The sequence below is a fragment of the Staurois parvus genome, unplaced genomic scaffold (genome assembly GCF_062004578.1).
Source record: "Staurois parvus isolate SC_StPar_1 unplaced genomic scaffold, SC_StPar_1.0 ptg000080l, whole genome shotgun sequence".
Lineage (NCBI taxonomy): Eukaryota > Metazoa > Chordata > Amphibia > Anura > Ranidae > Staurois > Staurois parvus.
In genome coordinates this window covers 4,695,439-4,839,617 of record NW_028317876.1, presented here as the reverse complement: position 1 = coordinate 4,839,617, position 144,179 = coordinate 4,695,439, and the positions used below count along the sequence as shown (strand labels likewise).

The 144,179-nt window shown below is 43.2% G+C and overlaps 1 protein-coding gene across 2 annotated transcripts; it reads left to right on the top strand.

Moving 5' to 3' along the window:
- The first annotated feature begins 26,271 nt into the window (after window positions 1–26,271).
- LOC149469160 (plasma kallikrein-like) lies at window positions 26,272–141,432 on the top strand. 2 transcript variants are annotated; one of them, XM_089669581.1, is made up of 16 exons: window positions 26,272–26,289; window positions 26,402–26,460; window positions 31,261–31,420; window positions 33,269–33,375; window positions 35,498–35,657; window positions 44,354–44,463; window positions 67,226–67,385; window positions 69,399–69,508; window positions 74,256–74,415; window positions 75,142–75,254; window positions 76,577–76,757; window positions 94,068–94,243; window positions 128,377–128,469; window positions 131,681–131,820; window positions 134,681–134,835; window positions 137,152–141,432. In XM_089669581.1, exons 2-16 carry the CDS (start codon window positions 26,403–26,405, stop codon window positions 137,159–137,161), a joined length of 1,893 nt encoding a protein of 630 aa, XP_089525707.1. In that variant the 5' UTR covers window positions 26,272–26,289; window position 26,402; the 3' UTR covers window positions 137,162–141,432. The 2 variants fall into 2 exon arrangements, with proteins under 2 accessions (XP_089525707.1, XP_089525708.1); XM_089669582.1 differs by lacking the exon at window positions 137,152–141,432 and having other exon boundaries at window positions 134,681–134,839.
- Window positions 141,433–144,179: the final 2,747 nt, after the last annotated feature.

The following is a 144,179-nucleotide window of genomic DNA, read 5'->3' as shown; positions in this document are numbered from 1 at the left end:
CCATTACCTGCACCTGCATTCTGAGCAGCCAGCCACTAGCCAGCTTGCAGACCGTAAGGGACTGCCAGGTCTGAGAGCAGTGAGAGAGAGGAACACTGGAAGGGAGCAAGCGACAGCTCAGTTGCTACACACTCACCCCCAGACACCCGGACCCAGTGGCATTTCCTTCTGCCACCCCTCCTCTCAGCTCACGGATTAGAGTGACTGCTTGTGCTGCTCCCAGGTGCCCCTAGGAGGTAGTGCGCCCTAGGCGACTGCCTAGTTTGCTTAGTGGAAGCGCCGGCCCTGTGCATATGGAACATGAAAGCATTTAAAAGTATTTCATTTTCCATAAATTTGTATTGACACAATAAATCTGCTTGCAGACAACATGCATTTATCACCTTGTCTATACACCTCACTGTCACAATATTTGCTGCATATATGTTTTCATTAGGGGTGACATAAGCAGGACTCAGGGGGTAATCAGCAAAGGGCAATAATATCACACTGAAGCATAAAAATAGAAGAGATATAGATGATTCATATGTCATGCAGCAGGCTGAGAACATTCACTGACAAGTTTTCACACCGTATGATTTCTTACGCCTACAGAATGCAAACATCATTGAAAAAGTATTGAAAATATCATCCACATTAGAAGTGATTAGAAAAAAAGTGAGTTTCAAAAAGTACATTTGTGATTTTAATTAATAATTGATTTTTAACATTATAAGCACAGGGGAAAAATGGCGTTCCAGGAGAAAAATGATAACCCCAACCTTCCATTTCACCATTTTCTCGGAATTCTTGGAAGTCATGAATGAACAGTCAAGAATATTAGTGGAGAAATTTAAGAAACATTTGGATGAGGATGCTTTTAACTGCTTCATGGACATTACTTTGTGTGCCTTGGATATAATATCTGGTAGGTTAGGGTTAGTGTGAGATCCAAAGTGATTTTAAAACTTCACTTTTCTTTTTTTTTTAAATAATAAACATGTTATACCTACTTACTTTGTGCAATGGTTTTGATCATCCTTGATCATCCTCTTCTGGGGTCCTTCTGTTGGCACTCCAGGTTCCTCCTCTTAGGTGAGTTCCCCCTAGGAAAACACTTCCTAGGGGGACACTTGTGTGGGTTCAATCCCGAGCCACACTGCCTGCGTCTATAGTCACAGACAGAGAGGCTCAGCTCTGCCCCCTGCTCTGCCATCACAGGATTTGATTAACAACAGCAGAAGCCATTGGTTCCTGCTGCTATCAATGTGCCTTGTTTGGAAAGAGAGTGGAGAGAGCTGCTGCTCTTGGGCGCAGTGCTGGATTGAGATCAGGCTCTAGTAAATTTAAGGGGGAGGGGGTATTGTGGCACAGAAGGTTTTATACCCTAATGCAGAGAATGCAGTAAGGTCAGTACCTTTACCCTTTAGACCCACTTTAATTATTTAAAACCAACTGGCTAAGGATTGCAACCTGTGTCAAGTGTGTTAGGACAGGGGTCAGTGGGGCAGAAAGTGACAGGAAATCTCTCCAATGGGAACAGTCAACAGTAAAACACTTTTTTAAATTATTATTTTTTTTTTAATTATTAGGGAACCTTGGGAAGGTTTTTTTTGCTTTTTTATAGCAAAAGGATTTCCCTTTAGTAATAGTAAGCACCCTTTTCAGTTGTAATTGTTTATTTTCTCGATCTTCTAACTGCCACTTTTGCTGAAGAGCTTGGTCTGTTAAAGTGTTACTGCACCCACCACAGTAAAATCAGTCTGTATATGCAGTAAAGCATAATTGATATACTCACTGTGGATTAATCCTCTGCACTGTGTAAAAATGCTGTTTGATCCTGACTTATCTGATCCTCCTCTTCTTTCACTCCACATGCTCAGTTTGGTGTGTATGGCTAGAGATGTTTTTTTTTTTCTTGAGAGAGTGCATGTGATCAGCACTATCCAGACAGAGGGTCAGGGGTTCTGCATCCTCCTAGAGCAGAAAGAAAACTCCTCTTACAAGCTTTAACCAGTGTTTTGCTGAACACTGATCGAAGTCACAAGACTGCTCTAACTGCTGACGAGAAAAGGTATTTAGCCGTTAATATTTACTAAAATAATTGAATTTCCATGTTCTGTGTGCTGTGGGAGACCAGATATAGTGAATGCAGGGTGCGGGGTTTAGTACACTTTAAAGGAAGTTGAACAGTAATGGACTTACTGGACAGATCACAAGATGAAAACAGAGGAAAAAAGCCTAAAAAAACCTAATGCAGCCACCATACCTATGGATCGGTAAGCTGCAATATAATACTTTTGTTTTGGGGCTTAATACCTCTTTAAAACAAGAAGTGCATTGCTGGCTGGACGACCAGGTGAAAACAATGAAAAAAAGCGCCTAAAAACAGAAACTAATACATTCATGACATTATGGCATTGGTAAGCTGCAGCTGATTAAGTTTTTGTTTTTGGGTTTAGATGGTGTGTGATGTTAAATAAAGTACAAATGAGAACACCTCAGTTATCCCCTATATCTATAATTAACATGTTTAAAAATGAGCAACATTTACAGGTTGAATTTCAAAATGGGGAGTTCCTTAAAACAGAGATGCAAATATAGAACAGAAAAATATCATTCCGACATTTGTAGTTGGTGGAAGTGAGGGGTTGTAGTGGTAGTGGTGAGAGGTGTTGAATGGTGATGTGCTTTCATTCACAAAAAGACAGAAATCAGTAATGAGCATTATAATCTAATTATTTAAACAATTTGGTTATTAACCAAATTGCTAAGTACACATAGGTGCCATTTTCATGTGCATAATACTCTTACAATTACAAAATGTCAAAGGTTCACTATTTATTATTCACTAATGATGTTCTAGGAAAACGGGAAGACATTACAACGTATGATAGAAAGGATTGGCAATTTTCTTAAGAGCTGTATAATTTTAAATATGTACATTTTTAGTAAGGATCAGATAGTAGATTGCTATAATGGAAAATTATGTATAATTGTCTTTATTATAGTATCTTGTGTGAACAGCATCATTACATCACAATAATTGACCAATTTTGAATGCTGGTTTGTGTTTCCTGTTCTATTTGCCCCACAGAAATTACTATGGGAAAGACAGTCCATGCACAAAGTAACAGTAGCTCTGAATATACCCAAGCAATTTACAAGTAAGTTTTATAATAATTGATATTATGATATGCTCCTCGGTGGAGCACCAATGGGTCTCTCTTTCTATTATATATGTAAGTAAGTGTACAGTAAGTTTAACACCACAATGGGATATTTAAAAAAATCTGAATACAGTCTGAAAACTTTCAGTTACCCATTGATACAGTGCACTTGCCATCCTTTATTCACTTATTATTTATTTTCCTTTAGTTATTTACCTTTATTTTATCCACCTAATTATTTACTTTTGATCATTTGTCCAAAAGTGTGTCACTTGGCAAAGCCTTACTGTATTGTACTTGAGAATTCACCTTGGCAAGTCTATCCAATCTTTCAATTCAATTTAGATAGTGTCTCGGCAAATATATTTAACGACACTGGGTTTTCTACTTGCACAATAGTTAAGTAGTATGTGGGGAAGTTTTTGGAAAAAGTACAAATTGTAGCAAGAATCCATTGGATTATTGCAACTGGAGGTACAGATGAATGCAGACAATTGCAACTGCCTAGTTTTTGTACGCATTGCTGTGCTATTTCTATTGCTGCTATCTGCTGACAGGGGAGGTAAGAGTCACTTGGAGCAGACTGAGAGCTGAGCAATGTCCTCCCAGTCGTTTGCCTCCTGCATGCTCTAGTGACTGTGCTGCAGCTCGATCTGTCACCCACTGTGTCCACTGGACAGAGGGGATGACAGATCCTTCTCCTGGGCTGGCCCCTGTACCATGTGATCAATTTGACTAATCACAGCCATTACATAACAGCTGTACACAATGAATGGATTTCTTTCATAGCCATTCATTGGGTACTATTGTTATGATTACTGTGATTGGTCCAGACAATGGCACAGACAGGGCCAATCACAGGGCATCTTCTGTACCATGTGATATCCTAGATTGTAAGCTCGAAAGAGCAGGGCCCTCAATCCCCTCATGTTTTGCATTGTATTGGTATTGTTCTGTCACATGTTCTGTCCCCCTTTGTAATGTACAGCGCTGAGCGAACTATTGGCGCTTTATAAATACTGTATAATAATAATAATATTTGTGACCAGTCACAGCTTTCAAAATTGTAAGCCCTGAGAAGGTATGATCGTTATTGCCATAAGTAAAAAAAAAATCCTGATCACCTCTTCAGTGTAGTACAGTGTCACTATTGTAACACTGCACTGTTCTGGTCACAGTACGTAAAGCAAGAAATGCAAATTGCAAAAAAAAGAAAATATATTTTACATATTGTCATCAGTATCCCTAATCTTCACCAAATGAGTCATATGATGACGCTCTACTGCTCTGGTGACAGCATGTAAAAACACATTTTTTATTTAACCTCCCTAGTGGTATGATTATGTCCATATTTCTGTGCTGAAAGCGGTACCTTTTTTTGCATGGAAATATGTCGTTTATTTATTGTAGGCCTGTAATTTTTAGGAATAACTCACTGAAATCTGTCCGAACAAGAGTCTAGTAAACATCCCGGGTATAATAAAACTTGAAACACGAAATCATAAATTATAATATAATAAACAATCATAAAAAATAATAATATAATAATAAATTTAATTCAATAATATAATCAAACCAAAAACACTGAAATTTGAAATATAGCGCCAAGTTCGTACATCACTGAGCGAAGTCGCAAAATCATTTTCAGTGTCTGATGACAAATTTCCCCAGGAATCATTATCATTCAATTCTGCAAGTGGTTTTAATTTACTATCGATGTATTCTAGTTGGTCTAAAACCGCTTTTGACCTAAAGGGACACTTTTAGGACGCCATGGACTTTTCTAAGTTTCCAGGAAGAAAAAACAGTAAAAATGCAGGTAGGGCACAGGACAAAGCACTAGGGACAAAATGTATGTGACATGCTTTGATACAGTAATGTTTTACTATGTTATTTTAGTGTATTTTGTGAATGTCAGTTTTTAAAGTTTTCAAATCTCCAGCCGGTTCTGGCCCCCGTACGTCCTGACGCTCGCAGGGACCGAAACCCGAAAGACTGTTGACGGCATCGGCTGGAGGAGATGGCCAGGGACGCTGCAGGGCACACATCGCGAGAGCGCAGGACAAGGTAAGTGCTGCAGGGAATCCCTGAGCAACGCTGCATGGTATTCCCGAGTGTAGCTTGGGGTTACCGCTTTTGGTACTGAAACTTTACCCCGAGCTACACTCAGGAATACCGCCAGGGGGGGTTAATTTCTTAATTTTCCAAAGAATTGTGGCAAAAAATTACAACTTAAAAAAATTCACCATGCCTCTTATTGAATTCCTTGGACTGTCTAATTTCCACAAAGGACATCTGGGGGGTATTTGTACTGTCCTGGCATTTTAGAGCCTCAAGAAATAAGATAAGCAGTCAGTACATCAGGATTGATCAGTTTTCAAATATATATACCATAGTTTGTGGACGCTATAACTTTCACACAGACTAAATAATAAACACTGATTTGGGTTATTTTACTAAAGAAATGTAGCAGAATACATTTTGGCATAAATTTATGAAGAAAGATCATGTATTTGCAACGTGATATAGCAGATACTAAGAAAGACATGTTTTTGTTTCAAACGTTTGGGTATTTTTTTGCTTACATTTGCTGATGATTAAATACCACCACAAATACCTCTGTCTCAAAAAAGACAAAAAATTCATTTGGTACAGTATTCCATGACTGAGTAATTGCCATTTAAAATGTGACAGCACTGAAATCAGAAAATTGGCCTGGGCATGAAGGGGGCGAGTTTGATATTGAAGTGGTTAATTTATTTTATCATAAGGGGTCTTTCTCATTTTCATGATTATATGGGCCTCTAAGAGTCCAGGAGCAGAGACTTACATTGTTGGAAATATTTTTTTTTTAACCAGCCAAGAGTTTAGTTTTTTAAATCAAGAATAAAGTAAAATTTTTACAACTTTTTTTTATGTTAAAATTAAGAGAGTTATAGAAAGGTAAGAGTAAATACAGTTTTTTCAAATGACAGTAGCACACAAAGTATGACAAAGTATGGTAATAGTACAATGTAGTCATAATCAATATCAAGATACTAAATAAATGACAAACTAGAAAAACATGAAAGATGTCCGTTAAAGTGAAGCAGGTTATTGTCATGTGATACACCTCATCTTTTTCGATGGGTGTAATTAGGAGTAGGCACTGATCACTGCATTATTCTGATCAGGAGATCTGAGTTACTAAACCCAAGACCCTGCATTAACTATATCTGGTCTCTCACAGTACACACAACATTGAAATGCAATTATTTTAGTACATATAAACTGCTAAATACCTTTTCTCATCAGCAGTTGGAACAGTCTTGTGACTTCTATCAGTGTCCAGGAGAGAACTGGTTAACGTTTGTAGGAGAGGTTTTCATTCTGCTCTAGGAGGATGCAGGACCCTGAGCTCTGGACAGCGCTGATTGGCTCTGTGCTGATCACATGTACTCTCCCAATAAAAAAAACTCTCTCTAGCAATGCACACCTAAATGAGCATGTGCAGAGTGACTTCAAATCTCTGTTCTATCAGGAGATTTTTAGGGGACAATGGAAGGAGGTGAGGATGTGAGAAGAGAGGATCAAACATAATTTTTACACAATGTGGAGAATTAGTCCCTTAGCTTCCACAGTGAGTATAACAAGCATGCTTTACTGCATATACAAACTGATTTTACTGTTGTTGGTTTAGTCAGGCCAGGACTGGCCATAGGGCACACCGGGCAAGATTACCGGGCCACACAGTGGGAGGTAAGCGGCGACCGCGGTCTGGGTTGGGCTAATACAGACCTCCACCGCTCACCTTCCGCTATGCGGCTATGTCCAAAGCAGGGCCGACAGGAGGAGCAGCAGTGATGACTCCTGATGACAAACAGGAAGTGCCACTGGCACATGGATACCTCCTCAGCCAGCCGCTGCACTGAAGGGAGAACGGTGGCTTCTCCTCTTCACCTGTGGCTGCAGGCACACTGTGACAGGTCTGTAGCAGTGGTGGATGGGGCTGACTCTTCTGGATGGGCTATCTCTTTGCTAGATGGGTTGTCTCTTTGCTGGAGGAGCTATCTCTTTGCTGGATGGGCTGTCTCTTTGCTGGAGGGGTTGTCTCTTTGCTGGACAGGCTGGCTTTTGCTGGGCTGGGCTGTCTCTTTGCCCAGTTGGGTCTAGCAAAGAAACATCCCAATCCAGCAAAGAAACAGCCCAGTCCAAGAAAGGACATCCCCATCCAGCAAAGAGACATCCCCATCCAGCAAAGAGACATCCCCATCCAGCAAAGAGACATTCCAATCCAGCAAAGAGACAGCCAAGTCCAAGAAGGGGCATCCCCATCCAGCAAACATACATCCCTTTCCAGCAAAGAGACATCCTGTCTTTGCTATATGTGGATGTCTCTTTGCTGGACTGTTCCATGTCTTTGAATATATAGGAGGCACTGTGATTAGATCTCTAGGGGCACTGTAATGTACAGGGGCACTGTGATATAAAGGGGACTGCGCTGTAAAGGGACACTATAATCAATACAGTGCCCCTTTACAGTGCAGTCCCCTTTATATCACAGTGCCCCTTTATATTACAGTGAGGAAGACCAACTCTGTGAATATTCCATCACCAACTGCCCCCATGAATGTACTTGCACCCCTTTCCCCCCGGAAACTGACTGGTCAGTCTAAAATGCCCGGGCCTATTTTTTGTCCCAGTCCGGGCCTGGGTTGAGTAACACTTTAAATATTTTATAAAATCATGAAACCATTTAATAAAGTCCTTTTATCTGCTGTTTTCTCCTTGGTTATTGGAGATGATGAACTTCAGGCAGAAGCTTTAAGATACTGTATCTCTGAGCAAAAGAAGAAGCAACATTATCTTCTAAGTTCAAAAACAACACTTTTCAGTGTAAAAAAATTGCTCACCTCATAATTAGATAAGATAGATAGTGTAGATAACTTTTTTGGAAAGCAGTTCAAAATTCTCTCCGTGATGTGTTTCTCCAAATCCATGAAACTATTATATAATAAGTTTGTGCAATAAAATTTATTTTTGCCACTATATTTTTCAGTTGAAAGGTACATTCAGTCCCGCAGTAGGAGTGCAGCAAGGGGACAAACCTAGAGGGGTGAAAACAAGTGTCGGCAGTGTAATAACTAGCAGTCCAAACTGTGGACAGAACCTGAGGCTGTTTCACCCTCCTTATCTTTACAGTCATATTGAACAGCAGGGAATGGTGGATCACAACAGGGACTAATATTAAAAAGGAAAAAAAACACAACTGTTGGATGCTGCTTGGCTCTTTATCCTAATAAATCTAACAAATAATTATTATTATTTTTCCTAATTCATATTCTATTAAATAATTCATAAATTCAGAGAACACATAATGTACTGTATATTATAATTGCCAACTTTTGGAATTTTTTTCTCCAAATTTATGGCACAAATTAATATTATAAACTATTACTTAATTGGTTTAGAAATGTGTTTAAATATTATTTAACCTCACTCTAATTTTAGAATAAGTGATATCCTTCATCGCAGAAAGAGGTTGCCTTGGTTATGGCCAGACTTCCTATACTCAAAGCTCACGAAAGGGAAAAAACACAAGAACCTCCACATTCTACACTTGTTCATTGGCACTGTAAGTTATTTTTAACTGTTTGTATTCTGTAATTAAATTCTTTTTATTCTTTTTTAGGAGTTGAGTGTGTCTTTAGCTTAGAAAACCTGTGTTCACTTGAATCTTCCAATCAAATGCCAGGGAAGTCTTTTATTTTATATTCCCCTGCATGTTTTATGGGTATTAAAGAGAATAGAATGTCAGTAGGCTAAGTGCAATTCAACTCAATTGAGAGTAAAATGAAGCATAGTTGTAGGCAATTGAAGAAAATCGCTTATGCATTGTAGAGTTTTTCTTATAATTCTAACCAATTATCATCTGTGTTTTTTGAGGAAAACCTGATATTTTCTCTATATTAGCAGATATTTTAAACGGGACCATATTGGAGACTTGGGTGAATGGTGTTTATATACCAAATTTTGATCATCTTACAGTTATAAATAATAGAACATTTCTTTTGAAAACAATCTAGTGAAATAAAAATTATTGTAAGGATTATATATAACAGGCATCACTAAATGGCAGACCGCAGTCTGGATCCGGACCGTGTCACTGTACCATACAGACTGCCATGGTTGCACCACTTAGAAGCTGGTTCGTCCCCACAGCTGTCACTGCAGGGCTGACAATGGGAGGCAGGACCGTTCTGGATGGAGGGCCGGATGCAGAATGGCCCTAGCAACCAATCTCTAGCTTGCAGCTCCCACCCTCTGTCCAGATCTGCTGTGCCTCTCACCCTCCACCCTCTCTAAGGTAAGACAGTGAAGAAGGGAGGTGGTGTGAAGGGGACGGAGGACACTAGCATGAAAGATGATGTGCGGAGGTGCTGAAGACAGTATTGTGAAAGGGAGGGGTGATGTTAAGGGTGGCTGAGGACGCTACTGTGGAGGGGGGGATGTGAACGGGGAGGCAGAGTAAACTGCAGTGAAGGGGGGGGCTGAGGAAACTACTGTAGGAGGGAGTTGATGTGAAGGAAGGGGGGAATGATATTATAGGGTTGTGAGAACACTATTGTAAAAGGGGTGGAGAGGGTTGTGTGAAGGGGAGCTGAGAATGCTGCTGTGAATGGGGGCCTGTGGTGTGAAGAAGGGGGGGTCTTCATATGCAGGAGAGGGAACTGTGATGTGAAAGGGGGCTCTGATGAACAAGGGGGACTGGAGACACCGATCGAAGAACAGGATTGTAATATGAGGCTTAGTTCAGATTTGTGCGCATGCATTTACACTCAACCTTGCAGGTAGGGCAGCTAATTCATTCTAAAGCGGAGTTCCAGCCGTTTTTGTGTTGATTAAAAGACAGCAGGTGCAGACCTTTAATATGCACACACTTACCTGTCCCAGGGTCCAGCGATGTACTCACTGCGCCGTCCCTTCTCTTCTACTCTCCACGACACCGGCATCTCAATTGTGGGCACCAGGCTGTGACAACTTTCAGCTTCACAGCCAGGTGCCCACTGTGCATGTGTGAGTTGAGCTGCGCCTCCTGATTGGTCAGATAGTCTTCTGGGACCTGTGAAGGTTTCACTGAGACTTCGGGAGGAAGGAGGGGGCCAAACTTCAGGCTCACTTTGCCACGGCAAATTGAGCTGGAAGTGGGAGCGGGTGCATGTCAAAACTAGGTACCCATTCCCTTCTGCCCCCGAAAAGGTGCCAAATATGGCAATGGAGGGGGAAGGAGGCAAATAAGTGGAGCTTCCACTTTTGGGTGGAACTTTGCATTAAGAGGAGAGGGAGCCTGTGATGTGAAGGATCTGAGTCACTGCAAGGATGTCAAGGATCTGAGGGTCCTCTGCTGGAAAAAAATTTCTTGACTAGGCCTCCGAGATTTTTAATTCAATATCCCAATATATAACCTAGACCCTAGAGTGCTAGTAAAGTATAAAGAATCTGTTTTACCTGCCAAATGAATTGTATTTCTAGCCATCCTGTATTGGTATTTACACAGCTCTGCCACACAGTACAGCCCTGCATTGAAGGGGAGAGGACCTGATCTCTCTGCTGCAGTTTCACTTTCACTTACAGGTCCCCTCCCCACCAGCATCCTGAGCCTGGAGAGTGAAGGGAGAAGCAGCACTCTGATGACCTAATTTCTCTGCTACTCTGTTCCTCTTCATATTTGCTATACATCTAACCCTCCCTCCCCCCAGACTGACAATACTGCTGTCTATAGGTGCCCCTGTGATCCAGATCTTCTGGTTAGGGAGCTTGTGCATGTGATGCCCCGACTGTGCTGTGATTAGTTATAGCACAAGCTGATCAGCGGGTCCCAGGCCATGATTGATGGCTGGGACCCACCGATCCAACGATCGGCAAAGCAGATGACAGGACAAAGCTCTGATTGTAAACAACACAGAGCTCTGTCCTGACAGCAGGGATGTGCAGATTTTTGTTTCCCTACAAAGCAGGGATTAAAAACCAGCACATTCCTTAATAAAATCAGAACACAGTAAACGCACCAAGCATTGTTAGGCACACAATTAACCCTTTCATTGCCCCTCAATATTAACCCATTCTCAGCCAGTGTAAAGTGGCAGTGTATATTATTAGCCCTGATGACTGTATTAGTGTCACTGGAGATGTCAGTGGCAGTTAGTCAGTTCCCACAAAGTGTCAGTTAGTGTCAGATTGCCCACCGTACTATCACAGTACCCCTATAAGTCACTGATCACTGCCATTACTAGTGTAAAAAAATAAATAAATAAATATTCCAGTATATACGCCATAGTTTGAAGATGCTATAACTATATACACTATATATTTTCACAAAAAACAATACATTTTCCTATATTTGAATTTTTTTTACCAAAAATATGTAGCAGATTACATTTTGGCCTAAATTTATGAAGAAATTTGATGTTTTTCGTTTATATAATAAAAAATAAAAAATAAAAAAACAGTGGTGATCAAATACCACCAAAAGAATGCTCTATTTGTGTGAAAAAAAGATGTAAATATCATTAGCATGCAGTGTTGCATGACCGCGCAATTGTCAGTTAAAATAGTGCAGTGACGAACAGCAAAAAATGCCCTGGTCAGGAAGGGGGTAAAACCTTCTGGAGGGCAAGTGGTTATTAGTGTTTTCAACACAAACAAGAAACAAACATTACAATAATAGTAATTAGAGTACAAAATGTGGTAATATCCAGAGAGAAGTCCAGAGACACCTGGTATCTAAAATAATAAATGTCGAAGACACAGAATCCAGCTCCCTGAATAGTTACACAGCTAAACATTTTGGATTATCAAGATGAACAGTACTATAACAAAACAGATACCGGATATTATCAGGTACTATTCTTTGAACACTAATAACAAAGATACCAGTAAGAACAAAGTGGCCCATTAAATGGCACAATATGCATGATTGAGTCAAGAATTCCAAAAAAAAGTAGTAATCCTGTAAGGAATTATTTTTTATAGCAAATAATCGCTCATAAATGCAATATAGGTACACAGCATCAATGGCCTTTGTTTCTATTTTATTAACTATTAATATATTAATTTTATTTATTTTGTTTGGTAATATTTTTACACATTTAACATACTGTACATTTACACATTTAACCACTTCAGCTCCAGAAGATTTTACCCCCTTCATGACTAGGCCATTTTTTGCTATACCGTACAATGCTACTTTAACTGGTAATGCAGCACTGTAACTAAATTAAATTTATATAATTTTTTTTACACAAATAGAACTTTCTTTTGGTGGTATTTGATCACCACTGGGTTTTTTATTTTTTGAGATATAATTGAAAAAAAAATGCCTAAAATTTTAGAAAAAAAACAAACATTTGATTACTTTCTGCTACAAAACATATCCAATAAAAATAATTAAATTTCTTCTCAAATTTTGGTCAAAATGTATTCTGCTACATGTCCTTGATAAAAAAAAAAGCCCAATAAGTATATATTGATTGGTTTGCGTGAAAGTTGTAGTGCCTAAAAACTATGGGATATATATTGAAATTGTTTAAATATGTTTTTTATAATGGGGCTGTGGGAGTGTGGAGACTATCTGACACTAACTGATACTGACTAACTGCCACTCACATTACAAGTGTCATTAACCCAGTGACCCTTCTCTGTACTAACTGGTTGGCGATCAGGGGTTAAATGTGTGCCCAAACTATATGTAATGTGTGTTGCTTTTAGAGATCCATCAGTTTCTCGCCCCCTGTGCAGGGGCGGACTGACCATTTGGAAACTCGGGCACTGCCCGAGGGCCCGAGGTCAGTAGGGGGCCCCATGAGATGCCCCTGGTACCTTTTTCATAGGCTTTTTTGAGTTTGGGCAAGGACACAGGGGCCCCATGATCCCCTATTGCCCGGGGGCCCCATGAGTTGTCAGTCCGCCCCTGCCCCTGTGTATAGAGTTCTGTGTTGAATCCTAACACAGAGCTCTGGGCTGTGATTGCACACAGTCGATCAGCAGGTCCTGGCCATGAATCATTGGCCAGGACTTGCTGACAGACAAGCACTGTGTACAATCACAGCAGGTACCGGTAGGGGGGGTTCCCATGTGTGCATCCAAAACCCGGAAGTAGGCAGTGACATCCCCGTATAATAACAAAGGGCAGTTGCAAAGTGGTTAAAAAAGTGTAAAATTAAAAAAAAAATCACACTTTATTTAATTTTTGAATAACTTTGCGATGGCTTGTACCAGAATCATAATTTTAGTGTCATTAAAAATTACAGAATAAAATGTGCATTATTTTTAAACTCACGCTGCACAAAAAAAGTGTGTTTTGTTTAGTTTTGTTGCATTTTATTGTCTAAGGATTGAAATAAAAATCATTGTTGCAAGACAATATCATGAAAGGAAGCCTTGTGTGCACTGGTATTGTCATTTCCTACTCGAGGAGAGGGTCCTCAATGGCACCCAAAATGTTGCTTTGTCTCATAGTGATAAATAAATGTCTTGCTTATACTGTATTCTAATGGACTTTGCATTTGACTGCACCATCTGTCATGTTGCTGCAGCACCCAGGACGTTTATAGGCCTGTAAGGAGCATGCTGGATTACACAATTATGCACAATACTCCACGAGAAATTTTCAAACATGCCCAATACTTTTAACTGTTTGTACTTTGTCCCATGGGGATAGAAATGTAAAATAAAAATTCTAATGTTAGATCTTCTTTAACACATTTGTGAGAAAGGTAAGCTGTAAATCTAAGGTGTTATCTGCTATTTTTTCTACATTAAGTTTAATAAAGGTAACAGTGATAGAACACCTCCCAGGTACAGTACATTACCATTTCACAGGATTGGCTGACCTACATTACACAGATGCATATTGCATACCCAAATTGACCTTTGAAGAGTAGTTCTACATTGCTTCTGCAGGTGGCAGTGCTGGCACACATTGTGATCCAGGCACATTACAGGAAAAAGATGCAAATAATACGCTTTCATTTACAATATAGACGAGAAATACTTTTTAATTAACAATTCTTTATTTGAAATAATGGTATAATAGACACTAATTACATCAAGTATAAGCTGAAATTTACAATATCAGTGCAATTTTCTTTTTCTGAATATAAAGAACATTTCTAGTGAAATACAAATTGACTATATAAATGACAAACTAAATATAAATTATACCTGTTTTTTTTTTTTTTAGATTCAGATACGTAAAAGAACGTAGTTCATTTAATTCACAAAGTGCTTATTATACATGAGAAATTGATGTGAAGACTACAGAAAAGCACAGATACATTTCAGTATAACAGACAATGAGATTTATCTTTTAATGCTTTATGGGACTGTGATTGAGCTCTGCAGTCACTTTTGCAGCAGTTGTTTTCTTATTCCGGGTCACAATCCTGCACAATGTCCTTTTTTCTCTTTCGGCCAGTTGACCACAGTTATGCTTTTCAGACGACAATTTCCCGAAAACTGTATATTCCATCATAACCTTTGATATTGTACATAGTTACATAGATAGTCTGGCTGAAAAAAGACAAAAGTCCATCCAGTTCAACCAAATAAAAAAGTTATCATTATTTTCACAGCTCTTACTGTGAAGAAACCTTTCTGTATTTGGAGATTAAATCTCTTCCCCCCTCCCCCCAGACGTAAAGAGTGCCCCCTTGTCCTCTGTGATGGCCTGAGAGTGAATAACTCTACACTGAGTTCACTATATAAACCACTGATGTATTTATACATGTTGATCATATTCCCCCTTAATCTCCTCTTCTCAAGAGAGAATAAATTCAGTTCCTCTAATCATTCCTCATAGCTGAGCTCCTACTTGCCTCATTAGTTTGGTTGCCCTTCTCTGTACTTTCTCAAGTTCCGCAATGTTCTTTTTGTGAATTGGTGCCCAAAACTGAACTGCATATTCCAGATGAGGTCTTACTAATGATTTGTACAGGGGTAAAATGATATCTCTCTCTGGAGTCTATACCTCTTTTAATACAAGAGAGGATTTTGCTCGCTTTAGAAACTGCAGCTTGGCATTGCATGTTATTATTAAGCTTGTGATCTACCAGAACCCCCAGATCCTTCTCCACCATTGATTCCCCCAGTTGTACCCCCCCCCCCCTTAGTATGTATGATGCATGCATATTCTTAGCCCCCAAGTGTATAACCTTACATTTATCAACATTAAACCTCATTTGCCACATAGTTGTCCAATTAAACAGTGCATTGAGGTTGGCTTGTAAGTTGGAGACATCCTGTAAGGACGTTATTCCACTGCACAGCTTGGTGTCATCTGCAAAGACTGAAATGGGATTTTTAATCTCAGACCCTATATCCTTTATAAATATATAAAAAAGTAAGGGTCCCAACACTGAACCTTGGGGTACACCACTGACAACCCCAGACCATTCAGAGTATGAATCAATAACCACTACTCTTTGAATACGATCTTTTAGCCAGTTTTCTATCCATTTACGTATAGTTTTTTCCAAGCCTGTAGACTTTACCTTACACATTAGCCGTGTGTGGAGAACTGTGTCAAACGCTTTTGCAAAATTCAAGTAATTCAAGTATTCCTTTCATGAATCCATGCTGTCTGTTGCTTAAAATATTTTTTTTCCAGTAAGAACTCATCTATGTGGTCTTTTATTAAACTCTCCAGTATCTTCCCAACTATTGAAGTTAAACTAACAGGTCTATAGTTACTTGGTAAAGATTTTGACCCCTTTTTAAATATAGGCACCACATTGGCCTTATGCCAATCTAGTGGTACTATGCCAGTCATTAAAGAGTCCCTAAAAATTAGAAACAATGGCTTTGAAATGACGGAGCTCAATTCTTTAACCACTTCCCGACTGGCCGTTGTATATAAACGGCCAGACGGTGGCACTGCAGGGTCGGGTGGCCGTCTATAAACGGCCTCCCCGCACCCTGCTTGTTCGCGCTCCCTGGGAGCGGGCAGCACCGCGATTCGGTGCCCGCTGTGTCCTCCGGACACAGTGAAACACCGATCGTCGGACGGGACCTCTGTACGAGGTCCCGATCATGTGATCACTGATTGGCCAATCAGTGATCACATGCAAAGTAGTAAGCAAGATGTCACTTCTGACATCATTGCTTACTATGTGTGAAATCTGTGAATGATCACAGAGGTCACATGGTACAAGGCTATTCACAAAAGCCTTGTACCATGTGACAAGCTATGACCAATCACAGCTCACTCAGTTCTTTTCAATGAGTGCAAGAATGCACACAGAGAGAAAGAGAAATGATTGCTTTTATATCCTATATGGGTGTAAAAGCAATCAGTGTAAAAAAAAAAAAAAAAATCTTCATCACCCCTCACAAGTAGTACAGTGTCACCATGGTGACACTGTACTGCTAGGGTGACAGTATGTAAAAAAAAAAAATAAAAAAAATAATAAAAAAATAAAATAAAAATGTAAAAAAAAATGTTTAAAAATTATAATTTTTGCTTATAAACTAATTTGGATTTTTTTTTTTTACTAAAAAGATAACGGAATAAATTTTGGCTAAGATTTATGATGAAATATTATTTATTTGCAAAATTTTATTAAAAAAAACACTTTTTTTCAAATTTTTTGGACATTTCATTTACATAGCAAAAAAAATACAAATCCCAGTGGTGAATAAATACCACCAAAATAAATCTTTATCTATCTAAAAAAAATGGTAAAAAATTCATTTGGGTACAGTGTTGCATGACCGCGCAATTGTCATTCAAAGTGTGATAGCGCTAAAAGCTGAAAATTGCCCTGGTCAGGAAGGGGGTAAAAGTGTCCGGTCTGGAAGTGGTTAAGGACCCATGGGTGTATGCCATCTGGTCCCGGTGCTTTATTCACCTTTATTCTGTCTAAATATTTCTGGATCATATCAATTGTGAGCCAATGTGGATCATCTGGAGCTGTGTCAATACCATGCCCATTGTGGACAAGAGCTCCCCTATGCTCCTTTTGATTTTTAGCCTTTTAAACTTGTTGCCCATGGGAATATATTTTGCAGCTCCCCAAGAATAGTACTGTGCTGCCCCCTAGCAACGCACAAAAATACAGTAATAATAGGTCGAAAGCTTGTGATGTCTTTTTTGTTGCGTGCAGGAACCACCATCCGTGTTCATCGTTTTTTCCTTGCATGCTTGGAATAGGTTCTGTGAACCTTGTATCTATGTGAGTGGCATTTTTTATACATCTTTATGGAAATAAAGCCTTACTACACTATGAGGAGTTCCTTGTTCCATATCTTTTGAGCACCTATATATCGGAGTGGGGACATAAAGGATTGTTCCTGAGAGTGCCTGGAGAGACCTGTGGAAGCAAAGGATCCAGTGGGATACATATTGAGCGCATGCTGACCTATATTTTCTATGGGTCAGCTGTTAAGGTGAGCGTGCATGCCTGAAGGTGGAGGAGCACAGTAGATTTGCACACCTGTTGAAGTCACTAGTGCATTACTTTAAATGTTGGAAGAAAAAGACTGTTATATCACTTTTGGACGGCTTTTTGCACTGTATTAAGTGTTATCTATCATTCACCATTTATTTGTTTTTGTATATTCAGTAGAGCTGCTTATCTTTTTTTTTTTTAACATGCACGTTTTGTGAATATCCAGCGCAGTTGAACATTTACTTGATTCATCACATATTTATTCCACTGGGGGGCTGATTGCTCATCCGGGCATTTGTTTTAAATCATTTTATACTGTTTTTGTTGATTTTCAAACTTTATGCTTTAGGTCAGCTGGGTGTTTATTACAGCTCAGCCAGGTGTTTAATGTCATTGTGATCGTGTTTTATTTCTGATATACGTTTCACATATTTCACTTTTTTTGTTGGTTTTTACACTTTATTCTTCAGGTCAGGTGTTTATTATAGGCTGGCCAGGGGTTTATTGCTACTTGATTGTAGTTTATTTTTGATATATATTTCACGTATCATTTGGATTTAGTGGCTCAGCCAGTTTTTGTTTTTTTTAATTTACTATTGACCTTGTTTCACAGATTTATTCTATTAAACATTGAGTTTGATGCTCAGGAGGGTATTTATTATTAGTGTATTTTCTTGGGTCACTAGGGGGCAGAGCATCACTATTCTTGGGGAATTTTAATAATGTGGGAACACATTTAGGTGCTTGCAGCAGTTTATCATTTATTTGTGGCAGCTCATGAGTATTATTTTATTTTAATATATTTTGCAGAGTGTTCACATACAGTCTTTTTGAAGAACTTCCATTTCTCTGTTGTGTTCATCAATGCCAATATTCCCTCCCAGTCTACGTCTTGGAGAGCAGCTGTTGGCCTTAGAAAATTAGCTCTCTTAAAGTTGAGCTTTTTTTTTTACTCATGTGTACATGCCAAATAATTTGGCAACTTCAGTAATACAGGCACCAGCTAAGTGGGCACCAACAATTTGCCCTCCCTGAAGCTCAGTAAGCTCTGACATGATATTACTAGCAGCGCTCGCAGTAAATGACGAAGGCTTCCCATCTGTAAGTTAGGTATCTCATCATACAGTGGAAACAAAAGAGTGTTACATCACTTCCACTTTCAATGCAAACATTTTGTTACTTTCACAACTGCAATTGTAGTGTTTAATTTTTTTTGTCCAATATATATATATATATATATATACATACACACATATACACTCACTGGCTACTTTACTAGGTATACCTGTTCATTTGCTTGGTAATGCAAATTGCTAAACAGCCAAGCACATGGCATGTATTTAGGCATGTAGATGTGGTGAATATGACTCGCTGAAGTTCAAACTGAGCATTAAAATGGAGAAGAAAGGGGATTTTAATGACTTTGAACATTGCATGGTTGTTGGTGCCAGATGGGCTGGTCTGAGTATTTCAAAAACTGCTAATCTACTGGGATTTTCAAACACAACCATCTCTAGAGTTTACAGAGAATGGTCCAAAAAAAGAGAAAACATTCAGTGAGCGGCAGTTGTGTGGACAAAAATGCCTTGCTGATGTCAGAGGATAATAGGCAGACTGGTTCGAGATGATAGAAAGGCAAGCTCAAGAATGATCAAGTTCAGAGTGAGCTCTACAGAAAGTTATATAGGACCTGGAGCACCTCTGACCAATTAACTCCTTCCCTTAATCAGCAGAATGAAGGAAGGTAAGGAATGGAAAAAAATGCTATTTAAAAAGTGACAGAAAAAGTAATTTAAAAAAGTAAAAGCTGCTAGCAAGACCCCAAAGAAGAAAATAAAACAACTACCAGCACCAGCAATCACCAGCAGACAAAAGCAAAACTGTTTTCCACACTCCACTCAAATTTCCCACTCTTTTTAGCTTCATCCAGCAAAATGTGCCAAACGTCAGGGTCTAGCCAATGTCAAATCAGAAATCAGCAGAGACAAATTGTGGTTTGGAACCAGCTGAGATCACAAGTAAGAGTGTAGAACAAAGACAAAGCCAAGTGCAGCCTGGGTCAGCAATTGGAAAGAATAGCTTAGGAAGGGGTTCAGGGATCAAGTTATATGGTACACCTTAAGATCACCCAGCAACTTCCGGTTCAGCTCTATACCTAAATAGGATGTCTGGTGCCAAGATTGGAATTGAGTATACAATACCTGCTTGGGCTGCACATTACATGCAAAAATGAATGAGTCTACACATTATATACAATCTGCACATTATGCACAAACAATGCTCTGCATTGTACACACTCTGCACTGAACATCCAAATATATGCATAGTATGCACATTACATGCACTGCATTTCATACATAAACATGCAGGTAAAAATATCTGCACCATACAAACCAGTCCCCACTTCAGTCCTGGCACACTAGAAGTGAAGTATTGAAGTTCACCCTGTCCTATAGTTTCTAGCTCCTGTTCTCCTACACAGAAAAGATGAAATTACAGTGTAAGACTGGATAGGTTGGGGCAGCTCCTGGGGGCCTTAAGCATGTGGAGACCCTGTGCAACTGCCAGGTTTGAACACCCTGGTCCATTTTCATTGCAGCTCTTTTACTAAAATAAGCTAGTAGATGTTAAATATCACTGTTCCATTTAGCATCCTTCATGCATACTCCACATAGCTATGAAAGATAGCTTAGAACAAGTGCCTTTCTCTTCCATGGAAGACAGCTGATAATCATGAATTTGATTTGACATGTGGTTTTCAGAACATTACTGAGAATTAAGCCTAACCATAGACAAAAACATTGTATAAAAATATGCCCATAAATGAAGTAATAGCCTATTCCTGTGCTAAGGTACTACATGGAAAGCAAAAAGCATTATTCACATAGTACATTTTCATTTATAAAGCTAATTTTTAAATAGCATTCAATTATTATGGCATCTTGGGTCTGAAGCGGTAGCATTTACTTCTGAACAATATATTTTGTGTTTTTTTTCTTATTATTACGCTAAACTTAATTTCTGCATCTCATAAATAGTCCTATTGAACACATTACCCATTAACTTCCCAAATCCATTGCAGATACATTTTAGTCTCAAATAAACAAAAATATACTGTGTAGTGTGTTTGAAAGGGCAAAGATTTAAAGGGTAAGTGTGCTTTTGAATTTTGTTATAGAAGTATAGACCTCATATGTGGTCATCCCTGTGTTCCCAATGCCAGGGCTATCCTAGGATTAGGAACTGCTAGTAGCCTGCAGTGTTCTGATAGTGCTTTAATATCTAGATCATGTGCCAGGTTCAGCCATAGACAATGATGGCTGTTTCTGCCTCTAGAACACTGCAATACCCAGGCGTTCCTTATTCTCTTTGGATTGTCATTGTGCATGTGTGACAGAGAGCCAGAATTATTCAGGCTCTAAGCACTGCTGTGGATAGGCCAATGAGATGAACATATAGAATGTCTGAGGTCTATAATTCTATAACACCCCAACAAGGAAATGGTTATAGTATCTTCAAATATGTCACTTCCACTTGGGTTCTAAGAATATGCATGCATCAGACATACTAGGGGGGTACAATTGGGGGAATCAATGGTGGAGAAGGATCTGGGAGTTCTGGTAGATCACAAGCCTAATAATGGCATGTAATGGCAAGCTGCAGTTTCTAAAGGGAGCAAATTCATCTCTTGTATTAACAGAGGTATAGACTCCAGAGAGAGAGAGATATATCATATTACCCCTGTACAAATCATTAGTAAGACCTAATCTTACTCATCTGGAATATGCAGTTCAGTTTTGGGCACCAATTCACAAAAAGAACGTTAGGGAACTGGAGAAAGTACAGAGAAGGGCAACCAAACTGATACGAGGCATGGAGGAGCTCAGATATGAGGAAAGATTAGAGGAACTGAATTTATTCTCTCTTGAGAAGAGGAGATTAAGGGGGAATATGATCAACATGTATAAATACATCAGTGGTTCAAATAGTGAACTCGGTGTAGAGCTATTCACCCTGAGATCATCACAGAGGACAAGGAGCACTCTTTACGTCTGGAGAAAAAGAAATGTAATCTCTAAACACGGAAAGGTTTGTTCACAGTGAGAGCTCTGAAAATGTGGAATAGACTCCCTCAAGAGTTGGTTCTGGCCAGCTCAGTGGATTGCTTCAAAGAAGGCCTGTATTCTTTCTTAGATACGCAGAATATAACTGGATACTAGCATTTATAGGTAAAGTTGATCCAGGGAACATCCGATTGCCTCTCGGGGGATCAAGAAGGAATTTTTTTCCCTGCAGAAGCAAATTGGATCACGCTTTGCTGGGTTTTTTTTGCCTTCCTCTGGATCAACTGTGGGTATAGGATTATAACTTTTTTTTTTTTAATGGTTCAACTGGATGGACTTTTGTCTTTTTTCAGCCAGACTAACTATGTAACTTCACAAACCCAAATGTTCTTCCAGAGAATCAATGTACTCTCCGCCCCCCCTCCTGAACCATACAAGGCCACATGCCCCCAACATAGGAGGGTGCTTTGGGGCAGGAGGGGGCTCCCCCCCAAAGCACTTTGTCCCCATATTGATGAGGACAAGGGCCTCTTACCCACAACCCTGGCTGGTGGTTGTGGGGGTCTGCGGGCAGGGGGTTTATCAGAATCTGGAAGCTCCCTTTAACAAGGGGGCCCACAGATCCCGGCCCCCCATGTGAATGAGTTTGGGGTACATGGTCCTGCTACTCATTCATAAAAAAACAAAAAGTGTAGTGTGAAAAAAGACAAGACACGGTCTTTGACAAGTCCTTTATTAAAAGAAAAAAATAAAAGAATGTCCTTCACAGTAGATCCAAAGTCAATCATGATGTCCACCGCCAACCCGAAAAAAGAGTGAAAAAAAAAAGGCTCAGCTTCCGACGATGGCTTCCGGCCATCTGCCTGCTCCGGTGGTTTCAAAGTTCTTAAATATGTAAGGAGCGGGGCCACCCGGGGACATCACGCATGTGACCCCAACCCATGTGATATCAATGATGTCACATGGGGCGGGGTCACTGGGTGACCCTGCCCCTTACATATTTAAGAACTGTCAAACCACCGGAGCAGGAAGACAGCCGAGAGCCATCGGCAGATCCATTTTTTTTTAATTATTTTTTTGGGTTGGCGGCAGCGGCATACATCGTGATTGACGTTGGATCTACTGTGGGGGACATTCTTTTTTTTTTAATAAATGACTTGTCAAAGACCCAATGCTTGCTTACATTTCCCCTGTAAGGGATGCAGTTCTTGACATAACAAACAAGCATACAGAGTATAAGGAGCAGCAATAAAACTAACATAGAAAACAACAAAAGCAGTTTACAAAACAGTCAGAACAGTTGGTGGGCATAAGCCTTCTTGTAGCCTTTGCAGAGAAGCAGGCCCCGCCCTCCACCTCATTGTCTGAAGATGGAGCATCCATGACAGGAGAATCTAAGGTTCTGGAAGCAGGGGAAGGCTGCTCATCCTAAACCCTCTGATCTTGAAATTGATCAACACCCACAGATAGAACATCCTTGATGGGAGGATCTGAAGCTCTTGAAGTAGAGGAATTCTGTTCATCTTGACCATCTTAACAGTGTGATTGAGTCTCTGTAAGTGGCATTTACCACTCCAGTTTTTTACCTCCCGAACCAACAAGGGTTATGCAGGACAATGGACACCAAAGGCACAAAGTTGCAACAGATTCTGATGTTGATGTGAAGCAGTTCTCGATTTTCTGAAAGAACTTAATACACAACTTAATACACAGGATAATCTGAGGTTGCCATATCAGCTCCCATTTGGGATTATGCACAAGAACCCAATACCCAGGTCGAGGGGTAATAGATTATTCACATATACTGTTTGTAGGATTTCATTCTTCATTCTTGTGCCACCTGCTTAGCTTTCATTAGGTGGCGCCAATCCTCCTGCACCCACTCAACAGGTGACTCTTTAGATGCAGGCATGTCCAAGAGCAGATTCATGGGTAACCGGCTACCGGCCACGTAGGTCCAATCCTACATGCTTCAGCAATAAATCTTTCAAGTCATGCATAGCAGAGTCTGATTAAAACAATCACATGCTTCTATTTCCTTGTAGATAGTACAGAATTCAATGTGACCTACGACTAATACTCCAATGGCACAATTCGAGCAAAAAAACCCCTTGCAATTCAAAATTAGGACCTTTTTTTCATACTATATGTGTCCAAAGACGTTTGATTTGGTCTACAAACACCAAAGTGTAATTATATCCAGAGGATGTCCCTGCAACAGTCAGAAAGTCCACAATCAATAGCTCAAAAGATTCAGCCAATGTAATCATGGGAGGAGTGGTTTGCTCAGCCAGTCCTTTATGAAGAGCACAATTTTGGCAGTCTATAAAAGCTTGTTATACCCATGTTGATAACCCATGAGAGTAAAAGTACCAAGGGGTGTATGCCATTGTGTGTAACTTTCCATACTTGTAGTCTCCAATCTCTCCCTTAATGACTGGCACTTGGTGTTTCATCTCTTCCCACCCACTTCTTATAGGATAACAACAAGCATTACTATTGCGTCACCTCTGACATGGTTTTCAGCACCCTTTTTCAGGGGACCAGCTCAGACAGCCTTGTTGGTCTTTTTCTTACAGATGTTTCAACAACTCCTGAAGGGCCACCAAAAATGTGGATATGTACTTGTGGCTTTGCAAAAGAAACTTGCAATATAGTTCAGCTCCAGTTAATTGCCAGACCAGGGAAATGTGTCACCAAAACCTGAAGCAGTTGGGCTACACTCTCCAGTCGTACTGCATAATTTGCCAGCTGGATGAACTTGCCATTATAGTTGGGTATTATTGCCAAAGCTACTCCCACAGGTACCATGTTAACAACCTGTGGGAGTGGCCACACCTGGCATTTAGGGTGTTTCCATATCCTGCCAACTACAATAAGTGTAAGCAATGTACCTGAGAATTGGGAGGAATCAACACATATGGATACCTAAACATTGTTTATATTGTAGAAATTGAATGATTACAGAAATAAGGCTTTACGTTTACAGATATAGCACTACATATGCTACAGGTCATACACGTATCCAGGCAGAAAAAGGTAGTGTTTATCAACACGGCACATTCTAATAGTAATATAATATGTCCTTACAGTCACCTTGAAAGCAATTCCAAGAGGCTGGCAGAAGAGACAGAGGGAAAACCTAGTCATTTCCTCCTCATCAGGTACCTATCGCTATCACTGCTCCAACCCTCTACCTAAACAGCAGGGCTATGACCCTAACCTACTCCCACACTGCAGACATGCTAAATGATGCAGAATCTGCTATTTAAGGTCTTCTGTGTCAACATGGCTGCCTAAAACTGGTGGGATTTAGGCAGTAAATAAGAAATGGTGTCCTTGCCAAGATGGCCACCTCAAGCCCATAATAGGGGAAAAATTAGTCCTTTATAGTCTCCTGCAAGCCTTAAGAAATGGTACAGTATCACCTTCAGGTTGGTGTAAATAATGCAGCTCAGTAAGGCTAGTACAGGGGCGGACTGACCATTTGGAAACTCGGGCACTGCCCGAGGGCCCGGGGTCAGTAGGGGGCCCCATGAGATGCCCCTGGTACCTTTTTCATAGGCTTTTTGAGTTTGGGCAAGGACACAGGGGCCCCATGATCCCCTATTGCTCGGGGGCCCCATGAGTTGTCAGTTCGCCCCTGGGCTAGTACACACGGAGAAAATCGAAAATCTATTGTCTGATTTTCCACGAAAGTGCAGATGTAGTCGGAATGCTATTGACTTGTAAGAGAATTCTCGGCTGACAAAGGCAAATGAGAAACCATAGCTGTCCCAACAACAACAAGATATTTACAAAGGTTATATAATACCAAAAGAATTCAAGAACAGAAAACCAATACAGAACAGTTACACAAGAGGAACTTTCATTATATGTATAGGGATAATATGATGAACAGACTCCATTTTGTTTCTCATCTTTACTTTGGCAAACACCGTTATGTTCTAGCGTAGTAGAAGAGGAAGTGTAGGGCTGTTCTATACTTCTGATTATATACAATTTTTTCTATTCCATTATTTCAGTACGATTACTGTACATATTAAACAAAAACTGGATGTTGTGTTCATCTACCATCAAAATTTTCTAGCTTGTACCCTCAGTTTTTGTTGTCCGAAAAGCTGGAATTGGTTAATGATCAGATAATCGGCCGAATTTTTGTAGGATTTTTTTATTGTGTATATGGGCCATTAAGCATAAATGAGAACCTAATCCTTGCAGTTTCTGGAGGGGGGTGGAGGAGTCCCATTGCAAGGGCAGATATTTCATATATCCAGAGTTCAGCTTTTGAGCCTTTATTGGATTTTAGTGACTGACATTTATTACCTTTGTGTAGCACTTGTGTGATGATGAAATAATGTGACAATGAATGTTTGTGTCATGTGTGCATGGAATACGTTTAAATGTAGGTGGTTAAAAATGAGTCCTTTTTCTTGGTGTGTTTGCATTCTCATATATGATTAGGAATTATAGCAGGTTTGCTGCATAGTCAAATATCAAACTGCACCATGCCCACAGTCAGTTAAACATTGCTTGCACACAGTTTTGTAATACAATGCAAACATGCACTTTTTTAGATAAAACTACACGCTTATGTGCCACAAACAGCTACCTTTGTCACAGTCCAGAGAACACACACAAGCAAATCAGGTAAAAAAAAAAGTGGGTCTTCTATTTTAAGCAAGCATATTGCATGTATCTGCATATGTGAATTTCTTTACAATATTTTATTAAGCGCTTACAAATATTTTGTTACTTTTAGGATGAAATTGTATTTTACAGCGTTGTGCTGCTTTTCAATATTTTCTTTGTCTTTTGGTGGTAAGTAACACTTGTCATGTATTTACACAGTTCAAGACTTTTAAAAACTAACAGTAGAATAGGACAAAAAAATATACAATATTTAAATACCTTGTTAATTCAAGTCATGTACTGTACACATTTAAAATAAAATCCAAAATCAATTAAAAAATAATCATAAAGTTGTAACATTTGCTACCATGTGTAATGATTATGTAAATATATTTGTTCATTGGTTACTATTTTTATATATTGTATTATTAAAGGAAGCATAGTGTAAAAGTGCTATTGAGTACTGATGTAAGTTGCTGTGTCCTTTCCTCTTCACTGCACATACTGCATGCTCTTTTCTCTTCTGTATTTTATATTTCTGTTTCTTTTTGGTATGTTGGAGCGACACCTCTATCAGCACATAGCTGCACAATATGTTAGCACTGATGATAGAGCAAATAATAACATACAGAAATAATAATAGCTGTACCTTGGAAATAGGTTATACGCTTGAATAGAGAGCAAGTCTTGCATATTGCGCAGAGACTTTTGTGAAAAAGCTGGTGGGTTTCTGTCCTGGTGTGGACATTTATTGAAAATATGTCCTGTATGGGAATGTTAAGTGGTTTTGTACATATTTCCTTTTTTTGTATTAGGACTAGGACTGAACAAATAACATTTTAGCCAGGTAAATCTGAAGAAAAGTAAGTGTATGAAAAGCCAATACTTTTTTAAGTTTTGGATAGAATATAAAACTCCTGTCAACTTATTGTTTTCTGTCTGTGTTTAATTGATGGGAATTACCCTCTAAAGCCAGCCATACATAGATTGAATTTGGCTGGTTCAGCAAGGACTGGCCAAATTTTGATCCATGTATGGGCAGGCTGATTGGCCTGTTGGATTTTTTTTTCAAATGTGATTTCTGCCAGCAGCTACTATATAGCCACTAACAGTAATCATTGTGCTCTGCTGGTCAGGAAGGTTCCCTGCACCTCCCTGCTGGCAGAACACAATAGAGATGTGGGGGTCATTCCCCAAGCAATTTTCTTTCCTTCCACTCGTGGCCTGCCTTAGACAGTTGGCACTGGAAGAGGGGTCCCCTTTGGAAAATTTCCCCTTACCTCTAGTTCTAGTGACAGCTTGAACATTTTAGATTTTCAGTCACTTTTTTTTTTAGTGACAATGGTCAAATAGACAAATTGAGATGGGAAATCTACCCAGCAGGGACATGAAAATGTTCTTCAACCGACTCTTCTGGAGTGTCCCCCACTGTGATCTGTGTTTTAATCCACAGACCCCTACATCATTACAGGACTAAGAGTCACAGTACAGAGTAAGGGAGTAAGGGGGGAGGGGGGTTAGAAACTCTTAGATTTGTCCCAGATGCTAAGGGGTCATTGGCAAGCTTATCTCTTGAAGACAGCTAAGTTAAGTGGTGTAGGTGGGAGGTGGAGTAAGGCTCGGTTCACACTGCTGCGACATAGGATCTCTTGTGAGACCCCAAGTTGCATGACATGTGAAATTCAATGCTTCCCTAAGAGAGCCATTTTAACTGATACTACACCAGTTGCTCCGACTTTAGAAAAGGTTCCTGCACTACTTTGGTGTGACTTGGGTATAATTTCAGCCCCTAGACCCTAATGTCTAAAATCATAACAGAGTCGGATCAAAGTCAGAAGAAAGTCGCGGGCAAAGTTGTACGACTTGGCTGTCTCAGCAGTGTGAACCAAACCTAAATATGAATTTTTTGTTTACAGGATGGGCTTTTTTTTTACTTTTTAAAACAGCAGAACAGAAAAAGAATTGCTTTCATTTATATGATAATATATTAATATTGTGTTTTCAATAAAGCAAAGCAGTGCCTTAAGGCAAGCTTCCATGGCTATGCCCTTACATAACCTATAGTGGTCTAGGAATCTTTTGTCATGTATTAAGGCTGTGTGGGAAAGGTATGACCCATGTGTGTTTCCTGCACCACATTCAAAATGCACTGCCTTTGCGATCAGCTGCTGGTGCCAATACCCACAATATTGCACTGCAGGGGAATGCGTTCTTGTTTGATTCTCATGTGAACTGCACCTTGGACCTGTAAGGTGTGTTAACGCACTAACCTTAACACAGGTAATGGCACACTTTAATATGTGCTGCGTTAAAACAGCCAAAGCACTGCAGTGCATGAGAAGATGCACCTGACCCATTCTTACCTATGCAGCACAACACATTTCATGGTATTGTGTAATTGTGAGTTGCAACTAAAATAAAACTGACAGGAAACTTAAATAGCTATCCATTAAATTAATAGGCACAACAGCTGAGTACCCCTTTCTCCATCCTGGGAAAGATAGCAAGTCTCACCCACTCAGTGTTGCATGCATACAAATATCTCAGGTCCAAAGTTTACTTCCTGGAATCAGTCTCAACTTAACTCTTCTCTTCCTAGATTCCTCTCTGTTAGACAAACATGCTGTTATACATGGTGCCGTATAGCACAAACTGGTTCCACAGCAAAAATGTCAAAAGACTGTCTACAGTCCGTGAATTTAGATTAGTGCAGGCCCAGCTCACTGTGCTCCAAGCTTCAACAATGGTTATCGACCTTGTCCCAACTTCCTGAATTCCAAGCCTCTCTCAATCACTCTTCCAACTGACCAAGCCTCACTGTCAGCCTTTCTCCAGTGTTGCTTCCTCCAGTCTTGCACTTACCTGCCTCTCCAAAGGATATATTGTCACACACATTCTTTAGCCCTTATTCTTTAGCCGTTATTCAGGAGCTTACGCTCTCCTTAAAGGCAAAACAGAAAGAAAACATTTTGTACAGTACAAACATAAAAAAACACTCATAAGTGTACAGTCTATCCATGCATTCAGGAGAACCAACTGCCCACTGGTAACATTCTACTGGTGCCAGCACTCCCAACATGGAATCCAACAGGATATGGTGTCTTCCTTCCTGGGAAGCTTGGCTCCCACCATAATCCAATGTGTTTTGAAGGTCCAGAACCCTTCTTTACCAGGGTGTAAAGAGCCAACCTCTATCCTTTTTTATACACTGTACATTTACACCAGATTTTGGAGGCAAGAATTTGGGCCAGGATCTTCATTAGTTAGGGTGTAATCTTATATTTTCAAAGGTCTTAACAGTCCATGAGGGACAACAAGGGAAAGTACTTCATATAGTAGAGTTCAAATGTCTACCACCTGCCGATAGCGCACTGTAGTTGAACTGCTAAATACGTGACTTATAAATAAGTGACTCTGCTTTTCCGGGTAGGGGACGTACGAGCCTGCCCACCCAGCTGCATTGCCATTTGCTCCCCTACATGCCAATCACTTGGTACCATGATTCATGGCTGAGACCTGCCCCTTCCCAGCCAGTGTCATTAGTACATTGACAGTGTATTTTTTTTAGCACTGATCACTGTAGTAGTTTCACTGGTGATGTCAGTGTAAGATAACCAGTGTCAGAATGACCGCCGTACTATCACAGTCCCAATATAAGTCAATGATCGCCACCAATAATGGTAAAAAAAAAATATTTCAGTATAGAGTATATACCATCATTTGTAGACGCTATAATTTTCACACAAACCAATTACTTTTTTGTATGTTAAAAAAAATATGAAGAATATATTTAAAAAAATTATATACTGCATTTCAGCATGCAGTATATATATATATATATATATTGAAATATATTGAATATGGCCAAAATTGTAGTACTTCAAATATATGTCAATATATTTGGGCTGAATATTTTTAATATATATTTCATATATATTTTTCTTCCATATGGGTATTCCTTAAACTGACACCACCAGTGGAACACAAATCCTCCCATTGATACAATGCACATTTCCTTCCACTGACACCAACAATGGGGAACTATTCCACCCACTGACACCAACAATGGGGCATTATTCCTCCCACTGACACCAACAATGGGTCACTATTCCTCCCACTGACACCAGGGATGAGAAACTAATTTTCCCACTGACACAATGTTGATCCGTACTCCTGCTGACCACCAAGTCTATGGCATTGTTTATTACCACCGATGCCAGGGCATTTTCTACTCCCAGCGGCCACATCCCGGCACCCCTAAAGTTTAAAGGACAGTAAATTGGCCCTTTATTTAGAAAGTTTGGAGTCCCCTGATCTAGAGCATTACACACTGTATATTAAAGTGTTTTTAAAGCCAAAACATTTTTGTTTAATTTTGGGTAAATTGTATTATGGTTAGAATGTCAATAAAAATGTCAGGTTGTTATTTTTTTCTAGTGTCTCTGCTATGCTCAGACTAAAAAAATTGATAGGACACTCAATCAAGAAGAAAAAATGACTGACAGTGTAAACAGCTGCAGAAGTTAAACTTGCCCATAGATATTAAGTAACAGTCACCTGGACAAATCTTTTTGGATGGATTGGGAAATGATGGAAACCTCAGCTCACAACAGTTCCAAATGAGTGGATTGAACAGGTTAAAAAACCTTTCCCTCATAGATAGATTTTTCATTAAGTTTGATGACCATCCTCTTGCAATTATGAACATTGCTAGTCATTGAAAGCACTTCTTACCATCCTCTGCTGGGTCACAAATTACCAAACTGTTGATGCCCGAAGCAAAGCACCACTCGCTTTCATTAATCTGATTATGGCCAACCTTGGCTGTTCATTAAATCAATATAACTCTTATCTCTGAATTGCTATACCCTATAACATGCCTCTATATTGAAAGCTGAACTCTCCAGTAACTGTATAAAGTGTACTCTTAATGTAAAATATCTTGTGCAGTTTTTTTTTAACTGGTATGCATTTCCTTTTGTCAATTAGATTGTATACCTGGCTTGAAGCAAGGTGTATATTATCAAGGAGGAGACCAGAGTTCTGTGTTTGTCCCTGATGTTGAATATTGCCAGCTAGTGTGTACCTTCAGTCCACGTTGTGTTATGTTTTCTTACCTTAATGCAAGCTGGCCTAAAGAAAATGAAAGGTAGAGTACTCACTTTCTCTTTACACACAACAGCTTTGAACACTGAATGCTTTTCCTAAAATTTATGTAAGAAGTGGGAACCTTTTCTGCTCCATTCCAGTAGCTGTGGTAGCAATGCTGAGAATATAATAAGCTCTTAGTGCTGGCGTCTATATGAATTGTAATGTATGTCAACATTATAAAACCACAGCAGTGTCAACACCTCCTGTCCGCAAAAATCAATCAATCAATCAATAAATAAACAGCATCATAAATTCATCATCAAGGAAAACAAAACAATTCCTCATATATAAGGCCACATGCACACAAGACGTTTTATAATTACTCCTCCTCTTGGCAGAAAAAACGCCTGACGCTTGTCAAAGTGTGTAACGCTTTTACAAGTTTTTAGGCATATTTACAGGCATCAAGCACTTGAGCATTAATTATTTTCATTGGCCAGAATATTAATATTCTGGCCATTGACACTCAAGCGCTTAATGCCTTTACACGAGTCAAGCATTTTTTCTGCCAAAACCCTGCTGCTTCTGGATGCACTGGCCATGTTTTTTTATCCCTGCTGGTAAACGCTACTGCTAATGAAAGCCTCTAAAAGTCTCTGTGTGCATGGACACATAGGATAACATGGCAGTAGAAAAAAACGCCTGATGCCCTTAAAAGTGGCTGCAAAAATGCCCTGTGTGCATAAGGCCTAAAACAAACAAGAGATACCTGTGCTCAAATCCCAACAGTTAGTGCATACATTTATCCATCAGGTGCTAAAGGAGTGTAACCACATATTAACACCAGAAATTCTGAAGGACCCTCTGCACACTGGTATATACCCTTTCAAGCAGACTATGCAATAAATAGGGATATTTAGTTCACACATATTGCAATACATGCTTAAGCTGGCCAACTGCATCAAAGTAATCCCTCTATGGCCAGTCCTACGCTGCTCTGCCTACTCAAATGCTACTGTGGACACAATGCTAGCATAGGGGAAAAGACACAATGGGGAGAGCTACAAGGTTCAGGTCTGGCTACTGACCCAACAATACAACAAACAAGAGATACCTGTGAATCCCAATAGCTAGTGCATACATTTATCCATCAGGTGCTAAAGGGGTGTAACCACATATTTACACCAGAAATACTGAAGGACCCTCTGCACACTGGTATATACCCTTTCATAAGGCCTAAAAGTCCCTTCCAACCAGTGTTAATGGTGCTTATTTCATAAATAGTTTGCCAGTGCAATAATATACATTCTTCTCTGCACTTCATGCAAACCAGTACGTGTGCTGTCCCAGTTCTCCTGCACTCACCAGAAAATATTGACCCCGTACCTTTCAGCATATGAGTCAAAATACGCTTTTAGTTTTCATCCTCCTGGGTATTGCCAGTGGTTGTCAGCCTCTCTCCTTTCTTGTTATCCTCCAACTCCATCTCTTCCACAGTGGAAGCTTTACCCCTTCTGGAAGCTCGAATCACTCAGGCAGATAGTAGGGGAACCACCATAGTGTAGCATAACTTTATTACAGTATATAATATAGCAGCAGCAGTCAAGCGCACACATAATTGTTTGGAGTACATACTGTATATTCATTTTCACATATCACAGGCTCTAAAGCAGTTTGAGCACTTTTACACAAAATGTAGTACAAATGTATTAAATAAAGAATTGTAATGTATTGAAGAATTCAGCTCACCAGCTGACATACTAACTGAGAATGGATTGACTTTTTGAACAGAACTGTGTTTCGGATACACAATTAATGAAAAGAATATTCATTGCCAATGGTAAATTTTATTACAAAACACAGTACCTTCATACTAATAACACTGAATTTCTATTCAATAAAACAGATTTGCATGCTTTCTAAAGGACAGCGTTAAACTAACTCTACCAGAAGCATCATTAACTGGAGCCGTTTCAGGATATTCTTTGAAACACTGCAGAACGAAAATATATAGTAAGTCTTTCTATTTCCTTTTTATATATAGCATAGTAAATAGTTTACTCTCTATTGCACATACCAGCTCTAGAATATTCGTATTTTATTGTCATAAAATATAATGACATTCAGTTGTAATTGCTTAATGGTGGGGGTTGGGAATATAGGAGGAGTTTTCTTCTCACACAATAACCTTTCTACACATAAATAGATAGCTAGCAATTATGGTGGGGTGCTTACACTTATATTTCCAGGCTAACTTTAAGTTTTGCGGTTTTTCCAGCATATGGTTAACCCCTTCATCCCGGCCCTTAAAGGGTTTCAGAAGCCGGGAGGCGGGGCGGGGTTTAGGGTCATGTGACCGTCATGACACGGCAGTCACATGATCGGGAAAGGTCCCAATCGAAAGAAGAGATCGAGACCTTTCCGTGAGTACCGGACATGTGTGCTGGGAGCGTGCAGGGCGCGCGCTCTCAGCACATGTTCTTTTTTAATAGAACGCAAATGTGCGGCTGCTCGGCATCTAGGACTAGACGCTGGGAGGCTGCACATTTGCGTTCGGCCGGCGTGAAGAGGTTAAAGAAAAACAACTCAGTTTTCTGGTACAGGCAGTCCCCGAGTTACAAACATCCAACTTACATAAAACTCATACTTAAGAACAGAGGCAGTGTGACATCATGCTGGTTCTGGAAACCGCCAATTGGCCATCTTGCTGTTCACCACATGCTGCCACCTACTGGCCGGCAGACCTGTCAGCACTTGTGTACCACATCACTGCATGGCCAGTTAACCCTTCCCTATGCTATCTACAATTAAAAAAATATTTTTTTTGGCAGGAGTTACACTTAAAAAATGTACCTGTTCCAACTTACATACAAATTTACCTTAAGAACAAACCTACTCGGGGACTACCTGTAAAACTAATCCACCTTGTTAGAATTACATAATTTGACTTGTTTAATTAAGACAAAGCTTCAAGTTCTATATAGGTTAGGAAAATAGAGGTTTTGTTTGTCTTTATTTGTATTTGGTTGGTGCTGAATGTGTCTCCCACCTACAGACCATCAATCTGTTGACCTTTAAGTTTGCAGAGATTAATGATTAATATTGTAATTGATGTCCAAGATAATATTTAAGCAGCTGGCGTTTTATACAAACAAACTACTAAGCAAGTTACTAACCGGACCTATACTGAGATTATGTTAAGTCAGACATACTTTAGCCATGCTAAATCTCAGGATAACTTTATTGTTTCCCTTTTTTTATCTTTGGAAAGAAATTTACCACGTAGTAAAGTCAGGATGAGGGTGTCAGTCAGGGCTGCATGCTAACACTACTCTTAGAACAGAAACAAAGTAGCTTTAAAATATTGGCCAAGTTTGTTTTATAACAATTCACTTTTCTCTCAATTGACTTTTTGTCATTCTTTTTCACATAGACCCAACCTGTTCTTGTTGCTCTTCTATATGTATGACAAATTAATGGTAAAATACTTGGAGACTAGTTATATAAAAAAAAACCCCCAAGAAACGGAAGATACTTTTTTAAGGTGTACACAGCAGAGTTCTTCAAAGGTTTGATATGGAGGTTGAGTATGACTAATGAGTGGAATGAAATTCATTGCACTATGAAGTTACTGATTTTGCCTTTGCTGAAATTCACTGATTTTTTACCTCAAATGTCAAGATGCAGACTGCTTAGGCAAAAATTGCTGACATGGTGATTAATTAATTTGTTATTGAACAAAGCAATGTCACTAAACAATGTTGAAAACCCTTCTCATTGACTACAATGTATTTAGCCAAAATGGAAAAAATTTTGCTGAAATGTCCATTTTTTCCCTGAAATTTTGGCAAAATAAAAGTTCTCAGCATTGTTGCTCCATAATGATGACACAGCTCTGGGTGATCTCCTGAGGGAAATAGCAAACAGCCACAAGGGAAGATAGATGACTTGAAAGGTACAATGGGGTAGGCAGCCAAATTGTCATAAACTGATTTGACTCAAACTATCTGAGAATCATCTATATCCATGTCAGATGGAATCATTGAGATCAAGGCTAACCTGAATCAATTTGCACCTTTTCTAATTATTGAGCACAATTAATGCCAAATTGTTCAAGAAAATTCATTTTGTACAGCCTGCAGGGATAAGCTTTTCCCAGAACTTGACATGATGGGGACGAACTACAACACTAGTAAACTAACAAGCGTGGAGCAATGCAAGGAGCACTGTACCAACAGTATTCATTGTCAGTTCTTTACATATGTTACAGAGAAGTTTCACAGTGTGCAGCTACGGTGAGTATTTTAATGCAAATGGAAAATGTGAAGTATTTTTCTTGCCACTGTAAGTTAAAATAAGAGTGCTCTTGTGCCCCTAACCTTTGAGCTATCCATAAATTGTTAAGCAGATCTTAACAATTAAAAAAATAAAAAATAAAATCAAATATAGCCGCTAGAATGTTTAAAGTGCAGACACCTACAGGTGCCTAAAAATAGCTGCAGAAGCTTAATGCACATGTAAATGCCAGGCAAAGCTGCAAAATGTGTTGTAATAGAGCTTGTGCCATTTGTATTGTTGATATACTGGTGAAAGGAGCACTGGACACCTTAGCTGCCATTGTGCTATATGCTAGGTGTCCAGTGCACCCCTGTGCTTTTAAGGAAGGGTGGGCTTCCTTCAGGCTAACCTGCCTTCAGTTTATTCATTATTTTACATGTGCTTTTACTATGGAGGTTCTCAAAATTATAGAGTTGGGACTTCAGAAAATAATGGGATGCTATGAAGAGGATCTGCAGCTTATGCATGTATTTGCAAATGCTTTTAACACAAACTGTTAGACAGGTAATTTTGTTGATTGCAGGCTGGCTGGTAAGTTGAGCTGGGAATTTTACTTTTTTTTGTTTGATATATGCATCGCCCTTCCATGTGCTCCTTGCTGCAAAGGCCAGTTATAGATTGGGGTGGTTGCCATTTCTTTGTACTGCTCAGATTGTTAATGCTGAATCTGGAGGCCACATCCAGCATCCCCCACCTGTGACACAGGTCCTGAAATACTTCCGGGTGTAAAGACCATTCTCCTGACCCTAGAAGCTGTCAGCTCAGGTAGTTTTTTGTGAATTGCCCATGCATTGAATGCTAATTGCAAACAAACCTGGAACTAGGAGTTCTGTCCAGTCTAGAATTCTGGTTCCCTCCTGGTGATTGATCTAGATGTCCAGCATTGCAGGAACAGCCAAATTGCCTGTAACTCCAAAATGTTGATTGAGAGACAATATTCTTTTGATGACAAACCCACCTACACCGATAATGTGTTTATGACTTGCATATATGGTGATGATTTTCCAAGAAAGTCGATGAGCTAGAAAGACCAAGAAAGTTCAAGCAATATGTAGCATCTAGTGTTGCTTTTAAAGGTTCAGAATAAAACTGTACCTTTTTAGGGTCTAGATTGTCTGCATCACTTTGACAGCCAGAATGTTTGCTGACTGTCTTCTCAACAAGAGGTTGTTGAGTTTTTCCATGATGGCAATACCCCGTGGAGCAAAGCAATGCTCGCACAGGGGAAAAACTTTGGTGAGCACTTGAGGTGCATATGATAGAGCTACAAACTGACAGTATATTGTGTTCATGGCAAAAAAACTGTTAATGTTGATATTCTGGAACATTAAGGATGTGGAAATAAGCATTGTTGATGTCTACAGAAGCTAAAAAGACTCTCTGATGGAGGGAGGCTATGACAGATCTGGTGGATTGTTGAGTTGGGGTAAAAGTATCAGGCTCCAAATCATGCCTCTGGTCACATGCTTCTGGTGTATTCTATTGCATGGTGTTCCTGGAAACTACCAGCCATTAGCTTCTTATAGTCCAAAAGGGAGAGTGGCACTCACAGGTCTTGAGAGATGAATGCACAGTGAAGATTTTATTTTGACGTTCACAAGCACACGCACATCTACCTGAGGGTGAGCTTATGCCTCGTCGAAATGTTGAAATAAAATCTTCAATGTACACCCACCTCTTAAGACCTGTGAGTGCTGCTCTGTCTTTTGAACTATATGTACTAAAGACTTTGATACACAACCAGGCCCATTTTCTTTCTGATATGTGTGCAGTGGCAACCACTTGATTAGTTAGCCATTATTAGCTTCTTAATAGTTGTACACGTATTTCATGTGGGTTAGGCCCAAACCGTAACACAAAGCCCCGCACACAGAAGGACTGAGTCAATTCTTCAGCCAGCAACATGATCTGTTCCTATCTGTCCTGGCCCTAGACTATGAAGTTATGTTGAGAAAGTTGTGCAGAACACTGTCTTACCTCCACCAGCTTGTCCCGACACAGAACTCTGTGCTATTAAACTTGTCCGGCCCAAAGGCACAGAGGGAAGCTACCACATTTCATCTTGCAAGGTTTTGCACATACATGATTCCAGGCATAGTCCATAGGAATGTTCTGTCCCACAGTGGAACCCAGTATGGAGACTCCAACTACTCAGTAAAATGCCAAGTGCCAGGCCACTCCACCTACTGAACCTCCATTACTATTCACCACTGCTTCCTCTCCCCAGCTGGCCGCTTCTCCTTGTTACACACCACTCCTCCATAACCTCAAGGGTTAACCAATATATGCACTTTTATCCAAGAAAAGCTTTATTGGAAATAAATATACATAGCCAGGCTAATTCACATACAATTTAAGCATTGCCTTTGCAGCGTCAAAACTTTGAAACCAAGACGTATTAACAAGTTTTGTTTCAAGAAAAGGTAGTACAAACGTGTTTAAGCGATATAGCAAAACAACATGCTTATCCCTCTCACTCAATATGAACACGTAAAAGCCTGTCCATGGTTAATTCCATCGGGGCAAGACCTGAAACATCTAACCAATTTGCCCATACCTTCTCAAATTTGCCTGAACACCCCCTGTACAAGTAGATATAGTGTTCCAACCTCAAGGTATCCCTGACACGTCTAATCCATTCCCTTAGGAGGGTGGATCTTTGGATTTTCAATACAATAGTATTAAGTTGCATACCTGAAATAGGGATCTCCTTATCACCTCTCTAGTAGGTGCCTGAGCTTCCACCTCATTCAGGATGCTCAAAATATAATTCTACATAATTCCTGTAATTCCTGCTAAATATAAATGTTTTACCTGTATTACGTTAATAAATAACAAATAGCTGTACATTTTAAATGCGCCTTTTTGCAAAATGGTGAAAATTGAACATACGAAAAAATGTAAATATCCAAATTTCTCTAACAACCTGGAGGTTTTCATTTTTCATTTACAGCTTTCAGAGTTTTTGAAGGACCCCCCCAAACCATATATATTCTGAAAGCATAGGAGTAGTAGAATAAAAAAGAAAGTGCTACTGATTTTTAGGCCCTGTGATATTTGCGTAGATGTTTATAAAGTCAATATTTTTGCTAAAAATACACTAAAATCATTATTAGCAGATACATACATGGCAAAATGTATAAAATTCCTGCTAAATTTCTACTAAATATAAAAGTTAGAACTGTTCTGAGTTCATAAATAACAAATATTTGTAAATTTTAAATTTTGTGAAATGGGGAAAAAGGAAGGTATTCAAAACTGTGAAAAAAACAGTTTATTCTAAAAATCTAGAGGTTATTTTTCATGTACAACTTTAAGGATTTGTAAAAGGCCCCCCCAAACCATATATTTTCTGAAAGCACATAATCTATAGAATAAAAAAAATGTGCTACTGATTTTTTAGGCCCAATAGTTGCACAAATATTTATCAAATCGCTATTTTCTCTTAAAATACACTAAAATAATTATTAGCGGATACATACTTGGCAAAATTTACAAAATATAGAAATTAAAACTGTATTGAGTTAATAAATAAAAACTATTTGTAAATTTTAAATTGCGCTTGTTTGTGTAATGATGAAACCAGAATGTGCGCAAAACTGTAACTAAAAACAATTTAGTCTCAAAATCTGAAGGTTACCATTTTTCACTTACAGCTTTCAGGATTTGAAAGGACCTCCAAACCATACATTTTCAGAAAGTACATGATCTGTAGAATACAATAAAGTGCTACTGATTTTTTTAGGCCCTGCAATAGTTGTGTAAATGTTCATTAAATCGCTATTTTCACTAAAAATACACTAAAATTATTATTACTGCATACAAACACAAACTAACGTTTTAGTAATTCCTGCTAAATTGCTACTAAGGCCTTGTTAACCAGGCCTATTGAGGACTATGTTTACCTGCATGGGGATGCCCAGGTGTTCTGTGCATTCCCGTGCAGGCAGTCCCATCCATGTCAATTGGGATGCAATGGTTGCATGGGCATAGCCACTGTTCCAATCTGACATTTGTGTGGGTGTGGGTATACGACCCCAAATGCAGACAGTGTGAGCTCAGGGACATGCACCCGGACCCACATGGATGTCAAATTGGGAGCAAAGGCTGTGTTTGTGCAGTTGCTACATCCCAAATGACATCAATGGGACTGTGTGCACGGAGATGCATGGAACACCTGTGTGGGTAAACACAGCCTTGCAGGGGCATGCACTGTGCAGTGGTATATTTAGGTTTTTTGCTGCCCTAGGCAACACAAAAAAAATCTGCTGGCCCCTGGGCAGAGAATGCTATCCAGCAGCAAGTTGGATCGGTGAGTTAGGTGCCATTGCGGGGGTTGGAGTGGCAGGGGGGACATGTTCTGCTGCCTTCAAATCCTCTACAATACCTGCTGGTGGGAGAGGCAGAGGAGGGAATTCAGCGGCTGCAGGGTAGCTGCAGGGGATCAGGTTTACGGGTGGGTGGGGGCGCTGATTGTGGGGCGGTGGTCCCCCTTGATCTCCTCATGTATCACAAATTTACTGAGCGATGTATCAGTATGGATGTCACACCACTTCCTCAAACTCAATCTTTCTAAAACTGAGCTTCAGAAACAATTGAGTACTGACATGATACTTTTTTTATTTTCACTAACATACAATTTTGAGGACAAGCTTTTGGGGTATGTCCCCTTCTTCAAGGTCCAGACAGTACTATTTCACAAAGTTTTAGCAGAATTTTAGAAGAGATGTTGAAAGGGGGAGAAAAAAACCCCCCAGAAAGAAACACACACAAACAAATGTAGACAGCAATGGTTATTAGACTAGAGATAAATCACAGCAAAAGCAAAGACTGCAGGGGTGGGGGGAACAACACTCACAGAAGGGGTCGTAAAACGATAATGAGTGAGGAATCCCATGTCCAAATTAAGGCCGTTATCTCTTGTATAAAATAGAATTATCATTCTTAGTTCAAAAGTTTTCCTTTCCTGAATAGTTTTGAAATTTCCTTTAGGAACTAAAATATTGAGGTCTCCCAAGGTGTGGTCTGGTTGTGCGAAATGGTGTCCCACAGGTGTGCAAAAGTCATCTTCTTTATGTTCCTTGATGGTATGTCTGTGCAAATTCATCCTTGTTTGCAACTTCTGTCCTGTTTTGCCAACATAAGATCCTTTGCTACATTTAACACATTTGAACATGGGATTCCTTGATCATTATCCAACAGTTTTACGACCCCCTCTGTGAGTGCTGTCCCCCCCCCCCCAGTCTTTGCTTTTGCTGTGTCTTATCTCTAGTTTTATAACCATTGCTGTGTACATTTGTTTGTGTGTTTCTTTCTGTTTTTTTATTCTCCCCTTTCAACATCTCTTCTAACATTCTGCTAAAACTTTGTGAAATAGTACTGCCTGGACCTTGAAGAAGGGGACATACCCCGAAAGCTTATCCTCAAAATTGTATGTTAGTGCAAATAAAAAAGGTATCACGTCAGTACTCAATTGTTTCTGTCGCAAGTGCACTAATACGGCTACAATCACCTCAAGTAAAACTGAGCTTGTAATATTTCCCCCTCCCTGATCCGCCCCTCATGACTGTACCATTGATGTCAACAGCACAGCTATTGGACCACATGCCAGGGTGCTAGGTGTAACCCTAAACTCTTACCTCTCCTTCAGGCCCCATATTCAACCAATGGCTAAATCCTTATGGCACATCTTGTAAGAGGTTTTACTAGGTCAGAATTTCATATGGATAACTCAGGAAGGTCTCTAATCCAAAATTTAAAATGAGAGTATATTATTTCACAGACAAAAGATCCAGAAACATTGTACAGACTCAATGCAAACTATTTAAGCAGTTTCATTAACCCATAGTTTAAATGGTAGTGTCAAGCACCATCTAGCGGTGTCTCTAGCAACCCACAGCGTGGGGTTCCTCAGGGTGCGGGGTCTAAGTCCCAGTCTGCTTATTCACCAGGGCCCCTGATAGTGGGGATGGACTTGGAGCAGACTGAGACCAGGTCATGACCCCTGAGTACGTCCGGCAGTGGTAGAGAGCACCGTCAGGGGTGTGCGGGAAATGGAGCCTGACGTGAAGAGGCTGGCAGGCCTGGTAACAGGGACAGATCCGTGCAGGATGGATGGACCATCAGAGTAAAGTAAGGCGTAGTCAGACGGGCCAGGTCAGCAATGTGCGGGCAGCGTGGTACCGGAGGAGCATGCAGAGAATGGTCAGGGTCACGAGCCGGGTTCAGCAACTAACGGGCAGCGCGGTACAGAGGATCAGGCAGAAGAATGGTCAGGTCAAGCCAGGGGTCAAGCAGGAGACAATCAATAGGGTCAAGATCAATGCAGAGGTCGGCAACAGGAAGCTTCACAGGATCAGATAACAGGAACAGGACAATAAGACCAAATGGCAATTGACATACCTCCTATCCCATTTAAATAGCGCACCCTGCACTGTCATTGGTGCCAGGCGTGTGTCCCCGATCGCGAGTGCGCATGCGCGGCCGCCGTGATCGCCCAGGTCCTGCTGCCCGCTGGCTAGAGTGTGTCCGTGTTCTGCGGATGCGACACCCGGCGCATCGCGGCAGAACACCTGACCCCTGACAGGTAGAGACACAATTGATGCAGATTGTGTAAGTAGATTCAATAGGACACAATTTAAGAGGGGAAGACCAGGCAAGTTTTAGGTTACAAATCAAAAAATCCTGTATCTTTTTCTGAAATGAAGGCAAAGAAGAAATATGGAAATGTGAAATCAAAGAAAAAAACTCCAATAAAGCACACAAAAAAATGCTGGGAGAAGGGGCATGGCATCTTAAAGGACTGCTGGGTCTATGCATTATAAACATAGTACATGACTGTATAATGCACTGTTTAGTGCTGTATAGTAAAGCAGGATCTATCTCTCCCTACAAATAATCTACCTACTCTCTATTCTCCTCAAACACATAATGACAAAAGGCTGCTGGGAACCCTGACTTTTGTAGCACTACCTCTGATGGAGCGGCTTAGTAATTTGGGTCCTCTGTTCTGCACCTCGACTCCAAGAATGACCTCAGCCCCTCTGACACATCTGATTGGATGATGCCTTTAACTTGATGGTGAGCTAATATCAGGAAATAGACACAAGTCAATTTAGTGGTAAATGAACTCAATGTATGGGTGCAGTTTAGGGTAGATGACGGTACGAGCATTAATGAGCATACGGCATATAGATTCAAACACTGTTTGCTAGACAAAGTAATCACTATGCAAAGGTAACTTTGAACAGATTTCTGTACCACTTGACTGGGGTCAATTCATAAATAAACACTAAACAGTGCATATAGGCATCAACTGCAATATGAGTGGTAGTTCTATTGTTAGTCTGGGGTGCATTCTAGAGGTAGATAAACTATAGCTCAGGTCTCCTTAGAACTATTCCTATTCCCTTAGGCAATACTAGGAGTCCTTGTAGGATGGCTTATCTGGATTTACATTGTTACACCCTTCCCTTCAGCCAGCTAGCATGGGAGCCCATCTTGCCATTGGTGCACGAGGCTTCCTTTGGTAATGACATAGTCCCAGTCCCAATGCTCCCTCTCTCTTGATTCCCAGCTGTAAGCCCGAGGCCTCTGCTCCAGCTTCCATCAAGTCTGAACGGGGGATATTGTCACTTCAATCACCCACAGCAGAAAGACTGCAGCCTGGGAAGATACCGCTCTTTTCTCCTCCCCTGTCCCAGCCTCCCCTGGGAGCTGTAGGACATTGAGTAATGGAAGTCCACAATAACTCTCCTCTCCTGGACTTAAATTTTCACACATCATTGTTACCACCTTCAAAGTCTATGGGGCACCATTGACTCACCTGATCCCCCTGCTGACAGCAGGTGGCAGTGCACTGAAGTCCAGATTGTCTTTTTGGTCACAGATCAAGTGTGCTGCAGTACTTGTCTTGCTCCTTCAGCCAAGTACTTGGCTACACTTTTATAAGGAGGAGGCTGGCCCATAAGAAAATCCCCACTATTAACTCTTCAAAGCTACCTGACCACAATTCATTATTGATAATTGGCTGCTATAACTTTAAAGGTCCTCATGAATTCATCATTTTCTCGAACTGCAAACAGCTTGGGTTAAAGTCGAACTCATGGTTGACCAGAACCCAAAGTTCATCCCTCCTGACTACTATATTTAGCAGATTTATTGATTTCACCATTATGTTCTTTGGATAGAAGGTGAATATTACAGGAGAAGCTGTTATTGTTTTTTAATTGTCTATTACATTTTATCTTGTTATTTTTGGCTTAAGTTCTGCTTCAATCTAACCTGCATATTCCCCAACTTGTAAGCCAAAGCATTGGTGTTGAACCCTACTAGTCCTGCTGCGGGATCTAAGCCGTATCCATAGTTAAATGGCAGTCCACTGCAAACAAACTCTACACATCAAAATGCTCTCTGTTGCTGAGGGTATGGTTCCTTAAATAACAGTTTCAACGGTTTCAGTTGTGAAATGCTTATGACACCAGAGTCATGGATGCATTCTGTTAAAATGTTTACCCTCAAAATACATATTATTTTATTTTTTCTATGTAATTTTATCATTTAAAAGTAAATTGTATACAGCTACTTGTGGTAAATGTTTTCTTTTTTCTGTGGTGGTGTGATCTCATACCTTGTTCTCTCTTTTGTTCTCCAGAAACCTGTGTTACCTAAAGTACTCTGGAAAAGGAACACCAACAAAAATAAGACATCTCTCCAATGTCATAACCGGCTTCTCATTAAAGTCCTGTGGAAAATCTTCAATAGGTGAATGTCACATTTTATGAACAAACATGTCATTAAATGGTGGTAACTATGGGGGTGGAAGCATGCAGAAACAATTAACCTGACATACATTCATTAATGAACAGGAAACAGTGTATGGTTTCCAAGGAGATATCAATGTCTTATTGATGAGCATGTACCTTGTAAGTGTCTCATGGCTTTGATCACCTACCTGTGACCCAAATTATTGCTGATAACTTCATTTACAAGCAACAATGAAATCCATTTATCATAGGCTATTGTATGTCATTTTTTGAGACCATGCTTAATTCATTGTTGAAGATTAAAATCTCTTCTAGTGAGGGCTCATTTTAGTGAATGACTGATGTGTATAATATGATGGGAATTGCTAAATATGTTCTGAATGCTTGTGACTCATGATATAAAAAGTAAAAAATAATTTCTGCATTTGAATGTTAGTAGGGGCACACAGATGAGAGATTGAACAACATGGATGTAATGAGCTCAAAGTTGTCAGCAGTAAACAAAAATAACAGCATGAAATCAGTTCAATGTTATTGTCAACTGATTGAATCACTTTGTGAATGTGTAACATGTAGTAAATTACATAAACCAGCCTATATATTGACAAGTTCAATGCCTGGACATTGTCTTAAAATGGCACCTGGAAATACTTCTTTTTTCTGTAATACATTTCAACCATACAGGGCACTTTCACCACCTTTCTGCCCAGGCCAATTCTCAGCGTTCAGTGCTCTTACATTTTGAATGACAATTACTCAAAAATACTGTCCCCATATGAAATTTTTAATTATTTTTTCCACACAAATAGAGCTTTCTTTTGATAGTATTTAATCACCACTGGGCTTTAAAAAAAATAATTCTGCACTATAAACAAAAAAAGAATGAAAATTTTGGAAAAAAAGTGTTTCTGTTATAACATTTTGAAATTAAGTAATTTTTCTTCATACATTTTGACCAACATTTATACTGCAAAATTTCTTTGGTAAAAATAACCCAAATCAGTGCATATTATTTGGTCTGTGTGAAAATTATAGTCTACAAGCTATGGCACCTATTATTCAAAATTGATCACACCCGATGTACTGACTGCCTATCTTATATCCTGAGGCTCTAACATGCCAGGACAGTACAAATACCCGCCAAATGACCCCTTTTTGGAAAGTAGACAGTCCAAGGTATTTAGTACGGGGCATGGTGATTTTTTTTTTCAGTAATTTTTTTCTTTGGAAAATGAAGAAATTAAATAAAATTAGTTTTTCTCATAAAAATGTCATATTAATAAGTTATTTCTCATACACGGCAACTACACTCCAAAACACATTCTGCTACTCCTGAGTATGGAGATACCACATGTTGGACTTTTCCACAGTGTAGCCACATAGAAAGGCCCAATTTTCAAGGAGCATTAGACATTATCCACTTTAAGACCACTTCTGACACTTGGGGGTTTATTTACTAAACCTGGTTGACTCAGAATCTTGGGCACCTGTGCATGGTAGCCAATCAGCTTCTAACCTTAGCATGTTCAGTTAAGCTTCAGCAATAAAACCTGGAAGCTGATTGGTTTTTATGCAGAAGTGGACAAGATTCTGAGTCAACCAGGTTTAGTAAATAAACCCCTTTTTGTTCACAAGTAAAAATTACTTAGAACCCCCAAACATTATATATTTTTTAGCAGAAGCATTAGAGAATAAAATGGTGGGTTTTGCTATTTTTTTTTATGTCACATGGTATTTGCGCAACAGTTTTTCAGACACATTTTTGGGGAAAAAATACACTATAACAAATTTTAATGCACACAAACACAATATAATACCCATTTTTTTTGTAAACGATAAAATATGGTGTGCTGAATAAATAAATAACATTGTGCATGCTTTTGGAATGGTATTTAAAAATCTCCATGGGCGATGCTTTATTAGTCTTTACAGGTTACCAGTTTAGAGTTACAAAAGAGGTCTTGTACTAGAATTATCATTCTTGCTCTGTCGTTTGCAACAATACTTCACATGTGTGGTGCAATTGCTGTTTATGTGTGCATAAATGCAAGCATTTGCCTTTGCATACGAGCATGGGGGGATGGGGGGCACTTCACATTTTTTAAATTATTTATTTCATTTTATTTTTATGCTGTTTATTTTTATTTTTTACTTTAATTGTTGTCACAAAGAATGTAAACATCACTTGTGAGAGCAATAGAGTGACAGGTACTCTTTATGAAGAGATCTGAAGTCTGTTAGACCCTAGATGTCTCCTCTGCCCTAAAAGCATCTGATCACACCCCCACTGGCACACTGTGACAGATATTGATGGGACACTGGTACACTAACAGATGTTGGGGACACCGACAGATGTTGATGTTGCAATGGAACACTATTTGAGATGTTTATGGCACACTGGTACACTGTGACAGATGTTTTTTTGCACTTGTACACACTGACAGATGTTGATCGTCCACTGGCGGACATCGACAGATGTTGACGGTCTATTAGTGGCACATATACATGTTGATGTTGCAGTGGGACACTGACAGATGTTGATGTTGCAATGGTACACTATTGCAGATGTTGATGGGACACTGGTACACTGTGACAGACATTTAAGTGCACTGCACACTGTGTAAATTGTTGATGGGACACTGGTACAGATGCTGAGATAGCTGACAGGCTGCAGCATCCCTCCCCTACTGAGCTCTCACTGAGCTCAGGAGGTAAGCTGACACAGAGGCACATGCCGCTGTTTACATTGTATGATGGCTGTGATTGAACACAGCCATAACATGATTGGGAGGGAAATCAAAGAGCCCATATCCCTATTTGTGATGTGCTGTGCCCGAGGGACACAGCCATCACAAGATCGCACCACTGCGAGGCCACAAGTTCTGACAGGTTATATCGGTACGTCGCATCACAACTGCACTTTTCTCACCCGGCCACAGTACAAAAATGGCTGGGTGTGAAAAGCGCTGCTGTGATTGGACGTACCCATACAACGGTTAAATAAGGTCCAAGGACCCTTTCACATGGGCATTTAAGTCAAGTCCTCCTGTCAGTTTTTCATGCAGACCTGATCAGAAGGTCCATGGAAAAAACATGTAAAAGGCTTGGGTCCTTTTCTGCTTTGAAAGACTGGATTGGAGGTAGCCATCAGAGTCCTTTTACACCTGGCCATCCATAGAGCTCAGCTAGGTCTGCCATGTCCACTCTGCATAAACTGAGTGGGCAATGATATGATATATGTCCCTCTCTACTCCAATTAGCAGGAGATCTGCTAATGGGATAAAAATCTGCTAATGTCTAAAAATGGACATGAAACAAATGACACCCATTTTCATCTATCCAGATCCATTTAAATAGAAAAGGATGCAGCCTTGTTCCATTTAAAAAAAGGAACATGAACAGGCACTGCTGCAGGTGGATTTTAAAAAATGATCATCCATTTATATCCGCCCACTAGTAGACATACCGGGGTTTATTTACTAAAGCTGGAGAGTCCAAAATCAGACTCCCTTCTGCATAGAAACCAATCAGCTTCCAGGTTTCATTGCCAAAGCTTCATTGAACAAGCTGAGGTTAGAAGCTGATTGGTTTCTATGCAGAAGGGAGTCTGATTTTGGACTCTCCAGCTTTAGTAAATAAACCCCACCTTGTCGTTCAGTCGGCAGCCGTCTGAAAAAATGACAGATGGATCCAAACTGAATGCACTTCTCACTGTCTTGGTCCTGAGTCACCTTATATCCATGGGTTGAGCTGTTATGTGATGATCTGATCACTTGCAAACAGAAGGCAGCTGACCCTGCTGTTCTGAAGCCAGTGATTAGATCATTACAGTTATGTCATTATCTGTTTAAAAGGTGTGGATTGGGATAGTGCTTGGTTCATAGTTATGTTGGAGGTCCGAGTTGGGACTAGGCTAGCAGGGGCCCTCCAGCTGTTGCGAAACTACAAGTCCAATCATGCCTCTACCTTTGGGAGTCATGCTTGTAACTGTCAATCTTGCAATGCCTCATGGGACTTGCAGCTTGGCAACAGTTGGAGGGCTGCCAGTTTGACACCTGTGGGCTAGAGTGTCTTAAGCGGCTTTAGGGTGTCTTTAGAGTGTTTTAAAATGTCTATTTTTGTGAGCTTCACTAAAGTAACAATGAAAGTAGTATGTATTGAAATTTGTGGGAATGTAATATTTGCCTTCCTTCATGCATACAGTGGTAAAACTGGTCATACAGTAGTATAACTTCATTAAAAAAAATTCATTTTACGAATATTTTTTTACTTTTCTAATCATTAATGGGGTCAAAATTATGTTTGTTTTGGGAATTTAAAACTGTAAATGTGAGTTTTGTTCAGGAATGTCCATTCACATCAAAACTGAATGATAAAAGCAAACAATACTTAAGTACTTTTGAATGATACTCATTAGAGATGAGCGAATCGAAGTATCCGAAGTGGAATTCGAGTCGAATTTCGGAAAAATTTCGATTCGTGCCGAATCCGAAAAACAGCCTAATTCGGACGCGCGAATCGAAATTTTTCCGAAAATGGCGGCTGACATGTGCGGCGACGGAGCGGGGATGTCGGGGAAGGCGCGCAGACAAGGCGCGCTGCCCCATAATGCATTCCTCAACGACATGTGATCGCATCAGCCAATCAGCAGCCAGCCAGCCAGCACTGTGTAATGGTCGAGGTATATATAGCGGCCATTTTGGAAATCTTCATTTGCCTGCAGTCATTGAACAGAGGCAGACCGCTCTGTACTAGGGACAGGGACAGAGTTAGGGCCACAGAAACAATACTTGGGGACAGAGAGAAGTTACTTAGGGACAGAGAACCATTACTCAGGGACACAGACTTGTTAATGAGGGCCACAGAATCGTTCTTTAGGGACAAAGAAACGCTAGTTAGGGCCACAGAATTCATACTCAGGGACAGACAGAATTGTTACTCAGTGCCAGAGAATTGTTACTTAGGGCCACAGAAACGTTATTAGGGCCACAGAATTTTTACTCAGGGACAGACAGAATTGTTACTGAGTGCCAGAGAATTGTTACTCAGGGACAGACAGAATTGTTACTGAGTGCCAGAGAATTCTTACTCAGGGCCACAGAATTCATTCTCAGGGACAGACAGAATTGTTACTCAGGGACAGACAGAATTGTTACTGAGTGCCAGAGAATTGTTACTCAGGGACAGACAGAATTGTTACTGAGTGCCAGAGAATTGTTACTCAGGGACAGACAGAATTGTTACTGAGTGCCAGAGAATTGTTACTCTCACAGACACAAAATTGTTACTTGCACAGACACAGAATTGTTACTTGCACAGACACACAATTGTTACTCAGGGCCACAGAATTCATACTCAGGGACAGACAGAATTGTTACTGAGTGCCAGAGAATTCTTACTCAGGTCCACAGAATTCATACTCAGGGACAGACAGAATTGTTACTCAGGGACAGACAGAATTGTTACTGAGTGCCAGAGAATTGTTACTCAGGGACAGACAGAATTGTTACTGAGTGCCAGAGAATTGTTACTCTCACAGACACAAAATTGTTACTTGCACAGACACAGAATTGTTACTTGCACAGACACACAATTGTTACTCAGGGCCACAGAATTCATACTCAGGGACAGACAGAATTGTTACTGAGTGCCAGAGAATTGTTACTCAGGGACAGACAGAATTGTTACTGAGTGCCAGAGAATTGTTACTCTCACAGACACAAAATTGTTACTTGCACAGACACAGAATTGTTACTTGCACAGACACACAATTGTTACTGAGTGCCAGAGAATTGTTACTCAGGGACAGACAGAATTGTTACTGAGTGCCAGAGAATTGTTACTCAGGGACAGACAGAATTGTTACTGAGTGCCAGAGAATTGTTACTCAGGGACAGACAGAATTGTTACTGAGTGCCAGAGAATTGTTACTCTCACAGACACAAAATTGTTACTTGCACAGACACAGAATTGTTACTCGCACAGAGACAGAATTGTTACTCAGGGCCACAGAATTCATACTCAGGGACAGACAGAATTGTTACTGAGTGCCAGAGAATTGTTACTCAGGGACAGACAGAATTGTTACTGAGTGCCAGAGAATTGTTACTCTCACAGACACAAAATTGTTACTTGCACAGACACAGAATTGTTACTTGCACAGACACACAATTGTTACTGAGTGCCAGAGAATTGTTACTCAGGGACAGACAGAATTGTTACTGAGTGCCAGAGAATTGTTACTCAGGGACAGACAGAATTGTTACTGAGTGCCAGAGAATTGTTACTCTCACAGACACAAAATTGTTACTTGCACAGACACAGAATTGTTACTCGCACAGAGACAGAATTGTTACTCAGGGCCACAGAATTCATACTCAGGGACAGACAGAATTGTTACTGAGTGCCAGAGAATTGTTACTCAGGGAAGACAGAATTGTTACTGAGTGCCATAGAATTGTTACTCAGGGACAGACAGAATTGTTACTGAGTGCCAGAGAATTGTTACTCTCACAGACACAAAATTGTTACTTGCACAGACACAGAATTGTTACTCGCACAGAGACAGAATTGTTACTCAGGGCCACAGAATTCATACTCAGGGACAGACAGAATTGTTACTGAGTGCCAGAGAATTGTTACTCAGGGACAGACAGAATTGTTACTGAGTGCCAGAGAATTGTTACTCTCACAGACACAAAATTGTTACTTGCACAGACACAGAATTGTTACTTGCACAGACACACAATTGTTACTGAGTGCCAGAGAATTGTTACTCAGGGACAGACAGAATTGTTACTGAGTGCCAGAGAATTGTTACTCAGGGACAGACAGAATTGTTACTGAGTGCCAGAGAATTGTTACTCAGGGACAGACAGAATTGTTACTGAGTGCCAGAGAATTGTTACTCTCACAGACACAAAATTGTTACTTGCACAGACACAGAATTGTTACTCGCACAGAGACAGAATTGTTACTCAGGGCCACAGAATTCATACTCAGGGACAGACAGAATTGTTACTGAGTGCCAGAGAATTGTTACTCAGGGACAGACAGAATTGTTACTGAGTGCCAGAGAATTGTTACTCTCACAGACACAAAATTGTTACTTGCACAGACACAGAATTGTTACTTGCACAGACACACAATTGTTACTGAGTGCCAGAGAATTGTTACTCAGGGACAGACAGAATTGTTACTGAGTGCCAGAGAATTGTTACTCAGGGACAGACAGAATTGTTACTGAGTGCCAGAGAATTGTTACTCAGGGACAGACAGAATTGTTACTGAGTGCCAGAGAATTGTTACTCTCACAGACACAAAATTGTTACTTGCACAGACACAGAATTGTTACTCGCACAGAGACAGAATTGTTACTCAGGGCCACAGAATTCATACTCAGGGACAGACAGAATTGTTACTGAGTGCCAGAGAATTGTTACTCAGGGACAGACAGAATTGTTACTGAGTGCCAGAGAATTGTTACTCTCACAGACACAAAATTGTTACTTGCACAGACACAGAATTGTTACTTGCACAGACACACAATTGTTACTGAGTGCCAGAGAATTGTTACTCAGGGACAGACAGAATTGTTACTGAGTGCCAGAGAATTGTTACTCAGGGACAGACAGAATTGTTACTGAGTGCCAGAGAATTGTTACTCAGGGACAGACAGAATTGTTACTGAGTGCCAGAGAATTGTTACTCTCACAGACACAAAATTGTTACTTGCACAGACACAGAATTGTTACTCGCACAGAGACAGAATTGTTACTCAGGGCCACAGAATTCATACTCAGGGACAGACAGAATTGTTACTGAGTGCCAGAGAATTGTTACTCAGGGACAGACAGAATTGTTACTGAGTGCCAGAGAATTGTTACTCTCACAGACACAAAATTGTTACTTGCACAGACACAGAATTGTTACTTGCACAGACACACAATTGTTACTGAGTGCCAGAGAATTGTTACTCAGGGACAGACAGAATTGTTACTGAGTGCCAGAGAATTGTTACTCAGGGACAGACAGAATTGTTACTGAGTGCCAGAGAATTGTTACTCAGGGACAGACAGAATTGTTACTGAGTGCCAGAGAATTGTTACTCTCACAGACACAAAATTGTTACTTGCACAGACACAGAATTGTTACTCGCACAGAGACAGAATTGTTACTCAGGGCCACAGAATTCATACTCAGGGACAGACAGAATTGTTACTGAGTGCCAGAGAATTGTTACTCAGGGACAGACAGAATTGTTACTGAGTGCCAGAGAATTGTTACTCTCACAGACACAAAATTGTTACTTGCACAGACACAGAATTGTTACTTGCACAGACACACAATTGTTACTGAGTGCCAGAGAATTGTTACTCAGGGACAGACAGAATTGTTACTGAGTGCCAGAGAATTGTTACTCAGGGACAGACAGAATTGTTACTGAGTGCCAGAGAATTGTTACTCAGGGACAGACAGAATTGTTACTGAGTGCCAGAGAATTGTTACTCTCACAGACACAAAATTGTTACTTGCACAGACACAGAATTGTTACTCGCACAGAGACAGAATTGTTACTCAGGGCCACAGAATTCATACTCAGGGACAGACAGAATTGTTACTGAGTGCCAGAGAATTGTTACTCAGGGACAGACAGAATTGTTACTGAGTGCCAGAGAATTGTTACTCTCACAGACACAAAATTGTTACTTGCACAGACACAGAATTGTTACTTGCACAGACACACAATTGTTACTGAGTGCCAGAGAATTGTTACTCAGGGACAGACAGAATTGTTACTGAGTGCCAGAGAATTGTTACTCAGGGACAGACAGAATTGTTACTGAGTGCCAGAGAATTGTTACTCAGGGACAGACAGAATTGTTACTGAGTGCCAGAGAATTGTTACTCTCACAGACACAAAATTGTTACTTGCACAGACACAGAATTGTTACTCGCACAGAGACAGAATTGTTACTCAGGGCCACAGAATTCATACTCAGGGACAGACAGAATTGTTACTGAGTGCCAGAGAATTGTTACTCAGGGACAGACAGAATTGTTACTGAGTGCCAGAGAATTGTTACTCTCACAGACACAAAATTGTTACTTGCACAGACACAGAATTGTTACTTGCACAGACACACAATTGTTACTCAGGGCCACAGAATTCATACTCAGGGACAGACAGAATTGTTACTGAGTGCCAGAGAATTCTTACTCAGGGCCACAGAATTCATACTCAGGGACAGACAGAATTGTTACTCAGGGACAGACAGAATTGTTACTGAGTGCCAGAGAATTGTTACTCAGGGACAGACAGAATTGTTACTGAGTGCCAGAGAATTGTTACTCTCACAGACACAAAATTGTTACTTGCACAGACACAGAATTGTTACTTGCACAGACACACAATTGTTACTCAGGGCCACAGAATTCATACTCAGGGACAGACAGAATTGTTACTGAGTGCCAGAGAATTGTTACTCAGGGACACCTAATCGTTGAATTAAATAGTATGTCAGACAACATGCAGAGGAGTGGCAGAGGAGGCAATGTTTTAGGAGCGAGCAGACGTGGCAGCAGAGGAAGGGGTCGAGGCAGCAGTATTCGCAGCCAGAGGCCAGTGCTCCCGGTGTCATCCAGCGGTCGTGTCTCCACCGACAACCCTGCCGTCATTGATTGGTTGGCTCGGTCGTCTTCCTCTTCCCAGGTCACCTCTGACACCTACAGCCAACGGTCGGTGGGTACGTCAGACACAACCGTTAGTTGGCATGGCCCGGGACCAAGCCCACTGAAATCACGTGTCCTCTACCTGCCCCTGTCCTTTGCTGTTCCCTCACCAAGCGAAGTATCGCATGCTGTGGGCTCAGCCCCACTGTACAGTGAGGAAGAGCTAACAGAGGGCGGTCAGGAACGGGGGGAGACATCGGCCTTTTCAGCAGCCAAGCGAACAAGTACTGGCGAGGAGAGTGGCTCGGTAGCCGGTCTAGAGACAGGTCTGTCTCCTGACCCAGACGCAGCCGAGGGGGCTAGTAGTGAGGCGGAGACCCTACTTGATGATGAGGAGGTTGATCGCACTTGGCAGCCTCGTCGTCATCAGGCAATTTCTTCCGCATCATCAGGAGAAGAGGGTGGCAGCTTGGCAGCGAGCAAAACAGTCGGTGGGTTGCCCAGGAGACAGCAGCAGGGTCGCATCAGTGTCAGTGGAGCCAAACGTCCACGGAGTAGAGCACCAGCTCCACTGCAGCCTACCACCACGGCCAGTAGTGGTGCCGGTGCGCACGGAGGAAGTAGCAGTCAGCCAGTGAAGAGTAGCGGGGGCAAAGTTTCCTACTCGGTGGTGTGGCAATTTTTCCTCAAGCCGCCCGAGGAAGTAAACGTAGCCGTATGTCGACTATGTGGCCAGAAATGCAAGCGTGGCCAGGGGGCCCATGTTGGGACTACAGCGTTGCGTCAGCATATGCAGCGTCACCATTCGGTGGCCTGGGAAAACCGTGATAAACATACGGCGGTTCTGCCTGCCCCAGCCCCCGCTCCATCACCCGCTCCGTTACTTGCTCCGTCACCCGACGTCGTCAATCGCCCTCTATCAGCCAGTCAAGGCTCCAACACCTCTGCTGAGGGGAGTTGTCGCTCATTGGCATCTTCCGCTCGTTCAGATGCTCCTTCTCCTGCTACTCCTCTTCTCGGATTCCGTCAACAGTCTTTCTTGGAATCCGTATCCAAGAGACAACAGTTTGCGAGCACGCACCCGACGGTGCAAAAGCTGAACGTCCTCCTGTCCAAGTTGCTGGTGCTGCAGTCCCTCCCTTTCCAACTGGTGGACTCAGCACCTTTCCGAGAAATGATGGCTTGTGCCGCGCCGCGGTGGAGAGTGCCAAGCCGTCATTTCTTTGCCCAAAAGGCAGTGCCAGCCCTGCATTCACATGTAGAAGAGATGGTGGGCCAGTCTTTGAGCATGTCGGTCTCTGCCAAAGTGCACGGCAGCGCCGACGTGTGGAGCTGTAACTACGGTCAGGGACAGTACATGTCATTTACGGCCCACTGGGTGAACGTGGTGCCGGCACAGCCGCACCAGCAACTTGGACAGGTCACGACGCTTTTGCCTCCACGTTTGCACGTCCTTGGTCCAGCAAGCATGTCCGCCTCTACCACCTCTTTTTCCGCCGTGTCCTCAGCCGCCACCCCCGTGCCAAGTCCCATTACCCGACCGGCATATCACATGTGCAGGGCGCAACGGTGTCACGCTGTGCTGCACCTGGTATGCCTTGGCGAACGTAGTCACACAGGGGAGGAACTGCTGAGTGTAATGAACAGAGAAATCGACAGATGGCTGTCTCCGCGCAAACTAAAAATCGGAACCATGTTGACTGACAACGGAAAGAACATGGTGTCTGCTCTGCGTCAAGGAAGGTTGTGCCATGCGCCATGCATGGCTCACGTGTTCAATCTGGTTGTCAAGCGGTTCCTAAAATCCACCATCCCACTGCAAGACATCCTTAAAATGTCACGTAAACTGTGCATGCATTTCAGCCATTCCTACACCGCAAAGAACACCCTCATTGAGCTGCAGCGGCAGAACGGAATTCCACAGCATCGCCTGATCTGCGACGTTGCAACAAGGTGGAATTCAACCCTACACATGTTAGACCGCCTTTACGAGCAGCGAAAGGCCATCACCGATTTCCTGATGTTACAAGCGGATAAAGGTACTCCCCTGTGTAACTTAGATGTCAGCCATTGGCAGCTCATGCGTGACACCTGCCGCTTGCTCAGGCCCTTTGAGGAGGCCACGCTATTCGTGAGTCGGCAGGACTATGGGATGAACGACGTCATTCCTCTGTTGCACGTCCTGGAACAAATGCTGTTAACAATGGCTGGTCAGGGTGCGGTAGACGTGGCGCACAGATCTCAACGCCACATGACCCCTGTGGGGGCAGGACAGGAAGAAGAGGAGGAGGTAGAGGAGGACATTTGTGCTCAGGAATTATTGAGTGAAATGGGTGGTTTTTCCACTCAGCGGACAGGAGTGGAGGAGCAGGAGCATCTGGTAGAGGAGGAGGAGGAGGAGACAGAGGACCCAGACGCACCGTGGCAGTATGCTGTGGAGATGGAGGCAGGGAGTCCCTCGCATTCCTTGGCACAAATGGCCCATAGCATGCTCGGTTGCTTGCGTAGCGACAGCCGAATAATAACCATCAGACAGAGGGATGACTTTTGGCTGTCCACCTTGTTGGACCCTCGCTACCGGTCCAAAATGGTGGCCTTTTTCACACCTGCTGAGAGGGAGGCCAAAATTACGTACTATAAAAACCACCTATGTAGTCAGTTGGTCTCTGCCTTTGTGCGCCAACGTCCATCCTCAGACACTGTGGGCCCTGTGCGCTCGCGTTCCGCTGGCATGGCAGCAGGGGAGGGGTGGGGTGGTAGGAGCAGTGGCAGCTCCACCAGCAGCGGCTGCCTCAGTCTGCAGTCGATGATGAGTAGCTTTCTTCACCAGCGCAGTGAGGAAACTACTAACCAGCCGCAGCAGCAGCAGCAGCATCAGGTGGACCTGGAGCAGGAGCTCAAACAACAGGCTTGGGCCTACTTGGACAGCACCCTGCCAACCGAGGTAGACAATCCCCTTGACTACTGGGCAACGAAACTTGACCTTTGGCCCCAACTAGCTGAATTTGCCCTTGAAAGGCTGTCATGCCCGGCCAGTAGCGTGGCATCGGAGCGCGTGTTTAGTGCGGCAGGAGGTATTGTAACTCCGCGGAGGACACGACTGTCCACCCAAAGTGTGGAGAGACTCACGTTTGTGAAAATGAATCAGGCGTGGATTAGTCTGGATTTCAAACCACCAGTTCCTGACACAACTGACTAAATCCGCCATGAATCATGCCTCAAACATGTGCCACTTTCAGGTCTCCTCACACTGCTGGTGTGTTGAATTTTTTGACATAGGGTGCTGGCAGATTACGGGCCTCCTATAGCTGCTGCCAGGCCCCTAATCTGCCATAGGCCCCTATATACCGCCTCCTCCTGCTGCTGCCAGGTCCAGAGTCTCTCATGGGTCCCTGTACGGCCTCCCATTGCTGCTGTCTCCATCGCCACACTCTGCTGCCATGTGCCACTTTCAGGTCTCTTCACACTGCTGGTGTGTTAAATTTTTTGACATAGGGTGCAGGCAGATTACGGGCCTCACATAGCTGCTGCCAGGCCCCTAATCTGCCATGGGCCCCTATATACCACCTCCTCCTGCTGCTGCCAGGTCCAGAGTCTCTCATGGGTCCCTGTACGGCCTCCCATTGCTGCTGTCTCCATCGCCACACTCTGCTGCCATGTGCCACTTTCAGGTCTCTTCACACTGCTGGTGTGTTAAATTTTTTGACATAGGGTGCAGGCAGATTACGGGCCTCACATAGCTGCTGCCAGGCCCCTAATCTGCCATGGGCCCCTATATACCACCTCCTCCTGCTGCTGCCAGGTCCAGAGTCTCTCATGGGTCCCTGTACGGCCTCCCATTGCTGCTGTCTCCATCGCCACACTCTGCTGCCATGTGCCACTTTCAGGTCTCTTCACACTGCTGGTGTGTTAAATTTTTTGACATAGGGTGCTGCAAGATAACGGGCCTCACATAGCTGCTGCCAGGCCCCTAATCTGCCATGGGCCCCTATATACCGCCTCCTCATGCTGCTGCCAAGTCCAGAGTCTGTCATGGTCCCTGTACGGCCTCCCATTGCTGCTGTCTCCATCGCCACACTCTGCTGCCATGTGCCACTTTCAGGTCTCTTCACACTGCTGGTGTGTTAAATTTTTTGACATAGGGTGCAGGCAGATTACGGGCCTCACATAGCTGCTGCCAGGCCCCTAATCTGCCATGGGCCCCTATATACCGCCTCCTCCTGCTGCTGCCAGGTCCAGAGTCTCTCATGGGTCCCTGTACGGCCTCCCATTGCTGCTGTCTCCATCGCCACACTCTGCTGCCATGTGCCACTTTCAGGTCTCTTCACACTGCTGGTGTGTTAAATTTTTTGACATAGGGTGCAGGCAGATTACGGGCCTCACATAGCTGCTGCCAGGCCCCTAATCTGCCATGGGCCCCTATATACCACCTCCTCCTGCTGCTGCCAGGTCCAGAGTCTCTCATGGGTCCCTGTACGGCCTCCCATTGCTGCTGTCTCCATCGCCACACTCTGCTGCCATGTGCCACTTTCAGGTCTCTTCACACTGCTGGTGTGTAAAATTTTTTGACATAGGGTGCTGCAAGATAACGGGCCTCACATAGCTGCTGCCAGGCCCCTAATCTGCCATGGGCCCCTATATACCGCCTCCTCATGCTGCTGCCAAGTCCAGAGTCTGTCATGGTCCCTGTACGGCCTCCCATTGCTGCTGTCTCCATCGCCACACTCTGCTGCCATGTGCCACTTTCAGGTCTCTTCACACTGCTGGTGTGTTAAATTTTTTGACATAGGGTGCAGGCAGATTACGGGCCTCACATAGCTGCTGCCAGGCCCCTAATCTGCCATGGGCCCCTATATACCACCTCCTCCTGCTGCTGCCAGGTCCAGAGTCTCTCATGGGTCCCTGTACGGCCTCCCATTGCTGCTGTCTCCATCGCCACACTCTGCTGCCATGTGCCACTTTCAGGTCTCTTCACACTGCTGGTGTGTAAAATTTTTTGACATAGGGTGCTGCAAGATAACGGGCCTCACATAGCTGCTGCCAGGCCCCTAATCTGCCATGGGCCCCAATATACCGCCTCCTCATGCTGCTGCCAGGTCCAGAGTCTCTCATGGGTCCCTGTACGGCCTCCCATTGCTGCTGTCTCCATCGCCACACTCTGCTGCCATGTGCCACTTTCAGGTCTCTTCACACTGCTGGTGTGTTAAATTTTTTGACATAGGGTGCAGGCAGATTACGGGCCTCACATAGCTGCTGCCAGGCCCCTAATCTGCCATGGGCCCCTATATACCACCTCCTCCTGCTGCTGCCAGGTCCAGAGTCTCTCATGGGTCCCTGTACGGCCTCCCATTGCTGCTGTCTCCATCGCCACACTCTGCTGCCATGTGCCACTTTCAGGTCTCTTCACACTGCTGGTGTGTAAAATTTTTTGACATAGGGTGCTGCAAGATAACGGGCCTCACATAGCTGCTGCCAGGCCCCTAATCTGCCATGGGCCCCTATATACCGCCTCCTCATGCTGCTGCCAAGTCCAGAGTCTGTCATGGTCCCTGTACGGCCTCCCATTGCTGCTGTCTCCATCGCCACACTCTGCTGCCATGTGCCACTTTCAGGTCTCTTCACACTGCTGGTGTGTTAAATTTTTTGACATAGGGTGCAGGCAGATTACGGGCCTCACATAGCTGCTGCCAGGCCCCTAATCTGCCATGGGCCCCTATATACCACCTCCTCCTGCTGCTGCCAGGTCCAGAGTCTCTCATGGGTCCCTGTACGGCCTCCCATTGCTGCTGTCTCCATCGCCACACTCTGCTGCCATGTGCCACTTTCAGGTCTCTTCACACTGCTGGTGTGTAAAATTTTTTGACATAGGGTGCTGCAAGATAACGGGCCTCACATAGCTGCTGCCAGGCCCCTAATCTGCCATGGGCCCCAATATACCGCCTCCTCATGCTGCTGCCAGGTCCAGAGTCTCTCATGGGTCCCTGTACGGCCTCCCATTGCTGCTGTCTCCATCGCCACACTCTGCTGCCATGTGCCACTTTCAGGTCTCTTCACACTGCTGGTGTGTTAAATTTTTTGACATAGGGTGCTGCAAGATAACGGGCCTCACATAGCTGCTGCCAGGCCCCTAATCTGCCATGGGCCCCTATATACCGCCTCCTCATGCTGCTGCCAAGTCCAGAGTCTGTCATGGTCCCTGTACGGCCTCCCATTGCTGCTGTCTCCATCGCCACACTCTGCTGCCATGTGCCACTTTCAGGTCTCTTCACACTGCTGGTGTGTAAAATTTTTTGACATAGGGTGCTGCAAGATAACGGGCCTCACATAGCTGCTGCCAGGCCCCTAATCTGCCATGGGCCCCTATATACCGCCTCCTCATGCTGCTGCCAAGTCCAGAGTCTGTCATGGTCCCTGTACGGCCTCCCATTGCTGCTGTCTCCATCGCCACACTCTGCTGCCATGTGCCACTTTCAGGTCTCTTCACACTGCTGGTGTGTTAAATTTTTTGACATAGGGTGCTGGCAGATTACGGGCCTCCTATAGCTGCTGCCAGGCCCCTAATCTGCCATGGGCCCCTATATACCGCCTCCTCATGCTGCTGCCAAGTTCAGAGTCTGTCATGGGTCCCTGTACGGCCTCCCATTGCTGCTGTCTCCATCGCCACACTCTGCTGCCATGTGCCACTTTCAGGTCTCTTCACACTGCTGGTGTGTTAAATTTTTTGACATAGGGTGCAGGCAGATTACGGGCCTCACATAGCTGCTGCCAGGCCCCTAATCTGCCATGGGCCCCTATATACCGCCTCCTCCTGCTGCTGCCAGGTCCAGAGTCTCTCATGGGTCCCTGTACGGCCTCCCATTGCTGCTGTCTCCATCGCCACACTCTGCTGCCATGTGCCACTTTCAGGTCTCTTCACACTGCTGGTGTGTTAAATTTTTTGACATAGGGTGCTGCAAGATAACGGGCCTCACATAGCTGCTGCCAGGCCCCTAATCTGCCATGGGCCCCTATATACCGCCTCCTCATGCTGCTGCCAAGTCCAGAGTCTGTCATGGTCCCTGTACGGCCTCCCATTGCTGCTGTCTCCATCGCCACACTCTGCTGCCATGTGCCACTTTCAGGTCTCTTCACACTGCTGGTGTGTTAAATTTTTTGACATAGGGTGCAGGCAGATTACGGGCCTCACATAGCTGCTGCCAGGCCCCTAATCTGCCATGGGCCCCTATATAACGCCTCCTCATGCTGCTGCCAAGTTCAGAGTCTGTCATGGGTCCCTGTACGGCCTCCCATTGCTGCTGTCTCCATCGCCACACTCTGCCATGTGCCACTTTCAGGTCTCCTCACACTGCTGGTGTGTTGAATTTTTTGACATAGGGTGCTGGCAGATTACGGGCCTCCTATAGCTGCTGCCAGGCCCCTAATCTGCCATAAGCCCCTATATACCGCCTCCTCATGCTGCTGCCAAGTCCAGAGTCTGTCATGGGTCCCTGTACGGCCTCCCATTGCTGCTGTCTCCATCGCCACACTCTGCCATGTGCCACTTTCAGGTCTCCTCACACACTGCTGGTGTGTTGAATTTTTTGACATAGGGTGCTGGCAGATTACGGGCCTCCTATAGCTGCTGCCAGGCCCCTAATCTGCCGTAGGCCCCTATATACCGCCTCCTCATGCTGCTGCCAGGTCCAGAGTCTCTCATGGGTCCCTGTACGGCCTCCCATTGCTGCTGTCTCCATCGCCACACTCTGCCATGTGCCACTTTCAGGTCTCCTCACACTGCTGGTGTGTTCCATTTTTTGTCATAGGGTGCTGGCAGATTATGGGCCTCCCATAACTGCTGCCAGGCCCCTAATCTGCCATGGGCCCCTATACCGACTCCTCATGCTGTGACGTTGCAACAAGGTGGAATTCAACCCTACATATGTTAGACCGCCTTTACGAACAGCAAAAGGCCATCACAGATTTCCTGATGTTAAAAGCAGATAAAGGTACTCCCTGTGTAACTTAGATGTCAGCCATTGGCAGCTCATGCGTGACACCTGCGCTTGCTCAGGCCCTTTGAGGAGGCCACGCTATTCGTGAGTCGGCAGGACTATGGGATGAACGACGTCATTCCTCTGTTGCACGTCCTGGAACAAATGCTGTTAACAATGGCTGGTCAGGGTGCGGTAGACGTGGCGCACAGATCTCAACGCCACATGGCCCCTGTGGGGGCAGGACTGGAAGAAGAGGAGGAGGTAGAGGAGGACATTGGTGCTCAGGAATTATTGAGTGAAATGGGTGGTTTTTCCACTCAGCGGACAGGAGTGGAGGAGCAGGAGCATCTGGTAGAGGAGGAGGAAGAGGAGACAGAGGACCTAGACGCACCGTGGCAGTATGCTGTGGAGATGGAGGCAGGGAGTCCCTCGCATTCCTTGGCACAAATGGCCCATAGCATGCTCGGTTGCTTGCGTAGCGACAGCCGAATAATAACCATCAGACAGAGGGATGACTTTTGGCTGTCCACCTTGTTGGACCCTCGCTACCGTTCAAAAATGGTGGCCTTTTTCACACCTGCTGAGAGGGAGGCCAAAATAACGTACTATAAAAAACACCTATGTAGTCAGCTGGTCTCTGCCTGTCTGCGCCAACGTCCATCCTCAGACACTGTGGGCCCTGTGCGCTCGTGTTCCGCTGCCATGGCAGCAGGGGAGGGGTGGGGTGGTAGGAGCAGTGGCAGCTCCACCAGCAGCGGCTGCCTCAGTCTGCAGTCGATGATGAGTAGCTTTCTTCACCAGCGCAGTGAGGAAACTACTAACCAGCCGCAGCAGCAGCAGCAGCATCAGGTGGACCTGGAGCAGGACCTCAAACAACAGGCTTAGGCCTACTTGGACAGCACCCTGCCAACCGAGGTAGACAATCCCCTTGACTACTGGGCAACGAAACTTGACCTTTGGCCCCAACTAGCTGAATTTGCCCTTGAAAGGCTGTCATGCCCGGCCAGTAGCGTGGCATCGGAGCGCGTGTTTAGTGCGGCAGGAGGTATTGCAACTCCGCGGAGGACACGACTGTCCACCCAAAGTGTGGAGAGACTGACGTTTGTGAAAATGAATCAGGCGTGGATTAGTCTGGATTTCAAACCACCAGTTCCTGACACAACTGACTAAATCCGCCATGAATCATGCCCCAAACATGTGCCACTTTCAGGTCTCCTCACACTGCTGGTGTGTTCCATTTTTTGTCATAGGGTGCTGGCAGATTACGGGCCTCCCATAGCTGCTGCCAGGCCCCTAATCTGCCATGGGCCCCTATACCGCCTCCTCATGCTGCTGCCAAGTCCAGAGTCTCTCATGGGTCCCTGTACGGCCTCCCATTGCTGCTGCCTCCATCGCCACACTCTGCCATGTGCCACTTTCAGGTCTCCTCACACTGCTGGTGTGTTCCATTTTTTGTCATAGGGTGCTGGCAGATTACGGGCCTCCCATAGCTGCTGCCAGGCCCCTAATCTGCCATGGGCCCCTATACCGCCTCCTCATGCTGCTGCCAGGTCCAGAGTCTCTCATGGGTCCCTGTACGGCCTCCCATTGCTGCTGTCTCCATCGCCACACTCTGCCATGTGCCACTTTCAGGTCTCCTCACACTGCTGGTGGGTTCCATTTTTTGTCATAGGGTGCTGGCAGATTACGGGCCTCCCATAGCTGCTGCCAGGCCCGTAATCTGCCATGGGCCCCCGTACCGACTCCTCATGCTGCTGCCAGGCCCGTAATCTGTCATGGGCCACTGTTGTCGCTTGTTGGCATATTCCGCTCGTTCAGATGCTCCTTCTCCTGCTACTCCTCTTCACGGATTCCGTCAGCAGTCTTTCTTGGAATCCGTTTCCAAGAGACAACAGTTTGCGAGCACGCACCCGACGGTGCAGAAGCTGAACGTCCTCCTGTCCAAGTTGCTGCTGCCAGGCTCGTAATCTGTCATGCGCCCCTGTACCGCCTCCTCATGCTGCTGCCAGGTCCAGAGTGTGTCATGGGCCCCCGTACCGACTCCTCATGCTGCTGCCAGGCCCGTAATCTGTCATGGGCCCCTGTACCGCCTCCCCATGCTGCTGCCAGGTCCAGAGTGTGTCATGGGTCCCTGTACGGCCTCCCATTGCTGCTGCCAGGCCCGTAATCTGCCATGGGCCCCTGTACCGACTCCTCATGCTGCTGCCAGGCCCGTAATCTGTCATGGGCCCCTGTACCGCCTCCTCATGCTGCTGCCAGGTCCAGAGTGTGTCATGGGTCCCTGTACGGCCTCCCATTGCTGCTGTCTCTATCGCCACACTCTGCCATGTGCCACTTTCAGGTCTCCTCACACTGCTGGTGGTTTCCATTTTTGTCATAGGGTGCTGTATGGCCTCCCATTGCTGCTGCCTCCACCGCCACACTGTGGCTCCACACTCTGGTTTTGGCCCCGTGACTGCCCAAATGAGTGAAGTGTGCGGTGATTCTAAGATCGACGGCACTCATCTGCATGTCATACTGACTGACAGTATTATTTCTCTTCCCCAGCAGACTCCAAGGGCATTTAAATTAAAGGTACAGTGTTCTGCACTAATATTAAGTCTCTCTGAAGCCTAGAAACACCCTTTTTTAAGTTAAATTCACAGCGAATTTATTCGACTCGAATCGAATATTGTCCACGAATTCGCCGAATCAGTCGAATCGAATTTTTCATTTCTTCGCTCATCTCTAATACTCATCATGCCATCAAATGCATCGATGAGAATTTTCAAATTAATGTTTGCATAAAGGTTTGAATATTTACTAGTGTATAGCCAGCTTTACTGTCCCTTGGCTAGTAAGAGTCTTGAACACACAAATGTGATAGGGATTGTCCAATAAACAAGCTGCAAGATGAGAAGTGACACAGAAAGTTGAAATGATGAACAAGGAAATGCATGTCACTGTGGTCTACCTAGTCTTTTTGACACCTGGGGTGGATTATTTGTTAACATTCACCTCCTACACACAGACACACACAAGTAATAATGGCACAATAGGAATAATAAAAGGAAAACATGGAGGCAGTGAATATTTTCTGAATTTTTATCTGAATGTTGTATATAATATACAGTATATAATGTACAGTACATACCTTGGTAAAAAAAAAAAGTTATCTATAAACCTGATAAAAATGCCGGCATGTTAAATAAAGTAAAGGTTAAAAGAATTAATGTCAGTACACATAATGAGCCATGATGTGGTGTGGGAATAATGGCGGCAAACTTTTGGAGAAATGTAGAGAGATGCCACTGCTCCAAGCCTGCATAAAACTCTCACCTCTAGAAATTCAGGTGCTGATCAAACAGAGCCCAACCATGCTCCACAAACTCAGAGGAAGGCAGGAAGTCAAACCCAATAATGTCAGATCGCATCTAACTTAAACCTGAACTCCAGCTGTTGGTACACTTTACATAGTTTGGGCCAAGCTGGCCCAAACAAACTATGTCCCTCACTAATATGTGAGGCTGCTGGATGTGCTGCATAAACTGTATGTGGCTAAGGCTACATGCAGCACTGTTTGCTGGATTCAAGCCAAGACCTTCTTGTCTCAGACCCGGAACACAGTAGAATCTGTCTAAGCAGAGCTCAGCCACTCATAGAAAGCAATGTATTCAATCAATGAATACAAAGCTTCCTCTGATTGCCTGAGTCAGAGAGGCAGGCTGATGATGTCGCAACCTCTGACTCAGCCAGTCAGAGGAAGCTTTGTATTCATTGATGGAATACATCCTGTGACACCTATGTAAAGTGTATCAAAAGCTGGAGTTCAGCTTTAATCAAAGCCGGACAAAGCACCCTGATGGCCCATCTAGGACCACCCCTCTCCAAAATTTCACCCAATATCGGCTTGATCATGAAGATCCTGTGATTAGTCTGGCTTAGTAAAGTTAGATGTGATGCATTGTGATGTAACATTGTCAGTGTGTGGCTTCCTGCTTTTCTGGCATGTTTTGATAGTGACAGGTCTTCAAGGGACTACATTTTAGTAATATGGTCCTCAAAGTGCCCAAAGTGCACTACAAAACAAATAAAGGTGTACAACTTTTAAAAAAACACAGGCTGTCCAATTTAAATCCAGACAGGTGACAATTCCCAGCAAAAACCAAAACCAAACAAATGCATCCTCAGCACCACAGGCTAACAACACAGCCCGCAACAATACCAGAGACTGACAATACACATCTGGCTAATACCAGAGACTGATAATAAACAGCCTGCCAATAACTGAGACAGATAAAAAAATCCCATTGATACCAGAGACTGACAATTTAGCTTATATCAGAGGCTGACAATATGCATCCTACTGATACCAGAGGCTGCCAGAACACATTCATCCTATAGTCAGCCAGGTCGTTTTAGGTCATGGCTCATGGCTCTGCAGATCAGTTCCCTGATACCTCCCCCTTCTCTAGAGACTTGAGAAGTTTCTAGAAGGCAGTGGGTGGGGATGATGAGGGGCTGATCTGCATACTTAAGGGATCTTGACCAATCCCCAGGCAGGAGGCTTGGCATAAGGGTCAGGACAGCCCTTAAGTATGACTGAGCCTGCACAGCAGCAGGAGAGTTCAGTTCTAATCATTACCAACCTGTAATAAACAGTGACACCAGCTAACTACTTGGCCTGCATTCAGCTTACTGTTATGGAGCAGACACCCCTGGCATCACCCAACTGAAATGTTTTCTGACAGTAAATCTGCATAGTTCTGGTACAGTCCAAGGTGTCAAAACTATGCAGAAACACCATCAGGAAACATATCAATCAGCCTAGTGGCCTGGAAGACCAGTGGTGATCAAAGCAGCTTGCCTTAATAGATAGGACTTGGGGTGGACTGCTCCCCTCCCAGGTACAACTTTAGTGAGACAGAAGAGTATGATTTAAAATATTGTCTGGAAAGTATTACAAACCATTTTGGTAGGTAGAAGAACAAAATTATACAGTATGTATTTAAACAATATATTTAACTGTTTGCCTTGAGTTCAGATTTTAGTGCATCCTATGTGGACCTCAACATCAGTGTCGATACCTTAAATGTACTTAGAATAATGGTTTTATCCACTTCGTTTGTTTTTTAGATTGCCAAAGAGATCTGTTTCAGACTTTGGAATTTGCTGGAGACACTTTGACAAGTGTGATTGCCCCTGATGTAAACATGTGTCAGAAGATTTGTACATTCTATCCAAACTGTTTATTTTTTACATATCTAACAAAAGACTGGCAAGAACCATTGAACAGGTTGGTAATGATTAGAACTGAGACATTTATTACTTATCGTGACGGTTTTATTTTACCTGAGTTAGATGTCAATATTAGCTCTATTTAAAGCAGTATTAAACACAAAAACTAAAATTAACATATTGCAGCTTGCCAGTTCTTAAAAATGGGGACTACATTCATTTTTTAAATTTTCATTCTTCTTATTTTTACCCTGCGATCCAGCAGGTACCACATGCGTAGCGCCCCTCTAGTTAACCAGGGGGAGCTAGCTAGTTTTTTTTAGTAGAGACTGGATAGCAGCCTGGGCATGAGTCAGCTTGGATATAAGTCAGCCAGGTCATTTTAGGTCAGGGCTCAGGGCTCTGCAGATCAGTTCCCTGATACCTCCCCCTTCTCTAGAGACTTGAGAAGTTTCTAGAAGGCAGTGGGTGGGGATGATGAGGGGCTGATCTGCATACTTAAGGGATCTTGACCAATCCCCAGGCAGGAGGCTTGGCATAAGGGTCAGGACAGCCCTTAAGTATGACTGAGCCTGCACAGCAGCAGGAGAGTTCAGGTGGAAGATGGAGTGAGAGGCTGGGATGCAGGAGCCTGGGAGGAGGTCCAGGGAGGGGCCTACCTACAGGCAGAGTTGCTGGACAGGAGGATCTTTTAACCTCACCGTCCCCTGAGAGAGGACAGCCTGCGAAGCATAGAAGGAGCCAGCCCAGTGTAAGGCTTGAAGGTAGCCACCAAACCACAAGCTTCAAGGAGAAGACTGAGTGAGTAATCTTACACCCACTGGGCCAGATAAGGGGAGAGGGCATTCTAGTGGGAAACCTGATGAGCTCCTCGCCTGGCACTGCAAATTTCTAAGTGGCAGCATCGGGATCTCCTTGCTCAGGGATTCCCTCAGGCAATTGGGTGAAGAGGAGAATTCACCTGGGGTCTGCGGTGGTACACCTGAATACGAAACACTCTAATGGACTTCTTGCAGCACATTATAAAGAAGAATTAAACATCATTTTGTAATGATTTATTTTAATAATATGCAAACACTCAATCTATCCAGCCATTTCAATTCTTACCAAAGACAGACAAAGCCATCAGTCTTAGGGGTGTGTTTATCATTGGCATTTACATTCACCCATTTTTTTTCTCAAGAATCTATTTTTTACATTCACTCTTATTTATCGCAGTGGTTTCCATCCATGTTCAAAACAATTTTTCATCCTTTTTCAAATCCGATTCCCCAGTCGAAAACTGCATCAAACAAGAGTCAACCATGTGAAAAAAGTAATAAATGAGATTTACCCATTATCGCTTCTGTAATGGAAAAGTGCTTTGCTGTGCTATTTATTCTATTTATCACGCAGTGAATGTAGATTCATTCTGAATTTCAGCCAGCATTCACACATTTTTTTTTTTACCTTGCACAATATTCAAAATATTCCCTGGCTTTGAGTTGAGAACACATTTTAAAGTGCTTGTTTGCTTTGGAGCTGTGGATTTTTTGCCTACAAAGAATGTTTTTAATATGTTTTCAGCACTTTATATATATATATATATATATATATTTATTTATTTTTTTACTGGAAATAGAAAGTAATTTTAAAAACGGTGACTCCTTTCAGCCAAAGTTTACCAGCACAGCGTGTTAGGCATACAAACTGGTATCCCTATAGCCATAGAACAGAGGATGTGCAGTAAATAACAGCCTACATGCTCTTCAGCATTGAGGGGGTGTTTTTAGAGAGGTTCCCCCAAAAAGCAGGGCTTACATCCAAAGTACCTTAGCCCAATGCTGATGGGCATTAGGCTTGTAAGCAGGTGTAGTTAGCCAGTGTTCCACTACACCAAAATAGTGTGGTAATAGACTATTATGTAATTGAGAGTCCCATTTTAGATCAAGCCATCTTGTTGTGATGTAATGTGTAGAGCTAGTGCCAATGAAATAATTATAAATAAAACCCTTTGTTTGATGTATGCAAATTTTTATTTGTATGTTTTATTGAGTTTTAACATTAACATACATTTCCTTTCCCCTCTTAGAAATCGTTGTTATATTAGGACATCCAAAGATGGACAACCCACTGAAGCATCCATCAAAGACAATGCTATTTCAGGCTTTAGTCTCACATCCTGTAAAACCAGACCTTCAGGTATGAAAAAAAACATATAATATGGTGAAATTTTGCTTTTTTTAAAAAATGCATTACAGACAACAGAGAAGACTAAATTAGGTGGCGTTAAGAGTTCAGCAGGCTTTAAATGGTTCATAAGAGTTACTCTTTTAAACTATCCTGGACCTGGTGTTGTGCCAGAAAAATGAACTCCTGTACATTTTGCTGTCATCACTAATTCTTATTTGTAGCTAGTGAGAATGACTATTCCAGTACCTTCTACAGACTCACTGCTGAGATGGAGGCTCTTCATAACCATGTATTTGGTCTCAAGCCTCATTTACACTTCTATACTTTTGCAGTAAAATTCATATAAAACTACTTGCACAATGCATGACGAGATTTGTAGTGTTCAAAGGCATGTTAGCTACATACTAAGGTTGAAACAAGACACATCAATTGAAATCAAAAGATACAAATAAATAAAAACCTGCATCCTCAGAACTCACATTCGATCCAGAGGAAGACAAGGAAAATCTTATAAAGCATGTCCTAATTTGCTAAAACATACAAAAAACTCCTTAATGATAAACTTGGGCAACTGGATACTTCCTGGACTATTAATCTACAGTACATTACTAAGGATGAGCTAGTGGTTTTGTTTGTTCGGAGATTTGGCCAAAGGCCAAAGTGAAACATTTAGAAATGCTGGTGGCATCCTAACTGCCTGTGACATATCCCTGTCTGGCTCACCAAATTCTCTACCAACCCTTTGGTCTTTTGTGCATTTTTAAGGGGAATACTATACAAAAACAAGAAAAATGCTTGGGGTTTGCCCTTAAAACCCACCAGACCCTCATCAGAGCATGCAGCCTGACAGGCCAGAAAATGGGGGGAGACAAGTATGCACCCCCCTTCCCTCTTGAGTCAGTCCTACATGAGCTTAGGGTACAGCCCAGAAAAAACACCTTGTCCCCATATTGATGGGGAGACAAGGGCTTCTTCCCCAAAACCCTGGCCTGGTGGTTGTGAGGGTGTGCGACTGAGGGTCTTATCAGAATCTGGAAACCTTCTTTAGAAATAAGGTTGTTCCCAGAAATCAGGCCCCTATTTGAAAGAGTAAGGGGGAGTCCCCAGTGATATAATTGACTAAATATTGTCATGTTCTTATTTGGTCAGTGATGACAGCCAGGGTATCTTGTCCTTTTTTTTATATTTAACTCCTGGATCTGGGACCTGGTGGGTCAGAAAATGTTTTTCTTTTGGCAAATCAGAGGGAGTTGTTCACAATGATTTTCAAGGATTTACATCACTGGACGACATTATTGATAATGAATTTACATTGGGGGACTTATTTTTTATGTACCCCTTACTTACATGGAGTGGTATTTGCCCCCCCTTATCTTTAAGAGAGCTTCCAAATTCAGATAAACTTCCCACCTGCAGACTCCCACAACCAGTGGGCCAGGGCTGAGGAAAAGAGGCCTTTGTCTTTATCAACATGGCACCTTCCTCATGGGCATGTGGTCCGGTATTGTCCAGGAGGGCGGGGGGGACTGCACACTCAACCTCCCCCCCATTCCTTTCCTGGACTGACAGGCTGCATACTTGGATAGGGTTCTGGGGCAATCCAATGTTTTTTTTTTGTGGGGGGTTCCCCCGTTAAAATCCATTCCAGACCTTTTGGGTCTGGTATAGAATTTGGGATAGACTCCACAAACATTTTTTTGTGTTTTTACATGGGATCCCCTTGACACCTCTACCTAACTCTCATCAAGGCTAATGGCCTGGTGTATATATTTTAGCAAGAACCCCATGTTGTTTCTCTCTTTTTTTTTCTTGTAGGCTTTCCATCAATATCTATACCAGATTCTCATCTAGGATATGTTCTGGTATAGATTAAGGGAATTCTCAGTTGCTTTGTTTACAAACAAAATGAAATGGCAGGGAGCTGTCATTTACAGGCAATTAAAATGGTTCCTTTTTTTTTGTTAATGTGAATTTTGCTGTAGTAGGCTATACACATCAGACAGATGTGTTATTTTACAAACAGCTTAAGCTTCCCTCAGGCATTTTTTAAAAGAATCTAGCATTTTTAATGTTTCACTTTAAGCATTATTAAAACTGCTGCTTCCTTCTAAATGGAATTAAAAAAAAAAGGAATGTTTGCAATGGTACATGTCCTCTACTATAGTACCCATTCCTCATGCCATTTATTTGAAAATTCTTTGCCTATTAGCCAGGAAAAGAGCATTACTGATCTCTAAAATTCCTATTGACTTCAACTGGGTTTGAATTTGGCATTCGTATTTTGGTAAAGTTTGTTGAATCTGTCCTGATCTGAAGCTAGGTATGTTTGGGCCATCACTAGTTATTAGTTATGAATATAAGTAGCCAGATACACTATATTGCCAAAAGTATTGGGAACGCCTGACTTTACATGCACATGAACTTTAATGACATCCCAGTCTTACTCCGTAGGGTTCAATATTGAGTTGGCTCACCCTTTGCAGCTATAACAGCTACACCTCTTCTGGGAAGGCTGTCCACAAGGTTTAGGAGTGTGTCTATGCAAATGTTTGACTATTCTTTCAGAAGCACATTTGGAGGTCAGGCACTGATGTCGGACAAGAAGGCCTGGCTCGCAGTCTCTGCTCTAAGGAGGGAGCATGAAATTGTTCAAAATGTCTTGGTATGCTGCCTCCTTAAGAGTTCCCTTCACTGGAACTATGGGGCCAAGCCCAACCCATGAAAACAACCCCACACCATAACCCCCCCTCCACCAAACTTTACACTTGGCACAATGCAGTCAGGCAAGTACTGTTCTCATGGCAACTGCCAAACCCAGACATCTCCATTGGATTGCCAGACAGAGAAGCGTGATTTGTCAATCCAGAGAGCATGTCTCCACTGCTCTAGAGTCCAGTGGCGGTGTGCTTTACACCACTGCATCTGATGCTTTACATTGCACTTGGTGATTAGACGTGGGCTTGATGTTTGCGTCGAACGTAAGTTTGACTTGAACATTAGCTACTCCTGTGTTCGGCGTCCCGCAATGCAGTGCGCTCTGCCAGTGCATTTTGATTGGCCAAAGCAATGCACCTGACCACAGTTCAGGAGCAATGCTTAGGCCAATCACAGCACATGATGATGTCACAAGGGGGCAGGGTCACCCAATTGACACCACTGGCAGGGGTGTCCCCTGCCCTATTTGACTTAATGATGGAAACTGTTGCTTCGGCAATCAGACACTCTAATCAGGAGGCGAGAATTCGTGTGAGCCCTATAGAGGAAAAACTAGAAATGTATGCATAGGATTTCATCCTTTTCCTTAAGGACCCGGGACCTGGTACAAGAGGTAATTAGCTGTGGGGGATGGAGTTGGAAGAGGAGTAGTGGATTCCAGTATTAGCTGGGGGCAGGGTAGGCTTCCCTGAAGAGATGGGTTTTCAGAGTGCACCTAAAGGTGAGCAGAGTAGGCGATAGCCTGATAGCTTGGGGTAGGGAGTTCCAGAGGATGGGTGAAGCCCTTGAGAAATCCTGGAGACGAGCATGGGAGGAGGAGACAAGGGAGCTAGAGTAGAAGGTCTCGCGAGGAGCGGAGAGTATGGTTTGGGTGGTATTTAGAGACAAGGTCGGTGATGTAATTGGGAGCAGTGTTATGAACGGCTTTATACGTCAGTGTTAGTGTTTTGAATTTTATCCGTTGGGCAATTGGAAGCCAGTGGAGGGATTGGCAGAGAGGGGTGGCAGATATAGAGCGGTTAGTAAGGTGGATGAGTCTGGCAGCAGCATTCATGATGGACTGGAGTGGGGATAGCCTGCGATGAAGTAGGCCGGTGAGGAGGGAGTTACAGTAGTCAAGGCGTGATATAATAAGGGGGTGAATGAGTTGTTTAGTGGTATCCGGGGTTAGGAACGGTCGTGTCTTGGTGATGTTACGGAGGTGAAGTCTACATGAGTTTGTCAGTGATTGGACCTGGGGCTGAAAGGACAGATTGGAGTCTAGGATTACACCGAGTACCCTGGCATGAGGGGTGGGGCTGCTGGTAGTGTTGTTGATCTTGATGGAGAAGTCGGGGGAGGGGCACGGGCTGGGAGGAATACTAAGAGCTTGGTTTTGGAAAGGTTGAGTTTGAGGAAGTGAAGTGACTGTACTGTCTCCCTCCATAATGTAAACCTCTTTTTCTAGGTGAGAGTATTGCTTTGTTGTTTAAAATGTACTTATGGTCTGTTTATGTAAAAAATAAAAGTAGAATACATTTGGTATTCCTCATATCTAAGATCTTCCATACCCCTTATTAGTTTAGTTTCTCTTATACCCACATTCTCTGAACTGGTGCCAAAACAAAAAATGGATTGTTCAAGATGAGGTCTTACTAATTCTTTGGGGTAAGATTCATTCTCTTTCTTTCGCTTCTATTAAATCTCTGATCTACCAATACACGCAGAATCTTCTCCATCTTTGAATTACCTAGTTATACTCTCCTAGATTGTATGATGCATGCATGCTTTTACCCCTCCCCCCTCCTAAAAAGCATAACTTTACATTTGTCAATATTAAATCTCATTTGCCATGTAGTTGCACAACCAATGGATGCAGTCAAGTCTGCCTGTATGTCTGAGATATCTTTATCCCACTATATGGCTTTGTATCATTTGTAAACACAGAACAGGTTATTTTAATCCCAAACTGTATATCATTTGCTATCAGACTTAACAGTCCCATGGTTCTACTGCATTTTGACAAAAATACATTTTATTTTTCGTATCTTACTCTCTCTAGTTTGCCCATTGCCGGTCATCTCCAATGCAGACTTTGTCGGCACTGACCTGCATGTAGAAGCAGTCAACGGAGAACAAAATTGTCAGCAACTCTGCACCAACAACATACGTTGTCAGTTCTTTACCTATAGACCGGTTCAATCAGAGTGCAGCCAGAACAAGTAAGGAGTCATTTTTATAATAAAGTTGAATTCCAAGCAGATAATGACACACATTATTTCAGCCAGGTATTAATTAAAATTAAGGGTGACTAATGAAATAACTGAACTTGGACTTGCACCAGCATCTTGCAATCCTCATACAGCAGCAGTCATATACAGAATGAGAGGTGCAAGACTAGGGTCCAATCAAGTGCGTTTTATTAAAATGTACTAAAATGGAACATACTGACAGAAGAATAAAATAAAATAAATAGATGATCTTATCAGTCAATTGCTGCTATTTCACTATCCAATAAGCAGGTGGCGTGGAGGAGGGCACCTTTGCATCCCTGGTACAGTTTATATCTGTAACAGAAATAGTGGTGTAAACCTCCTGGCTGTGCTATATGATAGAGTTGATAAATCCCTGTACTTGATGGACAGGAAAACAATCCTTTCATCCGGCAAAATAGCCCCCTTATATGTACTGTATGTCATCGGTGCATTTAGGTGTTTTCTGGGAGTTCAGCTTTAAAGAAACGCATAACCCTCACTCAGAGTGACTGAAAAAAAGTGTCCTTAGCATTCAAATTCTTTCCTTTATTTTTCTCACATTGGAAAAAAATAAAGATAAGAATCACATTGTTTTTGGCTTTTAGGATCCTTGCCCGTGCTGGCAATTTGATAAATATTACTTTTTTATATGAATTCAGTCTTCATGGTGTCTATGGATCTTTTTTCCTCAAGATGCAAATGCTATTTAAAGATGTCTTCTAATGGGCTACCAACAGCAATCGAACATAGCAAAGGAGGGATTTCAGGATTCTCAATGAGACTGTGCCAGAGCAGAACAGTTGGAGGTAATATGAATACATTTCATGGTAAGGTATAACTGGATGGGGTGGGTTTGGTAACAACTCTTTAAGGAAGATACAGTATGGGGTGGGGCGGTCTAAAGCATTCTTAGTGTTACTACCTAGTGTTAATTAAAGAGTTTGGAAGCTATGGAAAGTTTCTGCGAGCTAAGTGAGCTAATCACCCCCTATTAACACATAGTTTAATAATTATAGAAAAACAGTCAGCAAGGAATTATAGAAACAGCTATTGCTGAGTTGTTTTTAAAGTTCCCAAGACTTCACTACCTAGTGAATCACCAACAAAGAACAAGCCTGCAGCCAGTAAAGTCAGAAAAGTCTGATACAATTTTTTCGTTCAACAAAAAAAAACTGGCCAGATTACCTCCTTCCACACATTTGATGTGGATGGGGGAATCCTCCCCACTGAGCATTGTATTGTGATAGCTAGGATACTCTCCTGCCATCAGAATACACTGGTTTTTATAGTAGGTTTACAACTGCAGAACTCGTAGTACTACCCTAATTAATGCACTGCTTACAGAATGCACTTTGCATCTAACTTTCTGTAACAAACTATACCATCAGGTTTACACACAAAAATATGAGTGTAGCACTGGTATTAATAAACCTTGGCTTCATAAGATTTTTCATATAGTTTGAAAAAATAGTCTATAAATGACATCCTCGGTAAAAAAAAATTTGCTCATAGCTGATAATCAAAATGATTTTCCACCTTGCTGAAAGCCATTGTTGAGACTGTTTTAAAGACTTCAGGTACCCTTAAGTGGCTGTAAAGCTTTGTTACTTACGTGCTCTGTACAATGGTTTTGCACAAAGCAGCCCCACTCCTCCTCTTCACGGGTCCCCCGCTTGCACTCCTGGCCCCACCCCCCTGCCAAGTGCCTCCAAACCAAGCTACTTGCTCTGGCGGCACTCATGTGTGCTTACTCCGGACCTGCCCCTGTATGTCCATAAGACATACAGAGTGTGGCTTGACTCTGCCCACCACTCCCTCCTTACTGGCTGTGATTGACAGAAGCAGGAGCCAGTGGTGTGAGGCCCCCTTGCTATGACCACAATAGAGTGAGTGCCCTTGGGAATTTAGGTGGTAAAACGTATCCTCTAGAGTTCTAATGAGATGTAAATATAAGAGGGAAATCAAAGTGTCAGTATCTATGCAAAAGACAAGTACTAGTTTTGGGTGGACTGGATTAAATTAGCTTTAATTCTCTTCCTTTCTGTTCCTTTGGTTCAATACAAATTTGATTTTAAATGTATAATAGATAATGGATAACATTTTAGAATTTTCCTCCATTCTTATTCAGGATGTGGACAACCTGTTGATGTACAGAACAGAATTGTAGGTGGAAGAAACAGTTCTGAAGGGGAATGGCCATGGCAAGTGAGCATGCACATCAAGCTAGACACCTCTAACAGCAGACATGTATGCGGTGGATCTATTATCAGCAAGCAATGGATAGTAACAGCTGCCCACTGTGTGCACCTGTGAGTAATATTCTTTAATCACTGCTATATATTGCTATAAACTACATTCTATACAGGCTTCAGTGAGGGAGCTTACACATGGCTAATGACCTTCTACCCTCCCACATGTCACAGGCTCAATTGTCAAACCCAACTACTGCATACCATGACCCCGTATACTTGAAAATACTTGGTATTTATGAGGGGGTGGATGCCAGTCCAAACAAGAGAACCTGTTGCTTTTCTGTACATGGACAAAGTGACAGGTACTCTTTGGTGCTACTGTAATAGTTTTTTAATATTAAACCAGATGCTTACATTTCTGTACTACTTCATGGCAGGGTCTGCTATTTTTAGCAGCAGATTTCTTTAAAAATGTGATTTATGCTATTACCTAAACTAATTATTTTTCTGTATAAAAATCATTGAAGTCCTAAGAGAATATGCAAATAACACTTCAGAAAATGTCTTGATCTTTTCTTTTTATATATATGAAAGCAGCTGCTTGTACAAAATCTCAGGACCCTGTACACAGTTTCCCTTTTCTAAAAAACACTGTTTGGTAAGGATCAATATAAATTTATGGGATAAAAAGAAAGAACATACTTTTTTTTCTTTAGGCGTTTTTAGGCTACTAGGCTGTGTCATGTGGCTCACTTTTTTTTTCGCTAACTTTGATTTCTGCTTGGAGGTACGGATCTAAAAAGTGCAGTCTATGTTCAGCCTAGTTCTTTATTTCTAAGTGCCATTTTGACCTGTGAAGAACACCCTTTAAAGAAACTTCGTGAAGATAATTTAATCTCATGTGGTTTGACCTGATCCAGTACCTTTTTTCTACAGAAACTTCAATCGCCTTTATTTAAAGCAAACTCCTGTGGGTTCTGCAAGGGTCACTTTTTAGAACTTCAGAGGAAATGAAGTGGTAGAAAGGGATCGGTTATTTCAGTATCTTTTCTAGGACTGTTAAACATGTTATTTTTGTCTTTAATTTGCAATGTTACATAATGTGAGCCTTACATGGGCCAGAATTTCGAGACACTTGGACCTTTTTTCTATTTTGTTTTAGCAGTGTTTATCCACAGTTGGTGTCAGCGACTGTGTTAAAAAAACAGTACTGTTTTCAAAGACTGCATCAATGACACAGTATTCTGACATCACGTATTTTGAATGTGTTATTGATTTTTTATATTTTATATTTCACTTGGCCTTAATACAGCAGCAGCACCCCAATCTGTTTCATTTTAAACTTGGAAAAAGGGCTATTTAGTAGTTTTGGCTGCAATCCCTGATTTTTTTTTTTTTATCAGGCGATAATAGGCTTGAAATGACCCAAGAAAGTATCAGCTACAACAGATCTAAAGGCTATAAGAAAGCTTACAAAAATAAAACTAAAGCCCTCAACATCCTACAAATTGGCTAGTGGCTAAACAGCTTATAATATAGTTTGTGAGATTCTTTTCTTTGCAGTACCAAACTACATTGTCTTAAAAGTTGTCTTAAAAAATATTAAAACAAAAAAACTTTAAAACCACAACCTCACATTTCCCAAACTTCCTCCCATACCCATATATCCAAAATTATCTTATCATGTAATAAAAATTAGAGTATATTATTTGAGAGACAATATGCAGACATGTTCAGTGGCTGAACAGTTTTTAAGCAGCTTGAGGCCAAAATTAGAGAGTATTATCTAAAGACAAAAGACGCAAATATTTTTGAATGCTGGAGCACTGGAATAGGCTTTAACCTTGAGATGCAAAACAGGATTTTCCCTGCAGCAAATATTCAAAATTCAGCAGCTGTGGAAACATTGTGTGGCACCTTTGCTGTCCTGGAGCAAACATGAGACAAAGCACAATTTACCCTGCAGCAAACATGAGAAATTTGGCTACTGAGGTCCAGCTGCAGAAACATTGTGTGGTACCTTTACAGTGCTGGAGCACAGGAATAAGACACAACACAGAATTTATACTGCTGAAAACATTAAACAGCTGAGGTCCAGGAGCCAGAGCACTGGGAAAAGTTGCAACATTGAGGTGCAACACTCCTCAAGGTTAGAGCCTGTTGCACATATTAGAAATTTGGCAGCTGTGGAAAAATTGTGTGACACTTTTTCAGAGGGAGCAAGCCAGTGGAGGTGGCAGCAGCTGGTAATAGAGTCTGGGAATGACAATTAAATGCATAGCCTGTAGCATCAACAGCAAGGTTTTTTTTTAGTCTTTGGTCAACCAATACTGATTTATACTGGTTCTCCTCTTACCTTTCTCAGCGCACTTTCAGTGTTGGGGTACCTCAAGGTTCTGTTCTTGGGCCCCTCCTTTTCTCTCTCTATACCTCCTCCCTGGGCCAACTGATAACCTCCCATGGCTTCCAATACCTCCTCTATGCTGATGACACCCAGATCTATCTCTCCACTCCCCAGCTCACCCTCTCAATCTCCTCATGTATCACAAATCTACTAAGCGACATATCAGCATGGATGTGACATCACTACCTCAAACTCAATCTTTCAAAAACTGAGCTTGTAATATTTCCTCCTCCCCGATCCCCCACTCATGACTTTACCATTAAGATCAGCAGCACAACCATTGGTCCTTCCCCTCATGCCAGAGTGTTAGGCGTAATCCTAGACTTTGACCTCTACTTTGGGCCCCACATCCACTCACTGGCTAAATCCAGCCGCCTCAACCTCCGGAACATTTCCAAAATCCACCCCTTCCTGACCAATGACACCACAAAACAACTTATCCACGCCTTGGTTATATCCCGCCTTGATTACTGCAACTCCCTCCTCACTGGTCTACCGTTACACAGGCTATCCCCCCTTCAGTCTATTATGAATGCTGCTGCTAGACTCATACACCTTACCAACCAATCAGCAACTGCTGCCCCTCTCTGCCAATCCCTCCACTGGCTTCCACTAACCCAATGTATAAAATTCAAAATACTAACCACCGCTTACAAAGCCATCCACACCACTGCCCCCAGCTACATCACCAACCTCATCCACAGATACCGCCCAAATCGCCCACTCCGTTCCTCCCATGATATCCTCCTCTCTAGCTCCCTCATCACCTCCTCCCACACTTGCCTCCAGGACTTCTCCAGAGCCTCTCCCATCCTCTGGAACTCCCTACCACAGCATGCCCGGTCAGCCCCCACCCTGTCTGCCTTTAGGCGATCTTTGAAAACTCACTTCTTCAGGGAAGCCTACTCCACCTCCACCTAAGAACTGTACTTGAATCACCTCCGCCAGATCATCCTCCACAGCTATCACCTTTTGTATCACCTCCCCCTTCCTTTACATTGTAAGCTCCACGAGCAGGGCCCTCCTATTCCTTCTGTACTGAAATGTATTGTAATTGTATTGTAATTGTACTGTCTCCCTTATATTGTAAAGCGCTGCGCAAACTGTTGGCGCTATATAAATCCGTATAATAATAATAATAATTTATTGGGCCAGTCCACACTGTCAGGGAACAGGTGGATTTGTCTCTCTATAACAAAATCTCCTGACACACTAAAGGCCCTCCCAGACTGAACACTGGCTGCAAGGCAAGCCAGTAGCTTCATCATAAACTGTGCAAGCTCTAGATAATGGTCTAAGCTTGAACATCCAATAATTCATAGAGTCCTCACTTATTAGAGTATTTGCATGAGCCTTGGATCTAATGAAACTAGCAATTGTGGTTTATGTGCTGCCTGTGAGTGCTTCCTGCAGCCGAGCCTGGCTGCTGTGGTTTACAAAAACTTTGAAAACAATAACTGAGGCAGCCTCCTCCACTGCTGCTCTGGCAAACAGGTTCTTATGCAGCACATCCTCAACGTGCCTCATTTTGAGCTCCCATTGGGATGTTGGCAGTAGACTGGCCATACCATTGTATCAAGGATCTAATAGGGTGGTCACCCAATAGTGCCAATAATGGTCCCTTTTTTTGATGACCTGAATCCTGGGGTCTTTGTTAAGGCATTGGAGTATTAAAAACCCCATTCACAACAAATTGCCTGCAGTGGAGGACCCCATGTCCACAGTGTCACTGAGGAAGACACTGTCCTCAACAATATCGACTCACCTATGAACATATTCTGGAGTCTGTGAGAGGTGAAATGTCCCAATTAAAGCATGTCCCATTTCCTCCTCTTCATCACTGCCAGCATCCTTTGTATTTCTACTCTGCTTTCTGCTGCCATTATCTCAGTGGGAAAGGATGCAGCAGGAAATAGATTTGTCTGGTTCTGAGACCAGCTCTGTTTATCCTGCTGCTGTGTTTCCAGTGCCCAGTCTATCAGACTGCAGCATGTATGCATCAATAGAATCACGAGAGGGATTGTACCACTAATCCCTGTCCACATTGTGGCTCACCATTTTTATCGCCTCTTCAGAAGATGTCAAAATCCTGCATTAATTCTAAATGATGAGCCATTGATGTGATGAAAATAAACTTGTCTCCCCAGAGCCTGCTCCTGTATCATAACTGCATAGGTACCCAATGATGGCTTGCTGCTGTTTGTGCAGCCTCTGAAGCATGGTCAATATTGAGTTTCAAGAGTGTCACAGATGAGGAGGTTAGCAGGCAGCTGAAGTTGGCATTGTATTTCTGCTACGTAAACACTGACAAGGTGGGACAACTGAAAAATGAAAGCTAGGGTACATCATGATGAACCACGGCACTCCTAGATTGAGGACATCTGTCAGGCAAGTTACATGTGTAATTTTTTCCACGCAAAGGGTGGCCAGGAGGTTAGTTCCATTATCACACACAACTGTGCCTGTCTGAAGATGGAGTGGGGTCAGCAACCTTCCCACCTGGGACTGGAGAGATGCCAGCAACTCTGTCACAGTAAGGCTCCTGTTCCTCAACCAGAAAAACTGCAATACAATATGTTGCATATGCTCTGGGGAGCTAAGGGTTGACTGCTGATTCAGAAGAGTCCAAAAATGAGGCCAGTGAGGAGGCTGGTACAGGTGACTGTGCTGTCATCAATTAGACAAGACAAACCACCAATTCCTGCAGCGTGCCTATTTTCTTCCCAGTCACTAGAAAATTGACCCAATGTGCCATGCTTGCTGGACCACATGGTCATGTATATCCTGCCACTGGGAATGTGGCCAGCGACACAGACACATTACATTCCACATACTGATGGACGGCAGGGATGGTCTTCTGGGCAAAACAATGGTGAATACCTGCTACTTTGGTTCAGCACACACCATAAAATCTTGCAAGGGGGCTGTCTTCAAAAGCGGGAATGAAAGCAATTACAAATCCAGCAGTTTTGCCAAGCTGGCATTAAGACACTGGGAATGAAGGTGATTTAGTGACATTATTTTTCTTGCTCAAGCAGCTTCGGAAGAGTCATCTACTTTGGGAAGGATACTGCTGGAGAAGGAAAGTGCATGTACAGTGGGGATCGAAAGTTTGGGCACCTCAGCTAAAAATTTGTATTAATGTGCATAAAGAAGCCAAGGAAAGATGGAAAAATCTCCAAAAGGCATCAAATTACAGATTAGACATTATTATAATATGTCAACAAAAGTTAGATTTTATTTCCATCATTTACACTTTCAAAATAACAGAAAACAAAAAAATGGCGTCTGCAAAAGTTTGGGCACCCTGCAGAATTTATAGCATGCACTGCCCCCTTTGCAAATCTGAGACCTGCCAGTGTCATGGATTGTTCTCAATCATCGTCTGGGAAGACCAGGTGATGTCAAGCTCAAAGGTTTTAAATGCCCAGACTCATCTGACCTTGCCCCAACAATCAGCACCATGGGTTCTTCTAAGCAGTTGTCTAGAAAACTGAAACTGAAAATAGTTGATGCTCACAAAGCTGGAGAAGGCTATAAGAAGATAGCAAAGCGTTTTCAGATGTCAATATCCTCTGTTCGAAATGTAATTAAGAAATGGCAATCATCAGGAACAGTGGAAGTTAAAGCAACATCTGGAAGACCAAGAAAAATATCAGACAGAACAGCTCACAGGATTGTGAGAAAAACAATTCAAAACCCACATTGGACTGCACGATCCCTCCAGAAAGATCTGGCAGACACTGGAGTTGTGGTACACTATTCCACTATAAAGAGATACTTGTACAAATATGGTCTTCATGGAAGAGTCATCAGAAGAAAACCTCTTCTATGTCCTCACCACAAAAATCATCGTTTGAACTTTGCAAATGAACATATAGACAAGCCTGATGCATTTTGGAAACAAGTTCTGTGGACCGATGAGGTTAAAATTGAACTTTTTGGCCGGAATGAGCAAAGGTACGTTTGGAGAAGAAGGGGCACAGAATTTAATGAAAAGAACCTCTGTCCAACTGTTAAGCATGGGGTTGGATCAATCATGCTTTGGGGTTGTGTTGCAGCCAGTGGCACAGGGAACATCTCACGAGTAGAAGGAAAAATGGATTCAATAAAATTTCAGCAAATTTTGGATGGTAACTTGATGCCATCTGTGAAAAAGCTGAAGTTAAAGAGAGGATGGCTTCTACAAATGGATAATGATCCTAAACACACCTCAAAATCCATGGGGGATTACATCAAGAGGCGTAAACTGAAGGTTTTGCCATGGCCTTCACAATCTCCTGACCTCAACATAATTGAAAATCTATGGATAGACCTTAAAAGAGCAGTGCGTGACAGACAGCCCAGAAATCTCAAAGAACTGGAAGACTTTTGTAAGGAAGAATGGGCAAAGATACCTCAAACAAGAATTGAAAGACTCTTGGCTGGCTACGAAAAGCGTTTACAAGCTGTGATACTTGCCAAAGGGGGCAGTACAAGATATTAACTCTGCAGGGTGCCCAAACTTTTGCAGACGCCATTTTTTTGTTTTCTGTTATTTTGAAAGTGTAAATGATGGAAATAAAATCTAACTTTTGTTGACATATTATAAGAATGTCTAATCTGTAATTTGATGCCTTTTGGAGATTTTTCCATCTTTCCTTGGCTTCTTTATGCACATTAATACAAATATTTAGCTGGGGTGCCCAAACTTTCGATCCCCACTGTATAAGAATTTTACAGAGGTTTAAGACTTCACTTGACCTTTCTCAGCACGATCCATTGATTCTGTCACATGCTTGACACTCTAAACCTGTGAAAGCTTTTGTGAGAGATCCCTTCCTGTAACGTGAGGTTATTGCAGATGTTGAGGAAAGTAGGGAATGAGGTGGAGGAGGCATGCGGGCCCTTTGATGTCAACATGTCCTATTAAGGAGCTCTGTGGTGCAGAGTCATGTGTTAGTGCGTGTGTAACCCATTGAACTGGTGTTAGATGCAGTACTTTAAAATGGACATTAGATGCAGTAGCCTGCCATCCAAGGTTATTCCCATTGGCATAACAGCCCTCTGGAACTTGTATGCTGAACAGCAGGACTTGAATGGTGAGCAGGGCACTCAGGGACTGCATTTTCAGGAGAGGTAGCATGTGGGTGGGGGCATAAAAATATCAAAGCCCGGGAGGCTGGGGGAGGAGAAGAGTAGAGTGGAGGAAAGAAGCGGAAGTGTGCTGATGCCTGACATGCTAACCTAGGCTGCAGAGCCAGAGTTGGAGAGGAAGAAGGAGCGGAAAGAGCCTGCTGATTGCCTGCCCTGCAACATCGTCCAGCGATCCTATCTGTTAGCAGGAGACCAGCCGGGATGCCAAATTGGAACCAGAGAGTCTATGTGGGGCCCTCATCTGCCAGAAAAGCCTGACCGCAACAAGCTGCTGAGCCATATTGATCAGATGAGAGAGATCCAAATATTCACTAATCAAGTGAACGCTGACAGTTTAATCACCCCCAGCTATCCACTTGTATATAGTTGTGAACATTACATATAATTGCCTCAAGTTGCAGCCTAGTCCTCCCAGCCACTCCTGTTGGGAAACATCTGCATCACAGTCTCATTATACAATTACATATCAGAACATAGCAGTGCCAACTGAAACAGCAAGCTCCCTTTTCCAGAAGAGAGCAGGATCCCTATTACTATTGTCCTCAGCCTTTGATGTCCAGAGAAAATTGTCCTTGCCCAAAGACATTTATGCCAATTATTACCTTTCACCGCTTCAGGTCTGCCTTTTATATAGTGCCTTAAAGGGGACCTTACACTAAATCACTATCAGCACAAGGCAAAGTGTTACATCCTTCATATCCTCCTCACTATTTCTGTGTTACCATTTTGAGGAACTGTTATTTACACCCAAATCCAACTTCATTCCAACTGGGCCCCAACAAGCACGCAGAAGACTATTCATAGTATTCTTAAAGGGACATTGATCAATTATAAATGAAAGCTCTCTCCACTTCACATTTAATCCCTGCTGTCTAGTTCTGAGGACCCACAGTGAGCTTACCTGTTTGATAGTTGTTCTTGCTTACTGGGAATTCAACAGTCTCCTCAAATTGGAGGCATTAGATTATTTCTGAAAGCAGGCCTGCTAACAGTTATGGGTATTTCACTGTGAATGCTGTTATTTTTTCTAAAATTTGACAAGAGTGATTATTTTTGCTGCAGATACCCATGTTACTCTGTTCTTTTTGACCAAGTTACATTCAATGCCAATATAAACTTTATATTGGTTTATACTACCTTGTGTGTAAATCCATTTTATTATTGTGGTTTATTGTGGTCACAAGAGTACAGTGGTGTTAGCAAAGGTTGGGCTTTCAGAAAGAGGTCCAGATTGACCCAGAAATTACTAAGCAAACCTTAAGGGGGTAGTGCTACACGCGCATGTGGTACCAAAATGGCTATAACTTTCCATGGCCAATACGGTGCAGGCAGTGGCCCATACACTGCAGAGCACTGTGGGTTGGGCTTGAGGATCGCAGTAGCTTATACCTGTGGAATAGTGCCACTAGGGAGACCAGGATGGCTGCTCCCTTCAGTCCATTGGAAGCTGCCCCTGCCCTGTTAAAAACCCTCCCTCACTGTTGTTCTGCCTCTCTGAGCTTTCCATCTCTCCAATCCATGGCAGCTAAAGAGGGTCTGCTACCTTATCATTCATCCCACACTGTAGTAAGCTCCAGGTGCTGGAACATCACTGCCCTTTGCTGCTCCCTGCCTAATGTCCCCTCCTTCTATGGTCATTGCAGTATTTTCTACATCCACAACATTTGAAAGTTAGTGACCATGTGACCAAATAATTCTGCTGACTCCTCAATGCCAGTTTGGGGGGGCTATGGCAGGATTGAGGAAGAGGAACAACAGACTACTCTTCTCCTTGAAGGAGGAAAAAGATTTTGTCAGCTAATCAACTACCTTCTGTGTCAGCTGTGGCTGTATAGAATACCCACTCTCAAGAACAAAAGGCAGATGTTCTCTGTGTTGAATGGTACAGCACAATCAGGCCAGTGTCCTGCAGAACCTGTTTGCCCCCTGCTGTCTCTGTAAATATACCTCCCCTAAAAGAAAAACCCTAAAACATTAAACACACTAGACCTTTTTTTCAAACCTAACAGAAAACAGAAAAAAATATTATTGAATGTTAAATCAAAACAAATAAATAAAACTAAAAAAAAACTGCAAGGTATTGGCCAGAAGCTTAACAGCAATTACAGTTGTTGCTGACATACACAAAAAGTACTAAAAATGTGAGCATAGGTTGGATGCAGAGGGAGGAGTTCTCCATCATACTTCAATATAGCACAGTACGGCAAATATGTCTCCAACACACAAGTGGCTGCTCAGAAATCATCTGTCCATAGTGTGGCCACTGACACATAACAAGTTCATTAATATTGGATCTTCCAGGTAAGACAACCTAAGTTCAAAGGTCAGGTAGTGAAATATGCTTATTAAGACTTTGGTTTGGTGAATTCTCAGGTTTTTGCATCAAACCTATGGTATTGGAGAACCCAGGCCTCATCCCTATTTGTTTTTAATACATTTATTTACAGTATTTGCTGATTTTAATGATCAAAACATTTTATAATTCACTGAAAGCTTTGTCCCATGTATCAACTAAATTTACTGCAGGCATATAATTTGTGTAAAGGTGTAAAAGTCAGTGCACACAGATAATCACAAGTTGTCACTCCTTAAAATATCATATGTTTTAGGCTAGGTTCACACTGCCGTATCTGATTTTCAGTGTGATGCAACTTGGATGTGGTTTGCATATTCTATGGGGCCAAAATCACACAGGAATTGCACCAAAGTAGTACAGGAACGAGTTGCACTGATGTGAACAGGCACCATTGAAAACAATGTAATTTCCATTGTCGCACAATTCTGTGTGACTCAGGTGGCATCTAAAATCACACTAGTGTGAACGGAGCCTTAGACTGGTGATAATTGTGATTTTCAGTGGGGGTCTATGGAGGAAGGCAGGAAAATGAGACATTTGAGGTAGTGAAATAATAATGACTCATGAAAAACTGAGATTTTCAATTTGGAAATAGCTATACAAAAGTAACCCTTGCAGATGCAGACGTAAGGCATACATGCATTTGTGAACTATTTGGAAGAGAAAATCATCATGAGAGATAGTAGGGGATGATTAGTAAACTTAAGCTCCAGGTTTAGTTCTGAATCTTGTTTGTTTGGAGGTTTAGGTAATGACTAAACTAAAAGGCAGGCAGTCACTGGTGTCCTTACAACTAGTGGTGTATCTCCAACTAGGCTATTGAGCCAGGGATTTCAGGTGTGTGGATTTGAATGTATGGATGTATTCATCTGGTATGGCATGGGGTCCCCCTCATGCCATGAATAAGGGGTACATCATGCTCCTCACAAAAAATAAAAATAATCAGTAAATTTAAACCACACAGTTTGACAGGTCTTTTATAAAAAAAAACTCAGTATATATCCCACAATGTAAACCGATCATTAGTCTCATTGTCCATCAATACTGATCCTTGTTATGATGCCCCGCCAAAAAGAAAAAAACACGCTTACCCACCGACTCATCCAGTTCCAACAATTGCTCACCACAAATGGTAACTTCCTAGCTGGCAGCTGCATGTAAGCAAAGGGCAGGCTTTCCATATATGGTCACTGATGTCATAGGGATCCCAGGTGACATAATTGACCAACTACTGTCATGTTCATATTTGGTCACTGATGTCACTGGGTTTACCCCACCCCTTTGTTTACAAGGTCACATCTCTTGTACCATTTTGTTTATTTTTACTTAGCACTAAGAACAAATTGGTCAATCGAGGTATAGGATTCTCATTATCTGTGAATGCTAGTCTAAACTTTGGAAGCCACAATGTTGATATTGCCCAAGGGTAAAGAGAGTGGCTTCAACATGATGTATTATATAACAATAAATGTAAACAGAAAATCAATAATAATCCTCAATGTAGCACTTCAACTCAATAATATACAAAGTGTTGATGTGATTAGATACTGACATATTACAACAATTAAAAAAAGTCTCCCTACACAATGCTCCCAATCAAGTATCAAACAGACATTATATCTAAATCAATAATATTCTATGAAATCAGTCCACCCAGTGTCCATACAAATAATCAGATGAATATAATCCTTAAAACAAATGTAATAACCACCCCATAGTGTTCTTCTTATCAGACTCTCTTTGCCCTAGGGTAAAGAGAGTGGCTTCAACATGATGTATTATATAACAATAAATGTAAACAGAAAATCAATAATAATCCTCAATGTAGCACTTCAACTCAATAATATAAAGATCTATACAAAGTGTTGATGTGATTAGATACTGACATATTACAACAATTAAAAAAAGTCTCCCTACACAATGCTCCCAATCAATTATCAAACAGACATTATATCTAAATCAATAATATCCTATGAAATCAGTCCACCCAGTGTCCATACAAATAATCAGATGAATATAATCCTTAAAACAAATGTAATATCCACCCCATAGTGTTCTTCTTATCAGACAGAACATTGTTGGACACACACTCACCAACTTTTATTGCCAAATTCTCTCAAGAAAGGAACAATTGCTTTGAAATAACTTGGCCACAGGTATATAGATTCAAAAAGCATGAAATCAGGTGGAGAATAGCTCATCTGTGCTTGGGTTGCCCCATCTCATGGTTTCTTAGAAAGAAAGCAAAAAGTAATCCCACGTAGTGTAGTATTATAAAAGTACCTTTATTTATTAGCGACAGTAATGCACTTATACATTAACAACAGTATTCAGTCATGGGGTTAAGCTGTCAGCTTCCCCAGCACAACAGTTCTCTAACTGCACCGGTGACACAGCCAGCCACGCTGTATGTGAGTCACCCTCTTGATAAAGTCATCATAGCTTCATAGCGGTTAGACACTTGCAGCATCCTCCTAGATAGGTGCTAAGTTAGGTAAATTTAGTTAGGGCTCAGTGTAGTCATTTGAGCTATGTTTAACTGTTTGGCGTGTTCAGTGGTTCACTGGCTGCAGGGTTGACTGCTTCCCCCTTTCTGTCTGGAAGATAGTGGAAGATAGTGAGCTTTGAGAGTCAAATCAGCAGCTACATATTTATGCAACCCTGGCCAGTCCCTGGGGAGAATGTGCCCAGATGGTGACTGGGAGAGTGTATAAATACTCTGCGACCTGGAACAGAGGGGTCTTTTGTCCTGGAGGAGGAGACCACAGAGGGGCAGACTTGCCATGTGTCTACTATTCAGTGAGGTCCCAACAATGCTAGCTGGGGGGCCTGTTCTACTGAAAGTTGCTGGAGCTGACTGAGTAACTTTTTGTCTGGGGATCTGGTCTGGCATCTGAAAGATATTGGAAGGAGGGAACCAACTATACAAGGACATTAGTGAGTACAGACTGGTGTGATATCCCTAAGACTGTGTACTGTGGCCATCCTACTTGTACTGAAGTCAGCGTTGCTCAAAGGGGACATTGTATTTGGTGTCCTGAAAAGCTCAGTCTAATATTTGCTTATGCAAGGACTCTGCAGGTCTATAGGAGGACGTTTAGAAACTTTAAATTGCTGCTAAAGTTACTGGGGTATCCCACAGTTACCCCAAACCTATCCAAGTTCAAGTTTTGCAACAAAGCATCAGAAAAGCATTCCCCTAAACTGATTGAGCCAAAAGAGTGACTGTGACTGTGTGCCTGGCTGCAGGGAAAAGACCCTAGGGACCTTGAAACTGCGGGCTCCTGTGGGAGTGAGCGATGCACGCTGTTGGTGGTGGAGCCTAACAGTGTGTGCAGTCTCAGCTTACAGTGTAGAGGTTATCCATAAACAGCATTTATAAATGTTTATCATGTCTGTTGCTTTGGGATTCCAAAGCAAGTAAATTCCCTTTTAAATTAATGAATGGAAAAAAGTTATGCAGAGAGCACTCTGTGGGACATTTACTGTAGTATTAAACATGAAGTAAATAGTTGCAAAGTGTTTACTAATAATTACATGCGATTGGCAATAACTCAAGCACAGGGGTAGGCAACCTTTGAGAGGTGGAGATCTACCTGAACAACATGACAGAAATCAAAGATCACCGGGGTTCAGCCTCAATTAAAAAAAAAACTAGCAAGGCCTAACTAAATAGCAAGGAAAATGTAGCAAAATATAATATAACAAATGTCACAAAAAATACAAACTTAGCCTATCTTAAAAATGGACAGTGTCAGTAAGGCAGAGGTTGTTGTCAGTCAGTAGAGCAGTGGATAGGGTCAGTCAACAGGGCAGTGGACGGTGTCAGTAGCGCAGTGGACAGTGTCGGTAGGGCAGAGGTTGGTGTCAGTAGGGCAGTGGATGGTGTCAGTAGGGCAGAGGTTGGTGTCAGCAGGGCAGTGGATGGTGTCAGTAGTGTTTATTTTTACATTTGTATTTTTTTATATTTTTCCCAATTTCTTTAGGAGCCCTATTAAAAGGGGAGCACTTGGGCGAAGGCAGAAAAAAGGAGAAACGAGGGTGGAAGGGGCAGTGTGTGTGTGGGGGGGGGGGGCATTTACTAGAACTGATCCAATGGATTTTCCTCCTGCAGCAGCTGTATGCTGGTGGAAGGGTGAGGGGGAGATGCTAGCTTTCAGTTGCTCCAGGGGGACAATAAAGGGGATCATCGGAAGGCAGGCATTTTAGAAATCTGAATTCCCAGCAATTGATTGGGGATTGGGATTGTTCTGCCCCCCAGCTACACTGGTGCCCTAAGGTGGCTGCCTAACCAGGGTGGGGGGGGGGGCAGAAAAATCCTGATCCCTAGCCAATTGCTTTTAATGCAGATTTCTAAAATACCTGTCCATGGGAAGATGGGGGACGATGACGACGACACTGCTGGTGGGGGGAAGGGGGGCTAGAGGTCACTGCTATGGTTGAAAAGGGGGCAGAGGACATTACTGTGGAGGGGGGTGTGATATGAAGGGCAGTAGTGGGTACTCCTATGGGGGTGACCCTGTCCATTGCAGTTTCCTCTGCACATCACCTCCCCCCCAATAGTGTCCTCTGCCCCCCTTTCCCCCATAGCAGTGACCTTGTGACCTCTGGCCTCCTTGCCCCCCAGCAATGTTTTCTCCCCCCCTTTTCCCCAGCCTCCTCCACTGTTGCTGACATCCACAGTGCACAGCAGAGAGCGGAAGGCAGCACAGCTCAGGACGGAGGGTGGGAGGAGGATCTGGCCAAAATGAACTTTTCATATTAACCTGCAGGTGATTGGTTGCTAGGTCGGTCTTAGCAACCAATTACCAGATTGTTAATATGAAAAGCTCATTTTGGCCAGATCCTCCTCCTGTCCTCCGTCCTAAGTAGTGCTGCCTTCCGCTCTCCACTGTGCACTGTAGATGTCGGCAGCAGCAGAGGAGGCTTTGGAAATGGGGGAGAGGGACCTGTTCACGGTATACTTGTCACCTGCCCGCGGTTGACAGGTAGACCGCGATTGACGGGTCGCTGACCCCCGATCTAGCGCAAGTGGCAACATTAGTCCTGAGTAAAGTCATCTCAAAAGCCAACGTACATGGTTTAAACTTACCTATCAGAGATGTAAGAAGCATAACAGTCCTGGAGCAGGAGTAACAAATACCAATGCAAACTCTGCGCCACAGGCAAAACCAAAAAAAAAAGGAAACTCGGATGAATGTGATCATTGGCTACTGCATTCTTCAAAATACTGTATGTTTATCTTCTACATTCATGAACCCTATAAATTTATACATAGACTGTGCTTCCAAAAATGTGACTCAAGATTACTAAACAGTTTGCCACATGTAAAAGTGCAAAAAATAAATAAACACCAAAAAATACAACTAATGTCCAAAGTATCAATGACTCCTATTCAAATAATAGTTGTTTTCAAAACAAAAGGTAAATGAACATGTGCTGGTGCCATTAGTAACAGATAAACACGTGACCACTTCCACCTGTTCACTTAACCTTTGTTTTTTAAGAAATTATTATTTGACTGGGATTTATTAGTTTTCTTTTTTGGTGTTGTTTATGTATTTATTTTTTGCACTTTTACATGTGGCAAACTGTTTAGAAATATTGATTCACATTTTTTGCACTGCGGTCTATATACACATTTATAGTGTTCAGTCATCAAACCCCACCAGGACTGCCTGTATCCTGTCCTGGACTCCAAGGTGGAAGCATCCCAGCCCTCCAGTTCTGTGGTCTCCTTCAACACTTCATCACCCCCTCCAAGGGCACTGTAGTAAAGTTCAGCAATGGACTAGTGGGTAGGGTTGCCACCTCATCCCTTCAAAACTGAACATATATTCATTACACAGGTTCTGTGTTTGATTAAAGTGGTAATTGAACTCACCTAGTGCCTTATCTGTGTTAAATTAGACTCAGAAAGTGTGTAATTAATGTGTTCAGTTTTAAAGGGATGAGATGGCAACCCTACTAGTGGGGCTAGGGTTCTGCTCTCTCTGTTACAGACTCCAGAAGAGAAGGGCATTGTGCCATTCCTACTTTGGTGGTCACATACAAACTCTTTTTTTAGGCAGCAACTCAAATAGGAATGCCCTACAGGCTTTAGAATGTGCCCAGGGACTGGCATCCTTTAGTTCATCCAAGTATAGGGAAAGATGCATCACAAAAATATTACTTTGGTTGTGCACATACTCGCATTTCCCTTTCCCGCGCATTGAGGTTTTACTACACATATAACTTGCCTCAGGATAAATATTTAGTCAACCACCAGGCATTGTGAAGTCCTAAATGAACTTTTACTGTAGTATAAGGATGGATTACAAGAAATTACATGCAATTAGCAAAACAGTCTAACACAGGTGGCACCATTAGTCCAGACTAATTCCATCTTAGTCCAAGGTACATGGTTTAAACACTCCTAAGAAAGCTATAGGAGATATAATAGTCCCACTAAACTGCACAGAAAGGCTTGATGGGAAGACTCCCCATAAATGGCAAATCCTTGCCACATTGCTGTATCAGGCACTGGGGTTAGAGCAGGCTTGGGTCTTTTGTGGGCAGCCTTAGCTGTAAATACAAATCTTTTATTTAATAACAACCTTAGGGTACATTATATTCACTTATTTATATCATGTGCAGATGCAATTTGCTGCTTTACAAGAGCAGTTTTTATATGTCTCTAGCATAACTGGAAATGTAACCATTTTAGAGATGTTAAACTGAAAACATTGTTTTGTCTGTGATCCTGCATGACTATTGAGAAACATATACATAATCAAACTGGCAAAACACTATTTACTAAATCTGGAGAGTACAGAATCTGGTGCAGCTGTGCATGGTATCCAATCAGCTTCTAATTTCAGCTTGTCCTGTTACGCTTTGACAAAAAAAAAAAAAACTGGAAGCTGGTGACCCAACATAACATTGCTTTAAGGCCTGCCCTAACCAGAAGTTCAGAACAGACAACTGGCATAACTCCTTTTTCAATGGCAAGGTAAACCCCTGCCAATAATGCTGGGACAACAGCAATAAAAGGTGGAAAGGTCTTCAGAAGGCTGCAACATTGGCTGACTGTGTCTTCAGTTCAGTGTGACCCCTTTGAAGACCCTCAATAAGCTGTCCGCCTTCAGTCCTACCACCTTTTAGGGTAGCCATTCACGCTTAAGTTCCTTGAATAATTTATGGAACATGTGCCAAGAAAATGATGCCTTATGCTCTGCTCATTCAGGGAGAGACAGTATTATTTTTATGCTAAGTCAGGTTACTTTACCAACATCTGTTACTATCAACAGATCTCCAAAGATGCTTCCTTTCCCTTCTGCCATTTCCATATTTATAAGTATTCATGGTTGTAAGACCTGAATACAAAAGATGATTTGATTGTCAAACCCTTCACATCTTCACCTAGTTGATCTGCACGCATAACTGTTTAAATATTTTTAGTGGGGGATACTACAATAGGGTCGAAGAGGGGGTTAATATAAAAGTAGTGAATTTATAATTTTTTTTTTTTGTATTTTCCTTTTGTGTTTAGGTGGCGCCTTCCTAAACTTTGGACAGTTTACAGTGGTCTTACAAAACAGTCAAGCATCACTCCATTTACAACCAAGTCTGAGATTGAACAAATCATAATTCATCCACATTATATTGGTGCAGAAAATGGCAGTGATATAGCACTGCTAAAACTAAAGACTCCCATAACATACAATGGTAAGCCTTTTAGTTAAGATAAATAGGAATTTGACATACGTAATAAAATCAACCCAATTAGAAAAACTTATTTACTTGGCTATAGGTCAATTTCTTACATATTCTCACAGTTTGTTTCATCCTTACCTGTACAGTATATTTTTAAATTAGGTTATTTGTATGCTATTTTCTCAGATTGTTGCACACATTTTCAATTATATCATATTGATGAATTGGTTCTATACTATATGGCCTGGTTCTATACTATATGGCATGCGACTTGGGCAGCACTGAATCGCATGACAATGGAATAAACATTGCTTCCAATGGTGCTTATTCACATCAATGCAGCTCAGCTGCGGTGCAACTTCGGGCAAGGGTCTTGTGCTACATTGCTGCAATGCAGAGCAATTTTATGGTCCATACACTTCAATGGAATTCAATTAGCCATTTGTACTTTACTGCTTGGTTTATTGCTCTATAAAATCTGTCTCCATTGGGTTTCTCATAGACTGTATTGTTCTGCCACTTAGCAACCTAAGTTTTTTTTTTGCTGACAGCTGCAGAAGGAAAAAGCAGAGTAACAGAGCACATCACTTTGCTCCTTTTCTTTTCATTTTCCAGTCACCGGCTGGGAAAGGTCCAGGACAACCTGGACTCAGAGGAAGTGGGTTAAATAGGATCAGGACATATAAAGTAAATATAAAATCATTGAGCGCTTAAAAAGTAGCCGCTATTGCACATAAAGGTAACCAAAGAAAACCTCAAAAGACATATATAAGTAAAAGCGCAGCGCTAAAAGTCAATCAAAGTAGATACAATAAATACGTTATTGCAAAGTGCTAAAGTGCCAATGATCAAGGTAAAATTATAAATAAATGTCCATAAATGTGACAGTCCGTGTTAAGGTGATCATCAATCTTATGCAATCTAAATAATAATTGTGTGCCACGCTCCACTGAATAAATAAATTGTGTTTTTAAAGTGCAATTTGTGCTCAATCATATGTGATCCATAAAAACCCAAAATATATGATGAAATAAACAAATATATAAACAATATAATCAATAAAAATCAGCCTGTGACTGTGATACATTTCTAAAAATATATAAAAAATATATTGAAATATAATGCAAAAAATGTCCAATTATTAACATAAAATACAATATTGTGTTCACTCCATGATAATATTCTGAAAAACTGGATACGATTTTCTTATGTGCTCACCTTAATTTTAGCCTAACTAAAAATTAGGCTAAAACAGCTTTTTGTCCTGATGTGGACAGATGAGTTGTTTTCCAATGGTAATATTATTTCCAGGAATGATGAGTTGCAATTTGTAGTAATTCAATTTTCTCACCTGGGGTCTCCTAAGCTTGCTGATCCCTGTGTTTGTTCAGGATGGATGGATTTCTCCCTCTGTCCTCCAGGGGTCTTATACTTCCTTTTCCTCCACTCTTTTAATTAATAATCTTTCTTCCAATTTTTACACTTGAGGCACACAGAATTTCATTCAATTTAGTAGATCAATTTCACCTTGCAGTTGTCAAAATGACCGCATTTGCCTGTAAAGTTTGGCTTTTTTTTTTTTATTAGAAAAAAGCTCTTAGCTTCAATCCCAACAATGAAAGCGCAGCTCATCAAGTTACCTGAAATTAGTCACTGGCAGTCAAAATAAGTATTAATTCTGAGCTCACTGAAAATGATCATTAAGAAAGGATATGAAAATAAGGTTATTAACAAAAAAGAGAAGGACTTTCTATGCCCTACAGCACCAAGGCTTCCAGTGTTATACAGTCTGCCTAAAATACACAAGAATCCTATTAAACCTCCTGGCAGGCCGATTGTGAGTGGGATTGGTTCCCTTTGTTCGAAAGTAAGAGAATATATCGACCACTTCCTGCAGTCGAAGTACTTAATGAGGTTAAGGACATATCAATAGCAGCAACTACCTTTTTAGTAACTGCTGATGTAGCATCCCTCTACAGTAATATTGATCATGAGGATGGTATGCAAACAGCAGATTTTTATTTGAGTGATACTAGAGATACCATTAGCTCAAAAGAATTTTATCTTAGAACTGCTACAATTTGCTATGGATAGAAACTATTTCTGGTTCGATAAGAAATTTTACCTGCAAATAAAAGGAGTAGCCATGGGGGCTAAGTTTGCCCCCAGCTTGGCCAATCTATTCATGGCAAGATGGGAGGAGGACATGATATATGCTAGGGATTGGCCAGAGCTAGTCTTTTATAAAAGATACATAGATGACATTTTTCTCCTCTGGCAAGGTAACGAACAAGCATTAATTCATTTCTTTGGGACTTTAAATAATAATAGTCTCAATATAAAACTCACCTATACATATAGTACACAGGAAATACATTTTTAAGACCTTACTCTGATCAATCAAGGAGGAAAAATGATTACTGAATCATTTTTTAAAAACACAGATCACAATAGCTACATCCCAGTGGACAGTTGTTACCATGCTTCATGGCTGTCCAACATTCCCAAGGGACAGTTCATGAGGATCAGGAGAAACAGTATGAACACCGATACCTACCACTCTAAGACCTTGATCTTAAAGCATAGGTTTATGGAAAAGGGATATGATGAACTCACACTGAACCACACAATGGAAACTGTGGCTAACATGAATAGAGAGGACATGTTAAAAGTTACAAGAGAGACAAGGACAAACTAAATTCTGCCCGTTCATAACTACATTTTCTATACAGCACAAGGCTATCAGCAGGATTATTAATAACAATTGGGGGATTTTGAAAACAGATCCAGTTCTTTTCAAAAATATTACCAGCAAAACCTGAAATTATATTCCGTAAAGCAATAGCAAGATAGCTCCGAACATGGTCAATCCACCAACAACCACGTCCTTCTTTTCTGAACTTAAAGGGTTCTTTCCCTGTAACAGATGTATGATATGCCAGTGTAACAATTAGAGATGAGCGAAGAAATGAAAAATTCGATTCGACTGATTCGGCGAATTCGTGGACAATATTCGATTCGAGTCGAATAAATTCGCTGTGAATTTAACTTAAAAAAGGGTGTTTCTAGGCTTCAGAGAGACTTAATATTAGTGCAGAACACTGTACCTTTAATTTAAATGCCCTTGGAGTCTGCTGGGGAAGAGAAATAATACTGTCTGTCAGTATGACATGCAGATGAGTGCCGTCGATCTTAGAATCACTGCACACTTCACTCCTTTGGCCAGTCACGGGGCCAAAACCAGTGTTTGGAGCCACAGTGTGGCGGTGGAGGCAGCAGCAATGGGAGGCCATACAGCAACCTATGACAAAATGGAAACCAGCAGGAGCGTGAGGAGACCTGAAAGTGGCACATGGCAGAGTGGGAGCAATGGGAGGCGGTACAGGGACCCAGGTCACACTATGGGCCCAGCAGCAGCGTGACCAGGCGGTACGGGGGCCCATGGCCGATATGGGGCTTGGTGGCACCTATGGAAGGCCTGTAATCTGCCAGCAACCTATGACAAAATGGACAACCGCAGGAGTGTGAGGAGATTTCAAAGTGGCACATGGCAGAGTGGAAGCAATGGAAGGCCGTACAGGGACCCAGGTCACACTGTGGGACCAGCATCAGCGTGAACAGGCGGTACGGGGGCCCATGGCCGATTTGACCTCATTCATCCCATAGTCCTGCCGACTCACGAATAGCGTGGCCTCCTCAAAGGGCCTGAGCAAGCGCAGGTGTCACACATGAGCTGCCAATGGCTGACATCTAAGTTACACAGGGAGTACCTTTATCCGCTTTTAACATCAGGAAATCTGTGATGGCCTTTAGCTGTTCGTAAAGGCGGTCTAACATATGTAGGGTTGAATTCCACCTTGTTGCAACGTCACAGCATGAGGAGTCGGTACGGGGGCCCATGGCAGATTACATGTCTGGCAGCAGCTATGTGAGGCCCGTAATCTGCCTGCACCCTATGTCAAAAAATTTAACACACCAGCAGTGTGAAGAGACCTGAAAGTGGCACATGGCAGCAGAGTGTGGCGATGGAGACAGCAGCAATGGGAGGCCGTACAGGGACCCATGAGAGACTCTGGACTTGGCAGCAGCATGAGGAGGCGGTATATAGGGGCCCATGGCAGATTAGGGGCCTGGCAGCAGCTATGTGAGGCCCGTAATCTGCCTGCACCCTATGTCAAAAAATTTAACACACCAGCAGTGTGAAGAGACCTGAAAGTGGCACATGGCAGCAGAGTGTGGCGATGGAGACAGCAGCAATGGGAGGCCATACAGGGACCCATGACAGACTCTGGACTTGGCAGCAGCATGAGGAGGCGGTATATAGGGGCCCATGGCAGATTAGGGGCCTGGCAGCAGCTATGTGAGGCCCGTAATCTGCCTGCACCCTATGTCAAAAAATGTAACACACCAGCAGTGTGTGAGGAGACCTGAAAGTGGCACATGGCAGAGTGTGGCGATGGAGACAGCAGCAATGGGAGGCCGTACAGGGACCCATGAGAGACTCTGGACCTGGCAGCAGCATGAGGAAGCGGTATATAGGGGCCTATGGCAGATTAGGGGCCTGGCAGCAGCTATAGGAGGCCCATAATCTGCCAGCACCCTATGTCAAAAAATTCTACACACCAGCAGTGTGAGGAGACCTGAAAGTGGCACATGGCAGCAGAGTGTGGCGATGGAGACAGCAGCAATGGGAGGCCGTACAGGGACCCATGACAGACTCTAGACTTGGCAGCAGCATGAGGAGGCGGTATATAGGGGCCCATGGCAGATTAGGGGCCTGGCAGCAGCTATGTGAGGCCCGTAATCTGCCTGCACCCTATGTCAAAAAATTTAACACACCAGCAGTGTGAAGAGACCTGAAAGTGGCACATGGCAGCAGAGTGTGGCGATGGAGACAGCAGCAATGGGAGGCCATACAGGGACCCATGACAGACTCTGGACTTGGCAGCAGCATGAGGAGGCGGTATATAGGGGCCCATGGCAGATTAGGGGCCTGGCAGCAGCTATGTGAGGCCCGTAATCTGCCTGCACCCTATGTCAAAAAATTTAACACACCAGCAGTGTGAAGAGACCTGAAAGTGGCACATGGCAGCAGAGTGTGGCGATGGAGACAGCAGCAATGGGAGGCCATACAGGGACCCATGACAGACTCTGGACTTGGCAGCAGCATGAGGAGGCGGTATATAGGGGCCCATGGCAGATTAGGGGCCTGGCAGCAGCTATGTGAGGCCCGTAATCTGCCTGCACCCTATGTCAAAAAATTTAACACACCAGCAGTGTGAAGAGACCTGAAAGTGGCACATGGCAGCAGAGTGTGGCGATGGAGACAGCAGCAATGGGAGGCCATACAGGGACCCATGACAGACTCTGGACTTGGCAGCAGCATGAGGAGGCGGTATATAGGGGCCCATGGCAGATTAGGGGCCTGGCAGCAGCTATGTGAGGCCCGTAATCTGCCTGCACCCTATGTCAAAAAATTTAACACACCAGCAGTGTGAAGAGACCTGAAAGTGGCACATGGCAGCAGAGTGTGGCGATGGAGACAGCAGCAATGGGAGGCCGTACAGGGACCCATGAGAGACTCTAGACTTGGCAGCAGCATGAGGAGGCGGTATATAGGGGCCCATGGCAGATTAGGGGCCTGGCAGCAGCTATGTGAGGCCCGTAATCTGCCTGCACCCTATGTCAAAAAATTTAACACACCAGCAGTGTGAAGAGACCTGAAAGTGGCACATGGCAGCAGAGTGTGGCGATGGAGACAGCAGCAATGGGAGGCCGTACAGGGACCCATGAGAGACTCTGGACTTGGCAGCAGCATGAGGAGGCGGTATATAGGGGCCCATGGCAGATTAGGGGCCTGGCAGCAGCTATGTGAGGCCCGTAATCTGCCTGCACCCTATGTCAAAAAATTTAACACACCAGCAGTGTGAAGAGACCTGAAAGTGGCACATGGCAGCAGAGTGTGGCGATGGAGACAGCAGCAATGGGAGGCCATACAGGGACCCATGACAGACTCTGGACTTGGCAGCAGCATGAGGAGGCGGTATATAGGGGCCCATGGCAGATTAGGGGCCTGGCAGCAGCTATGTGAGGCCCGTAATCTGCCTGCACCCTATGTCAAAAAATGTAACACACCAGCAGTGTGTGAGGAGACCTGAAAGTGGCACATGGCAGAGTGTGGCGATGGAGACAGCAGCAATGGGAGGCCGTACAGGGACCCATGAGAGACTCTGGACCTGGCAGCAGCATGAGGAAGCGGTATATAGGGGCCTATGGCAGATTAGGGGCCTGGCAGCAGCTATAGGAGGCCCATAATCTGCCAGCACCCTATGTCAAAAAATTCTACACACCAGCAGTGTGAGGAGACCTGAAAGTGGCACATGGCAGCAGAGTGTGGCGATGGAGACAGCAGCAATGGGAGGCCGTACAGGGACCCATGACAGACTCTAGACTTGGCAGCAGCATGAGGAGGCGGTATATAGGGGCCCATGGCAGATTAGGGGCCTGGCAGCAGCTATGTGAGGCCCGTAATCTGCCTGCACCCTATGTCAAAAAATTTAACACACCAGCAGTGTGAAGAGACCTGAAAGTGGCACATGGCAGCAGAGTGTGGCGATGGAGACAGCAGCAATGGGAGGCCATACAGGGACCCATGACAGACTCTGGACTTGGCAGCAGCATGAGGAGGCGGTATATAGGGGCCCATGGCAGATTAGGGGCCTGGCAGCAGCTATGTGAGGCCCGTAATCTGCCTGCACCCTATGTCAAAAAATTTAACACACCAGCAGTGTGAAGAGACCTGAAAGTGGCACATGGCAGCAGAGTGTGGCGATGGAGACAGCAGCAATGGGAGGCCATACAGGGACCCATGACAGACTCTGGACTTGGCAGCAGCATGAGGAGGCGGTATATAGGGGCCCATGGCAGATTAGGGGCCTGGCAGCAGCTATGTGAGGCCCGTAATCTGCCTGCACCCTATGTCAAAAAATTTAACACACCAGCAGTGTGAAGAGACCTGAAAGTGGCACATGGCAGCAGAGTGTGGCGATGGAGACAGCAGCAATGGGAGGCCATACAGGGACCCATGACAGACTCTGGACTTGGCAGCAGCATGAGGAGGCGGTATATAGGGGCCCATGGCAGATTAGGGGCCTGGCAGCAGCTATGTGAGGCCCGTAATCTGCCTGCACCCTATGTCAAAAAATTTAACACACCAGCAGTGTGAAGAGACCTGAAAGTGGCACATGGCAGCAGAGTGTGGCGATGGAGACAGCAGCAATGGGAGGCCATACAGGGACCCATGACAGACTCTGGACTTGGCAGCAGCATGAGGAGGCGGTATATAGGGGCCCATGGCAGATTAGGGGCCTGGCAGCAGCTATGTGAGGCCCGTAATCTGCCTGCACCCTATGTCAAAAAATTTAACACACCAGCAGTGTGAAGAGACCTGAAAGTGGCACATGGCAGCAGAGTGTGGCGATGGAGACAGCAGCAATGGGAGGCCGTACAGGGACCCATGAGAGACTCTAGACTTGGCAGCAGCATGAGGAGGCGGTATATAGGGGCCCATGGCAGATTAGGGGCCTGGCAGCAGCTATGTGAGGCCCGTAATCTGCCTGCACCCTATGTCAAAAAATTTAACACACCAGCAGTGTGAAGAGACCTGAAAGTGGCACATGGCAGCAGAGTGTGGCGATGGAGACAGCAGCAATGGGAGGCCGTACAGGGACCCATGAGAGACTCTGGACTTGGCAGCAGCATGAGGAGGCGGTATATAGGGGCCCATGGCAGATTAGGGGCCTGGCAGCAGCTATGTGAGGCCCGTAATCTGCCTGCACCCTATGTCAAAAAATTTAACACACCAGCAGTGTGAAGAGACCTGAAAGTGGCACATGGCAGCAGAGTGTGGCGATGGAGACAGCAGCAATGGGAGGCCGTACAGGGACCCATGAGAGACTCTGGACTTGGCAGCAGCATGAGGAGGCGGTATATAGGGGCCCATGGCAGATTAGGGGCCTGGCAGCAGCTATGTGAGGCCCGTAATCTGCCTGCACCCTATGTCAAAAAATTTAACACACCAGCAGTGTGAAGAGACCTGAAAGTGGCACATGGCAGCAGAGTGTGGCGATGGAGACAGCAGCAATGGGAGGCCATACAGGGACCCATGACAGACTCTGGACTTGGCAGCAGCATGAGGAGGCGGTATATAGGGGCCCATGGCAGATTAGGGGCCTGGCAGCAGCTATGTGAGGCCCATAATCTGCCAGCACCCTATGTCAAAAAATTCTACACACCAGCAGTGTGTGAGGAGACCTGAAAGTGGCACATGGCAGAGTGTGGCGATGGAGACAGCAGCAATGGGAGGCCGTACAGGGACCCATGAGAGACTCTGGACCTGGCAGCAGCATGAGGAGGCGGTATATAGGGGCCTATGGCAGATTAGGGGCCTGGCAGCAGCTATAGGAGGCCCATAATCTGCCAGCACCCTATGTCAAAAAATTCTACACACCAGCAGTGTGAGGAGACCTGAAAGTGGCACATGGCAGCAGAGTGTGGCGATGGAGACAGCAGCAATGGGAGGCCGTACAGGGACCCATGACAGACTCTAGACTTGGCAGCAGCATGAGGAGGCGGTATATAGGGGCCCATGGCAGATTAGGGGCCTGGCAGCAGCTATGTGAGGCCCGTAATCTGCCTGCACCCTATGTCAAAAAATTTAACACACCAGCAGTGTGAAGAGACCTGAAAGTGGCACATGGCAGCAGAGTGTGGCGATGGAGACAGCAGCAATGGGAGGCCATACAGGGACCCATGACAGACTCTGGACTTGGCAGCAGCATGAGGAGGCGGTATATAGGGGCCTATGGCAGATTAGGGGCCTGGCAGCAGCTATAGGAGGCCCGTAATCTGCCAGCACCCTATGTCAAAAAATTAAACACACCAGCAGTGTGAGGAGACCTGAAAGTGGCACATGTTTGAGGCATGATTCATGGCGGATTTAGTCAGTTGTGTCAGGAACTGGTGGTTTGAAATCCAGACTAATCCACGCCTGATTCATTTTCACAAACGTGAGTCTCTCCACACTTTGGGTGGACAGTCGTGTCCTCCGCGGAGTTACAATACCTCCTGCCGCACTAAACACGCGCTCCGATGCCACGCTACTGGCCGGGCATGACAGCCTTTCAAGGGCAAATTCAGCTAGTTGGGGCCAAAGGTCAAGTTTCGTTGCCCAGTAGTCAAGGGGATTGTCTACCTCGGTTGGCAGGGTGCTGTCCAAGTAGGCCCAAGCCTGTTGTTTGAGCTCCTGCTCCAGGTCCACCTGATGCTGCTGCTGCTGCTGCGGCTGGTTAGTAGTTTCCTCACTGCGCTGGTGAAGAAAGCTACTCATCATCGACTGCAGACTGAGGCAGCCGCTGCTGGTGGAGCTGCCACTGCTCCTACCACCCCACCCCTCCCCTGCTGCCATGCCAGCGGAACGCGAGCGCACAGGGCCCACAGTGTCTGAGGATGGACGTTGGCGCACAAAGGCAGAGACCAACTGACTACATAGGTGGTTTTTATAGTACGTAATTTTGGCCTCCCTCTCAGCAGGTGTGAAAAAGGCCACCATTTTGGACCGGTAGCGAGGGTCCAACAAGGTGGACAGCCAAAAGTCATCCCTCTGTCTGATGGTTATTATTCGGCTGTCGCTACGCAAGCAACCGAGCATGCTATGGGCCATTTGTGCCAAGGAATGCGAGGGACTCCCTGCCTCCATCTCCACAGCATACTGCCACGGTGCGTCTGGGTCCTCTGTCTCCTCCTCCTCCTCTACCAGATGCTCCTGCTCCTCCACTCCTGTCCGCTGAGTGGAAAAACCACCCATTTCACTCAATAATTCCTGAGCACAAATGTCCTCCTCTACCTCCTCCTCTTCTTCCTGTCCTGCCCCCACAGGGGTCATGTGGCGTTGAGATCTGTGCGCCACGTCTACCGCACCCTGACCAGCCATTGTTAACAGCATTTGTTCCAGGACGTGCAACAGAGGAATGACGTCGTTCATCCCATAGTCCTGCCGACTCACGAATAGCGTGGCCTCCTCAAAGGGCCTGAGCAAGCGGCAGGTGTCACGCATGAGCTGCCAATGGCTGACATCTAAGTTACACAGGGGAGTACCTTTATCCGCTTGTAACATCAGGAAATCGGTGATGGCCTTTCGCTGCTCGTAAAGGCGGTCTAACATGTGTAGGGTTGAATTCCACCTTGTTGCAACGTCGCAGATCAGGCGATGCTGTGGAATTCCGTTCTGCCGCTGCAGCTCAATGAGGGTGTTCTTTGCGGTGTAGGAATGGCTGAAATGCATGCACAGTTTACGTGACATTTTAAGGATGTCTTGCAGTGGGATGGTGGATTTTAGGAACCGCTTGACAACCAGATTGAACACGTGAGCCATGCATGGCGCATGGCACAACCTTCCTTGACGCAGAGCAGACACCATGTTCTTTCCGTTGTCAGTCAACATGGTTCCGATTTTTAGTTTGCGCGGAGACAGCCATCTGTCGATTTCTCTGTTCATTACACTCAGCAGTTCCTCCCCTGTGTGACTACGTTCGCCAAGGCATACCAGGTGCAGCACAGCGTGACACCGTTGCGCCCTGCACATGTGATATGCCGGTCGGGTAATGGGACTTGGCACGGGGGTGGCGGCTGAGGACACGGCGGAAAAAGAGGTGGTAGAGGCGGACATGCTTGCTGGACCAAGGACGTGCAAACGTGGAGGCAAAAGCGTCGTGACCTGTCCAAGTTGCTGGTGCGGCTGTGCCGGCACCACGTTCACCCAGTGGGCCGTAAATGACATGTACTGTCCCTGACCGTAGTTACAGCTCCACACGTCGGCGCTGCCGTGCACTTTGGCAGAGACCGACATGCTCAAAGACTGGCCCACCATCTCTTCTACATGTGAATGCAGGGCTGGCACTGCCTTTTGGGCAAAGAAATGACGGCTTGGCACTCTCCACCGCGGCGCGGCACAAGCCATCATTTCTCGGAAAGGTGCTGAGTCCACCAGTTGGAAAGGGAGGGACTGCAGCACCAGCAACTTGGACAGGAGGACGTTCAGCTTTTGCACCGTCGGGTGCGTGCTCGCAAACTGTTGTCTCTTGGATACGGATTCCAAGAAAGACTGTTGACGGAATCCGAGAAGAGGAGTAGCAGGAGAAGGAGCATCTGAACGAGCGGAAGATGCCAATGAGCGACAACTCCCCTCAGCAGAGGTGTTGGAGCCTTGACTGGCTGATAGAGGGCGATTGACGACGTCGGGTGACGGAGCAAGTAACGGAGCGGGTGATGGAGCGGGGGCTGGGGCAGGCAGAACCGCCGTATGTTTATCACGGTTTTCCCAGGCCACCGAATGGTGACGCTGCATATGCTGACGCAACGCTGTAGTCCCAACATGGGCCCCCTGGCCACGCTTGCATTTCTGGCCACATAGTCGACATACGGCTACGTTTACTTCCTCGGGCGGCTTGAGGAAAAATTGCCACACCACCGAGTAGGAAACTTTGCCCCCGCTACTCTTCACTGGCTGACTGCTACTTCCTCCGTGCGCAACAGCACCACTACTGGCCGTGGTGGTAGGCTGCAGTGGAGCTGGTGCTCTACTCCGTGGACGTTTGGCTCCACTGACACTGATGCGACCCTGCTGCTGTCTCCTGGCAACCCACCGACTGTTTTGCTCGCTGCCAAGCTGCCACCCTCTTCTCCTGATGATGCGGAAGAAATTGCCTGATGACGACGAGGCTGCCAAGTGCGATCAACCTCCTCATCATCAAGTAGGGTCTCCGCCTCACTACTAGCCCCCTCGGCTGCGTCTGGGTCAGGAGACAGACCTGTCTCTAGACCGGCTACCGAGCCACTCTCCTCGCCAGTACTTGTTCGCTTGGCTGCTGAAAAGGCCGATGTCTCCCCCCGTTCCTGACCGCCCTCTGTTAGCTCTTCCTCACTGTACAGTGGGGCTGAGCCCACAGCATGCGATACTTCGCTTGGTGAGGGAACAGCAAAGGACAGGGGCAGGTAGAGGACACGTGATTTCAGTGGGCTTGGTCCCGGGCCATGCCAACTAACGGTTGTGTCTGACGTACCCACCGACCGTTGGCTGTAGGTGTCAGAGGTGACCTGGGAAGAGGAAGACGACCGAGCCAACCAATCAATGACGGCAGGGTTGTCGGTGGAGACACGACCGCTGGATGACACCGGGAGCACTGGCCTCTGGCTGCGAATACTGCTGCCTCGACCCCTTCCTCTGCTGCCACGTCTGCTCGCTCCTAAAACATTGCCTCCTCTGCCACTCCTCTGCATGTTGTCTGACATACTATTTAATTCAACGATTAGGTGTCCCTGAGTAACAATTCTCTGGCACTCAGTAACAATTCTGTCTGTCCCTGAGTATGAATTCTGTGGCCCTGAGTAACAATTCTGTGTCTGTGCGAGTAACAATTCTGTGTCTGTGCAAGTAACAATTTTGTGTCTGTGCGAGTAACAAATCTCTGGCACTCAGTAACAATTCTGTCTGTCCCTGAGTAACAATTCTCTGGCACTCAGTAACAATTCTGTCTGTCCCTGAGTAACAATTCTCTGGCACTCAGTAACAATTCTGTCTGTCCCTGAGTATGAATTCTGTGGCCCTGAGTAACAATTCTGTGTCTGTGCGAGTAACAATTCTGTGTCTGTGCAAGTAACAATTTTGTGTCTGTGCGAGTAACAATTCTCTGGCACTCAGTAACAATTCTGTCTGTCCCTGAGTAACAATTCTCTGGCACTCAGTAACAATTCTGTCTGTCCCTGAGTATGAATTCTGTGGCCCTGAGTAACAATTCTGTGTCTGTGCGAGTAACAATTCTGTGTCTGTGCAAGTAACAATTTTGTGTCTGTGCGAGTAACAAATCTCTGGCACTCAGTAACAATTCTGTCTGTCCCTGAGTAACAATTCTCTGGCACTCAGTAACAATTCTGTCTGTCCCTGAGTAACAATTCTCTGGCACTCAGTAACAATTCTGTCTGTCCCTGAGTATGAATTCTGTGGCCCTGAGTAACAATTCTGTGTCTGTGCGAGTAACAATTCTGTGTCTGTGCAAGTAACAATTTTGTGTCTGTGCGAGTAACAATTCTCTGGCACTCAGTAACAATTCTGTCTGTCCCTGAGTAACAATTCTCTGGCACTCAGTAACAATTCTGTCTGTCCCTGCGTAACAATTCTCTGGCACTCAGTAACAATTCTGTCTATCCCTGAGTATGAATTCTGTGGCCCTGAGTAACAATTCTGTGTCTGTGCGAGTAACAATTCTGTGTCTGTGCAAGTAACAATTTTGTGTCTGTGCGAGTAACAATTCTCTGGCACTCAGTAACAATTCTGTCTGTCCCTGAGTAACAATTCTCTGGCACTCAGTAACAATTCTGTCTGTCCCTGAGTATGAATTCTGTGGCCCTGAGTAACAATTCTGTGTCTGTGCGAGTAACAATTCTGTGTCTGTGCAAGTAACAATTTTGTGTCTGTGCGAGTAACAATTCTCTGGCACTCAGTAACAATTCTGTCTGTCCCTGAGTAACAATTCTCTGGCACTCAGTAACAATTCTGTCTGTCCCTGAGTAACAATTCTCTGGCACTCAGTAACAATTCTGTCTATCCCTGAGTATGAATTCTGTGGCCCTGAGTAACAATTCTGTGTCTGTGCGAGTAACAATTCTGTGTCTGTGCAAGTAACAATTTTGTGTCTGTGCGAGTAACAATTCTCTGGCACTCAGTAACAATTCTGTCTGTCCCTGAGTAACAATTCTCTGGCACTCAGTAACAATTCTGTCTGTCCCTGAGTAACAATTCTCTGGCACTCAGTAACAATTCTGTCTATCCCTGAGTATGAATTCTGTGGCCCTGAGTAACAATTCTGTGTCTGTGCGAGTAACAATTCTGTGTCTGTGCAAGTAACAATTTTGTGTCTGTGCGAGTAACAATTCTCTGGCACTCAGTAACAATTCTGTCTGTCCCTGAGTAACAATTCTCTGGCACTCAGTAACAATTCTGTCTGTCCCTGAGTAACAATTCTCTGGCACTCAGTAACAATTCTGTCTGTCCCTGAGTAACAATTCTCTGGCACTCAGTAACAATTCTGTCTGTCCCTGAGTAACAATTCTCTGGCACTCAGTAACAATTCTGTCTGTCCCTGAGTATGAATTCTGTGGCCCTGAGTAACAATTCTGTGTCTGTGCGAGTAACAATTCTGTGTCTGTGCAAGTAACAATTTTGTGTCTGTGCGAGTAACAAATCTCTGGCACTCAGTAACAATTCTGTCTGTCCCTGAGTAACAATTCTCTGGCACTCAGTAACAATTCTGTCTGTCCCTGAGTAACAATTCTCTGGCACTCAGTAACAATTCTGTCTGTCCCTGAGTATGAATTCTGTGGCCCTGAGTAACAATTCTGTGTCTGTGCGAGTAACAATTCTGTGTCTGTGCAAGTAACAATTTTGTGTCTGTGCGAGTAACAATTCTCTGGCACTCAGTAACAATTCTGTCTGTCCCTGAGTAACAATTCTCTGGCACTCAGTAACAATTCTGTCTGTCCCTGAGTAACAATTCTCTGGCACTCAGTAACAATTCTGTCTATCCCTGAGTATGAATTCTGTGGCCCTGAGTAACAATTCTGTGTCTGTGCGAGTAACAATTCTGTGTCTGTGCAAGTAACAATTTTGTGTCTGTGCGAGTAACAATTCTCTGGCACTCAGTAACAATTCTGTCTGTCCCTGAGTAACAATTCTCTGGCACTCAGTAACAATTCTGTCTGTCCCTGAGTAACAATTCTCTGGCACTCAGTAACAATTCTGTCTGTCCCTGAGTAACAATTCTCTGGCACTCAGTAACAATTCTGTCTGTCCCTGAGTAACAATTCTCTGGCACTCAGTAACAATTCTGTCTGTCCCTGAGTATGAATTCTGTGGCCCTGAGTAACAATTCTGTGTCTGTGCGAGTAACAATTCTGTGTCTGTGCAAGTAACAATTTTGTGTCTGTGCGAGTAACAATTCTCTGGCACTCAGTAACAATTCTGTCTGTCCCTGAGTAACAATTCTCTGGCACTCAGTAACAATTCTGTCTGTCCCTGAGTAACAATTCTCTGGCACTCAGTAACAATTCTGTCTGTCCCTGAGTATGAATTCTGTGGCCCTGAGTAACAATTCTGTGTCTGTGCGAGTAACAATTCTGTGTCTGTGCAAGTAACAATTTTGTGTCTGTGCGAGTAACAATTCTCTGGCACTCAGTAACAATTCTGTCTGTCCCTGAGTAACAATTCTCTGGCACTCAGTAACAATTCTGTCTGTCCCTGAGTAACAATTCTCTGGCACTCAGTAACAATTCTGTCTATCCCTGAGTATGAATTCTGTGGCCCTGAGTAACAATTCTGTGTCTGTGCGAGTAACAATTCTGTGTCTGTGCAAGTAACAATTTTGTGTCTGTGCGAGTAACAATTCTCTGGCACTCAGTAACAATTCTGTCTGTCCCTGAGTAACAATTCTCTGGCACTCAGTAACAATTCTGTCTGTCCCTGAGTAACAATTCTCTGGCACTCAGTAACAATTCTGTCTGTCCCTGAGTAACAATTCTCTGGCACTCAGTAACAATTCTGTCTGTCCCTGAGTAACAATTCTCTGGCACTCAGTAACAATTCTGTCTGTCCCTGAGTAACAATTCTGTCTGTCCCTGAGAATGAATTCTGTGGCCCTAAGAATTCTCTGGCACTCAGTAACAATTCTGTCTGTCCCTGAGTAACAATTCTCTGGCACTCAGTAACAATTCTGTCTGTCCCTGAGTAAAAATTCTGTGGCCCTAATAACGTTTCTGTGGCCCTAAGTAACAATTCTCTGGCACTGAGTAACAATTCTGTCTGTCCCTGAGTATGAATTCTGTGGCCCTAACTAGCGTTTCTTTGTCCCTAAATAACGATTCTGTGGCCCTCATTAACAAGTCTGTGTCCCTGAGTAATGGTTCTCTGTCCCTAAGTAACTTCTCTCTGTCCCCAATTCTCGTTTCTGTGGCCCTAACTCTGTCCCTGTCCCTAGTACAGAGCGGTCTGCCTCTGTTCAATGACTGCAGGCAAATGAAGATTTCCAAAATGGCCGCTATATATACCTCGACCATTACACAGTGCTGGCTGGCTGGCTGCTGATTGGCTGATGCGATCACATGTCGTTGAGGAATGCATTATGGGGCAGCGCGCCTTGTCTGCGCGCCTTCCCCGACATCCCCGCTCCGTCGCCGCACATGTCAGCCGCCATTTTCGGAAAAATTTCGATTCGCGCGTCCGAATTAGGCTGTTTTTCGGATTCGGCACTAATCGAAATTTTTCCGATATTCGACTCGAATTCCACTTCGGATGCTTCGATTCGCTCATCTCTAGTAACAATGAAAGGAAAAAGAAAATAGACACATTCTCATCCTCCACCACTGGTAGATCCTATAATATTCAGAATTTTATATCGTGCAATAGTCGATTCGTAGTTTATATGCTTGAATGTCCTTGCCGGAAACAGTATATAGGACGCACGACAAAAAGGCTTAGAGACAGATTACGTGAACATGTGTATAATATTAAAAGAGGTTTTAGACAACACTCCCTCTCGAAACATTACAGAAACTACCACAATAAAGATCCCTCCACGCTGAAATTTGTGGGGATTGATATCATTCAAGCCCATTGGAGAGGCACACATAAACGGAGAGCAGTTTCTCAACTAGAAACTAAATAGATTTTTGAGATGGGTACGTTTCTTCCAGCATGGAACAATGTGGATATCGACATAAATTGTTTTATCCATAATAGCTAATAAGTAGATAGTCCATTATTGTAGCCACTTGATTACATCTTTATTTTACATATTTATTTATTGGTTATATGTCCTCACTCTCTCATTTATTTCCTTATTATATGAATTGATCTTACCTATTCTATTCTGTTTTACTCATTTTATTCATTTTTGACGTTTTCCTTTTGATCACATCCTTTTATTTACACATTTAATGATCATATGTCCTTGTCCCTCATATTTTATATACAGAGATTTTTATACAGCTACACATTGATCTTACCTATTATATTCTATCATATTAATAATTTTTGTATTTTTCACTATGATTTTTTTTTATACATCTATTATATATATTTTAGACTCCTTTTTTCGGATACATTTGCATACATTTTTTCAATTTTGTATCATCTGATTCTATAATTTTATTAATATTTATATATATATTTTCTATTAACTTGTTTATCAATATATTTTTTATGGCTTGTATCTGTTATTCTTTTATGCGTGTTCAGGCCCCACACACTTTTTTTTTTAAATTTAAATATTTATTCATTTTCCATTTAAAATACATATTTCATCATTACTCTCATATAACATACAAAACCGTCAGTGGTATCCAAACCATTAATTATATCCCTTTCTATCTTTATTCCCATTACCCCCCCCCACCTTTCTAACACCCCCACCCACCCTGAAGAACCACCCCCCCCCCGCCACAAGCAAAATCACCCACTCTGCATTTCTCTATAACATCTTTTCCTAAGTAAGGTATACTTTCACATATCCCACTCTACTACTTCATATATTTCACCTTGGACACAAAATCTTCCCATTTTCCCCACCTCCTGTAATATAACCCCATCTTGTCTTTTTGCATATAATACAGTTTCTCCATCCTACATACCTGGTTCACTCTTTCCACCCAATCCTCTTTTCTCGACACTTCTGAGCTATTTATATATGTAAAAGTGTTATAAACAAACTTTAAATAAAAACTGTGAAGTCCATCAATGTCAGGGCTCCCAGGTGTGACCAGAGGTGTGTGGCTGACGCAGGGAAACGCAGACCTCAGATATGTTATAAACAATATAATTTATTAACACTAACAATACAAACATAAACGCAGTGCAATACTAAACATAATACAGTGCAACCAAACCAAACCAACCACCCACAGATAACCGTACATACAAGCAAGCGTCGTCAGGCAGGCCAGGTCAATATCAATAGGGCAGGTAGGTACAGGGGGAGCAAGCGGAGATTGGTCGGGGTCACAGGCCAGGTTCAGCAGGTAGCAAGCAGCGTAGTACAGAGGGTCAGGCAGAAGGATGGTCAGGGTCACAAGCCAGGGATCAGAGCAGGAGAAGTCAGCAGCGGTTCAGAAACAGGATGCAGGACAGAAACAGGATACAGGGCCCAGGACAAACACAACACCAAGGCAGAGTCTGTGGGTCTGGCCATCCCTTAAATACCCCAGCATAATCAGTTCCAGGTGTTAGCTGGCTGCAAAGTTGAGTCTCTGATTGCTGGGAGCATCCGCTGGCCAGCCCTGGTACTGCAGATCAAAAGGCAGGTGAGTCCCACCATTGCTGGCCAGTCCATTCCTGACAGTACCCCCCCCTCAAGGAGCGGCCTCAGGACGCTCCAAACAGTCCTAGCTGGGAAAAATGTTCCACCGCCCGGGTCTGGTAACTGGCGGGATATCAAAGACTGGCACACCGGGCAGGACTCCGGGCAGTGGTACACCGGGCAGAGGCACACCGGGCTGGACTCCGGGCAGAGGCACACCGGGCTGGACTCCGGGCAGAGGCACACCGGGCTGGACTCCGGGCAGAGGCACACCGGGCTGGACTCCGGGCAGAGGCACACCGGGCTGGACTCCGGGCAGAGGCACACCGGGCTGGACTCCGGGGCAGAGGCACACCGGGCTGGACTCCGGGGCAGAGGCACACCGGGCTGGACTCCGGGGCAGAGGCACACCGGGCTGGACTCCGGGGCAGAGGCACACCGGGCTGGACTCCGGGGCAGAGGCACACCGGGCTGGACTCCGGGGCAGAGGCACACCGGGCTGGACTCCGGGGCAGAGGCACACCGGGCTGGACTCCGGGCAGAGGCACACCGGGCTGGACTCCGGGCAGAGGCACACCGGGCTGGACTCCGGGCAGAGGCACATCGGGTTGGACTCCGGGCAGAGACACATCGGGCAGGACTCCGGGCAGAGGCACATCGGGCAGGACTCTGGGCAGAGGCACATCGGGCTACCAGGCGAAGCAGCAAGCAGCGGGCCACCAGGCAGAGCTGCAGGCACCGGGCCCCCGGGCGGGGCGGCAGGCACCGGGCCCCCGGGCGGGGCGACAGGCATCGGGCCCCCAGGCAGGGCGACAGGCATCGGGCCCCCAGGTGGGGCGACAGGCATCGGGCCCCCAGGCAGAGCGGCGGGTGCCGGACCCCCAGGCGGAGCTACAGGTCTCGGGCCCTCAGGCGGAGCGGCGGGCGCCGGACCCCCAGATGGAGCGACAGGTCTCGGGCCCTCAGGCGGAGCGGCGGGCGCCGGACCCCCAGATGGAGCGACAGGTCTCGGGCCCTCAGGCGGAGCAACAGGTCTCAGGCCCCCAGACGAAGCGGCGGGCACCGAGTCACCAGGCACGACAGTGGGCACCGAGTCGTCTGGCAAGACTGCGGGCACCGAGTCAACTGGCGGAACAGCGGGCATCGAGTCAACTGGCGGAACTGCGGGCACCGAGTCGTCTGGCAAGACTGCGGGCACCGAGTCGTCTGGCAAGACTGTGGGCACCGAGTCGTCTGGCAAGACTGCGGGCACCGAGTCGTCTGGCAAGACTGCGGGCACCGAGCCAACTGGCGGAACAGCAGGCTTCGAGTCGTCTGGCAAGACTGCGGGCACCGAGTCGTCTGGCAAGACTGCGGGCACCGAGTCGTCTGGCGGAACAGCGGGCATCGAGTCAACTGGCAAGACTGCGGGCACCGAGTCGTCTGGCAAGACTGCGGGCACCGAGTCGACTGGCGGAACAGCGGGCACCGAGTCGTCTGGCAAGACTGCGGGCACCGAGCCAACTGGCGGAACAGCAGGCTTCGAGTCGTCTGGCAAGACTGCGGGCACCGAGTCATCTGGCAAGACTGCGGGCACCGAGTCGTCTGGCAAGACTGCGGGCACCGAGTCGTCTGGCAAGACTGCGGGCACCGAGTCGTCTGGCAAGACTGCGGGCACCGAGCCAACTGGCGGAACAGCAGGCTTCGAGTCGTCTGGCAAGACTGCGGGCACCGAGTCGTCTGGCGGAACAGCGGGCACCGAGTCAACAGGCACGACAGTGGGCACCGGGTCATCAGGTATCGGATGGTCTGGCTCGACAGCGGGCATCGGGTCACCAGGTATGACAGCGGGCACTGGGTCACCAGGCACCAGGTCATTTGGCTTGCCAGCGGGCACCGCGTCATCTGGCAAGGCAGTGGGCACCGGGTCACCAGGTATGACAGCGGGCTCTGAGTCAATTGGCACGACAGCGGGCACTGGATCAGGTACCGGATCATCTGGATCAACAGCGGGCATCGAGTCAACTGGCCTAATAGGATCGTCGGGCTGGATCAGTTCATCATGCTGAGTAGCGGCATCAGGCTGAGTAGAGGCTTCAGGCTGAGTAGAGGCTTCAGGCTGAGTAGAGGCTTCAGGCTGAGTAGAGGCTTCAGGCTGAAGAGAGGCATCAGGCTGAAGAGAGGCATCAGGCTGAAGAGAGGCATCCGGCTGAAGAGAGGCATCCGGCTGAAGAGAGGCATCCGGCTGAAGAGAGGCTTCAGGCTGAGTAGAGGCTTCAGGCTGAGTAGAGGCTTCAGGCTGAGTCACGGAAGGCAGGTTCACCGGTTTGGATACTGGCAGGATGGTATTGGTTGGAAAGAATTTTCGCTTTTTTCTGGTTTTAACTACTGGAGCACTGCAAGTAAACGCAGGTCTGCAAATGAATGGAGCAGCTGGAGACAGAGAAAAACTGGAGGATGGAACAGGAGAGGGAGCAGTTGCTACAGAGGGCTTTTTTACAGGGTTAAAGGCAGGATAGGTGCAGCGAGTGGGAACAGGGTACTGACATGCGGTAGATAGCCAAGTATACTGGGCTGTAACTGGAGGAGCTGGTGGGAATACAGGAGTAGAGTTAGAAGCAGGACTGGGTGCAACAAGTCTGTCCATGTCTGCAGTAGGGGTTGAACAAAGCTGAGCTTACACAAAGCCTGTCTGGTCAATGACTGCACTGCGTTTATACAATCTCTTAGTGTCTGTGGTGAACATGTGGAATAATGCTCCAGAAAGTAACCCACATCATCCTCTAATAACCACACCAGGGACTCTACCTGGTCTGCACTAAATGGTGGCAAAAATTCATCCCTGCATTCGGGGGAACCAGATGAAACCAACTCAGCACAAACCTCAATCAAAGGCTGCACCTCAGAGAACTCTGTGCCCTGATCTACTAGGACATGAGCGAGCCGTATACATTCTAGTAGTTGATCCCTGGGATACTCCTTCAGAGTTTGATAAGCATACTCCCTGTCATCAAACACTAGCAGATATAAATACACAACCTCATCCAGATCCATCCTTCCCAGCAACAAGCCAAGATGGCTTCCCTGTGCAGCCACTTCTGGTCAGGATTGGCCTTGGTGTAATGTCAGGGCTCCCAGGTGTGACCAGAGGTGTGTGGCTGACGCAGGGAAACGCAGACCTCAGATATGTTATAAACAATATAATTTATTAACACTAACAATACAAACATAAACGCAGTGCAATACTAAACATAATACAGTGCAACCAAACCAAACCAACCACCCACAGATAACAGTACATACAAGCAAGCGTCGTCAGGCAGGCCAGGTCAATATCAATAGGGCAGGTAGGTACAGGGGGAGCAAGCGGAGATTGGTCGGGGTCACAGGCCAGGTTCAGCAGGTAGCAAGCAGCGTAGTACAGAGGGTCAGGCAGAGGGATGGTCAGGGTCACAAGCCAGGGATCAGAGCAGGAGAAGTCAGCAGCGGTTCAGAAACAGGATGCAGGACAGAAACAGGATACAGGGCCCAGGACAAACACAACACCAAGGCAGAGTCTGTGGGTCTGGCCATCCCTTAAATACCCCAGCATAATCAGTTCCAGGTGTTAGCTGGCTGCAAAGTTGAGTCTCTGATTGCTGGGAGCATCCGCTGGCCAGCCCTGGTACTGCAGATCAAAAGGCAGGTGAGTCCCACCATTGCTGGCCAGTCCATTCCTGACAATCAATCAGTCCATCAAACAGTTATTAACTCTCACTATCCTATAATATCAAAGTTCAAGATGTTCAGAAATTCTTCTAACGATCTCCCATGTGCATGTACCTCAAAAAAAAGGAAATAATATATAGTGCATTATCCTGTATATAATATAAACTTAATTCATCTCCCACAATCCAGTGACAAATAGTGATAATGGTGAAAAAAACGGTGAAAATAGTGAAATAATCAGTGAAAACACTGTGTGTGTGAATCACCCTTCAATCCCGCACACAGAAAGATATAATTGCAAACTGGTGTGCACTTCTATTCATAGTAAGGGTACCCTTACCAACATTTCAGAAAACACATGCTTATATCAATCCAACAGCTTTCTCAGGATGAATGATCTCCACAATCCTCCCTGGATTGCTGATCCCACTGTTTCCAGACACTTTACTCCATCCAGGGACAAAACATAAGGAACACAATAGTGTAATACCGCCAATAGTAAAATCAAATGACCTTTATTTGAACTGCTTACATCAAAACAAGCCTTTATGCACGTAATCACTCATAATAGAAACCTCACAGCCTCACAGCCATCCAGGAAGAACGTCCAGGTGCTCCAGATCATTCACTTCCCTTTTCCAAAATGGCCGCCGGTCAACTTCCGGTTCCTGTGTGCGTCTTGACGTCACTTCCCTGCCAAAATGCCAAAAATAGGTATCAGACCCTTTGCCGCCTTCAGATAGTACCATATACCCGAATCCTTGTATTTGTTCACTGATAACTCTGTACTATGTAATAGACACAACTCTGGATCCAATCCTATCTTTGTCCCAGAGATTATCCCAATTAAATGAACCATTGTCTCCCAAAAACCTTGAAACTTTGGGCACTCCAACCATATGTAATATAACGTACCTATTTTTCCACACCCCCACCAACACTCTGGTGTATTCTCCCCATTCAGCTTGTATTCAATGTTCGGTGCAATGTGCCATCTTGTTAAACACTTATAATTTACCTCTACCTCTCTAATGCTTATATTCTCGTGTGTTAGTCTATATATTTTCCTTTGTTTGTCTTCATCTATCTCTATTGCCAAATCCCTTTCCCATTTTACTATGTACATTGGCTTTGTGTGTGTGTCTAACTCAGTGAGAATCTTATTAACTTTTGCCATGCCCCGTTTCCCATCTCCATGTGATTCCAACAACCTCTCAAATAGATTCCAATCCTTTCTCAATCTCAAAGGTTTCGGAAGATTCCCGACAAAGTGTTTTAATTGGTGATATCTCCACTCGTCTACCTTAACCACTTGCCTACCAGGCACTTATACCCCCTTCCTTACCAGGCCAATTTTCAGCTTTCAGCGCTGCCGCACTTTGATTGACAATTGCGCGGTCATGCAACATTGTACCCATATGAAATTTTGATCATTTTTTTCTCACAAATAGAGCTTTCTTTTGGTGGTATTTAATCACCACTGGGCGCTTTACTTTTTGCGCTATAAATAAAAAAATTGCAAAAAATTTGAAAAAAAAAAAAGTTTATTTGTTTCTTTTATAATGTACTGATGTGCGTTGATGAGGCAGCACTGATGGGCACTGATAGGCGGCACTGATGGGCACTGATAGGCAGCACTAAAGGGCACTGATAGGCAGTACTAATGAGGTGGCACGGATAGGCGGCACTGATAGACAGCACTAATTAGGGGTCACGGATAGGCGGCACTGATAGACAGCACTAATTAGGGGTCACGGATAGGCGGCACTGATATGCAGCACTGATAGGCGGCACTGATAGGTGACACTGATTATGGGTACTGATAGACGGCACTGACTGGCATCACTGCTGGGCACTGACTGGCGGCACTGACTGGCACAACCCCTGGGCACTGACTGGTGGCACTGACTGGCAGCACTGCTGGGCTGCACTGGTGGGTGGCACTGGTGGGCAGCACTGGTGGGTGGGAACAGGTGGGTGGCACTGGTGGGCACAGGTGGGTGGCACTGGTGAGCACAGGTGGGTGGGCACAGGTGGGTGGCACTGCTGGGCACATGTAGGTGGCATTTCTGGGCACAGGTAGGTGGCACTGCAGAGTGGCACAGGTGGGTGCACTGCTGGGCACAGGTGGGGGCACTGCTGGGCACAGGTGGGGGCACTGCTGGGCACGGGTGGGCGGAGCTAGTGGGTGCACTGCTGGGCGGAACTTGCGGGTGTCACTGCTGGGCACCGATCATCAGGGCACTGATCATCAGTGCCCTGATGATCGGTGCCGATCCCCGCTCTGACAACTGCCGGTTCTCGGCAGTACTTTCCTCACGATCTGACAGCGTGAGGAAAGTGCAGCCGAGAACCGGCACTTGCATTTCCCTGTGATCAGCGTGTCATTGGACACCGCTGATCACGTGGTAAAAGGCCGCTGTGATTGGCCTTTTACCACATCACGTGATCAGCTGTGTCCGTAGGACACAGCGATCACGGAGATCGCCAAGTGCGCGCCCCCTGGGGCGCGCAGGACAGCGCGTTCTGGGAGGACGTCATATGACGTCCACCCAGAACTGGCCGGCCGCGGTGAAGCCGTCATTCGGCTATGCGCGGTCGGCAAGAGGTTAATGAAAAGTTCCCTTTTGTCCTTTTTCAAATCCTTAAGTGTTTTCAATTCCTGCCCTTCCATAATATCCCTCAGTTGAATATCCTCCTAGGGAAATACTCCGTGTTCCTTAGTGACATTAATTGTGAATTGAAATCCAATTTCATAAGCTTGTGCAGTTTATCCCAAACCTTTAAAACATTTAATGTATAAACACTCGTGCTATCTTTTAATCCTCTATATTGTGCTGGTACCCATATGATTTTACTCAAGTTAACTCCGCTTAATTCATTTTCAATCTTGACCTACCTTTTCCCCTCTGGATTGTGTGTCCAGTCATAAATTCTTGCTAGAACTACTGCTCTATAATACCTCTTAAAATCTGGCACTCCCAATCCTCCCTTCTCTTTATTTCTACTCAACAAATCATAAAATATTCTAGGTTTTTTATTTTTTCATATATGTCTTTTTAACATCTTTTTAATTACCTTGAAAAAAACCTCCGGAAGTTTAATTGGGATCATCTGGAATTTATACAGGATTTTAGGTACAATTACCATTTTTATCAGATTTATGCGCCCTATCCAAGATGGGTTACCGCCTCCCAATTTCTTTAATTCCTCCTTAATCTCCTTTACAAGTGAGATATAATTTGATTTATACAAGTTCGTATATGAAGCAGTACGTTTAACCCCTAGATATTTTATCTATCCATCTTTCCATATAAAAGGGAATTCTTTTTGTATCTTTTCTTTTTCACTATTTGGAAGATTTACATTTAAGATCTCAGTTTTTGTTGGGTTGATTTGCAAATTTGATAGCTCCCCATGATCCTTTAAGCTCTTCATTAAATTTGGGAGTGTTATCCTAGGATTTCCCACATAGAACAACAGGTCATCTGCAAAGGCTGCCACTTTATGTTCAATTCCTCCTATCTGTATTCCTTTTATGTCCATATTTTTCCTAATTGTTGCCAGTAAAGGTTCCAATGATAATACATACAACAATGGGGACAGTGGGCATCCCTGTCTAGTTTAATTTGACATCCCAATAGGTTTCGACCTCTCTCCGTTAACCACAATAACCGAGGGCTCTCTGTACAATTTTCCTATCCACTCTCTCATTCTAATTCCCAATCCTAGAGTCTCCAGAGTGTCCATCATAAAGCTCCAATCTACTCTATCGAATGCCTTTTCAGCATCGACTGAAAGCACCACCACCGGAGTTTTCCCTTTCCTAGCTTTCTGGATAAGCAACAAAGTTCTCAACCCATTGTCTCTACCCTCCCTCCCTGGTACAAATCCCACCTGGTCCCCCTGGATCCATTCTGGCATTAAATCTTTCAACCTATTTGCTAGAACCTTTGCATATAACTTAGTGTCCAAAGTGAGATTGGTCTATAGCTAGAGCACTGAGAAGCATCCTTCCCTTCCTTTTGAATAAGCACCTGTCAAGGTCCTACCTTTTCCCAGAGGTTATGCTGCTCCATGTGCTGGCATCCATCTTGGGTTTCTGCAAAGCATGGTGCTTTTATGCTTTCAGGCCTCTGCGGTCTATCCCCCAGAGGGGTGTGGTTGATCACATTTAAGCCTGTTGTCTGCACTTGCTCTTTGCATTCGTGTCCTGTATGATAGTGTTGTTGCAAGCTCTTGTTCTACTCTCGTGGCTCTCCTGGAAACTGACTCAGCCTTATCCCTTTATCTGACCTCCCGTTGCTAAACCCGGCTTGTGACCTGTGTATTCTTGTCTACCGTTCTGTACTGTCTGTCTCGCTGTTATCGACCCGGCCTGTCCGACTACGCTATCGTTCTTATCTGGTTCCTACCAGCTATACGCCATTGGCAGTGCTGGAATTACTCGGGGGCCGCGACCTGGTCCCTGGCTGCGTCAAGTCCATCCCCACCATCAGGGGCCCTGGTGAAGGGCAGCCTGGGACTTAGACTCCGCGCCCTGAGGGACTCCGGTCTCTGGGTGGTGGTTGTCGTCAGTTGGTGCATGACCCTGCCATTAGGCCTGCCTGTTCATTCCACAGCTCCTGCCCTGACAGCACCACATGGGCTTGTAAAGATTCCTGCCTCATCTCCATCTCCCCACCCAGGGCGTTCATATATTTCTTCAATTTAGGTATTAACAATTCACTATATTTTTTATAGTACTTCACAGTATAACCATCTGGGCCTGGGTTTTTTCCCACCATGGTACTTTTTAATGCTATTTTTATTTCCCCCTGCGTAATTTCTAAATCAAGGGAATTCAGTTGATCTTCACTTAACTTCGATAGTCCTGCATTTTTTAAATATACCCTTCTTTTTTCTCTTTTTTCTCTACTCTCATTTCCACTTTTATTTACTGAATCCTTGGAAGTGATATTATACAGCTTACTATAATATTCCTTAAACACCTTGACGATCTCTTTAGTAGAATAAACCATTTCTCCCTTGGGGTTTCTTATTTTTTCTATATAATTCCTGTTTTTCTTTTTCCTCAATGCTCACATTAAATATTTTCCTGGTCTATCTCCCCATCTATACCTCTCACTTGCCACTCTATTAAAAACTCTTCTCCTCTCCTCCTCCATCAATATCTCTAGTTCTTCTTTCTTTTTTATTACCTTCTGTCTCATCTCTTTTGTTATTCTATTTTTATGTATCTGCTCCAGGTCAAATATTTCTTTTCACAACCCAGTAAGTTTCTCTCTTCTTTCCTTTTTCTTGTTTGCCCTGGACGCGATCAATATGCCTCTTATGTAGGCATTATGGGACTCCCATACTGTAGCCTCAGACACTTCCTCTGTCTCATTCTCCTGAAAAAATCTTTCAATCTCTTCTCTAATCTTCTGATCAATCTCCTGATCCAGGAGAAGAGCCTCATTCAACTTCCATCCTATACCACCTATCAACCACCTCCCCCACCATAATTTCAATGTAACAGGGGCATGGTCTGAGAGAGACATTGCCTCTATTTCAACTTTAACCACCATCTCTATAAGTTGATGATCAACCAATATATATTCCAATCTTGAGTACATCTCGTGTGCATTAGAGAAGAAGGTATAGTCTCTCTCTTTTCCATGTATTATTCTCCAAATATCCAGCAGTTGGCACTCATGCATCGCCTTCTTTAAAGTTCTCAGAGACCTACCTCCCTCTCGCTGCACAAAAGAGGTCGTATCCATTTGTGGATCCATACAGAAATTCAAGTCCCCTGCCACTATCAAGCACACCTTTCAGATATAACTCTGGTCTCTTATTTGGGCAATAAATATTCACAATTGTACATTCCATCTCTTGCAATCTACCTTTCAAAACAAAAATCTACCCTCAGGATCTATTTCTCTCTCCTCTATCTCCAACCTTATGTTTTTTTCAAACCCCATTGCTACTTGCTTAGCTCTCTTAATTGGGGAATCTGCATAAAACCATGTTGGGTAATTTCTAGAATTCAATTTAATATTTGACTTAATCTCAAGATGTGTCTCCTGCAAAAAAAAACACCAAAGCTTCTCTATGTTGCAACTCTTTGATTAGCTTAAATCTCTTCCCAGGACAATTCAATCCATTTACATTATATGTTATAAACCGTAAATCTTCCATACTTCTTGTACCTCTACTTTTATACCTCCTTCTATCCTGCAGAGTGTTGTCCCCACCCACAGCACCTCCCTTCCAGCTCCCCATCCCACCCCTCCTCCCATCTATCACCCCCCCATCCCCCTCCCATTTTTTTTGCCTCCCATTTTTAGGCTTGTGAAATGCCTACTAATCATTTGTGGGCCTATTCCCACCTTTGATTTGAAACTTTGGGGTTGACCTCCGCCCATGAACGGCTCTCCCTTCCTTCAACCTCCCCAATTACCCTCTCTCTATCAAATTGACTCAGTAAATTTCCACCGACCCCTTAGAATGGAAATATTGAGGGGGTATCGTAAGGAGGGGGAAGGGGAGGAAGAGAAACACAAAAAAAAAAATCAATTCTCTCTCCTCTCTCTCCCCTCTCCTAAATCCCTCCTCCCCCCCTTTCCCCCTCTAACCAGTTGCCAGTCCTCCTTTCTTATAGCTCCTATTTTTCCATCCTCTTCTTGCCACCCAGCTATCTCCATTCTTTGCAAGTCCAGTCTATCACAGAAGTCTCCCAAGTCCTCCGGAAATCTCAAATAAGCTGTAGCTCCATTTCTCCATCCAATTAGGTACGCTGGGGTCCCCCATCTATAATGCACATTCTGCTTTCTCATCTGCTCCAACAGGGGTTTCAGGGATCTCCTTCTCCACAAGGTCTCTGGTGTTAAGTCTGCAAAAATCCAGATATCTATTTCTCCGTACTTAATTGTTGTTCTTCCTTTGATCTTCCTTCAAATCTCATCTTTATCACCATACTTTTGCAATTGGGCAACTGTATCTCTTGGTCTTTCCTTCCCAGTACCCTGTTGGAGCTTTCCTATTCTGAAAACTCCGTCCAGTTTGATCAAGTCTAGTTCAGGTCTGTCAATTATGGAGTTAAAAATTCTGCATACTACTTCTTGCAATGTTTCCCCTTTTACAGTCTCTGGAATTCCTTGTATCCTAAGATTACTCCTCCTGTCTCTATTCTCTTGCACCTCTATCCTATAAAGCAATTTTTTCTGAACTTTCCCCATATTTGTTAACTTCTTTTCTAATTTGGCTATGGTTTGAGCCTGATTTTTAACTTTCTTCTCCGTTTCTTCCACTCTCAATAACAGCTGCCCCAAATCATTCCGAATCATTGCCATTTCTTGCTTTATTGTTTTCTCCAAGCTTATAAACATTTCTGTCATCTCTTTTTTATTCGGTACATGTAGTTCACTTTCAGATTTTTCTTCTCCATAATACCTGCTATTTGTTGACTACAGCTACTATTCATGCCCAATGATAATCTAGGGCTATTTCCCAGACTAGTTTCCATTTCACCTTTTTCGCTGCCGCCTTGGGACCTTTCTGGGGTAATGTTTTCCTGGGACGTGTATTTTTTGGTCGTACCAGTTTGGGACCCTTTGAGCCCACCTCCTTTAGCTCCTTTATTCTTCATATCCTCTATAGGTCTTATTCTCTTCTATATACTCAGGATAAGTACAAATTAAATGTCTATATTAGTGTCCCAGCCTTGCCTTACTATTTGTCCATTTACTTTTCCTTTTTGAGTCCTCTTAATCCTCTTCTCTTCTCCACTTCTTCATGACCTTTGGGAATCCCCCCTCCTCTCCTTCACCCTTTACTCCTCTATACAATACAGTATGACAGTTAACACACAGCAAGCCCCGACCGCTCTCACTCACCCTCCTCTTTCTTCCTTTTCTGCGAGGCGGCTCCGGGCTTCAGGTGTAGGGCTTTCCTCAGTAAATCAGTCCTTAGGGGGATTCCTCTGGGTCTCTTGCTCTTCTCTTTTAAATCCCCGTTTTATTAGGGGTCCTTTCATGGAGAGCAAGCTGGGTCTCATGGGTCCACTTCAAACAGGACCGCAAGTCGGGAAATGAAGTCAGGAGTAGACCGGCACCTCCTTCTCTTCTCGGGAAGCCAGACGGCTTCTTTTCCTCCCAGTGCTCCCAGTCCCGCCACGTCACCTCGTCTCCCAGCAACCCAGCTCGGCGTCCCATGCAGCCCCGGGGGAATCGATCTCCGTCTCCACCTCGCAGCCTCTCACGTCCCTGGTTCTCTGCTCTCTCTGCCGAGTCCTTCCGCACTCCGGTGAGTCTCGCCCCACAATTACAACATCAGGAGGGCCCTTAGGGAGGTCAGGATGCGGAGCCTGGCGGAGAGCTACTACCTCGTGCTCTCCTCAGCCGCCATGTTCAGGCTCCTCCCCCAGGCCCCATACACTTATCATGTGTTGCAATTTTATGTGATTATTATATTCAATACTATATTATTGATTTTTTGCCATGGATTGTATCTTACTACCAGAACATTTTTATCATAAGATCATTTCTTTACCATGTGACTAATTACACTATATGATTGCTTTCACTATGTAATTTTCATATAATTTTTTATATATTTATACCATTCATTGCTATTATACCAGCTATATTTCAATTGCCCCCTTTTTACAACCGGCTGACGTGATCCGGTTTCCATGGCAACGGTAACCAGTGTTTACCATATAGCTTCGTTCAGGATTTATAAGAAATTATATCCCATTCTCTAGTGGCTTAACATAGCCACCAATTTTTGAAGTATTTTGGTTGCATAATCCTTTTTGCAGAGTTTTATAATCCTGGTAGTTGATATCTCACAGTGGTTGTGATCCATCCATGGCAAAATGGCGCCCGCACATACGTTTGACCTTCGGCAAGATGGCGCAAGCGTAACGCGTATGCGCCATCGACCATATATAAGTGGACAGTGGATGTCAGGCAGTATTCGCATACCCCTTCTGAAGTGGTGCATGCCACAAAATGCGTCAAGGAGGAGCCAATACACCGTGATGTCATGCCGCCGGATCCTCATGAAGGTCCGGTGGCCATCTTACTTGGTGGACGGTCAGTCCCTATCCACACTGCATTGATATTTAATTTCATACTTACCTGTTTTACCACGTCGATTACTAATACACCTTTTAATACAATACTACGCTATGGGCAACTCTTTGTCTGGCTCTACATTGAGCTGCTTGATTCACAGAGTCTATCTTGGAAGATAGCTGCAGTACTACATAGGATCCAGAGTAGGGAGATTCCACTTCAGGCTGTAACACCCATCCCACTTTAAGGGGACCTCTGGCAGGAATACAACTTTATATATTCGGAAGACACCCGCAGGGCTACGTATTATCCAGAGGAAGGAGATTCCGTATCTGGTTTGCTTCATCTGTTCCACCTTTAAGGGGACCTTTGGCTATATAATTTACATGCGTATTTAAAATATGCATCTGGTGAGTGTGTATTTTTACCACACCTTTTGGCACATCACTGAATAATCTATCAGCAGATTGCATAAGATTGATGATCACCTTAACACAGACAGTCACATTTATGGACACTTATTTATAATTTCACCTTGATCATTGGCACTTTAACACTTTTCAATAACGTATTTATCTACTTTGATTGACTTTTAGCGCTGCACTTTTGCTTATAAAGATCAGGGCATCTAGTGGTAGAAAAAAGCACTACATGGAAAACCTGTGTTGAAGGTGAATTAGGCAGCAAAACCTGGTTTTGTTATTTTATCTTTAACCCTTTCTCTACCACCATCATAAGTGTTATGGCATGGCAGAATCGGGATGTAAACGAAATACAAATCATATTTTAGAGAACTGGTCTCAGGCTTTCTAATATAAGTGCTCACTTCTGTAGACTGGAAATGCTGCAGCCCCCTACCTGAGCCATAGCTCTCAACTTTAAGGGACATGTGACAATGATAAAGACCTAGGTCATGCATAGTACACAAAATGTGGGCATTGTACACATGGCCCCTCCCTGCACATTACCCTCTCCCTGTACACACTGCCCCTTCTCTGCACACATTGTTCCCCTCTCTGGACACATTGCCCCTTGAATATAAACACTGCCCATTTCGCACTTTGCCTACTTCCCTGTACACACTACCTCACACCCTGTACACACCATCTCCTATCGCTTTGCACATATCCCAGGATTGTCCCACTGAATCTAGGATGGTTGAGAGGTATGCTGAACTCTACTTACATGTCTGTTTCAGGCTCACTTGGGGCTGTGGAAGCCCTGGACATCCTTGCCACTGTTCAGTTTGGATTATGAAGGGGCAAGAAACTTCCATATTTCAATCTCCCCTGTGATCATTGAACCCAAAACCATTAGGCTCTGAAAACCTTTGGGTTCAGAGCTGTCAGATCCTGGCTTCTAGAGGGGGAATGCAGAGGAGGCATTAAGGGTCTAATAAAGGTCATCAGGGGACCTGTCACCAAAAAAATTCTATCACATAGGGGATTTGTTAGCCCTCTTATAATAGTAATAAAGTTATGTGAAAAAAGTATTAAAAATAAAGAAACATAGTCCATCTGCAGATTCGAACAAACTCACACATAGGCAGTGTTGTCCGTAGGGGTGTGTGAGCCACATCGGGTGACACCATCACAGGGGGTGCAGGAGCAGGATGCTGGCACAGTGACAGCTGCGCCTGCCCCAGTGTAGCGGTGAAATGAGTATCCCCTGAAGCAACTGCGCATGTGCTGGTTTCAACCCAAAGAAGCCGATCGCCGGCTCTGTGCTAAAGTCGGAGATCAGCTTCTTCAGCCTGAAACCGGCACATGCGCAGTTGCTTCAGGGGATACATATCTTTAAGGGATACTCATTTTACCACTACACCGGCACTGCTCCTTCTTCTCTGGATGGGTGACACCACGTGTTACCGCATCGGGTGATACCAACCCTAGGAACGCCTCTGCACGTAGGGCATGCATGCATATGTAAAGGAACATTTCACAATACATATCAGGTATCTTTGCACATGCAGCAATGGCAGGAATAATTCTACAGCCATTAATTATGGTTCACTCTAAATTGATGAACTTTAATGTTTTAAAAGCATCTCCTATGGAAGATAATGGATACTGCAGTTTGTTGCCATTTCATGGTTGCATGCAATTTAAGTTTTGACATGTCTGATATCTAATTTCTTGACTAAGTCTCATAGTTACTAAAAGTTTGTAGATTGTATAGGTTTTCTGTATACTCATATTAATGTAAATGCATTTTTACTGAAAACATAAATTTGATGAACACTTGTGTTAATTTTGTACAGATAAAAAAAATCACCATTTTACTCGTCAGGTCCTCTGCTTTTAGAAATTATATAACATTTTGGGGTTTTAAGTTCATTTTCATGCAAAAAAAATTAGCATTTTAGCGTGTGCATGAAAAATTGCAATAAGTCTCTGGCAACAGGTATTCACAGGCTATTCATTTTTATATTATTATTATTTTGGCTAGAATTCTGCTTCAAACATTTTGCAACCTCAGTCTAGTTTTATAATACTCACATAGAATTATATGTCAAACAGAGAAGTGATATTTCATTCCAAAAGACTGATACATATTCTTATCTGGTAGACCAAAGCTGGTCATATACTACTTGAATTTTGCAGATTCCTGCTGAATACACCATTGGCATCATCTGGCTTGAAAAAATCCAAGACGGCGGGTAGAAAGTTGTTGGCCACACAGTGACTGCCTCCTATCAGATGGAGTCATTGTTTAAGTATGCAGGCAGCTGTGGTTGTTTGAATACAATAGCCATCAGTGTAGATATCTCCATCCTTGCTGTCCAGCATGGATGGTGGAATGGATTAATTTGTCTTGTTTCAGCCTGCTAGGCTAAACACAAGAAATCAAAGCCTGAACGGTTAGCTTTAGAGCCTCTGGCTCTGAAGCTGGAACATCTTACAGCTGCTTGAGCCTTTTTAAACTTTTAATGACCACATGAATTTAACGGCATAATGGGAAGTATTTAATTTCTGTTTCTATTGCACTTTAGATTATCAACAAGCTATCTGCCTTCCCCCACGTCAAGACTTTGGGACTCCTAGTGAGTGCTGGGTAACAGGATGGGGATACACAGAAGAGTCTGGTATTTACAATTTTAACATTTCTTTCTATATTTATAGCAGACATCCAGTCAGATATAAAGAAAACCTGTGGCTGGGTCATTAACATTCCCTTATTTACATATTCTTAACAGTATATGAGCGTTAAACCAAACCCTCACTGACCTCTGTAGTTACATTCACTGTGGAGCAATGCATCCTTATATTATAAAGAAGAAACATAAATCAATGAATCCTTCCACAGTAGCACACCCCCCTTTCCAAAGCACCTGTTCTGTGTTTACATTAGAGAATAGAATGATGGAAGGCTGCCAAGTCACTGCTGGGAGGGAGGAGCAGGACTCATGAGCTGCCCGAGAGAATGACTTGAATAACTTCTGTGCTTTTGCTCTGAACTTAGAAGATGACTTTCTCCATAGTGCCTGAAGGTGCATAGGTCAGTAAATGCTTGCACTAAAGCACATTTTCTGCTAGTTTAAATGAATGTAAAATCTAACAATGAACATCTCTTATTTGCTCCCTTTTGGTCTGTTAAATATAACATTGAAAGCATTTTGGTATATCTGTTTGATAAGTGCAAAAAAATAAATAGAAATCCAGCTCATAACTTCCTGTACATTCTGCCTCTGCTGCATTATTAGTATTTTTTTCACTTTCACATTGTTAGTACTTTTTCCACTCTCTGTGGACTACAGAAAATATTCCCTCTATGTTATGGAGAAAACATGGAGAAAAGCTTACGGGAAGGTGTTTTGTAGTCCTAACAAACCTCCTGTCTTAGGGTGACAATGTTGCTCTTGCATAGATACAGTGTAGGAGTGAGGACTATTGGCCTGATCACTAAGTAAAAATAAAAGGAAAAAAAAGGCATAAAATGGTAAAATTAATGCACTCACCATATCTAAGGAACAAACTGCAGGAAAGATGTACTATGTTATATTTTTGTCCTTTGGTTTAGATACACATTAAGAATATGTGAACAATTTATTATCCATAGCCTTGCCAAATGTTCACTTTAAAAGGAAACAACCTAGGCAATTTAATATGAGCATATGATGAAAAGATACACAAGCAAAGGTCATCTTGAGTGAAAACTGAAATAAAAAATGTTCAGTATATTTATAGAAATGGACATCTAAATACAAGCATGTTCCCATTCCCATGTGCTCTCAAGCTTTCCTGCTGGTGCTTTAATGTAGTAGAACCAAGCTGACCAATAGGGAGGATCCAGTGGGGGTAAACAGTGGGTTCACAGTAAACCTTTATAGTGAAAGCTAAGACCTGCATATATCTTAAGTAGGCTTTATCCTGGGATATACTGATTTGTCTTGACATGTGGTTTTCAATGAAAATAACCTCTGCTTGTGTCATTTTACTGTAGCACTACCCCCTCAGGAGTCGCTAGAAGATTTGGGTCCCCCTATAGTCCTGAACAGCCAGACATCACATATCTTCACAAAAGCTTGCATCCAGATTTAGAAATCAGTCCTCGAGCCTTGGTTTTGTTGTTTTATTTAGGGGATTTGAACTGGAATAGGGTTAGGGATGTACAGGATGCCCAAGGGTACTGATAAACTGAGGACAACATCCTGGAACTATTTACAATTTTTTTCTGCAACACAGTCTCAGTTGGAGAGCCACCCCAGACCCTATGAACAATCTGGAGTTATCCCTGAACAGGGGATCCGGTTCCTGTCACTTTAAAGATGAACAGTCACTGGTAGGTAGCTAATCTGGTTTTCCACCAGAGTGCTCCTTCCCCTATCTGCCCAGGGGGTGTAGGTGCAGCCTCCTTCCTTCAGCCTCACATCTTCCTCTCTATCTTCCACCCTTACTCTCCTGCAACTGAGCAGGGCCAACACATTTAAGTGTGTTCCAGGCCCTTTCCAACTTCCTGTTGGGGATTGGCTAGGATCCCTCAGGAGTGCAAGCCAGCCACTCCTCAGATCCACCCACTGCCTCTAGGGCCTTCCTCCAAAGCCCTAGAGCAGGGGGAAATTTCAGAGAGGCTGGCCTGTAGAGCCTCTCAACTCCTGACCACAATTTGACCTTCTGGCTATTACACCCAGGCTACTACTCAGCCTTCTTAATGACAATCAGGAATCTAGCTCCCCCTAGCTAAACTAGGAGGGTGCTACATTACAGAGGCAAAATGAAATGAAACTACTGTTACAATAACTGTAAGTGATTTTGGACCCCCCCACCCCACTGCTTCTTTGTACCAATAGGAGAGTGTCAAAAAGTGAGGAGGTCTCAGCAACATTTTCCTGGGTTATCAGCACTGACTGTGGCAGAGGTATCAGGCAGTGGGACTTACCATAGGGACAGTGGCCGCCAGCAATGTGAGTGCATATATATTGCTGGCTGGAAAGTGACAAAATAAGCAGTATTGTAATCCACCTCTGTGCTCCCAAAAGGCACACTCTTCCTACGGCTATGTTTTATCCCCTCCAGTCCTTGTTCTAAAACACCATCTAGTTGTATACTCTTCCACAGGTACATTTCAGTCCCCATTTTTTAACTTCAACAACTAGTGCAGCTCCATTTTTCTTGTGAACTAGCCTTCCCTGTTTGACTGTTCACATTGGATTGAAGGCAGTTTGGCCTGTAAGATTTCAAACTACCACTCCCCTGTTGGAAGATAGTTTCATTCAGTCTATCTAGCACTTATAATTTTTGGTTACTTATAAGTAATATATGTGACATTCACCAAAAATTCCCTGTGGTTGACTGCTCCAGAGAATTATTAGCTAGCTATGAATGTTTAGTGAATGTCACATTCACAGTTTTTAAAATATACTCCAAAGTGTATATTAGCCTAGAGGGGATGTCATAGAGTGTTCTGCTGTCAGACCACATTATGGCACTTTAGGGCTGGTTTTATACAAACGTAGACCATACCATGCACCCAGTACAAGTAAATATACACAACAAATACAGTACACTTACCACATAACCCTTCGAATCAACAGGTTGTCCTTGTTCAGATAACAAATCTGCATCTCTGGTTAGCTGCCTAATTTTCCCTTGGCCTTCTCTGATGGATCTTGTGCTAGGTACCAAACATGGAGCATCTAATACTCGCTTGGAAAAGCTCCATTGTTTGTTTCTGCCTCATACCTTTGGTTACGAAGCATAACTTCATTTATTTATTCATATCCTCTGTCTTTTGTAAAGCTGCTCATTTGGAAAAACATTTAGCAAGCTTTTTTTTTTTTTTCAAATAATGTTCAGGTATTACTGCAGATGTGTTACAGAAAGCAGAGGTTCCACTGAAGTCAAGTACGGAATGTCAAAAAAGCTATTCAGATGTGAAACTTAGTGATAAAAATATTTGTGCAGGATACGAACAGGGCAAAATTGACTCATGTAAGGTGAGTTTATAATTTGGACTGAAAATACCTTCTTGCTATGTGTACAGGTACTATATTAAAAAAAAGTGTCGTTAAAATGAAAAATGCTGCACCTCTCTGGTCACAGGCATATCATGTCTGGTTCTGACAGGTCAAACTTTAACATTTCTGGGTATTGTTGGAGCTTGCCATTGTCTGGCCCCACACTTATTTACTACGATAGGCAGCCTCACTGGTCTATAGGAATGTACAAATGGCAGAAAGGGATGGGCAAACTTTGGCAGCATTTGAAAGTGCTGATGCTTTGCCTTTCAGAATAGCCCAGGATCTGGCTGTGACAGAAGGGTTTGCGAGCACACTTAAGGTATTTGAAAGTTTTTTAATTCTGATGACAGATTCTGTTTCAGCAGAGATTAATTTTGTATTTTACCTTGTGATATACTCAACCCACTTAAAAGATGCAGATGCAAATTCTTTAAGATCTAGACTTTTAGGTCTCCAAAACAAAGCACTCCTCTCTCTTGGGGTCACCCTGCACCTTGCTGAAAATGTTCTTAGCCTGAAAATGTTCCTGGGTTTATTTTCTATTTACCTGCTTAATAACCTGCAATGTGCCAAAGGTGCCCCAACTGGGGTTGACATACCATTTGCCTCTGGGATTTAAGAGCCCATTTCTTTTAGATGTGGAATGGTTAGGTGCTGTCACCCCTCCCATTTTTATGTAGACCTGCACATGGCTCATTTATATTTAACTGTCAAATGCTAATACTGAATATAGGTTTTTGTTTGGCCAGTAGTTGAATGCGGGGCCCGAAAACTGATCTTTCACAAGGGGCCCCTTGGTGTCTGTCTGACACTTCTCTAAACATATCAACTGTATAAATTCTCAGTAAAGGGCTCAAAAAGGGGAAGCACGTTTTTGAGCCTTAATCTCTCTTGATATGCAGTTTTACATTAACATGCTCTGAGTCAAGGTGAACGGGCCAAGTAATGGTTACATAAAAACAATTCTTGGGCAATTGGCATCTTTCTCTTTCAGATACCTCTTGTTGTATTGACATTCATCTGGGTTGCTTTGATTTTTTTTTTCTTGAGTTGTTCACTGAGTAGCTTTGAACTGCTTCTGACATAAAGGTTTGAGTTGCTTTGAAAGGCCTTTACATCCACATTGACTTTTTAAGGGAAGAAAAACAGCTCACAAACAAGCCTGCCTATATAAGCTCTGATGAGTGGATGAAAAACATTTACAGAATACTCAATAATATTTATTTGATAACAATGTACATTTTCTTATGAGGGATGACAGGAGATTAGCTAGAACTGCATATAGGCCACGAAGTACCTTTAACGCATTACGGTCTTAGTTAGAAAGCAAGGTGGGAAAAAGTACCAATATTTTGAACCAATTTTCTGCAGTTTTTATGGTCTGCTTTATTCTAAACCCATAATAGAATTTCTAACTCCAGTAATAGGAAACTACCACTGCATTTAGACATGTTTTTTGTCCTGTCCAACTGTGCCCTTTATTAATTTGCGTCATCTAATTCACATTTTTAATTAAAGATCACATTAGAGGAAAGAGACAACGGGTGTGTAAACAGGTCCTTAGCCTCATGAATGATAACAATCCATTACTAACTGATTCTGTGGGTTATACTACTTAGAAAATCAGCAAACCTATATCCAGTAGAGTCCCTGTGTACCTCACCATCCTCATTGTGTTTTATTGATGCAAAATGCCTCGTGAATTTGTATGGATACATTTTAAGAATTACACTGAAGATAGCTGTAGAACCTGGCAGTGCAGAGACTGGACTTTATGATTTATGCTGAATATTTGCTATGCAGGTTAGTGCTACTTATCCCTTTGATTCACCTCTACATGTCCCCCCACCACCAGTCCAGGAAATCTTCTATAATTAATGAATCTGCCATTTTATTGCTAAAATAAACTTTCATAAATAATATGCATAACATTGGCAATACTTTTTTGGAACATTTGGTTTACTTACACTGCAACTTTTGGGCTGTGGTTAAAGACACTGTGATTTTTACCATAGTTTTTTACAGCGAAACAATAATATTATTGGAGTTTGGAAAACACAAATAACTGTAGCTTTTCTGTTGCAGCATGTAAATCCTTTTTCAAATTTTTTTGTTTCTTAGAATTTCTTAACCCTCTACACTATCAGATTAAAAGTAGTGATGCCTGAACACATCACACATTCTTATCACAAAAAAAAAATCAAGGACCAATCATTACCAGGTTACCAGTTACCAGATTACAAGATTACCAGCTGCAAAATTATCAGTTTTGAAATCAGATTTTTCTGCTTCGTATCTTTGCTTTCTATGAAAATGCTAGTTGTCTGAATATTCTTGAAAGTGTTGAAGCCATTGGACTACCATGACAGTGAGGGAAATTTTCAAAAGAATGGATCAGCAATGATAGTTTACAGATTTCTCAGTATGGGTTCTTTCAATTATTTTGTACCTCTTTTAGAAGCCACAGCACTCATTAGGTTTTGAGGAAGTACCAACAGGTTCATTCAGGTGCTGGGTTACTACATCTCTCAGAGCCTCTAGAGATTACATTTTCTAGTTGGTAGTGTATGTCTGTCTTATCTGCCCAATGCAAAAGGCCATTATTAAGGTGTTGCAGCTGGCCTCCTTGATTAGTAGTTTATTGTACATTATAGAAATTCCTCAGGGGGACTCTATCACTATCATTTGGGTTTGTAATGGCCAAAGTTAATGGGTCGAATTGAATATTTGGTGGAAATATTTTGTCAGTGAAATCCCTGAGAGATATAATTATTCATGATGCGAGTCTCATGTGTTCATCTTAGTATATGATAAATGTATGAATATATGTTTTTAGGGAGACTCTGGTGGACCATTGACATGTGAAGTTGACAAGACATGGTATTTAATTGGCATCACCAGCTGGGGAGAAGGATGTGCCCGAGCAAACAAGCCAGGTGTTTATACAAAAGTCACAGAGTACATGAACTGGATTGTAGAAAAGACAAAAATGTAAGCATTTTACGATATTAATCTTCTTTCATTCACTAAAATCTATATACGTTTTCACATGATGGGTCACAGGGATCAGTGATTAAAGTTATACTCATTTTACAGTTGCACTACCACACTCTTTCAGTACTGTACTTGCTGTTATGTCTCCCTGTATTAAAATTGTGCCACTGTTCACTTTGTTGTGAACTTATATAAATATTGATTTTCTGTGAGAATTCAAATAATAAACTCATCATAGCTTTTCCAGCAAATATCCCCTAGAACTGCAATATTATGAATGACTAGCCAAAACGTTTGACAGTTTTGGCTAGAGTATGTGAGGATTCCAACCTCTGTCAGGTTTTTATTTCTTGCCAGACTTTTTGCCAACATATGCCTTTTCTTGAAGCTCAACAATCAATAAACTATCCCTTTAATGAAAATAGAGTCCAAATTCTCAGCTTTGGAAAGCCCTGATGATGTGGGATTTTTCTTAATCCCCGACACAAATTGGCTTCTTTAATCCTGTGTTACCCTATTTATGAATTAAAAGATCATCTTTTGGATTATAAAATCACTGCTTTGATACTATCCTTACTTTCTTTACCCTGCCCAGGGTGTCATTTGAGGACCCTGGCATATATAAACTGCCTAAACAGAACCATTGGGTTCCAATATAATAAGCAGAATCCAGCAATTCATAACCTAATTAGATTTATATTTTTGTTGGTGCCCCCCACTTCTTGTCCCAGGTGAATCCAGTTGCACCAGATTTTGCACTTTCCAGTTTTAGTAAATCAACCTCCTCAGACGAAAGTTCCCTCACTTCTTGCCCCAGGTGACACAAGTTAACAGACAAGGAAGTGAGAGGAAATCTTGCAAAGGGTAAACAGCAGAAAAAGTTTGACTGGTGTTTTAACTTTTTCCCATTCCACTCACTAGACATAGGTGTCATATATGTAGTTTAATTAATCAACGATAATTAGGTACCATACAGCTGCTTCCACTATTCCCATAGTTTGGAAATTCAGCTTAGGTTAAAAAAGTAGCCATTTATTAGATTTGGTCATTCCTGTGTTTTAAAATCAGTCTAAAGGCCACCACAGATACTAAAGGATAGATAAATGTGCAGGTATGATTTAAACATTTTTAAACATTTATTCTGGTCACGGACAAAAGTGATTGGCAAAAAGTCTTCTTACCATTTCAGATACTTATATAGTGCCATCAATTTGCGCTTTTACATATATATTGTACATTCACATCAGTCCCTAACCCTCAAGGGGCGTACAGTCTAAAGTCTCTAACTCACATTCATACATACACATACTAGGGCCAATTTAGACAGGAGCCAGTTAACCTACCAGCATGTCTTTGGAGTGTGGGAGAAAACTGGAGTACCCGGAGGAAACCCACGCAGGCACAGGGATAACATGCAAACTCCAGGCAGGTGATGCTGTGGTTGGGATTCGAACCAATGAACCTAGTGCTGCTAGGTGGAAGTACTAACCATTTAGCCACTGTGCTGTCCATGTCCTGTCACTTCTCCCAAAAGCTGTGGTTTGTCTATGCAGGACAAAACAACGTTTTTGCTCCCCAATCCCCCAGCAGAGCAGGAGCAACCATGCTCTTCTACCACTGTATTTAGCTTTCAGAAACAAAGAAAATACTCTGTACTTCTGGTAACTAAGGAGTATATGCAAAGCACAGATGCACTTTAACTTAAAGTGTTACTAAGCCCAGGACCCTACATTCACTATATCTGGTCTCCCACAGTAACTTAACCCACAGAACATGGAAATGCAATTATTTTAGTAAATATAACCTGCTAAATACCTTTTCTCATCAGCAGTTAGAGCAGTCTTCTGATGTCTACATATCAGTGTCCAGCAGAGCACATGTTAAAGCTTGTAGGAGGAATTTTCATTCTCCCCTGATTGTCCTATGAGGCTGCATAACCCCTGAACCTCTGTCTGGACTGTGCTGATTGGCCCTGTGCCAATCACATGAACTCTCCAAAAAAAAAAACTCTCTAGCAATAAACACCAAACTGAGCATGTGCAACTTGCCCCTAGGGCTCTGTTCTATCAGCAGATGGATTGGGGACACTAGAAAAAGGGGAGGATCAGAGAAAACATGATCAAACAGCCTTTTTACACAATAAGGAGGATTAACCCCTTAGGTTCCACAGTGAGTATAACAAGTATGCTTTACTGCATATACAGACTGATTTTACTGTTGGGGGTTTAGCAACACTTTAAGCGATATTGACAAGTGCATATAATAAAAGATAGTGTATTTTGTAAATACTAATGTGTGTACTTTTTTTTCTAGAGTCATTTAAAATGATATTAACCTACTGGAGGATGTTTCTCAAATCAACTTGGGAATGTGTGGACTTCCTTTAGTGTGTCGACACTGAAATGTAGCATTGGAAACAAAGATGAAACAAGAAATTGCCTGGTTTTATTTGTCATATATAAATGTACTTCCAATTTTCTATTGTAGCACTACTCTCAGATTCTTGGTGTATGGTGGAGTGAATAAGTTGGGCACCAGTCACTTTACCCTTTTTGTAATGTTATTGCTGAATAAACTTTGGGAGAGAGGGTTAGAGACAGGGGCAGACTGAGAACTCATGGGGCCCCCGGGCAATAGGGGATCATGGGGCCCCTGTGTCCTTGCCCAAACTCAAAAAAGCTTATGAAAAAGGTACCAGGGGCATCTCATGGGGCCCCCTACTTACCCCGAACCCTCGGGCAGTGCCCGAGTTTCCAAAAAGGTCAGTCCGCCCCTGGTTAGAGATATAGGATACCCGAAAATAATTGCAGTAAACATGGCTCAAACAATTGACAGTATGAATCTCAGGTTTCCAAACCCCAATAGTAGTTGTTCATTTCAGAGTAGCCAAAATCAGTCCAATGACTGTAACAGCAGCCACAGTTCAGAATATGACTCTATAAGAGCTGTCAGTCTATTCTTAAGGCTCCATGCACAGTAACGTAAAAATAAGCTCCTACCAGCTACTTGTGAGTGTTTTTTTTCTGTCCCTAGAAGCAAATAGTGTTATGCTGTGTCCATGCATACTATTGTAATCTAAAAGAGTTTTTGAAGTTTCAGATTCTGGGAACAGAAGGGACATGCCCCGGCCAATGATGTCACAAGGGGGCAGGATCACCAGGTGACAGCATAGTTTATTTAGCTGTCGGGTTGGCGGCGGCGGAGTTCATCACGATTGATGCTGGATTTACTTTGGGGGACATTTTTTTTAAAATAAATGACTTTTTGACACTTTTTTGGCGAATGAGTAGGAATACAAAGTACCCCATATTCATTCACATGGGGTGGCTGGGATATGGGGTATTACATTTTCTAATAAGCCCCCCACCCACAGACCCCCACAACCACCAGTCAGGGTTGTGGGGAAGAGGCCCCTGCCCCCATCAACATGGGTACAAGGCTCTTTGTGGGGGGAGCTCCTCTACCCCAAAGCACCCCCCATGTTGGGGGCATGTGGCCTGGTATGTTTTGGGGGGGGCGCTCGTTCATCCCCCCAGCTACACATTGCTAAAGGCTAAATGCCAGCAAAAAATGGAAAAAAAATGGGTTTTTGTTTTTATCCAGCGTTTTTCCAGCATTTTTTTCAGCTCCTAGTGTGCATGGAGCCTTAGTTTGCAGTGGATTTTTCTCTCTCAGTTTAGGCCCTTGTCTCTTTGATAGCTGCAACAGGTATCTTATTCTTTAACTGCTTCCGTGCCGCCCTATAGCAGAAATACTGCTACAGGGTGGCACGGGTGCGCAAAATCACATATATTTACGTGATTTTGCAGTTGCGGGTAGGGGGTGCACACGCCCTACCCGCGCCACCATTCGCAGCTTCGGCTATCAATCACCAGATTTCGTCCGGTGATTACTCGCCGGCATCCGGTGATCGCCGAGTATTTCTGACAGGGGAGAGACCTGTGTATAAACAACACAGATCTCTCCCCTGTCAGGTCCTGCACACTGCTTTGTATGGCTCTGCATAGCAGGTAAGGTTAAAACAAGTAAATATAATATACCTTCTTATCTATTTACTAATGCTAGCAGCATAGGGATTAAAATAGTTAAAAGACAGAGAGTGAGAGAGAGAGAGAGCGCAATAATTCTAGCACCAGACCTCCTATGTAACTCTAAACTGGTAACCTGTAAAGGCTACCTGAGAGAGAGAGAGAGAGAGAGAGAGAGAGAGAGAGAGAGAGAGAGAGAGAGAGAGAGAGAGAGAGAGAGAGAGAGAGAGAGAGAGAGAGAGAGAGAGAGACTACAGTATAAAAAATGTAAACTGAATGAATCAAAAAAATTTAAAGTGCCGCTGCCTCCCCTCCCGCACACAAAGATGAACACATACGTAAGTCTCCAAACAAGAGCAATAATTCTAGCACCAGACCTCCTATGTAACTTTAAACTGGTAACCTGTAAAGGCTGTCAAAGCATCCCCTATAGAGATTTTTAGGTATCATAGGTTGGCGCTGTTCCACGGGCGTATCCAATTTAAAAGCATTACATGTCCAATATATATTTACTCATCATATCATCATCTTTTATATATTACAAAAAATGGTGTTATATTGCGTTTGTGTGCACTAAAATTCATTGAAGTTGAGTTTTTTTTCAAAAAGTTTGCATTTAAAAAGCTGCTACGCAAATACATAAAAAATTATAGTAATTTTCTAGCAAAAAAAAATTATGATTTTACATGTTGAAGAGGAATGTCAGAGCTGGCCTGGTAGGGAAGCGGTTAAATCTACTCTTCTCCTCATTCTAAGCCTATTCTATCTACCCTGTAAAGCAAAGATCCATATACTTACCTATGCTGATGGCATTCTGGTCCGGTCACATGATCGGGTCCCACTACCCATTTCAGTGAGGACAGCAAGGACAGATCGACAACAACGGCTGCAGAGCCTGGGTGATAACATCACCCATAGGCTTACTATGGGGCGGTGGCTATCCCTCCTCTACGCTGAAGCTAGCTCTGGGACCAGATTATATGACCAGACCAAAGAGCGCTCAGAATAGGTAAGTATACAGATCTTTCCTTTGCAGGGTAGATATAATAGAGTTAGAATGGGGGTGGGGATATAAAGTTTAACTAAAGGCAAAACTTTTTTTTTGTTGTGATGGAGAGGGAGTAGAACACCTGTCAGGGTGAATCTCCCTAACAGAGGTACAGACAGCAATATAAACCTCTCTATTATCAATTAACCTCCTTGGCGGTATTCCCGAGTGTAGCTCGGGGTAACATTTCAGTACCAAAAGCGGTAACCCTGAGCTACACTCGGGCTTACCATGCGGCGCTGCTCCGGCATGTGTTCTTCACTTACCTTACCCTGCGCTCCCACGATGTGTCCCCTGCAGCGTCCCCGGCCATCTCCTCCGGCCGATGCCGGCATCCGGCTTCTGTGTCCTGTCCCTGTGACGTCGGGACGTACGGGCGCCGCCGCCGCCGGCGGCGGGAAATTTAAAAATTTTAAAAAATGTCATTTTTTTTTTTTTTCATTTTACACAGTAAAACATTGCTGTTTCAACCTATTTCACATACATATTGTCCCTAGTGCTTTGTCCTGCGCCCTGCCTGCATTTTGTCTGTTCTTTCTGCCTGGAAACTGAGAAATGTCCATGGCGTCCAAAAAGTGTCCCTTTAGGTCAAAAGCGGTTTAGATCAGCTAGAGAACAGCGATAGTAAATCAGAACCACTTACAGAATTGAGTGATAATGATTCGTGGGGGAAATTCGTCATCAGAAACTGAAAACGATTTTGCGACTGAGCTCAGCAATGTGCGAACTTGGCGCTCTATTTCACATTTCAGTGTTTTTGGTTTGATTATATTATTGAATTAAATTTTTTATTATTTTTATATTATTTTTATGATTATTTATTAAATTATAATTTATGATTTTGTGTTTCAAATTTTATCATACCCGGGATGTTTACTAGACTCTTGTTCGGACAGATTTCAGTGAGTTTTTCCTAAAAATGACAGCCTACAATAAAAAAAATACATATTTCCATGCAAAAAAATGGTACCGCTTTCAGCACCAAAAATCTGAAATAATCATACCGCCAGGGAGGTTAAAGGGAAAGTAAAAGATAATCCCTAAGTTTGGGTTGTCCCCAGAATGGAAATAATGAGGATATCTTCCAATGGGGATACTAGTTCTGGTGACCTTGGTGACAACCACAGATTCCCTCACTTTATAGGGACATCCTCTCACGTCCTGTTTTAGCACGAAGGGGCACGAAGTGAAATGAAATCCTCCCAATGGGACCTTACAGGACTTATAACCAAAATGAGAAAAACAAGTTTTTCCTTTTGTTCTTTAAGTAAAGTTAGTGTTTGACTGAACTTCCACTTTAATATTGATTGAGTCCAACTTTAAGCTAATTACAGCCTAGCTGCTAAAGCAAACAGAAACTATCTAGGGTCACTCCAGCTTAGGGCAAGGTCCCTACACTATACTTGTGACATATAGTGATATTACACTGTATTTACATCATAAACAAGATGACGTGTCTGCTGTTCAACTTTAATAGGTTATCTGCCTATCCTTAATAAAAATATTTTTCACACGTAATTTGGGTTTCTAAAATTATTATTATTATATAGGTTTATATTTAATCATCAACTACAGTAATTTATTAAACATGCGTGTAGTAGTGATGAGCTGAACATACCCAGATTTGGTTCAAGGTGGGTTTGGCAAACTTTGCTGCCAAATCCAAACTTCATTAAAGAGCCAAATCTTAGAAATCAGTAATGGCCATTTTCTAGGCCAATAGGCAGGGGATTGTCAACAAATAGAATGAGGGGTTGGGCACTGCCCTGGGAAATATGTGTGAAAGCATGCACCAAAAAAACCCCTAAAAATTCTATTTGGTGGGGAGCACCGACTTTAATCATGCTTAAAGTGAAACATTAAAAATACAAAACTGCTTTAAATAACTTGTTTGGGGATGCCCTAAACCTGACTGTAAAGTGGCACATCTCTACAATATACAGTGTACATCCTACTGCAGTAAAATTGGCGCTTCCAAAAAAAACAAACGCTCTGGGATTCATACTGTATATACCAGACCCTTATTCTAGATGAGGGAGCTTGATATATATACTGTATGTGTATATATATATATATATATATATATGAATTAGATATTAATGGGGAACCTCACACAAACACCTGAACTCCATATTGGCGGGTCAGCAAGCATCGATCGTCTTCATCAATGTGCAAAGTGATTGACTATGGATTTATCTTGATGAATTTTCTTTTTTCCTTAACAAGGTTGAAAAAGCGTCATTGTGCCTAGTTAACGTTTACATTTTTTGTAACTCTGAGGAAAATATTTGGGGGCCCCTTGTTTTTAAAGGGGGCTTCCAAATTGCAATAAATCCCCCCCATGTAAATTCCCACATTTCATCACCTTATTACTCAGTGATGTCACTCATGATGTCACACAGTGATGTAACTCTTGCTCTATTCTTATCTATGCCTTTATGAACTGACCTGCAAACAATATATCAGCTAACCATTTTTGTGTCATCATATTTAACCTTGGTATGATTATGTGTTAATCCATTTTGGCCTGAGCCATGCAAAGCAGTGTGCTTGCAGTGAAACGCACAGGACCTACATAGTAAAACAGCACACAGCACACAGTTTACCCTTTGATCGCCCCACATGTTAACCCCTTTCTGCCCAGTGCCATTAATAAAATGTCAGTGCTTTTTATTAGCACTGATCACTGTATTGGTGTCACTGGGGATGTCAGTGACACCAAGTCAGTTCCCCCCAATGTCAGAATGCCCGCCTCAGTCCTGCTGTAAGTCTCTGATTGCCGCCATTACTAGTAAAAAAAATAAAAATTCAAAATTCCAGTATATATACTGCATTTGTAAATGCTGTAACTTTCACATAAACCAATAAATTTACAGGTATTGGAATATTTTTTTTTTTAGCAAAGACATGAGGCGGAATACATTTTGGCCTAAATTTATGATGAAATTTGATTTTTTTTAATGGATATGTTTAATAGCAAAAAGTAAAAAATATAGTTTTTTTTTCAAAATTGTTTTTTTGTTTTGTTTGTAAAGCAAAAAATAAAAACACACAGGTGATCAAATACCACCAAAAGAAATCTCTATTTGTGGGGGAAAAAGGGACATAAATTTAATTTGGGTGCAGCGTTGCATGACCTGCAATTTTCAGTTAAAGTAATGCAAAAAATGGTCTGGTCAGGAACGGAGGTAAATCCTCTGGAGGGCAAGTAAGTGTTGTGGTCTGATGCAGATAGTAAAGCTGACATCACAACACCTGCATCACTCTCTGTATCACTGAGGACCCCCTCATTTTAAAGAATATTCAAAGAAAAAGAAGTCCCTACCTGATCACGACTGGTCTGGCAAATTTGGAAAAAGGAAGTATAAAAAAATTAAATAAAAATTCAAAGAAGGAAAGCAGAGAGATATAAAGGGAGCTCAAAGTTGGGCTTTAAATTATATGCACTTTTGAATCTATTTGATCATGTTATGTATCACAAGAAAACCTTCATTGTTTTCTTGTTTTCTTCAAGCTGAAATCAAATATAAAAAAAACTACTGCAAATATGTCCTAAGTTGTACAGCATAAATCAGCATTTATATTATCAAATATGTTTAATAAGCAAAATTTAATTTATCTGAGTTTATGCTAAAATGTTCTGTATTATTTATAACTTTCATGAAATAAATTGTTAGAGTCTTGTAGAAAGCTATAGATCAAATACACATGCAAAAAACAGGCTTAACTAACAACAGATAAGAAAACTATTGCACGGTGATTAATCATTCACTAGAAAACTATATGGAACTGCAAGGATCACAGATCTCCCTTTCACAGAACTGGTCAAAGGGGATGTTTAAGAAAGAGCATTTCTGATGCATGTTGGAAGTTCTGGAAGGCAGCTGACAAAATACAAGAATTGCTGAGCTACGCCTTAAGACTCCAGGAAACATATAGGATACAAAGATTTCATAGAGATTGCAAAGACATTTCATATAAACAATACTACAGTATATACAGTATATGCATCAATAACATGCTGTGTGCAAACATTCCTTATTTATAAAATGCAGTACATTTAAATAGAAATAAATAATTTAAAAACAAAACCTTTTAAAGAAACCAATGACTATTATAAGGGCTAAGTAGGTAAATAATATCAATATTACTGGTGAACCCAGCTAAATCACCTTAGTGAATTACAACTATGGCAAACATAATGTTAATGAATGTTTATATTGTGAATATGCAGGAAATGTCCAGAAAGGGCCTTTTTTGGGAGA

Excerpts from the sequence above, each read along its gene's own strand:
- LOC149469160 (XM_089669581.1), top strand. The coding sequence starts at position 26,403 with ATGAAATTGTATTTTACAGCGTTGTGCTGCTTTTCAATATTTTCTTTG. Across the intron at positions 33,376-35,497 it reads CTGCAGAACGAAAATATATA|CCTGCAGGGATAAGCTTTTC; the intron begins GTAAGTCTTTCT and ends CATTTTGTACAG. Across the intron at positions 67,386-69,398 it reads TGGCAAGAACCATTGAACAG|AAATCGTTGTTATATTAGGA; the intron begins GTTGGTAATGAT and ends TTCCCCTCTTAG.